This window comes from Leucopleurus acutus (assembly GCF_964270905.1).
Source record: "Leucopleurus acutus genome assembly, chromosome: 17".
In the NCBI taxonomy this organism is placed as follows: Eukaryota; Metazoa; Chordata; class Mammalia; order Artiodactyla; family Delphinidae; genus Leucopleurus; species Leucopleurus acutus.
In genome coordinates this window covers 29074351-29218529 of record NC_139159.1, presented here as the reverse complement: position 1 = coordinate 29218529, position 144179 = coordinate 29074351, and the positions used below count along the sequence as shown (strand labels likewise).

At 39.4% G+C, this 144179-nt stretch overlaps 2 protein-coding genes and 1 pseudogene across 3 annotated transcripts; 2 read left to right on the top strand and 1 right to left on the bottom strand.

Moving 5' to 3' along the window:
- Positions 1 to 23327: 23327 nt before the first annotated feature.
- Positions 23328 to 70208, bottom strand: ATP6V0D2 (ATPase H+ transporting V0 subunit d2; the record flags this gene model as incomplete). Its single annotated transcript, XM_082858563.1, has 8 exons — positions 23328 to 23489; positions 25106 to 25183; positions 26393 to 26566; positions 32567 to 32644; positions 34101 to 34180; positions 35381 to 35559; positions 57757 to 57928; positions 70079 to 70208. 8 exons carry the CDS (start codon positions 70206 to 70208, stop codon positions 23328 to 23330), a joined length of 1053 nt encoding a protein of 350 aa, XP_082714689.1.
- Positions 70209 to 77839: 7631 nt separating this feature from the next.
- Positions 77840 to 80334, top strand: LOC309973970 (D-dopachrome decarboxylase-like; annotated as a pseudogene). Its single transcript has 4 exons — positions 77840 to 77849; positions 78010 to 78131; positions 78483 to 78632; positions 80262 to 80334. The product of its transcript is annotated as a D-dopachrome decarboxylase-like (transcript).
- Positions 80335 to 89493: 9159 nt separating this feature from the next.
- PSKH2 (protein serine kinase H2) lies at positions 89494 to 115329 on the top strand (the record flags this gene model as incomplete). Its single annotated transcript, XM_082858564.1, is given in 9 exon segments — positions 89494 to 89543; positions 93935 to 94268; positions 94270 to 94369; positions 94372 to 94430; positions 94434 to 94493; positions 94496 to 94603; positions 115112 to 115145; positions 115148 to 115248; positions 115252 to 115329. Coding segments are annotated over 9 exon segments (924 nt in total).
- Between the last annotated feature and the right edge of the window lie 28850 nt (positions 115330 to 144179).

The window sequence follows — 144179 nt, the reverse complement described above, 5'->3', positions numbered from 1 at the left end:
CATTAAACCAACTTTTGAAGGTCATAACCTAAATAATTTTCTGCATGATTTTTCAGCTTGAAGTGGTCTTTGGATTTGAGGGAGCAATTACAAATGTATATAGAATAATTAAGTAAAGTAATGCAATAAAATGAAAAATATTTAGCGTCTTCTAAGATACTAAATTAAGATGAATTATCAAACAACAGTGTATAGGTAAGTTGTATAAGCTATGTCTTATGAAAAGGAAAAAATTCTTAATTCTGAACAGAAAATCATTATTAGTATTTAAATTACAATGCTCCACTTAAAAAGAAAAAGCAGAGTAAAATGTTTCTATAAGGTAAATCTACATGGGCAAACATATGAGGATGCCTGAAGTACACAGAAAATCCAATAAAAAATACTACAAATATTTCTCTTATTAAGGAAGAGAATGAGGTTATTTTTGGTCTAAGTTTTTGGCTTGTTGTCTACAATGATCAACTGCACTGACAAACTGTGCAACTTTCTGTTCCCTTTGTGCAGACTTAGAGCCAGAGCTAATTGCAACTCATAGTGTGTACAGACAGGGAAGCTGGCATCAAATTAGAACACTGCTTCATGGGAGAACAGGAAACACTTTTTGAATGACAGACACACAAACGACTTTAGTAAGGTAATGCACAATTATGCAGTTTTACAACCAAGGGATATTGCATTGCTGGATGACAACAGACACAAAAATAAGAAAACCAGTGACCAACTCATTGATTAAGAGTTGAGCATATCTGATTATTCTAGTTTAATTCCATTGTGGTCTGAGAGCAGACACTGTATGATTTCTGTTCTTTTAAATTTGTTAAGATGTGTTTTATGGCTCAGAATGTGTTCTATCTTGGTAAATGTTCCATGTGAGCTTGAGATGATTATTCTGTACAGATTTTTGTTTCTGTTATATCTAACATGTGGATAATTTGGACTTGGAAACAGAGGGAATTCACTAGATTCTCAATATTAATCTAGAACATATCTGCTTAATCACATTTGGTCCCAAAATTTAAAAAAATCAACTAGTCATTATGGTAAAGAGTAGCTATTTACCCCATATTACTTTTACATATTAAACTGTTTTCCCATTTTACTTCATGATGGAGCATCTTCGTTTCACCAGATTAAGAGGTAATTGTGTAGAAGAAATAGATATGTCAAGTAAAACTGACTTTTGTAAAATTATTGTCTTGGCTAATTAGTTCACATGCTAAATTAAATATTATTTTCTTTTAATGCTCCTGGGACAAAAGAAAATATTCATTGGGAGGAAGAGAGAAGCATGAAAAATATATGAATAGTTAAAAGTATTGATGGTGAAATAGCCATGAATATATTTATTTTCTATATAAATGGAAAATTCTACCAGTGAATATAATCTTAATAATTATGATGATGATGCAATTTTCACTTCATTAGAAGTTACTGGAAGTGTTTTCCAATAGAGTTCTGGTCATTTAAACAAATTTCTTTTGAGAGGAAATAGTTTAACAGTAATGTTAACTAACATAAGTTTTAACTACTCCATCGTAAAAGGAGGAAGAATATGTGTTTCTGGAAAGCTAACTTTTAAAATAGGAAAGAAGAAATTTCAAAGAATTCATTGTAAATATCACCCTCATCTGTTCTGACATAATTTTATTATGATAGCAAAAGTCATATCTAATTCAAGTTAAGTAACATTAATATCACAGTTCAGTTATGACTATTTCATAGAAATAAAAATTCATCATTTTGGAAATGAATTGTGATACTATCTCAAGTGGAAAATAGAAAAAACTAATAAAAATAGAAAGAAATACATTTGTTCAAGAAACAAAACATATTTTTATACACTCAGTCATATTGACATATTATTTTATCATTTTCGAGGCATCCTTATAGGCATCACACTGTTTTGAGACATAAAATCCACGTGAAATCAGATGTTTATTCAGTGGGTTCTTATGGAGCACCTACTCTGTGCCAGGCACTGCTAGGCATTGGAAATATGATTTTGGGTCAACAGAGTTACTGATATCTTGAAGTTTGTAGGAAGGAAGAAGAGTCAATATATTTGCTAGTTCTTAAATAGGAGGAAGTATGACTTATTAGAGGAGCTTAAAGTTGGTCAATGTGGTTGAAGCACAGAGTGCAGGAGGGAGTCTGAGGCTGGAGAGAGGAATAGGCAGTGGTTTGCTGGTAAACTTGTCCTCCCAGAAAAAAATAAAAAACTCTGCTTTGTAACATTAGCCCATTTCCATAGGTTACTTGTTCCTACCACATGCAACTTTAAACTACCAGTGGTTCAACAATCGGTTTGCAGAATTCCAGAAAATGTAACCATCTGCATGCTAGTGCCAGCCAGCTCTAACACACCCCTTCTCTCATCCAGGGGCAGATCACTGAGGTCCTTGTATGCCATGACAAGGAGTTTATTATCTTAAAAAACACATAAAGCCATAGAAGGAATTGTATTTTTTAAATGTAACTTTGGCAATAGTATGAAGAAAAGATTGGAGAGAAATAGGATAAGATGTAATGAAATAAGTTCTGAGGCTGTTGTTACAGGGGCCCAAGTGACAGAGGATGATGTCTTGGACACGGGTGATCAGGTGATGGAAATGGAGAAAGAGAAATAGAAAAACTCAAAAATGTTTTGAAGGTAAAATCAACAGGACTTAGTGATAGATTAGGGTATTAAAGAAGAGGATGTTGTCTAGTATAATATATAGGCTTCTGACTTGCAAAATTGGATGGGTGGTTTGGTGGTGAAATCAAGACAGAAAACCCTGGGGGAAAAGATCATGAAATCAATTTTGAATCTGTAGGTTTTGAGTTGCCTTTCAGATCTCCAAGTAAAATGTTGAGTGGGCAGTAAGATATGCATATTTGGAGATTAAGGAGAGGTCTGGGCTAAAGATAACCTTTTGGGAGTCAAGGGTTCAGCTAGATGATAATTGATACCACGCGCTTGTATTATTGCCTAGGAAGAAAATATAGAGTGAGAAAAACGAGGACATCTAGGAATAAGCTTTGAGGACTTACAGCATTTGAAGGTCAGGCAGAAGAGACTGAGCCAGCATGAAGGACCCCCATGGCCAGTAGAGTAGGAGACAGGCAGGAGAGTGTGGTGTCACAGAAGCTGAGATAGAGACAAGGCTTCAGGATGAACGGAGGGAGCAATATTGCTGAATGTTGATTGAGGGAAAAACTTGTCCAAACTCACCCTGGGCACTGGGAGGCAAGCATTCTCACTCTCTGTTAGCCAGGAACAAAATCTCAGTATAGTTAGGCCAAATAGAAAGAAAGATTATAACAAAGATACATAGATTTCATTAAGAAATAAAGACAGAATCTGGAGGATTGTTGGGAAATGAAACTGGAAGCTCTTAACTTTTATTATATATCATTTTATTTTATTAGAAATGTTATATTTAATATATTACATATAATTATATTAACATTAATTGTTAGTTTACTATGGGTCAGACACTGCTCCATTTTACAGATGAGAAAGTTGAGTTTTAAAGAGGTAAAGTAACTTGTGCAAGGTCATGCTAGTTGATAAAGAGCTAGGGCTCAAGCTTAGGTTTAAGCGAGTCTGAAGCTCATACTCTTTTTTTTTTTTTTTTTTTTTTGCGGTACGCGGGCCTCTCACTGTTGTGGCCTCTCCCGTTGCGGAGCACAGGCTCTGGACGCGCAGGCTCAGCGGCCATGGCTCACGGGCCCAGCCGCTCCGCGGCATGTGGGATCCTCCCGGACCGGGGCACGAACCCGTGTCCCCTGCATCGGCAGGCGGACTCTCGACCACTGCGCCACCAGGGAAGCCCTGAAGCTCATACTCTTGAAGGGTATACAGGTTGGCATGAATCAAGGTAGCTACTCACTCCATTGCCCTCTCTTTCAGGGGTCCACAGTCATTTCTGCTTCTCTCTGTAGGAGTCCTCCAATCTCTTCTTTTTGATGGCTGGCTTCCTCAGCTTTAGCTAGCACATCACCCATCATAGTCTCAGCCCTGACTCTTCATGAACTCAGTCTCTGCACAACTAAATTACAAACCCCACAAAAGAATAAGATCAGACCAGCTCATCTAGGGTATAGAAGGAAGCCAGGTGCCCTCTCATGAACCAAACAGTGTGGCCAGGGATTGAGATCAAGGAACAGTAGGGATTTTAGGCAGGGACTGTTCCTTCAGAAGAGAGCCATGGGCATATAGAAACAAGATTGTCATCGGAGATACATTCTCAAGTTCTCAGTCTTTTGGTATCTTCAACCTTTCTTTTGGCTTTCTTCCTGAAACATATAAGCATGATGCTCTCAGTATTAATTGAACACTTTTACTGGTAAATGACGGAAGCCCAACTAGAATTTAATTAAGCAGGAAGGGGACTTCTATTATAAGGATCTTGATGATCTCACAGATCTCAAGGGAAAGAATGTTGCTGGGTCTCAGGAACAACCAGAAACAAGAATCTAAATGTTGCTAGTACACTGACCTTCTTTTCTTTCTTTCTGTCAGTCTTTAATCTCTATATTCTTCTTAATCCTAACTTCATTTGTCTTTCTCATTGCAGGTTGCTTTTCAACACATGATGAAAAACGTGGCTGCTAACTTATTTTACAGCTTATAGTTTCAACCGTTGGAATGAAACTGACTTGCTATTTCTCTGGTAGGAAACCTAAAACTTCCATGGTAGGGATACTCTGGCTCACTTTAGTAAATTAGCCACTCTTCATTCATACAAATGATTTGTGGGGTTGAGTTCTTTGGATCAATTTGGATTAGATTTACCCTGGACCAATTAACTCTGACCATGAAACGGGTTATATAAGAACATGACATCTCAGAAAAACCCCATAAAAACCAAACAGCTTTAGGAGGAGATGGGAAGAGGGAACAGTTTTCAGGAGAAGTTTTCTCCATTGTCATGTTTCTGATGGGTGCCTCCCTCTGCTGCAGCTTGCATATGGCCCATCGAAGTCTGAGCCCTGACCCTTCATGAGCTCCATTCCCATGACAGTGCTGAGCTGACTGATTTCACCTCTCACCTTCCTTTTCACAGCCCAGCTTGTTGAAAGCAAAATCTATATTCATATTCATTTCCCTTATCTAAAAATCAGTTTTCTATCTACTGTAATTGGACTTACATTTTCATCACTCCAAGAAACTACGTTTGCCAAGGTTGTCACTGACTAATTCAATGAATACTTTTCAGTCCGTATCTCATAAGAACTCTTTTCAGTTTGTGTCATTGTTCACCAACTCCTGCGTGGCAGAAATTTCCAGTTTGCTTTCAGGATCTGTTTTCCCCTTCTTGGTAAAATAGGGCTCTATTTTCAGCTGGACTCATGGTTGCCCAGAATTTGATGTACATTTCCCAGCCTCCTTTAAAGGCAGATGTGGCCATATGGCAAAATTCTGTCAACAGATGGAAGAAGTGTAAAGTGAAGAGTAATGTCTTTCAAGGGAGCAGTGCTCCCTTCTTCAACGTGTCCTCCTTCCCCTGAGATGAATCTTGAGGAACTAAGTTGGACTATCAAGATGCTGGGCAGAATGCAGAAAAAGCTGGATTATAATGGAGCCCCCATACTGGTACCAGCTGCTTAGCTCCACACCTAGTTTATGTAAGAGAGAACTGTCACCTGCAGCTAAGTCTCTTCCTAACCAATATGTACTCTTCCTTGAAACTCTCTTCCCTTTCCTCTGTTTACTTTCTGTTATATCTGCTCTTTACTGGTCTTCCTCCTATTCTTTTTTTTTTTTGAATTTTATTTTATTTACTTTTTTATACAGCAAGTTCTTATTAGTTATCTATTTTATACATTCCTCCCATTATTCTTGATTTTCCAATTCAGTCTTCTTTTCCTTGGTCCATCCCTTAATTATAGTCTCCAGGGTTCCATTCTGAGGTCTGCTTATTCGAAATATTCTATGTATGAAACCTTATCAATACCCACGCTTTGAATGGCTATCTTATGCTGTTGACTCAGAAATATCAATGTCTCTCTTCTGACTCCAGACTCATGTATGCACTTGGCCTCTGAATGGCTTCAACATTCTCTTCAGTTCCTCCTCCCTGTTAGTGACCCCACCATTTAGTCTGCTGCCTGAGAAAGAAGATTGAATTTCCCTGGACCTCCCTTTTCTGCTCTGTTGCAGCTTCCATGTAGCAGATCTTCTTCTCCTGTTCATACTCTTTTCCACCTACTGGAAAAGACCAAAGTGATCATTCTGAAAACAACATTGACATGTCACTACCCCAAATCACAGCTCCTTTACTGACCCTCTATTGCCTAAAGCATCTGGTCCATAGACCTTAATATTATATAATAGAAACTTCAGGGACGTGCCTTTTCCTCCAGACTTATTTTCAGCAACTTCCCCTTCAGATTCTCAAACTCCAACAGTACTGAATTATTCACATCTCCCCAGTGAGCCACACTGTCTCTTACTTCTACCCTTTGTAGGTATTGTATTCTTTGATAATGCACTTTTTCTGTAGGGCATGCCTCTCATCTCCATTTCCTAATGAATTCCCACTTATCCTTCGAGACTCAACTCATAACCTATAATGGAAAATAATCTGAAAAAAATTTATACATATAACTGAATCCTTTACTATAAATTTGAAACTAACACAAGTAAATCAACTATACTTCAACTTTAAAAAAATGACAACTCAAAGATTCTTTCCTCTGAAAATCTTCCCCTGACATCTTCAGGTATATGTAGATTGATACTTTTCTTCAAAGCTTCTAATAATTTCCTAAATATGCACAAGCCTGAATTATATCTGTTATGATGCTAATCATTACTTACACATCTGCAGCTCTTACTGGAGTGAGAACTTTTTCTATTTATTTTTAAATAAATTTATTTATTTATTTATTTTTGGCTGTGTTGGGTCTTTGTTGCTGTGCGCGGGCTTCTCATTTCAGTGGTTTCTCTTTGTTGTGGAGCCCGGGCTCTAGGCACATGGGCTTCAGTAATTGCGGTATGCAGGCTCAGTAGTTGCGGTGCACGGGCTTAGTTGCTCTGCAGCATGTGGTATCTTCCTGGACCAGGGCTCGAACCCATGTCCCCTGAATTGGCAGGCAGATTCTTAACCACCGCGCCACCAGGGAAGTCCCAGAACTTATCTTTTTATACCTGGAGTTTTGTCTTCTCCCTGGCACACTGTAGGTATTTAATAAAGTGTTGAAATTATTCATTAATTTAAAAAGATAAAAATATAGGAAAACCAATTGTCTGTTTATAGCTCCATGAATATAGAGCCTGATTATGACATCACCAATAACAGTAGCTGGAATGGGGGTGCTGCTCAGTGCACAATGATTCTCTGAGTGACCTTGACTGTATTCCCTTCCCTTTCACTCTCTACCCTTTATCCTTGGCAGTGGCTGTTAATCCAAGGGTAGAGATGCTAACTGTGCCTAGGCCAGTAGGATGTTCCTTCCCCAGACATTCGACAGTGAATGGAGATCTGCAGAAACTGAAGCTTCTCAGAGTTGAGTCACCTGATGTGAATCCTAAGAGAGGAATTTTGTGAGCAACTCAACCTCAGTGATTTCCCTGGATCTGCTCTGATTTCTGTCCTCTGCAAGGTCTGTACTGTCCTTCCTTTGATTTTGTGAGCACCCCTTTAACACACTCTCCTAATTCATTTGGATTAGCTAGAGTAGGTTTCTTTTGCTTGAAAATGAAAGAATCTTAACCGAAGTGCCAATTATAAAAGTACTGAAGGACGGCAAACATGATTGGCAGGTCCTCTGTTCCGTGGGTTAATGATTAGGTTCTTACAAACCCACACAGTGAAGTTATTTGAGCAGACAGATTTTATAGCCCTCTAAGAGATTAGATTTAGCAGAAACAAAAGGGGACAAATACACAATAATCTTTTCCACAAACCATAATCAACTCAATTTAAATCATTTTTTCCTTTTCAGGTGTATTCTCAAGATTTTCATAAAAAGAATATATATTTTCCCTTTCAAGAAGCTGACTTGTCACTTCAAATTTAAAACGTCGCATCAAGTGAGTAAAGAATTTTGGCTTAAATTGTTCCTAGAGATTAGGTCTACTTTCCCTCAATGCCAGCTAAAATGAAAGTCTGACAGAATGTAGTATCTGATGTTTCCATAGCAGCTGGCACTAAGCAGCTTTGCTTACTAATTAGCCTCACAGTACAGTCTGAAATACCCTCTACCCAAAGACCAGAGGTTAGAAGATACAGCCTTTTTGTAAACATAACTTTATATGACAGGAAACCAAAAAAACAAAATTTACCCGGACAAAACAGAAAGGGGAAATGTGCTCAGCCAAAGTGTTAAATTCAAGCAGAGAGTTGGCAGAACACTGGGAAGAAAATATCCTCTCCTGATTTGTTATCACACACATACTCAGTGGAATACTTAATAATCAGAAGGAATTAAAGGCTTGTTTTTGTAATGCAGTTTGGCAGTTGGCATCTCCAATACCCGAGGTCTTTAAATTTTGTCACAAGACATGATTTAACACTGATTTAGAGGACATATCCGTCTGCTGGTTCAGTGACACCACTTCCTGTCAACAAGAACACTGATATTATAAAACTCTTCATGTACCCAGTGGTTATTTAACAAAGTAAGCTCAGCTCTCAGGAAATAGAAAATAATCCATCAAGCCAAAGGGCTTAGTGAGAATTCAAAGCTCCAACATAACACCCAGGTACTTAAGCTTACCCTGAGCCCTATTTACGTATCTTTTGGACCCAATTCTAATTGGTATAAAAGTATAGTTTTATTGCTCCACTTAGGTGAGCAGCAAATCAGATATGATAGAAGGAAGCTAGAGAAAAGTAATAAAAAATAATTTCTATTACACTGACAGTGAGAGAAGGGGCAAGAAAATTATAGAAAAAGCAATCATAAGACTACAAAACATGGACTTGTCTGGAGTCATTTCAAAGAAAGGCAAATGGGCTTATTCAGTTTAGTAGCCCCCGAGGCAACTCTGTATTATTATTGTTTTGGGCCTTTTTTTTACCCCTTTTTATATTCTGAAATTATAAAGAAAGATACTTTCTAACAATAATAATTTTAGAATAGCAGCTGTAAATTTAACTCCTGGACATAAGTACATACTGTGCACTGAAAAAAAAAAAAAGCAACAGCACCCAAAGAGAGGGCTATGGAGAGAATGATTGCACTTGGGAGGGCTCTGGTGTGAGGATGTGCCTATAAGTATCAGGCGAGAGGGATGGGACACAACAGAGCACATTCCAAATGCTGGCTGCTCTGTGGATGCCCTCACACTTCTTGGTACAAGGAGGTGTTCTATGTCCTTGGAAATTAAGCAAGGGCAGGACTCCAGATTTCCAGATGCCCTGGGACCTCTCTTCATCTCAAACTTTGTGACCCCACAGATACTTTCTAAAAAAGGTAAATCATTAAAATATAAATTGTGAAGACAAAACAACAAAAAAAATGGAGAAGCAGGTGGTGGAAGGTAGGATCTCAAGTCACGGAGAAGAGTTTCCATCCAGTGTGGAGGCTTCTACTTAAGAATGTAGGGACATATTTATGTAACTTTCTATTAGAATTTATTGTAAGACTGAGTTGAGACCTGGGGAGGGGAGGAGACTAAAAAAAGAAGAGTGATGAGTCCCAGAAAACATAATAGGTGACATGACTATGGGCTGAGTGGTATTGCAGCAGACATGCAGTGAAGGACTTGGAGAGCGAAGGGCAAGGAGAGCTGGAAGCAGTAACTGGAATTGCAAGACCAGAACATGAGCTGCTCTAGGAGTTTGTGGAAGGGAGTCCATGGACTGGAACCAGAAGAAATTACTGTACACAAGAGACCATATAGTGTTGTGCAGGTTGATATGGAAGGTGACGGTCCCCACTTACTAGAATTAATTAATCCCCAGTCAACCTGGGAATTAAGTAAAATTATTTTGGTCATATATCTGTATATGTCAATATTTAGTAGCGAAGTTTGATTTTATTTAAAAGCATGTATGATTGATTTTAAGCAAACATTGTGTAGTGAACTAATGGAGACACAAAAGCAATTAAGAGATGGTGCTTTCAACCTGGTGACTAGGACAGTCACATGCACAAGTCATTCAAATGCAGGTCTGTCCAAAGGAGGTATGAATAGGACATTTACTGAGCTCCTATTTTTTGCCAGGTTGTGTACTGAACATTTAAACATATTATTTAATCTAAATTCCATAGCAATCTTAAGAAGTAGTTATAATTCTGTCACTTTCACAGATGAGGAAACTCAATCTTAAAAGTTCAGTAACATCCCTAAGGCCACGAAGTTCTGGAAGCTAGGGAAGATATATTCAAATTCATGAATCTCATACTCGTTTACTCAAAGGCTTTTCTGCTCTAACTAATTAATTTCTTAGAGTATAAGTGTGTTTGTTTGATGCCTAACAAGATTGAGACATGTATTTATGAGGCTCTTGACTGCTGGGCTCTGTCTAGCAGAGTAAAGACCTCTGTTTTGGAGGATGGCACAATGATATTAAGAGGGAAGGACCTCCATGGATGACAGGCCCCTCTCTGTTATCCTGAAGGGTGACTATAGAGGATGAAGGTCACCTCTGAAATCATTTAAAACTTTGGTTTAAAAACTTGGTTTTTAAACCCCCACTGCTTGCTGCCAGAAAACTACTAGAGCTCATCACTGAATTCAGTAAAGTTGTAGGATACAAAATTAATACACAGAAACCTGTTGTATTTCTATACACTGACAATGAACTATCAGAAAAAGAATCTAAGGAAACAATCCCATTTACCATTGCATCAAAAAAGAATAAAATGCCTAGGAATAAACCTCCCTAAGGAGGCAAAAGACCTTTACTCTGAAAACTATAAGACACTGATGAAAGAAATTGAAGATAACACAAAGAGATGGAAAGATATACCATGTTCTTGGATTAGAAGAATCAATATTTTAAAAATGACAATACTGCCCAAGGCAGTCTACAGATTCAATGCAACCCCTATCAAAATACCAATGGTATGTTTCACAGAACTAGAAAAAATAATTTTAAAATTTGTATGGGAACACAAAAGACCCTGAATAACCAAAGCAACCTTGAGAAAGAAGAACGGAACTGGAGAAATCATACTCCCTGACTTCAGGCTATACTACAAGGCTACAGTAATCAAAACAGTATGGTACTGACACAAAAACAGACACATAGAACAATGGAACAGAATAGAGAGCTCAGAAATAAACCCACACACTTATGGTCAATTAATATATGACAAAGGAGGCAAGATTATATAATGGAGAAAAGACAGCCTCTTCAACAAATGGAGCTGGGAAAACTGGACAGCTACATATAAAAGAATGAAATTAAAATATTCTTTAACACCATGTACAAAAAAAAAAAAAAAACCTCGAAATGGATTAAAGATCTACTTGTAAGACCAAATACTATAAAACTCCCAAAGGAAAACATAGGTAGAACACTCTGACATAAATTGCAGCAATATTTTCTTGGATCTGTCTCCTAGAGGAATGGAAATAAAAACAAAAATAAACAATTGACCTAATTAAACTTAAAAGCTTTTGCACAGCAAAGGAAACCATCAACAAAACAAAAAGACAAGCTACAGACTGGTAGAAAATATTTGCAATGATGCTACAGACAAGGGATTGATCTCCAAAATATACAAATAGCTCATACAGCTCAATATCAAAAAAGGCAAACAATACAATCAAAAAATGGGCAGAAGATGTAAAGAGACATTTCTCCAAAAAAGACATACAGTTGGCCAAAAAGCACATGAAAATATGCTCAACATCACTAATTATTAGAAAAATGCAAATCAAAACTACAATGAGGTATCACATCACACAGGTCAGAATGGCCATCATTAAAGAGTCTACAAATAACAAATGCTGGCGAGGGTATGGAGAAAAGGGAACCCTCCTACACTGTTTGTGGGAATGTAAATTGGTACAACCACTATGGAGAACAGTATGGAAATTCCTTAAAAAACTAAAAATAGAGCTACCATATGATCCAGCAATCCCATTCCTGGGCATGCATCTGGAGAAAACCATAATTCAAAAAGATACATGCACCACAATGTTCAATGCAGCACTATTTACAGTAGCCAAGACATGGAAGCAACCTAAATGTCCATCAACAGAGGAATGGATAAAGAAGATGTGGTACATATACACAATGGAATATTAGCCATAAGAAAGAATGAAATGATGTCATTTGCAGCAACATGGATGGACCTAGAGATGATCATACTAAGTGAAGTAAGTCAACAGAGAAAGAGAAATATCATATGATATCACTTATACATGGAATCTAAGAAAAAAACAATGTTACATATGAACTTATTTACAAAACAGAAATAGACTCACAGACATAGAAAACAAGCTTACGGTTACAAAAGAGGAAGGCGGGAGGAGGGATAAATTAAGAGTTTGAGGTTAACATAAACATACTACTACATATAAAATAGATAACCAACAAGGACCTACTGTATAGCACAGGAAACTATATTCAGTATTTTGTAATAACCTATAAGGGAAAAGAAACTGAAAAAAATATATATATGTATGTATAACGGAATCATTTTGCTGTACACCTGAAACTAACACAATATTGTAAATCAACTATACTCCAATAAAAAGTTGTTTGTTTTGAAAAAAACAAAACCCACTCCCATGTAGTATCAAAGCAAATAATGCTCTTTGAGGTATTCTTGTCTTAAAATAGTTCTCCATAGCGGTGAAGTAAGTTCTGGAGAAATGACTTCAGACAGATGGTCAGAAAAGCAACTAAATAATGAACAGGATGTGCAAAATATCTTCATCTTGATTACTTTCCTCCAACTAGGGCTATATTTCATGTCTTCCTAAGTTTCACTAAGTTCAAGTATTAGGACTGTTGAACTGGTTTATTTGGGGAGTGCCTCTTTTGGAATGACACATTTGAGAAACATTTGGCAGATCAGATATATTGTTTAAGCACCTAGGAGGAGTGGGTGTCATTGAGGAAACACAACGCTATTCCTCAGTGAGTGCATTTTCAGCATTCCTCACCTCGAAAAAGAATTGCATGAGGACAGAGGTTTCATGAGGTTTCCATAAGGTTTCGTGAGATCATGCAGCTTTTAGTCTGTGTTTGGGCATGGTTTACCTAACGTATAACTGAAGAAGACCACTGTGGAACAGCCCTCTTTCTCTCCCCAAAGGTTCCACATTTAAGAAAAGAAAATTGTTTGTTTGGAACAGATGCCTAAATACCACCTAATATCAGGAAACTATACTAAGAGTATGTAATAAATGTGAACCCCCCCAAAACAATTATTTCCAAAATCTCAGCTACTCCTTTAGTTGAAAGTAGCCTTATCTGAGTGCCTTTCTGTTCTTGATGGGATGAATGGGGTGTGGCTTGGTGCCTGGTGGACAAGAGAGACACTCAGTAACGTTTCAGTCATGTCAGGACTTTGCAATTAACCTTAAATTCCACCTGCGGTTGTTTGAGATAATTTCCATTCCTCTCCTTTTTCTAAATATCATTCATCTTTTTCCCCCTTAATATACCCATTAATTTTCATCACTAAAGTGGAATATTCTATGCTTTTGCTGTTATCTACATGCCTTGAACCCTTTGAAGGAGAGAGATAACATAATTAGTTGAATACACACACAGTGCATGGCAGAGTAAACCTCGTTTGATAATTCAGTCTAATTGTTTTCTCTTTTAATATGCTGCATAAATGAGGGAGATAACCAGTTCTTCATGTATTGTAAACCCCTGTGAGTTTCAAGTTAGATGTTAAGGGTTTGAGCAGGCAGGCAAATTGGATTGAGAGTAATTACCCACATTTACCTCAGGGTTCAGGGAACACCAGGGAGCAATTTTGGTTAATTTCCCTGTTCCTCTGGTTTGTCCTTTGTGGACACCTGTGTTTGTAAGCCACAGGAGGTAGGCTCCATTTAGTTAAGCAGTTCTTGGCTGAAGTGTATTTCTGTGATTGAACTGGATTGGCTTCTGCTGTGGTTGTGCCAAATGTGACTGCAGGCAAAGATGGCAATCTGGCTGCTGTGACTCTCAGTGCATGCTGTGCTTGGGGTGGATCCTGGGTCAGTTTTTCCCCTTTTGTTACAAGGGTCAGGGGTGAATAGTGATGCAATACCTGCCCCGCATATGGGCTTATTCATTCAACAGATATGTGTTAGATGCCTGCTATGTGCTGAAGATCTCACTTTGGTCCAGAGGAGCCAGCAGGGTCACCACCTTCAAGTGTGTTTCTGTTTTCACTGATTGAGGAGGTGACAATCTTTCAGACTCAGTTGTTTTGCCTTTTCTATCTTCCTGGGCACTGAAAATATCTGTGCCTCAAAGGAAATTCATGGATCCCTGGCCTAGTTATACTGTGGCTTTTCCTACTATTAAATTAAGTACACAAGGAGGACATTAGATTGAGATGGTCCTAATACCTTAGCAGCCTTTGTAAGCAAACCAAAATTTAGACGTGTAAATGCCTCATGGTTAAGAAATAAAAACCTGAGGACAACGCATCAGAAACAGCCAAATAAGCTTTCCCAAACAAGGCAGACACATAAGCTATAGCCATTCGAATAATTTCCTTCCTTTGCTTCAGCCTTTTCCCTCAAGTCTTTCTCCTTAGCTGCTGTCAGTGGAGCATGCCTAATTACTTCCAGTTTGGACCTGCCCAAGTGAAATCGATTTTGCTTAAATAAACTCTTAAAATTTTTAATATGACTCAGTTCGTATTTTAGCAGTTCTTACTTCGAATCTATGAATTTTGCAGGTGGAAGAATTTGTTCATTCATTCATAAAACAAATATCTATTAAGGGCTGCCATATGCCAGCCTCTGTGCCAAATACTGAGTATACAGCAGTGATCAAAAAAATAAATATCCTGCTCTCACGGAGCACAGTTGGGTGGGGGGGGGTACCAACATTACAAAACAAACAAATACATTTATGGTTATAAATTGTGGTAAGATTTACAAGGTAATGAACAGGGTGATTTCAGAGAGACAATAAAAGGTACCTCCTTAAGATTGAAAGAAGTCTTTGAGAAGCTGAATATGCATGATGGTTGTATACTAGTGGTTTTCACAATTCCAAAGGTAGGAAATGTGCCCACTGGAGCTGGGCAATATGGAAAAATATGATGCTAAAACCTGAAGGAAAGGAGCAAGCCATGTGAGAATCCAGTGGAAAAAGATGCTATGTAGAGAGAAGAACATGGTAACCCCCACATGAGGACAAGTTCAGGGTACTGGAAATCTGAAAGAAGGTCACTGAGCATGGGATAGTGGACAGAAGGAAGCCAATGGGAGAAGAGATTGATAAGGCAGCAAAGGCCTGACCATTCTGGGCCTTGTAGGTCGTAGAAAAGTTTTGATTTTATTTCAAGTGCAATGAGAAACAACGGAAGAGGTTTTTTTTGTTTTTTTGTTTTTTAAAGGGTGATAAGGTCTTAGGTCTCTCAGTTGTAGTGGGGATAATGACAGACTAGAGACAATTAGAGGTTTATGGACCTAATCTACACAAAAGATGATGAGGGATTAGATTTAGGTGGTGGATTAAAGAAATATTTTTCTTAGTAGAATTGGGAGAATTTACTTACGGGCTGTATATGATGGGCGAGGGAGATTAAGATGTCATGATATAACTTATTAATATTTTTAAAATTTATTTATTTTCTTTAATGTTTTGGCTGTGTTGGGTCTTAGGTGAGGCATGCAGGATCTTTCGTTGTGGCACGGGCTCTTCATTGCAGCACGTGGGCTTCTCTCTAGTTGTGGCGCACGGGCTCCCAAGTGCGTGGGCTCTGTAGTTTGCAGTACGCAGGCTCTCTCTTTGAGGCGTGTGAGCTCAGTAGTTGTGGCATTTGGGCTTAGTTGCCCCGTGACATGTGGGATCTTAGTTCCCTGACCAGGGATCGAGCCCGTGTCCCCTGCATTGGAAGGCAGATTCTTTACTGCTGGACCACCAGAGGAGTCCCAATTATTAACATTTTAAATTTAAAACCTTAATAAACCAAAGCTTTCATAACTAGCATTCCAAATAATTTTACGTATTTGGCACTTAGTGTTGAACGATGGCAAAATTATTTCCCAAATTACCCTGGGCATGATATGTCCTGGTACTCAGTAAAGGCTCAGTGCTTAAACGATTAAATGATTAGGTAAAATAGGTAGTGTTTCTACTATTCCAGTAATTTATAAAAGTAAATTAACAAATTTTAAAAAAATGCTTCCTCTTTTCTCAAATATTAGTAGAATAATAAAAATTATAATTTCAAACGTTTATGTGAAATGTCTTGGCAAGTCAGTTGCTATCAAATCCAGAACATTTGTTTCTATTGGACTAGAGGAACAGTTTCCACTAGGCTGGGTAGCTGGTGCAATGTGACCCAGGCCTGCTGCTGGTCACCTCTGACCCAACATGGGGAAGAGAGAGAAACAATTTTTAATGAAGTCTTTGAAGCCCTGGGTCCAGGTCCATGAGCTCTTCAAATTCCCAAAGGCATGAGATGGTAAGTTTCCCTTTTGTATTTTAAGCTAGTTTGACAGGATTTCTGTCATTTTTCACAGAACATATTTGGACCAAACAAGAACGTCAGTCTTAAACTGGAGGCTGTAACTTAAAGAGAAAATAAAAAATGAAACCACCATGAAGAAATATATATATATATAATTTATATTAAAATATATATAAAATGGAAGAGACAGGACACTTGAGACCTAGTTTTGGCTCCCATACTCTTAGCTCTTCTGACCACAGTTTCCTTATCTGGAAAACTAGTGTCCATTCTAGTTCAGTTGATTATACTTATAGATCAGCAATTATTTTCAACCAATCTGCAAAGTTTTCACCTACCTTACTTGCAAAAACCCCAGTAGCATTATTTAATGTATTTGATGGATATGAACATCAATAGTTTTAAGCAGAGTTAGATGCTTTAGCCTATAATGAGAGCAAACTGACTGTGACCCCTGTCCCTCCATCATCTCCATGATTGCCATGACTGAACTTGCTGGCCATGAGGGGAGCCCTTTCCACCACAGCACCAGTTTCCATCCCAAAGTTATTTGCTCAGCTGAACAAGATGCCCTTCTAAGAGATGAGCAGTGTACATGAGTATCTATATTTTATTCATCAAATTAAAATCCTTTCCCATCTATTACTTTCTAACCTGTCATTTTCTTTCATTCCTCAGCCTATGCAATGGAGGTTTCTAATCTATGTCCATAGACTTCTAGGTTGCTCATGAGTGAATTTTACAAGATCCATAGTCTTTTCATATACTATGCAAATTTTTAGGTGAATGTGTAATGTCTATTATTCTAATGGAAGGTATCCACAGTGTTCATCAGATTCTTATAGGGTTATTTGAACCCAAATGATTAAAGCCACTGTTAACAACTCATGTTAAATTCAGTGGCTCAGATAATCCTGGTATTTCACAGAATTACCTCCAGCACAGGAAACAGTTGAACTGTGAACTGCTAATTCCTTATGATATGATTTATCTTTATTTATTTGTATGTGTGGATCTTGTATGACTTTCCTCTGATCTTTCTACTGAAAAGCCTTTCAGGCTCTGAAAGATTTATTCAATATAAACCACTGTCACACCACCAGGGTGAATCCTTGTACACAACCATGTGATCTGGACCCTGGGAGCTGGGATTGATGGTCACCCACACTTCCATGCCTCCACACATCTTAAGAAATATATTATTTTTAATAGACCTTTATTGGAGTATAATTGCTTCACAATACTGTGTTAGTTTCTGTTGTACACCAACGTGAATCAGCCACATGCATACATATGTCCCCATATCCCCTCCCTCTTGAGCCTCCCTCCCATCCTCCCCATCCTACCCCTCTAGGTCATTGCAAAGCACTAAGCTGATCTCCCTGTGCTATGCTGCTGCTTCCCACTAGCTATCTATTTTACATTCAGTAGTGTATATGTCAACGCTACTCTCACTTCGCCCTAGCTTCTCCCTGCCACCCATTTTCTTCAAGTCCATTCTCTATGTCTATGTCTTTATTCCTGCCCTGCAACTAGGTTCATCAGTACCATTTTTTTAAATATCTAATCATGAAGATCACTAAAATATTAGCCATACATTTCCTTTTAATTTTCACTTACATTTGGAATATAAAAAATAAAGTCAATCTCATTAGAAGCAGAGAGTAGAAAGTGATTGCCAAGTGCAGGGAGTGGTACAAATAGGGAGAGGTTGGTAAAAAGATAAAAACCTTCAGCTGTAAGATGAATAAGGTCTTAGAATCTAATGCATTACATGGTGGATATAGTTGATAACACTGTATTGTATAACTGAAGTTTGCTAAGAGAGTAAAACTTAAATGTTCTTGCACACACAAGAAAAATGGTGCTAACCTGATGGGGGAGAATCCTTTCACAATATCTATGTCTATGTATGTCAAATCATCATATTGTACACTTTAAATATCTTACAATTTTATTTGTCATTTATACCTAAAGGAAGCTGAAAAAATAAAAATTCCTGATGTTGCAGAAATAAACTGTAATATATTACTATTTCACTCATATTTAAATAAAACCCAGAAAATTAAAAATAAACCCAAACTGAAACAAAGCAAAAATTTTAAAATGGTGAACATCTTACATAATGAAATATGCATCTCAGCATTAACAGTTAAATAGAGAATGAACTGCTTTAATTTAAAAAAATCCTACAAAAGAAAAATGTATAAATGATTTAAATCTAAAACTGCTGTTTGTTCAAAAAACGACAAATGTTATAATGATTGTCACCTCTGAAGAGCTAGATTCAGTGTCAGTGAACCTGTTTCTGCCAAATCTTATTGGAAAACAAGATGCCACATTGTCACCTGGAGTTGCTTGTTCATATCTGGCCCTGAGGATGTCATTTCTGTCTCCGAATGGCATAGAGGTAGTCCCTCCGGGCCAGAGTCAAGACTCATTTGTAGGTGATATGTGCAGAAAACCACACCTGCCCCGACCACCTGCAAAGATGGCTGGAGAGTAGATGACTTAGGCAGGCCTTAGAAAGGACTTCAGAGAGGCCACAAAACCCTGTAGGACACATTCAGTGGATGACTGCTGAGTACCATTGTTCCATTTGTACTACTGCATGAAAGTATCCCAAACTCAGTGGTTCAAAACAACTCTTTTTTCAAGCTCAAGGATTCCATGGGTCAGTAATTTAGGAAGGACTTGTCTAGATAGTTCTCCCCTGGGATTTCTCATGCAGTTGTGGTCAAGTATTGGGCTTGGGCTTTAGTATCTGAAGGATTGACTGGGCCAGACGTGGCTGTTAGTTGATGCTATTGGTTGGTGCTCTCCTGGGACTGTCATATTTGTCTATACCTGGCCTCTCCATGTGGTTTGAGTGTCTAAACTTGGCCTCTCTATGTGGCTTGGCTTCCTCACAGAATGGGAGGCTCAGGGAAGCTGGACTACTTAGGCTCTAGCTCAGGACTCCAAAATCCAGTAAGCAAAGGAAACTGTATTGCCTTGGAAGTCATACAGCACTGCTTTTCTGGATTTTGTTGATTATGAGTTAAGTCACTAAGGCCAGTTCACATTCAGGGAGGAAGGACAAAGACCCCATCTCTTGGTGGGGGAGTTTTAAAGAGTGTGTAGACATGTAAAGCTGCTGCAACCAGTCTCAATGATAGCCCTCTCTATTGATTGGAAGCCTAGTTCTTGCTACCTGAAATGGAGACCTAATATTTTCTTATTTCTTTATTTAGTTATTTATTTTAAAAACTTGTTTCCAAATTTGTCAATAAGAGAGCCACACTGGCTGGAATGTTAGCAACATTCCCAGGGATATCAGAAGTCTCCACAGAGCTACTGATATAGTTTTACAGCTTGTCAATGATCCTAGTCTTTTTTTTTTTTTTTTGCGGTACGCGGGCCTCTCACCGCCGTGGCCTCTCCCGCCGCGGAGCACAGGCTCCGGACGCGCAGGCTCAGCGGCCATGGCCCACGGGCCCAGCTGCTCCGCAGCATGTGGGATCCTCCTGGACCGGGGCACGAACCCGTGTCCCCTGCATCGGCAGGCGGACTCCCAACCACTGCGCCACCAGGGAAGCCCAGGTCTTAGTCTTTAAATGACATTTTGTGGATCTGGTCAGAGTGATAATTCTCTGGGGACAATTCCTTTCTAATATATTGATTGACACTAGTTTCAATGTGCATCTTCTTAACGTATCTCTTTTCTTTCCAAAGAGAATTCCAACTTGACCAGAGGGATTTCAATTAGTGATCAAGCTGGTGGTGGAAGCGGAAAATTGCAGCACAAAGTGACTGAGGAGAAAGCGGGAGGAGGGTGGAAAAGTAATTGATGGGAGGCCAGATAGAATAATGAAGATGTAAAAGAGGAAAATCAGGATGGGAAATTGCTCAGGGCAGGTGGTTTGGCCTTTATGATAGTTTCTACATCCTATTTTCATATTTATAAAGCTTATAGATTTTGTGACTATGCAGCAATCCAAAATGTCATCAAAAGTCCTAACATCAGCTCTTGTGAGACATACGGGATGAAATCACTAAGAATGATATGGTCTGATAAAGTCACAAATATTCCTCAGCAATTCTATTCCCCACATATTAGTATTAATGCCTCCATTTGTGAAAGGGAAGAGAAAATGACTCACAGTGACTGAAATGCATCAAACAATAAGGAGAATTTTGTCTGCTGCTGAAACTAAGACAAAACAGGGTGGAACTGCAATCGTATCCTTCTCATATAGCTACGTCTTACCTGTGAGATCTGACATTGACAGCATTTTTCAAGTGGTAGGCTAAAAGTTACTACTAATGAAGCCCCTCAAATCTGATCATCACCAAGTCTTTCTTCACTCTGCAAATATTTATTTCTCTTTCTCAATGTCTTATTACATTGCTGCCATGCCAATGGTTAACTCAACTCCTCCACTATCCAGCAAGTTAGCCTTAGTCCAAACTCACCCAGATTCAAAATTGTCATTTCCATTTACTCTCAGCATTCCTAAAGCATTGCAACAAATAAAAGGACGACATTTTTTTTTCTCAGATATTCGCCAAATATCCTGAGAACTGCAATTGCTAATTTTGAATCCCCTAGCACCGCAAATTCTCCTGACTGCAAAACTTTCTTAGAGATTTAACGGGTTCCTGCCCACGCAGAGACTGATAAAGTACTTTCGAACCTTTGAGAATGACGCTAAAGGGAGCTGGATGAAGGGGGGGTGGGGGCACGGCTGGAAGTCGGCGCCAGCGCACAGGCAGGATTGGCTGCAGACTGAGAGCAATTCTGGGTATAGAATTCACTGGAATACAATGTTCCAAGACCAACTGCAGCAAATTATACAGGTGGAAGTATGACAGATTGATGAAATACTGCTGGGAGGAGGGTGGGAAAGGGATGGTAGGGAGCCTCAGCTTCCATCACTTAGAAAAAGAAATACATTTTTTTCTCATTGTTTTCTACGTTGCTTTATGTACCTGATTTGTTGGCCTCGCTTTCTAGCATATGTAATGTTTTTCAAATGTCCATATTCTCCAGTGTGGACCAGTTGCCTGAGGTAAGACAGAGAAGTCAGATCCCAGCAACACTTAAAAGCTGTAAGATCAAGGCAAGTTCTTCAAATTGCAGAGCGTGTATCCCCTTCTCTAATAGGGGCACATTTTACAGTACTTGCCTCATGAGGTTATAGGAAATTCGTCTCTATTCACACAATGGTTACACTTGGTGGCTAGGGAAAGGGTTTGGGGGATTGGCGGCTTCATTGCTTATATGGAGGGAACAAGAGAAGTATCATCAGCCTGTGGCCTTGTGGCGCATGAAGGGCCCCCACGCATGTCATGCAGAGGTGGGTGGGAAGGGCTTAGTCTGAGAATCAACTTTCTCTAAGCTGCCTCTTTCCTATCAGCATCTTTGCTCTCAACCCTTAAAGAAGCCCAGAATTTGACCCCCATCCTCACGTACCCCCACTGTAGACACCATGGGTGAAAATGTAAAATGTAGATGTCTCCTGGCATCCAGGCCTCAGAGTGGAAGACAGCAGTTGCATGCAGGGGCAGGAACAAGTCAGGGAGGATGCTTTCCAGACCAGAGGCCATACATGGGAAGCGGGATCCCTGGGTCCAGCTGATGGATCTGCACTGGAGCCCTGCACCAGCTGCGCCCCCCTGCCATCAGAACTGGGGTGTGGCCTAGGCTTCTCGCACAGCTGAGAGGCTAGGCACTTGGCTTTCTTTCTGGCGGTATGAGCTGCTGTTTTTCCTTATGCTTAACATTCCTATCACTAAAATTATGAAAATGTTCTACAAAAAAATTTCTGAAATTTTGCAGAAAAATTGATTTACTTCTTGGTCTTTGTGCCTAATTCTAGTTACCAGTATATGTATATTCTCTGTAAATATTCTCACTTGAAGAACTTTCAAATATGGATATATGTTTAATTTTTAAACTATAGCAAACACAGACTTTTCTATTTAGGAATTTTTTATTTTTGAAGAAAGCACTAGAGCAGTGTTTGTCACTTTTTCTTTTTCTGGGTAGCTCTCTGCACCAGTTCTACTGAAGTTTTATAGAGAATCCATATCTTGTAAACCGAACCTGTGATTTATGCTTCTGAATGAATAAAATACAACTAATGGAGTTAGTTTCTTCTCAGGCAAAGTATGAAGAAACTGCAAGAAAGAGAGGTATACCTTTTATTTAAAGAAAGTTGTGAGAAAATTAGTTATAAGTGGTAGTCTTAATAACAAATGTAACACTACCTGCATCTATGGAATATGATTTGGAATTATGTAGCTTTCCCAAGCCTACCAGATCAAAGTGTATTAGAAAAAAATATGGTATTTTCCACCATATGTGGTCCATGTTGGCTATGTACAGCTCTGGATTTTTGTGGACCTAGGGAAGGGATGGACAGTTAAAAAATAAAGCAGACACTCAGTATTTGGGCCTGTGGAGAATCATGGGAAAGCAAAATACTTTTAATAGATTTGATTTTTAAAAGAACAAAAATAAGAATAGGAAAAGTACTATAGGGTTAATTAAAATTAATGTCTAAGGCAAGGTGAAGAATGAGACATAAATGTGGAAGCAAGATGTGGAAGCTTCTGGAAGAAAAAGAAATGCTTTGTTTCAGGGTTGGCTTGCTGCGTTTCCAGTCAGTCTGCAATTCATGAAGTGAAGCGTGGCTTAGTTTTGTGTGATCTAGATAATATAACACAACTCCTATTTCCCTCAGTAACTTCCTTTTAACATTTATGATTTTATGCATTTCAGGCCCCTCACTGGGTTATAAGATTGGAATGTAACTGTTAATTTTAGTTCGATGTCTTTGTGAAATGCATTCGGCTATCCACACGACATTTCTTATTTCTTGTTCCTTCAGCTTGGTATACGCATAAAACACACCATAGTGGAATTGCCTGTTGAATGCCAGCACATTCATCTGTACCTGGGGAAGGAAAAAAAAAACCATGGACCATCAACTCTTCTGGAACATACTACTTTAATTAAATAATATTAAGCTACAGACTGGTTTGTGCTTGTGCAGTGCTTATCTGTATCTAAATAGACAATTTCTAAATTGTGTCAAAGAAAGGAAAGCAGTAGGAAATTCAGCAAGTCTAAAGGGAGAGCGTCACTCTGCAGAGAAAGGCAGACAACAGTAGTGTAAAAAGTAAGTTTGTAAAATCATAAGACAAGCTCCAAATCTCAGCAGCACTGCTAGCACCAAGATTCCTAGGAGGACTTTGGAGTGTGTGTGTGTGTGACTTTGTAATATTTATTTGGCTTCTAGCTAGTAGGCTGGTCTCATTTAGATAAAGTATTTTTCCTTGGCCACAATTTTTTAAATTTTAAGGTGGTTTTTAGGCTATTGAACTCCCTTTCAGGGTAATGTCACAGGCCTCTGGAATTTGGACCAGGTGATATTATGAGTTTCCTTAGGATGCTCTGCAGCAACTTAACATACAGTTGAATAGTGTTTTTCTGCAGAAGGCAGATCAGTAAAAGAAAATTTTCAAAAAACATTTTTTTAACTGGGGTACAGTCTGAAATGGAACAATTCCTTTATTCTTTTCCATTTAGAAAAAAGGAGAAGAGGTACCGAGTCCCACACGTAATTCTGAAAACCTCAAGCAAAGCAGTCAGGAAGGGGAGGCCCCCTGCTCTTAGAAACTGTCACACATTTTTCCTGGCAAGGGCAACTCCTTTAACAGCTGTCTTTGCAGCAGAAGGGCAATAGTGTGGAATTTTAAAATACCCCTACTATATGGGAATACTTGCATTGCTTTTACTTCTTTCTAGAGAATCGTTGGAAAATGTCTAGAGTAGGACTTACAGGAAGACCCCCATACTGCTTTCTCAAGCCAGTTTAACCCTAAAGTGTGGGTGAATTTCAGGGTTCTCTGTTAGTTCCAATCAGATGGAAGGACCAGTGGTTTTAGGGAAATGGATAAAGTACACTAGAAAAAAGTCTCCAGATTTGGGGGGCTTTACCTGGCTACACTTCCCCAAAGTCCTCTTGTTGCACACTTCAGTAGCTCAGGAATTGGCTATAAATGGATCAAGTATTCTTCTGCCTTTTCAGGGAAAGAGAATAATCTAGATGGGATGGATTTCCATGCAAATAATTCCTAAGTGTTCTAATTGTGTGCAGGAGTGATAAATCCTTCTTGAAAAAGGGATAGATTCGAGTGGGATGCACTTAACAGGGTGTGCTCCCTGGGGACAGTCAATATGTGATCATGAGAACATCTTAGCTTTGTTTCTCTAGATAATTACAGAATGGCTGCCTTACTTCCAGAACTTTGCTATGTGCACATCTGTCTGGATATGACAATCCCACAAGAAGCCATCATATGTGAACCACAGTGCCTTGACTCTCCAAGGCAGAGATACTAACTAATACCCATTCAAACTATGAATGTATATAATCAATTGGCCTGATCAACTGTAAAAAGAAAACTGTAAAAAGAAAACCCAAGTAAAAAAAAAAAAAGAAATACTAAGACCCAGAATATGAGAAAAAGAGTGCATAAGCTAGCAGCATTTCCATTTACATCATACCTCACGCTCATAAAACACATCCTCCAATGTCTTTCCCCCACTGCCATCACCTACAGCCTCAAACAAAGGCTTGTATACCTGAAAAACAAAGACAAGAAATTGTTTTTTTAACAAATTTTCATTTTTTATAAATATAAAAACTATATTTTTCCAGCAATATAGAAACTGTGCACCCATCTTAGAAAATCTATCCAGAAGGCCTCAATTTTTCTTGTAGGATCTTTGGCTTCTTGAGGAAATACCAAAAAATCCAAACAACGAGAGTACAGATGGCATTCCATTCTATTGGCTTGTTCAGGCCTACAAGGCAAGAGGCAAAAGCAGTTCTACTTTCAGTGTACACTGAGCTGATTTCCACATTTGATTCTTAGGGCTAGTTAGACACATTATAGAGGCTAAAGGAGTGCTTGTGGTTTAATCAGTATGGCTTCATGGGTTCTTTGAGATGAAAACTGATTAAAATTCATTATGGAATTTCAAGTGAGGAATGGGTGGAAATTGGGGAGAAACTCAAATTTTAATATTATGCTAAAGAACCTCTTGCAGTGACACAAGAGATGTCACAAAGGTTCACGCATTGTCTGCTGGCTTATCTTTCCTGGAGGGTTTCGGAAATCCATAGGCAAAGATAAGAGGGGTGTCATTCCAGTTCTAGAAAAGCTACCTGGAGGGTCTGTATGTTACTGTCTGCAGGTCAGAAGGAACGGTACCAGGGGATGAGGTTATAACCTTGACCTAAGAAGCTTCAGGCTCTCTAAGAGCAATTGGGTGCTGGAGTGGGAGAGAACATAGCAGCCCTCCTTTCTTTCCCAAATCCTGGACACTGAGCAAAGGGAGTGGTATAAACAGTATGTCCATATTTTCTGCTGTCCTTCAAGTAGACAGTCTGTACCTAACACTGTTTGCCCAATGGGCACTTGAAAGAATGGCTGGGTCAGGCTCTTTTACATAACTCTGGCATGAGCTCACATTTCCAGAACACTGCACCAGTCTCTTGGGGAACTTGCTTTATCAAGCACTTCAAAAAAAAAAGGGCTCAAATGACCGTTCCTTGGAGATTTAAACAAGTACTTGCTTGGCAGGGACCTTAAAAAACACCAATAGCTTGGGTTAGAAACTCAGCGTATTTCTTTGGGAGAGACATTACAGCAAGAGATACTGCTTTCTATTGCACAAACATTATAAATGTTTTAGATAGATAGGAAGTGTAAATGTGATATGCGGGCTTCTAAAGTACAGGTGATGAAACCACACAAGACATTTCGGGAACCCGGGATAAACACATACTCCATGGTCCGCTACTCTCTTCATTTGCTCGAAGTCCTCTGCTTGGGCCAGCAGGCGCAGTCCCTCGGGATAGAGCTTGCCACAGGTCGGGTAGAGGGTCTCGCGGTCCTCTTTGCTCAACTCGGTGCCAAAGGAGTTAAGAGTGATGATAAAAGCACGTCTGTCTGCCTCAAACTGAATTTGCAAGACATAAAATCAGTGAAATTGAACCATCTACTAGACGCTCTAGACAAATTCATTTCCAAAATGATTTGCTTTCCTTTCCTGATCTATGTCTAATTATAATACAGACATGTGTTATTAATGTTCCCGTAGTCTCTTCCTGTAACGGAGTAACTCTGCTTGCCAGAGAAGGATCACACAGCAGTGACAACAGCCCAGGAGCCCAGGACCTCCCACTAAACTTCAGTTCCCAGGCTCTCTGTTAGTAGTTACTCATGTGTCTCTCTCATGTAGGCCACTAGAGTCTCAAATGTGTCTTCCATGATAATTGGAATAATACCTACTTGCTGGGGTCGATTCAGAGACAGAACAAGGTAATGTAAATAGAAGGGCTTAGCAGAGTGTTTAGCACAAAATGTGCATATCATGCATGTTAAACATCCCTTTCTGATTGTTGATGTCAGTAGGATTTTTTACGTAATGAAACTGTGCTACTTACAATTCGTTTGTGCTTTCCTGGTTTTGTTTTTCTTCTTTAAAGTTCTAGGTTAGATATCAATAAATTTAAGTCTGTAGCTAAGGATTACAGGGCTCGGGACAAGTGATCTTCCTCTCAGGGCCTCAGTTTTCTTATTTGTAAATGGTGGGGTTTGGCTACACGATCTCTCAAGTGGGTCACATGTACTCCCTGCCTGTCTTCTCTGTGTTGAGCACCACTAGGCACCCAAGCTCCCAGCCCGTCAGGCCTCTCTGTCTTATCTAACCACGGAGTCCTTCTTGAAATTGCCTTCTCTTCCTTTGGACTCCTCTTAGTTTTCCTTTTACCTACTCTGACTATTTCATCTCAGTCTGTCCTCCATGGCCATCTCCTCTGCCCACCATGGGAGTTTGCCATGATATCCTTGGGCTAAGAAAGCCTTCTCCATCCACCCAAAGCAACCTGCACTTACCACATTATTTTAAAATCTGTGCATGTGTCTTTCACCCCACCACACTCTAAAATCTTTGAGAGATCATGTCTCTCTCGTTGATTGTTCATTTTTGCATATCCAGTGCCTGACACAAGGAAGATCTTAACTGTTTACTAAATCCAGTGGAATGGTCCACGGTTCTACTATGGTTCTACTATTTTAAAAATTCTCTATTATTCTCTACAATGTTGCTATCCAAGGTGTGTTTCAAGGATTAGTAGCTTTGACATCACCTGGAAGCTCGTTAGAAGTTCAGAATCTTAGACCGTAGTCCAGACCTAGTAAACCAGAATCTGCATTTTAACAAGATTCCGAGCTTATTCATACACACACGAAAGTTGAAATGAATTGCTCTACAATACTATTTTTGACTAATTAATAACAAATCCAGACTTGTACCAGATTTTACTGGAACTCTTTTGTTAGAACAGGTGTTTCCTATCAGTACAGTGAGAGTTGGTTCCTTCTGATCCTTTTGATTGTTCTCATGGAAATTGTGGGTGCGCCAGAAGCGAGGAGTGGGCTTATTCAGAAGCAAAGGCAGCTGCCTCTGGCTACTGAATATATCCAGTCCTGTCGGTAATTTCAGACTGTCCAGGAATAAAAGAAGAAATGCAAGAGGGAGATTTCATGGCAATAAAAAAACCTTGAAATAATAGGGCAGGGGGAGCAACAATGGAGTTAATTGTCCCAGATGACCTTCAACGTCCTTTCTAGTTCTAGAATGTTAGAATAATAAGGAGAGAAATAGGGCCAGGTAGGCAGCACTGCAGGTATGCAAAGCAGAGGAGGCAGCTTCATGGAGTAGAGCATGACATTTTGGAGGAATGGCCATAGCTCAAACCCCGGGGAAGCAGCTGGAGAGGCAGGATGGACAGGTAGCTGGGAAGAGAATAGGAAAGGCTTCACAAGCCATGCCAAGAAGAGAGGACTTTGACTGATGCAGCTGGTTATCTGAACACGCCACACACTTTCCAACTTCTTGTCCTGGTTAACACTTGTTCCCTTTGCCTACAGAGAACATACTCCATCCCATGACTCTCCAGGTTGAAATCCTACCTGCATTTGAGGGTTCCATCAAATGTAATCTTTTTCTTAAGGAGCCCTTCTCTTTCCTCTCTAATTAGATATGATTTCCTTTGACTCCTTATTATATTTCCCTTTTATTATAACTATCTACTACTTCTAGCCTAGAGGCTGTGTGTGTGTGTGTGTGTGTGTGTGTGTGTATGTGTATTCTCTTAGTGAAAAGAACTGTAATTTTTGAATTGTAAAGGAGCTATGCTGTCTTTGACCATCCCTAAGCAGACAGTTTGCTATGACATCTGATTATGAAGGACAGTAGATGGGGTGGTACTAGTTTCCTGTAAGCCCTGTATCATTTTCAGAGGGCAGCCAGCCTGTGTGGTACAGTGTACGTCGGATGTCTTTCCTTTCACTCTACCCTTCAAACACTCACGCATTTTAAAACCATAACTTATTTTTTGTTGTTGTTGCAAAAGATAACCATGCAGTGTTGATGTATTCAAAACCATTATCCGTTGCTCATGATGGAGTTGGGCTCATCGAGTCAAAAATTCTGGCCAGTTCCTTACAGGAGGAAGGGTCTCCCTGGTGGGAGCCTTATTAGCATGTGTACTGACCGAGGGAGATGAAACAAACATATTCTGTGCTTATTTTCACTGCTGCGTTAACCTTACAGACTGTCAGAAGAGCAGGAATAAGAGGCAAACAGTATACTGCAGCACATTTGTCTGGACCATAAAAAATTTCTTTTTTTAAATATGAAGCTACAGTCTTGTGATTAGGTCACATTTTAACCTGCAAACCTAGGTTAATGCCCTCTTCCACTGTATTCAGTCTTTTAAAGTCTCCTATCAAATGAGATCAAATGAGAATATGGAAGAACTTCAGAAACTCTAAGTGCTCTATAGTTGCACAAATAAAAGGGGAAGTAATTACATGATCTGGTATATTTATATAAAACTGACAAGCCTCTTCCAATCATATCATTAGAAATGTTATAACTGCATAACATACATAACTGATATTTTTATATAAATGTACAAAGATAGTTAAATGGATTTTTATTTTTAACACAGCTTGAAAAAAATCTAATCTAATAAGGTAGTATCATGGGTATAGGAAAGGGACAAAGAGAACACAGGGTATATAGTATTTTGACCAAATCCTCCTGGTGATAAGCATTCTGCTAATACTGTGCTATCCTTTTTACATTTACAAAGACATAATTCTCATTTACTTCTGATTTTTGTAGCATGTGCAGTATGATCTTGCTTAAGAATTAGCACAGAAGAGCAGTTTTTATACAAAAGAACTGTGCAGGTGAATTTGATGTAGACATAATTTAACATAGATAAACATATAAGAACTGGAGGCAGACTACCTGTATTCAAATCCTGACACTACCACTTACTAGCTGTTTGACATCAGGCAACTTACTAGCCTTCTCTGCACCTCAGTTGTCCCTTCTGAAAATGAGGTACTAAACTACCCATCTCATTGTGCTATTTTGAAGTCCAAGTGAATTTGTGTATATAAAGCACTTAGGATAGTATCTGGTATATAATAAGTGTTAGCTATTAATAGTGCCATTGTATACCTCTGTAAGGTTATTATTTTTTCTTTTTTTATTGAATGAAAGATTCTTTAAATACTAAGTGCTTTACAATTTTGAAGTTTCACATTTCATATAATCCCAGAATAACCTTTTTGTCCCCCTTACCCCTATATTACCCCTGCCCCCCTCCCTCTCCCCACTGGTAACCATTAGTTTGTTCTCTATATCTGTGAGTCTGCTTTTTGTTTGTTCGTTTGTTTTATTCACTGGTTTGTTCTATTTTTTAGATTCCACATGTAAGTGATATCATACAATATTTGTCTTTCTCTGTCTTATTTCACTTAGCATAATGCCCTCCAATTCCATCCATGTTGCTGCAAATGGTAAAATTTCATCCTTTTTTATGGCCAAGTAGTATTCCGTTGTATATGTGTAACACATCTTCTTTACCCATTCATCTGTTGATGAACACTTAGGTTGCTTCCACACCTTGGCAATTGTAAGTAATACTGCTATGCACATTAGGGTGCATGTATCTTTTCAAATTAGTATTTTTGTTTCTTTTGGCTATATACCCAGTAGTGGAATTGCTGGGTTATATGGTAGTTCTATTTTCCGTTTTTTGAGAAACCTCCATACTATTTTCCACAGTGGCTGCACCAATTTACATTCCCAACAACAGTGTATCAGGGTTCCCTTTTCTCCACATCCTTGCCAACAATTGTTATTTGTATTCCTTTTGGTGATAGCCATTTTGACAGGTGTGAAGGTTATTAATTTTAACATTAATCTTTTCCTACATATTTTGTAGGTATAAAGTACATGAACCATTTCTAAACCACAGGAATTATGCCATGTACAAACTACATTTTTTTTTTTTTTTTTTGCGGTACGTGGGCCTCTCACTGTTGTGGCCTCTCCCATTGCTGTGCACAGGCTCCGGACGCGCAGGCTCAACGGCCATGGCTCATGGGCCTAGCCGCTCCGTGGCATGTGGGATCTTCCTGGACCGGGGCACGAACCCGTGTCCCCTGCATCGGCAGGCAGGATCTCAACCACTGCGCCACCAGGGAAGCCCCAAACTACATTTTTGAGCCAGAGATAATGTGGCTTTTTATAGTGTGGCTAGTAGTTAAATTTATGAAAAGAAATGGGGGAGCTTCATAGAGTCACTAGGCTGCTTGTGTTATGTTATCAGCATGACTGGAAGAGACTTACTCGCTTTCTGACAATTAGCATGCCATGAAAAAAAATGTTATTTATCGATGTGCACTGTCTGTATAATATAGATAAAGACAAAAAATATTTTTTGGAGTTCTCCAAGGAATTCTGACTTCAAGGACTGCTTTGACCTTAAAGTTTTAACAGTATCTTTAACTGTAAGATGTTAATAATTAGGTATTTGAGGGGAGCTAATTTTATCAAATGCAGTTTCAGAACATTTGGTTGAAATATATGCAGATGAGGTTATTTCAGGTTTTTTTCTCTTCATACCCAAAGGGTAGTTCTTATCAGGCTTTTCTTGAAATCAGAAGTCACTGAACAGCTTAAATTATCTACCCACCAGTGTAGAAGCCACTGTAACAGATAATCTAATGGTTAAAGATATTCTTTAGATAAAACTTTGTTTCACAGGGCAAAGCAAGAGCTTTTTAAGCCCAGAATGGTTTTTTTTTTTCTTTTTTTAAGATCCAAGCGAAATAGGAAGCCAGCAAGAGTGATCTATGTCAAATACTCAGTGCAAACTACGCCCAGAATTCCCCTCAGACCATTCTGATCTCTGGCCTGGGTCCCTCATGCATGTGCAGATTGACATTGCAGACAAGAGGTCCTGTGGGCACAGATGAAATCTGTGATGATAAAGAGGAATTAAAGAGAATATAATTATTCTCTTTTAGAGAGGTTGGAACCAATGGTGGCATCTGACACATTGTGAGGTTTAAGTGGGCATGCCAACTGTGAATCACTACCCATAGAATCTTCTTGCCAAGAGTGGGGATGCTCAATGGTTGTTTGGGGCAACCTTTATTTTAGGATTTATATAAGTAACCATGCCCACAGTAGACTTTGTTGCCAAGTTGTGGGGGTCCCCAGCTGCCCAATTTTGGGAGGGAAGTTGGTGATTATTATAAGAGTACCTATAGTGCACCAATTGTCCAAAGCATACTAAATTTTTAACTAATTATAATCTGCTTTCTTCATACTACATCAAAGTGAATCATGATCAAACTTCTATCAAAAACATTCTTTTCTAATTCCAAAGTAACTTTTCTATGTAGAAAACTAAGAAAATACCTCTTTTAACTGAAGGCATCAAATGATATATGTACAATAAAATATACTGCTAGTTTATTTCTAAATAAAAGAACTTCTAAGATTTTAAAAATTGGTAGGATTATATAAATAAAAAGTGTATAAGCACATTATTTGACATAAAAAAATTCAAGGACTCTTTCTTACCTCAAGAATGGGGCACATAATTTCTGCTGTGACATCACCATGATTCTTACAGAATTTATAGAATGCCTCGATGTAAGACTTAAAAAGAAGAAAGATCATAAGGCAAGAAAATGAATATATTTTCCTTTTGGAAATTTCTAGATCAGCTTTCCGTGGGTTATTAAACTCTTTAATGGAAATTGAATTACTTCTCCCCTAGGGAGGTATTTTATAATAAATTTGGTGTAAACTTTCACCTTGAAGCACATTGCACAGCCTAAAAAAGGAACTCCACAAAAGAACAAAATTGTACTTATCATAACTTATAATTACTCAACAAGCACTTTTTTACATGCCTCTTGGATTATTTCTCACTGTTAATTCTTGCTATTCTAACAAGAGTGCCAAACTCTCTTATGAGCTCTGCAAATAAGTCTAGATTTGGTCCTATGCTGATATTTAATGTGCTCAGGAGACACATTTGGGATGGCATTGAGCATGGAAGATACACTGGAAAGGCAGAGTCTAGGCTGTAGAGGCAGCCCTGTGTTTGAGTCCCAAATCTGTTACTTACTAGCTAACTGACTTCTGCCAAGTAAATTTACCTCTCCGTGCTTCAGTTTTCTCACCTGAGGAATGAGGATGGCACATAGTTTTGCTGGGTGGATTAAGTGATCTAATGCCTATAAATGCTTAAAACAGCACCTTCTGTTAGCTATATCTCAGGGATGCTTCCTCTAAGCCCATAAATCTTTATATAAAAAGGAAAACTGCTGCAATGCAATGCTTTTGAGGCCCATATGTTTCAGCATAAGAAGCTAGATATACAGCATGGCAATGTATACATATATGAATATATATATATATATATATATATTCATTCAGGTACTCTATGAGAGTGTCCAAAGATGCTGTAGTGGTGTGAGTGAAAATGGATATATTTTGCTAAGCCCTTTTTACACAGAATGACTCAAATGGCGGTAGCATAGTCCAGACAGAGAGCTGGTCAGATTATACAAAGTGGTGCCTATGATGTTGTGTCCACAGATGGTCATCTTGGTATGCTGCACACTGTCAGTAGATTAAAATTGTGTGGACAGATTAACTGTGAAATTCAGGGACTCTGGTAACAGGATTGAGGACAGAGATGGACATACATAACACAAGGTTCACTATGTATGCTGGTTCTTTTGAAATGGATTCATATGGTTCACCACACTCATCTGTCCACCCACCCATCATCCATCCATCCATCCATCCATCCATCCATCCATCCATCCATCCATCCAATTGACACCTTTTATGTTCCAGGCACCATGTAAAGAGTTAAGGATACAGAGATGCATGGGATCCTCTCAAGGATCTTGCTGGCTGGGAGAAGTTGACATACATATATTTAACTAGAAGACAGGCCAGGACTAAAAGAGCTTTGTCCCCAGTATGCCTAGCTTCATAATTCAGCAGCTGGCTAACAGGCAAGTAACATTTAATAAAGAACTCTGGTTACGATGCATTATGTAATAAAGAAGAACATAATATTGGGGGAAACAGTTACCTTGTACAGTTTATTGCGCAGTATTTCAATATTCAGTTCGTCTAGAGTATTTTCAGACATACAGTCTTGAAAGAATGGAGCTGAAAGCAGAAATTATTGTACAAAATAAATTAATCAAAACATGATTATAAACTGTAGAAAATGTCTCCTGAACGCACCACCCTCTGCCCACCCCTAACTAGGACACTGTGGAGTGGCAATCCACAGACTCGGTGAGGCTAACAGTGATGGTGACAAGAAGGGTGATTACTTAGGAAGCATTTGCTCTGTGCAAGCTGTCACTAAACACTGGATATACTTGAACTTATTTAATCCTCACAACCTGGAACTACTCACTTTATGTTTTACTTTTTGAAGGCCCCCGACACCCGCCTTTAGATAACAGTAATATTTACCATTTGCAACCTTACTATGTGCCAATCATTGAGTTGTATTAAAACCGTCTTAGTTTTCAAAACTCTGTTATAGTAAGATATTATTGTTTTTAAAATGAGGAAACTGGAGTGAAATGAATTGTTCCAAGTCACCTGGCTGGTGGTGGGCAGAGCCTGTCATGCTTAGGGATATCTGCTTTCAGACTCACCCTCTTTCTGCCATGCTATGCTCCATTAGCACTGGACACTTAATAAAGATGTAATTTTTTTCTTTTTAAAATTTGTTTTAAACAGCAACTATTTTGATGAATGATCAACAGTGAATAACTATAATCCAGGTTTCCTGACAATAACTATAAAATTATCCCATTAGTATTTTAAATGCTACAGCTGTTGTCAGTGCCAAATTATAATGAAATTATTATTTATTTCATCATTGCTTCAGGTCATTAGACAGACACTCCTGAGCATCTCAGAAAAATGGCATTCTTAAATTTCCTAAAACAAAATGTTTCCTATATGCAGCCTTATTAAGACAGAAATTTAAAATGAAAAGATAAGGAACTAAGCATACAAAACCCAGCTAGAAAATTAATTTTTTGAAAAATTATAAGTTCTATTATTTATTTGCTATGGTCAGGAACAAAGTACAGGGGTTTGGAGGTTGGGAGATGAGCCTTAACTCCTTCTCAGCTACAAATGGTTTGCATGTGATCTGGTATACTTCATTGTCTTGATCTGAAAAATGAGGGAGCTGGACCAGATGATTCTTTAATGTCCATTTCACTTCTAGGAATCTGTATAGTACGACACTATATTCATGGAGAAAACTGTGAATTGAAAGTGCATTTTCTAATACTGTGATAACATACACAAGCAGCTGTGCAATTATTTATGCATTCATACCTAATGGTGTTTCAACCAGAATGGCATTAAAGAGATCAGAAGGTGTCTCTGCAATGTTGACTGCTTCCATTTCTGTGAAACGGCCCAACGGGTGGCACTTCACCAGAATTTCTTTCACAGATTTTTTTTGCAATGCACCGTTCATCAGTAGAATCACATTATCTATCATGTAACTGCACCTGGTGTAGAAGAGGGCTCAATCGTTAGGAAAACAGTTGCATGAGAATAAGAAGCATCCCTCAGGTAAAAAACAAAAAACAAAACAAACCCCCCACACACATTTCAGGCACACACGCTTTCGTTAAGGAAATATATATCTCCTTTTATTTTAAACTCTGGGTTTTGAGAGATGTAGGTGTGGTAAAATATCTGACTCTCAGAGGGTACCATAGTTTGAAAAACCATGTTCACAGTTATAACACCTGACTGGTGGGACCACACAGATGACCCTTACACAGTAAATGCCAAATGTGGTGGGTGGGGCAGACAGTAGTGAGGGTGTTAAATTGTTTGGTTTCTCATAATGGACTATGGGCTTAAAAAGTTGAGAAACACAGACCTAAAGCGTTTCATTATACTTCAAAAACTGACTATTTAAATCTTTGATGAAGCTCATTGTTGAGTATTCAAAGTTTTAAATATTTAAAAATAAATAAAAATATTTAGTAATTTTAATATTAAAATGTTTTATATATTAAAAATTAAAGTATTCTGGTTTTTTTTCCTCCTGTGAGAGCAGATAGTCAACTTTCTAGCCTTTTCCCCTCCCAGAACCCCAAGAGCCCATAGGTTCACACTTTATGTGATTTCTCTATTCAATATAAGCTCTACCCAGGATATTCCAAGCAATGAGGTCAAGAAGTAAGAGAGACATAGCTGCTTCCTTCACAGAAAATACAGTTTAAGGGAGGCACTGGTACATTGCAGTGCAGCATACAGTCTGCATAAAGGAGATTACAGGGTGGTGTGGAGATTCAGAGCTGGGCACTAAACCAGTCTGGGATCAGAATTCCTAGGGAGTGACATTCAGGCTGCAACTTGCAGAATGAGTAGGAGCTGTCCAAGCAAAAGCGGTGGCTGGGAAAGAGTGCTTCCGGGCAGAAGGGAGAGCATGTGAAAAGCCCCAGAGACAAGAGGGCCAGGAACAAGGACGTTCTTTTGCCTGCTGAGCACTGGAGGTGGGGCCCAGTCTGAACATGCAGGGTCCTGAAAGACAAGATGAGGAATTTGGATTGAGGGCAATGGGAGATGCTGAATACGTCAAGGACAGGGGGAATTATGATCTATGTAGATAGAATATGCATTAAAACAGGATAAGAAGTAAGCCAACACTTATATAGTAAAGTGCTTTACAAAAGTTATTTTATTTAATCACGATAATTACACTGTGATGATGATAGGTACTATTATTACCTCCGTTTTATAGATGAGGTACTGGCAGCCCAGACAGGTAAAAATCTCACCCATAACGACACAGCTAACAAATGAAGAGGGCTGAGAATCAAACTCAGACAGCCTGCTTCTGAAACTTTTCTCTTAACGCTCAGATTATGCTGTGTTTAGTTGTCAAGGATGACACATAGGTTTCTAGGTTTAACAGTTAGAAGCTGGAGCCATTTATTGAGATGAGAGCACTGGAGGAAGAACGGCTTGTAGTGGGAGCTGATGTTTTGGACCGAATGAGTTTAGATGCCCAGGAGGAGATGCCCAATAGGCCTCGGACGTCTAAGTCCTGAAGAGACAGCTGTGGACCAGAGACATTTAGGGAGCGTGGGCAGGGGGTGCTAGTTTAAAGGTGGAAGCAGATGTCTTGGGAATGCTTGAGACCACATTCTAGAGTGTATGTCAAGAGTTCTGTCCTGAGAACTCTGGGGAACCCCAACATTTAAGGACCTTGATAGAACCTGAGAAGGAATGACCAGATGGTAGGAAGAAAACCAGGGAAGAGAATTCTAGGAAGAGGTTAAAGGCCACAGGAAAGTCAGGGTAGACATTGAAGCAAGGTGTTCTCAGGATGCAGCCACTAAGAGGTCATCTGGCACCACAAAACATGTTCAGTGGAGTTTGCTTGTGGAAGGGAAAGGGGAGAAGCCAGAAACCTGACCACTGTGTGTTTAAAATGAGTGGGAAGTACAGAGGGTTTTGGTTTGTTTAATTGTTTTGTTTTTTAAAAGAGTTTAAACTATAAAGCAGGGGAAAGCAACTGTATGGAGACCCGGGGGCCAGAGGAGCTTTGGACTTTCAGTTTGGGTGTATTTTTGGGTTTTTTTGTTGTTTTTTAAGGTGGGAGAGAAGAGAACACATTTCAGAGCTGAGGGGAAAGAGGCGGCCAAGAGGCTGAGGTGGCGGCTCAGAAGACGGAAAGGACAGCCAAGCGATGAGACAAGGTCCTCCACGTTTGGCAGTGATGGGACTCAACTACTGCACAATTAAGGCTTGAAAAGAACACCTTTCACTGGATGAAAATGAACCTGGCCACTTAGAAGCCCTGTCACTGGAGTCTGGCGCAAGGGTTACTGACTTCCTGTGCAAGAATGCATTTCCAGCAGGATAAGAATCTCCTGCATTGCAAATGAGCTTCCGCAATGTACCCCAATAAAAGTTTTACCTAAAGAAGTTTAGAAGAAGGCAATTATCCCTTTATAAAAAGCACATGACTATGAAGTTTCTTCACTCCCCCAAACAGCAGTACCAAATTTGGACATTATGGAATTTTAGAACCCTTTTTATCTCTTGAAAATGATATTAAAATGGAAGTGCTTATTTAACTGTCCCCTTATGGCTCAAAAGCTATTACCTGAGAGGGGAATTGCCAGCACTTAATAATCCTTAGCAGACTCCAGATGTTTAATTGCTCCCCCACAGCACCCCTGTAATGTAACAGCATATGAGCCGCCAACTTTCCCAATGTGCAGAGGACTATGAGACCAACGCTGACAGGGGAAACCAAAGTCAATGCTGTGAGAATTTAGCCCACACGTAACACTCAAGCCTATGCCTGTACATGTGTATGTGTGCACATGTGTGTCTGGAGTGCTTTTTTTTTTTAAATTAATAGAGAGGCTAGGCCCTCTATTGCAAAGAGCAAGGGCTATGGAGATTGAATTGTTTTATTTCAACTCATTTAAGTGGCCTTGTTTCTAAGATGGGACAATAGTAGCAGTTCTCACAGTTTTGTTCAGAAAATGAAATGAGACTCAGGATTTGGCCCATGGCAGGGGAGAGGGGTATCTTTCCTGTCCCTCCCTCATTTCTGTCACATAGACACCAGGTATATAATTATTATTGGCTGTTTGGGATGGCGGGGGGATAATGTGCCCAGAAGACAGCTTGCTCTTTCCAGAGTATAATCTTGATAGAACTCTAGGGCCCTGCCTCCAGTGGTTAGGAAGGAAATCTCTACTGGCGTTGTTTGAGTAATGTTTGAGTTTAAAGACATCTGGGTGCTCACCTAGCTCAAACTCCTAATGTTTTAAATAACTGTGCTTATTAGTAGCAACAGAGCCAAAACTAGTGCCCACTCTATTGGGCTAATTTTTCTCCCACTCATGGTCTAGACAAACATCTTCACTTCTAGCCCCTTCTAAATATTTTCTTCTGTAACTTTGATATTGGCACCTGTGAAAATCATGAAGTCACCTTAAATTGTAAGAGTAAATGACTCTATTTCAAAAATTTTAGGTTGTAAAAATAATAATTTTTAAAAATGCCAATGCTTCTTGAGGTTGTTACTATGTGCCAGGCATTACACGCATTACACTACATTACATTACATACATGCAGTACCTTATATGCATTACATGCATGTTCCCATTTAAGCCTCCCCACAAGTCAGTGCTCTAAGGACCGTTATTACCACCACTTTACACATAAGAAACTGAGGCGGGCTTCTATGGTGGCACAGTGGTTGAGAGTCCGCCTGCCGATGCAGGGGACATGCGTTCGTGCTCCGGTCCAGGAAGATCCCACATGCCACGGAGCGGCTGGGCCCGTGAGCCATGGCCGCTGAGCCTGCGCGTCTGGAGCCTGTGCTCCGCAACGGGAGAGGCCGCAACAGTGACAGGCCCGCATACCACAAAAACAAAAACAAACAAACAAAAACTTTTATTATAAGTTTAAATACTGCAAAAATATTTCTGGTATATTGTGAATGTCAGTATTTAAAATGAACCTGTTAAATCAGTCAAATTAAATTAGCCAATGAAGAATCTGAATACCCACTTGCTAAAGACAGATTTTCATCCCCCTAAAATTCATGTTGAAGCCCTAACCCCCAATGTGATGGTATATGGAGATGGGGCCTTTGGGGCTATTAATTAGGTTTAAGTGAGGCCATGAGCATGGGACATACATGATGGGATTAGTGTCCTTATAGGAAGAGACACCAGAGAGCTTGTTCTCTCTCCCTCTGCTACGTGAGGACATAATGAGAAGGCAGTTGTCTACACGTGAGGAAGAGAGCCTTCCCCGGGGAATCAAATTGGATGGCACCCTGATTTTGGACTTCCATGCCTCCAAAACTGTAAGAAATCAATTCCTGTTGTTCAAGTCACCCAGTCTATACCATTTTGTTAGAGAAACCCGAGCTCACTAAGACACTACCACTATTCAATTACAAATACATAAACAGAAGGAAATTATGTTGTTCCTTATTTTTTTTTCTGGAAATGTTATTTCTATTCCAATTCTCTGATGAAATTTTACCCTAATATGGCATTTATGTCTTTATATTGAAAGTCTTTTATGGCTCTCTATAACTCTATGTACATATAATTGAATATTAATTTTTCATTTCCTGTGATCACAGGCTTCAAATGTTAGAAGAAATTTTATGAGTTATTATTATGATTACTACTGTGTGGGCACACCAGCATGGCATACATTTTTAAAGCTTTTTATCTTGAAATAATTAGGTTGACAGGAAGTTGCAAAAATAATACAGAGGGGTCCTATGTACTCTTCACCCAGTTTCCACCAGGAATTACATCTATATAGCTGTAGTGAAACATTAGAATTAGACAAGTGACACTGGTACTCTGTGTGTGTGTAGTTCTGTGTTAGTTTATCCCATGTGCCTATTTGTGTAACCACCACCACAGTCAAGGTAAAGAACTATTGTATCATCCAAAGATCTCCAATTTGCTACCCCCTTCACAGTCACATCCTTCTCTTCCCACCCACTATCTCCTAACCTCTGGCAAATACTAATCTGTTCTTTCTGTAACTTTGCCATTTTGTGAATAATATTTAATAGGAATTGTATATTATGTGACATTTTGAGACTGGCTGTTTTAATTCAGCTTAATTCCCTTGAGACATATATAATACATACAAGTTGTTGCATGTAAATAATTTGTCCCTTTATTGGTGAGTAGTATTCCACTGTATGTGTATACTTGTTTGTTTAACCACTCACCTATTTAAGGCATTTGGTTTTGGGGGTTTTTCCCCCAGTTTTTGGCTATTATAAATAAAAACTGTTATGGAAACTTGTGTCAGTTTTTACATGGAAATAAATTTTAATTTATCTCAGATAAATGCCTAGAAGTGCAATTTGAGTTGCGTGGTAAGGGTATGTTTAGTTTTTTAAGAAACTGACAAACTGTTTTCCAGAGTGGCTGTACAACTTTTAGTGAAGTGTATAAACCTTTCCTCTTTTAAAATCTCCTTACCTTCCCTATTTATAATAGAATTGTCTTAAATATTTCCTCTGCATACAGAAAGGGCCACATCAGACAAGTATTAATTTTTGCTTCAACTGTCAAATATAATTTACAAAATCAAGAGGAGAAAGTCTATTGTATTTATCCATATTTTCCTCCTTTTTTATTGTTCTTTTCCTGTTGTTTCAGACTCCTTCTTTTATCATTTCTTTTCTGTTTCAAGAACTTTGTTCAGCCATTATTTTAGGGTAGGTCTATGGGCACAAATTCTTAGTTTTCATTCATCTGAGACTGTTTTGAGTTGCTCTTCATTCTTGAAAGATATCTTCATTGTATATAGAATTTGGAGTGGACATCTCTTTCCTTTTAGTATTAAAAAAATGTTACACCGGGCTTCCCTGGTGGCGCAGTGGTTGAGAGTCCGCCTGCCGATGCAGGGATCACGGGTTCATGCCCCGGTCTGGGAAGATCCCACACGCTGCGGAGCGGCTGGACCCGTGAGCCATGGCTGCTGAGCCTGTGCGTCTGGAGCTTGTGCTCCGCAACAGGAGAGGCCACAACAGTGAGAGGCCTGCGTACCTCAAAAAAAAAAAAAAAAGTTACACCCCTTCCTTCTGTACACCATTGTTTCTAATGAGAAATCCACCATTGTTCACGTTGCTTTTCCCCCACAAGTGTCACAGCTTTCAGGCATTTTTGTCTTTGTCTTTCAGAAGTTTGACTATGATGTGTCGTGGCTTGGATTTCATTGGGTTGTTCTTGTTTGGGGTTCACTCAGCTTCTTGAATCAGTAGGTTTGTGTTTTGTCAAATTTGGAAAAATTTTAATTACTGTTTCTTTGAATACATTTTCAGCCTTTCCCCTTTTCTCCTCTCCTTCTGGGACTCATTGCTGCTGTGTATTTTGAGTCCCAGGAGTGAGGGAGAGAATGGAGTTGGAGGAGTCTTAATCTTAAAGGATGTAGTGGGAAGAACTGGAAGCTTGAAATCCAGAAGCTTGGAGAAGGGCTCTGTTCCCACCTCACCCCCCCACCTCCCCCAGTCACCCCTGCAGACTACTTCTGCACTTCCACAAGCTAAGTAGAAGGAGCCATTTGCATCCCATCATATCAAAGGTACATACTATTAGCATAGTTTATGACTGTGCTGATCTTGATCACCTGGCTGAGGCAGTGTTTGCCAGATGTCTCCACACTGCGAAGGTACTGCCCCCTCTTTCCACATTGTACTCTTTGGAAGAAGTCACTGTGTACAGTCTATCCTTAAGAAGTAGGGAATATGGTTCCCCTCCTTGAGGATGGAGCATCTACACAAATTATTCTACAAGGGAGATTCGTCTCTTCTCCCTCATTTATTCAGTTATCCAATCATTTATTTAGACCAGGATGGTCTCATAAATATTTATTTTACATTTATTTTTATTTGGGGTGATAATTCAGTACAACTTCCTTTATTTTGTTGCTCAAATTGTTCCAGCTTTAGCCACTAAGGGCTCTTGCAGTTGGCTCCTGTGTGCTCCTTTAACATACCCAACCATTGCAGGTTTTTTGTTTTGTTTGTTTCGTTTTTCATGTCCTCATATTCTGGCATTCCAAGACAGTTTAAGTTCATCTTATATATTTCTTGCCCCAGTCCTAAAATTAGCTTTTTCTCCAAGGAACGCTGATTCCCTTTATGGGAGAATGGTATTAGAAACCAAGATCTGGGCATTAGGTGGGGTATTTACCAGTGTGGTTTTTATTGTAGGCATTCTCAGCTAAGAGCAAAGAAATATACACATACCTAATAAGCAAGGATTCCATCAGAGTATTATTCTCACTCAGTAGGTCCCACTTCAAAAACCTTATCCATGGCCACACTTCCTTCTACCACATAGAAGTATACTATTTGCAAATCTTCAGCTCCAGGCAAAACCTCTTTCTCCAGCCTCAGATCCATATTCTTTCACTTCCTTTCTGTGAATATGACTACTGATTTTCTCATAGGCACCTCAGTCACACTATCTCAAAAATCTTATTGCCCCTAATCTTTCTCCTTCTTCTGGAATCTCTATCTTTATCAGCAACCTCACTACTCTTATTCCTAAAAATCTCTCAATGGCTTCCTTCTGCCTTTAGAATGAAACACAAGTTTCTTATAATTGTATTCAAGGCCCTTCATTCGTTGGTTTCTGATTACTTCTCTGGCTATTGATGTGAATGATAGCATTAAAAAGAAAGTATATATTTTAGAAGAGAGAATAGAACAGACCCCAAAAACTTTTAAAGGGCGAGAAGAAGACTTTGTAAGAAGAATGAGGAAAGGCCAGGATGGTTAAAGGAGCCCAAAGAGAAAGTGTCATCACAGAATGCACAGGATGAGGACATCTACTGTGGTGAGTTATGAAAAAGCTGAAAATATATCCATTAGACTTAGCAACTAGAGTGGTTTCGAGGGCCTGGTGGGGTAGAAAATAAGACTGGAGTGGGTTTAGTAAATAAGTGAGAATATAGCAGTAGAGACTATCCTTTTTAAGAAGCTTGGCATCAAGGGGGTGGGAAAGGGTAGAATACCATTATCTTCACGTGGTTGCTGTGTAAATTAAATCAAATCACACATACGAAAACAGTTTGGAATCATAAATTGTCACAGTAAAAGGAGCCCAAGCTTTGAAACAGATAAGCCTAATTCTAAGCCCAGATCTGTTACTTAAAAACCAGTTTAACAAGAGCTTCATTTCCTCATCTTAAATGGAAATATTTATTCAACTTGAATGGTTGGCACCAGGATTAGTCATACATATGAAAGCATTACTGCAGTGCCTCCTGCAAAGAAGGAGGGTCATACATCCTTAGAGGAAGTTAATTCTCTATAAACCAGACCTTGGAGGAAGAGGAGGAGAAAATTATAAGCCACATACATAATCTTTAGAGTAAAAAAATTGCAATGTTCATACTCTTTCATCAAGTCTGAGATTTCTACATCTCTGCACTTTTACATTTAGTTCTAGTTAACAGAATCCTTTCTAAATTTACCTATTGCTCTTAGAAGATAAGGGTTTAGGGACTTCCCTGGTGGCGCAGTGGTTAAGAGTCCGCCTGCCAATGCAGTGGACACGGGTTCGATCCCTGGTCTGGGAAGAGTCCACATGCCACGGAGCAACTAAGCCCGTGCGCCACAACTACTGAGCCTGCGCTCTAGAGCCCGCGAGCCACAATTACTGAGCCCGTGTGCAACAAATACTGAAGCCCGTGCACCTAGAACCCATGCTCCCCAACGAGAGAAGCCATTGCAATGAGAAGCCTGTGCACCGCAAAAAAGAGTAGCCCCCGCTCGCCGCAACTAGAGAAAGCCTGCGTGCGGCAATGAAGACCCAATGCAGCCAAAGATAAATAAAATAAACTAATTAAAAAAAAAAAAAAGAAGGGTTTAACTCCTGGTATGGCGTGGAGACAAGAAGCTGAGTGGTACAGTCATTTGGAAGACAGAACATCCACAAGACCATAAATCATAATACCTGTTGGGATACTCACCCTCAGGTCTAGATTTATACCTTTCATAAAATCTGTTACCATCCTGTTCTACATCTTATAACCCTAGAATTATCCTTGTGTGGCCATTATTTTATATGATGTTTCCTTTAAGATATCTGAGCTTCAAAATATTTAATGTTGGCTTCCCTGGTGGCGCAGTGGTTGGGAATCCGCCTGCCAATGCCAATGGGTTCAAGCCCTGGTCCTGGAAGATCCCAAATGCCATGGAGCAACTAAGCCCGTGAGCCACAACTACTGAGCCTGCGCTCTAGAGCCCATGAGCCACAACTACTGAGCCCACGTGCCACAACTACTGAAGCCTGTGCACCTAGGGCCTGTGCTCTGCAACAAGAGAAGCCACCACAATGAGAAGCCCGTGCGCTGCAATGCAACTAGAGAAAGCCTGCGTGCAGCAACAAAGACCTAATGCAGCCAAAAAATAAATAAATAAAGTAAATAAATTTAAAAAAAAATTAATGTTTTCTCTTTGGAAATGTAATCATTAATCTCAAAACAATGCTGGTTAACTCATCATAAATGATAGCTGCTTTTATGTATGAAAAGGCCTGAACCCCTTTGTTAAGATGGAAGCTCTTCATGACTCAGTCTGAATTCTCCTTTCAGGCACGACTGGATAGGAAACAACTTGGCGAATTTGGAGATGACAAGAGAATCATCATCTCAAAGCATTGTGACTAAGGTTTGGCTTCATCGTGTGAGCCACACCCTGATGTCAGGACTGGTTCCTTCTACCTAAGTGGCTGGATCAGCATCCTTTCCTATGCAACATATAATATAGTGTTCTCAGTGATAATGATGCTGTTTTAGGCAAGCAGGACTGTGATACGATTCTAGGTCACACTTGTACATATAGAAAATACAAGATCAGGGACATAAAATGCACGATCAAGGGCTTCCCTGGTGGCGCAGTGGTTGAGAGTCTGCCTGCCGATGCAGGGGACATGCGTTTGTGCCCCGGTCCGGGAAGATCCCACATGCCGCGGAGCGGCTGGGCCTGTGAGCCATGGCCGCTGAGCCTGCGCGTCCAGAGCCTGTGCTCCACAGCGGGAGAGGCCACAGCAGTGAGAGGCCCGCGTACCGCAAATAAATAAATAAATAAAATTTTACAAAATGCACGATCAAGAGTAATTGTTCATGGAAAGTATGGGGTGTGTGTGAAATACATTAGGTGTACTTATTTCATTCTGAATGAAATTCCTTAGTGAAAGGTACTGATCCACCCTTAACAAGCCCACCAGTTATTTACTGTCACATGGACAACAGGGCCATGTGGAAAGTATTTTCCCATGTGTTAATTTTCAAATGAAAGTTTTCCTTGATTGTATTGATAAACATTTCTGATATACCCCAGATTTATTCAATCCAATGCTAATCCCATGTACTCAGATGGGGCAGCCCTGACATTTAGTCTGATTTGCTAATAGACTGTTGAGGTTTAGAATATCCCCATAAACACACTGCTCCCTCTTGAAATCTGACATTTTGGTTAACATTTCTTACTTCCCTGAAGTTTCCCATTTTTTAAATAGAGGAAGTGAAAATTAAAACCATTTTTAAAAGCAATTAATTTTGCTGTCACACTCATTTTTTTTTCCTTCCAGGAAAATAAAATACTGAGAAACTACTAAGAAGTCAGCATTGCTGTAACAGCACATTTAGAACAAAAATGTTTATCACTATGCATTTCCCAAAGCCTTGGTAGCTCTGGAATCTTTAGAAAACTCTTTTCTCCAGTACTTAAGATTCTCTACAATCTTGGTCTAACGCATTTGTTTGGATTAAAAATTCTTCAAGCTTATTTGTCCTTTTCCCTATCAGTGTCTTTGTTCCTACTCTTCTCTATATGGATAAAGCATCCCTTCCCCACCAATTGCTAAAAGCTGAGATCTTTCCCATCCTTTAAGGCCAATATTCAAATATTCATTTTAAGCTTTTAAACTGTCTCTAGCTAGAAGTGATATCTTTCTTTTTCTCTCTAAATTTCTGTATTTATATTTATCTTGGTGTGAAATTAATTTTTAATATACATTGGCAGTAGCAATGGTAAACATGAGCAACAGTTAGCTCATCCATTCACAAATAGTTATTATATATCTAAAGATCTAAGACCTGGATTCCTGCACTAATTTTGCCACTAATCAATTGTTCTTGGGTAAGTGATTTTACATGTTCAAGTGTAATTATTTACAGATAATTCCTACCTATCTTTATTACTTATAGTATCCTTAAAGATAAGGACTTTGTTCAGTACAATTTTTGTACTGAGGCCTGAACCATACTTGCACAGAACAGGGACACACACTGATGATTTTTTTCAATTGATGAATACATTTTTCTCTATGTTCAGACAAATATGCTAATTCTGATATTCCCTGAGTAAACAGAATCAAGAAGATAACTGGCATTTTTTTCTAGAGGTCATAGCTGCTTATTCCTTGCTTTTTCTATACTTTTCTACTGAGGAGAATAACATTAGTGAGATTGCTCCAGTGTCGCCCCTTCTCTAGCACTGTATGTAAATATTACAGAAATTCATAGGAAAACACCAATGGAGTGATACTTCTTGCTCATTAGGCAGTTAAACATGCTGTGTCTATAATAGCTTGTTCTCCACCTAGTCAAGAACAGTGACTGGTAAATCTCATCTTTATTATATTCAAAACACCAGTCACAATAAATTTTGGAGAATCTTATTTCTTCCAATGAGGAAAGAAAAAAAGAAACAGCTGAGAGGACAGGGTAGAGGAGCAAAATTTTCATACATTGTTGGAGCATGAGAGAGCAATCTGCTAATATCTATCAAAATCTAGAACTTGCACAGCTGTTGACAAAGCAGTTTCACTTCTGGGAATCCAACGTAAGGAAATTCTGGCATAAGGAAGCAAATATATACGTACAATGATGTCTGTTGTAGCATTACTTGAAATAGCAAAGAAATAAACTATATGGACAAAAGGGGGATGATTAAATAAATCTTGGTACATCCAACACAATGCGATACAATATATGCTTTAAAATAAGTTAGATCTATATACACTTATGTAGAAAAATCTTAATAGATTACATAAAAAAGACAAATTGTAGGCAATACATAGTATAATCTCACTGTTCTAAAAAAAACAACTATGTGTATTCATATTTATTGGTTTAGATATAAACGTATGCATACACATAAAATTTTTTTCAAATAGAAAGAAATTTGGAAGGGCATGCATAAAACATAAGTGTTTGCCTCTGGGCTTTGGGAAATGGGTACTGGAATATACTCTTTACTTAGAAAACCTCTGTTCTGTATTTCTAAAAAGCCATCTCATAGGATTGTTGTGAGAATTAAATAAATTTAATACATGTAAAGTGATTATAAAATTGCTGGCTTTTAGTAAGCACTAAATAAATTTTTAAATAAAAACTCTTAAAAAATATACACACGTGCCTCATTTTCAATTAAAAAAAACAAAATAAATGAGACAAAATAAAATACAACTAAGGCAGTGGTTATCTGGATAAGTACTACAATGGATTTCAACCTCTCCAGGTTATGGGACAGCCTTAAGTCTTTTACTAAACAATTGCTGGGGAAGGAGCAATACTTTGGAAAACAGGTTGCTGGGATCAATCATGCCCCCTGGTGGTAGATTGCTGCCTAGCCAGAAAGTTGGCAAAGCAAAGGATAGAACCCGTCCACCTTGGCCCTGATGTATCAATATTATACGTTCTGTGGCATCCATTACCTTAACATCGTTAACCCTCAGACACGACTTTTGCCGATGTCAGGTGGCATCGGCAACCCAACAGCCATACTGGTTAAGCCTGTGTTTCTGCTCTCTGCTGGATGTGCCTCCTGTTCACGTACAAACGGGGTCATTCTTCAGGCCTCCTTTATGCAAACTTTTCTCACTTTCACAGGTGACTAGACCCCAATGCATAAAGTTAGCTACATTTTTTGTGTATATGTGGATATGTTGTATGTGTAGATTTATTTGTGTATTATATATGTGCATAATTTTCAATCAGCCAGTTTCATGGATGTACGATTTGTATAGTCACACAGGATTCCACACTTAGAAGGGCCCTGTGCTTGGTTTAATTCTCTGCTGTTGTTCTCCTGAAATTACTAAAAATTTTTTTTTTTTTTTTTTTTGCAGTACGCGGGCCTCTCACTGCTGTGGCCTCTCCCGTTGCGGAGCACAGGCTCCGGACGCGCAGGTTCAGCGGCCATGGCTCACGGGCCCAGCCGCTCCGCGGCATGTGGGATCCTCCAGGACAGGGGCACGAACCCGTGTCCCCTGCGTCGGCAGGCGGACTCTCAACCACTGCGCCACCAGGGAAGCCCTACTAAACATTTTTTAACAAGGACCCTGTATTTCATTTCACTGGCCTCACAAAATAATGTTCTACTTTCAATTAAACTCACAACTCTAAATTTAATATGATAATTATTACTTTAGATGAGGAAACCAAGGTTTTGAGTGATTCAGGAACTCTTTTCAGGGTCTCACAACTGGTATTGTAGACAGAGAACCTACCTACTGGCTGTAAGAATTTCTCACGTGCATCAGGGTCACCTGATTGAAAGGCTTATTGAAAGTGCAGATTCCTAGATCACAGTCCAGAACCTACTAAAACATACTTTTTAGAGGAATGGTCTTAGAATCTGTACCTTAAGTAACTCTTCTACTGGTTTAGAGAACAAAGTCTATATTCAATTCATCTCTAATCTTAGAACCTAGCATAGGCCTTCACTCATAGCAGTAACTTAATACACATTATGCTGATTAAGTATCATTCAGTTATAGATCGACCAAGCATCGCTTTTGCAGAAGAGCACCAGTGTTTTACCATTCAAGTGCTTGAGAGTTTTATACGAGGAAGGCTTTATCAGCAGCTAGAGTTGAGACATTTTTGTCCTGCACTTGTTCCCCATTGAACATTCACATGGATAGAAAGCCTTTAAGTTGGTGCAATCTTTATATTTCAGAACTTTTCTGGCCAAAGAGTCAGAATCACAAGTGCATAGTGCTGTCAAATAGTCAGTCTCATAATATTATTGGGAATTTGATTCTTGAAATCAGAATTTAACAAATTAAATACTATACAGACTTGGAGGTAAGGAAGACACAAAACATCTAGAATGTTCATGACCAGATGGAAGGCTATATAAACATTTAAAAATATTAGAGGGGGAAGGGGGTGAGGGGAGGAGAGGAGGTGAAGGAGGGGGCATGGGCTCACGTTGCTGAAGTCCACTCACTCGCTGGTCACCTCCTGACAAGTGGAGGGGATCCGCTGCGGACCAAGGAAAGCGGAGGAGCCTGGCGGCAGCCACCCCCTCTTCTGCACTTCCCTGCACTCTCATCTCTCTCGGCCTTGGCCTCTGACACGAGAAAGAGATGCTGGTTGAAAGTTTTGGAGATCCCTGTTTTTTATGGAACACAGTTCTGTAAAATTTTCATAAGATTCCTTGGCAATAACATACACTTGTGATGGACCCTAGAAATACTGCTATGTTAGGATTGGGTTCTGATTCCGAAGGATTTTCAAGAAAGAGTCCCTCTGCCATCAGTACTGGCACACTGGTCAGCAAGAGAGAAGTAGAGCTAGAGAACAGCACAAAGGAAGGAGAGGACCTTCACAAGTGGAATCGGGAAAGAAACATCGAAGCAGGGAAAGATGATGCTTTGACCGATATACAGCAACAGTTTTCAGTGAAAGAAACAAACTTTACAGAGGGAAACTGAAAATTGAAAATTGGCCTTCAGGCTAAGAGAACTAAAAAACCTCCAAGGAACTTAGAGAACTATGTATGTCGACCTGCCATAAAAATAACTATCAAGCACCCAAGAAAAGCCCTTAAAAATGGGAAGATGACAGATGAAAAGAATGAACACTGTCACTTCAGTGGTGTCCTCTGATGCACAAACGTTTTCAATTTTGATGAACTCCAATTTGTCTGTTTTTTCTTCTATTGCCTGTGCTTTGGTGTCATAGCCAAGATATCACTGGGAAATCTAACATCATGAAGGTTTTCCCCTATGTTTTCTTCTAAGGGTTTATAGTTCTGGCTCTTATGTTTAGGTCTTTGAGAGATTTTCAGGTATCCATCTCACTCTGAACTTGCTCCCTGAGTTCAGAAACTGATTAAGATAGCATGGCATACTTTGGACATGGGAAATTGTTATAAAAAATGTAATGTATGGGCTTCCCTGGTGGCGCAGTGGTTGAGAGTCCGCCTGCCGATGCAGGGGACACGGGTTACCGGTCCGGGAAGATCCCACATGCCGTAGAGCGGCTGGGCCCGTGAGCCATGGCCGCTGAGCCTGCGCGTCCGGAACCTGTGCTCCGCAACGGGAGAGGCCACAACAGTGAGGGGCCCACGTACCGCAAAAAAAAAAAAAAAAAAGAAAAAAAAATGTAAAGTATAAGCTATGGATATTGGACTAGCAACTATTAGTTTGATTAGGTAGTACACTCCTATGATTCAGAATTTAAAAGATAAAAAAGGAAACAATAAAACATTGTTACCATCATTACCCTTCTCTCCCCTGAGTACTCAAATCCATTTCGGAATCTCCTTTTAGGCAATCATGTGATAACCCCCTACTAACTATGATGGTTAGTTAAGCAGAACAACAACAACAATTTCTCAACCCAAATGAAGAAAAGTGTTCTGTATATTGAAATTATCTTACTTGGAAAATAAATCGAAACAAATTGTTTGGAACCAAAATTGTGCAAAGAAACTTCCAGGAGCGTAACTCCATCAGTGCCTTTGATATCTCCCACAAATATATATATATATATATATACATATACACACACAAACAAGCAAATACATGCAAAACCCCCCATTTAAAAATATAAATGGTACCATACTGTAAAAAAAAATTAGAAAAACTTACTTGAAAAAAATGCTGATAATAGATATTTTAAATTAATTAAATTTTTACATGATTTTCTTTTAAAATGTATAGAAAGAGTATAAAAATATGTCAAATCATGGTGAGATTAAGAATGATTAATTTATTCATATAATTTTATCTAACTTAAATGGGCTTATTCTTTTTGAGTAGAAATAACAAAATCCTTCTTCCAACTTGCAAATTATTTCTTCCCTTAGCTTAGAATTCCCAGAAATCATTGACTGTTTTCTCTCATTCGTCATAAATCAAGACACTAAATTCTGTTGTCTTCCTCTCAGATGCATCTAACCACTGTCCCCTCCTTCTTAACTCTACTATCAATATTTCCACTCTAAACTTTAAAAATAGCTTCCTCTATGGTTTCTCTGCTTCAAGCCTCATTTCTTCAACACATCTTTCACAATACCAACAGAATCATTTTCCTAAAATATGTATCAGATCATTAACCCTCACTTTTCAAGGTAATAAGAGTTGAAAAGTAAAAACAAACAAAAAAGTAAAAGTAGCAGCTTTGAAATGCTATTTGGAGAGCCCTGATGTCGCATCTTAGCATTTCTACTACTTACTGGCTACAAGGACTTGGGCACTTGAAGCATGAAATGGTAGCACCCTTTCTGAAAAGCCTTCCCTGATTGTTACTTATAGAGACTTAGGCCAGAGCCCTAAATCAGGCCAGGCTCTTGACTCTCGTTCCCCAGGCCATGCTCCTGCTCTTGTGTGGGCTCCAGCCACACCTGAGATGACTTATCTCAAGATACACAATCTTATCATGCCTCACTGATGTACATGTATTCCTTTAATCAGATGCCCACTGAAATACTGGTTCAAATTCTACTTTCTCTGCAAAATCTTTTAAAACCAGATTTAGTTATTTCATCCTCCAGACTCCTCTAATTGAATGTTCAAGTCTCTATTATAGCTGTTGCTTAATTCTGTCATCTTTTCACCCTTTGTGAACACATATGCTTGCTCCATTAGAATGGAAGTTCTTAGTGACTCAGAATTAGGTTATTTATGTTTTGACTAACAAGTGATGGGGTAACCAACTCATCCAGTTTGCTGAGGTTTTTCCTGGTTTGAGCATCAAAAGACCTCATCCTGAGAAACCCTTTAGGGCAAACCAAGGTATACAGCCTCCTAATGTACAGCACAGTTCAAAGCCTACAGCAGGGTTATAAAGTGTCACTGGAATAGTCAAGAACTTTGGTTAGCTTTCATAAATGAATCTCTAAAGATTTCTTCACTGTGTGGTCCTTAACCTACGGTTCTTGGTCGATGTTACTGTGAAGTATTGAATATTATATTTCCTTGGTCATCCTATATTGAGAAAATTTGATTATTTCAAGAGATTAAAACAATCTTAAAATAAAATTAGTATTTTGAATATTAAAATGTTATTCTAGTCAGATGGCTAATCTCAAAAGATAGGAGAAATTGAAATGCTGCTGGAAAGTGTTGAGTAGGAGGAAAGAAAAAACAATCCAAGCCTACATTACATAGTCTCTTCATTAAAATGTTATTGGATTCATTCCTTTGTTTCATACCACTGTGTATAATTATAGTACATAAAACCTCCAGATCTTCCTGCTATTAGGCATTTAAAAATATCCATTCCAGATTTTCAAAACAAGTTTTACATATACAGTAATTATATCACACGCATGTGCAATGCTTAGATTATATTTATCATACCACCTTAAATTTAGACCATCTCTATTAGGGTTGACTTAATCATTTTCATAATGATCCCCTGGGCATTTCCTAATAGGGCAGGAAGTAATCCTATTTGATGGGAGTTCACAGGCGCTAGACAGACACTTGACTTTGCAACATGTTCTAAAAGAAAAATAAGAAAAATAGTTTCAGAACTATTGGACAACTGTCCTGCACACATACCTTTGTTACCTTTTGTTATGGTGACACATCTTTAGGTTCTACAGAGCACAGCTGGATGCTGCCAGTGTTGGCAAGTCACACGACATGGTGGAACAAACCACGGATTGAGATTCAGAAGACCTAGGTTTCAGTGCAGTTGAGCTCTCTGGTCTCTGACAAGGAATAATCCTATCCATGTAATTAACTGTGGTGAAAAACTCATAAGAATAATTGTGAAAGTGACTTCCAAGTCATAAAGTTGAGGCACCATAATGGGACATTGTTAATTAGGGGTGCACATCAGATTAACCTGCATGCCTTCCAAAATACAGGTGGGCCCCACTCCAAGGCCAACTGGATCAGAATCTCCTGGGATAGGGATCAGAAATATACTTATTGTTTAAAGGCCCACAGATATTTCTGATTTACTTGCCTTTTTATAAACTATTGGGCCAGTACAAGATCATTAGTTTTCTAGAATGATGGACTTGAAATCAAATCTCTTCCAAATCTCTTAATAATGTTGTGATCTTGAAATATACATTAATATGTTGAGCCTCAGTTTCTCTAGTTTGAAAACTGGAGATATAAACACTTCTTTGTGTAGAGATGTAGGTAAAATATCTAGGTCAGATGTCTGATAAGTAAACTAAACACCTGAAGATCATAAGACAAAAGGGAGTGCTGGCAACTGTGGCTAATTGGATAAAGCCTTAATTAAATATATTTTTAAAAATTACTGTAAAGACTGACCTGGTCACACAAAATGTACCTGCAGGCATGACATTTGGTTTTTACCCTTAACATACTGGCCAGTAAATAACCAATTCTCAAGTACTATATAAAATATAAAATCCTGAACTGTCTGAAAGTATGTTTCTGTATGTATGTGTAAGATACTGCTAAATACAGGATTATATATTGATTCAGCAAATATTCAGTGCCCATTATATACTTGTAAGTCCAGATAGAGATACTAAAAGAACTAATTCAAAGAGTTTACAGCTGAGAGAGAGACAGAGAGACAGAGAGAGGCAGAAGATAAATTAAAACATGTCCATTACTAACAATACTGATTCTACCAAAACTACATTTCCACGTCTTATTTTTTATTAACATTCTACCCAGGTATTTGTGATTGTCTGAATTCTTATATACAGTTTTTAAACATCACTAATGACTAGAAATATTTGGAATTTTAAGTAATTGTTTTTAGAAACAGAGTATATTTTAACTAGATTGACATGGTAGTTTGTTGTGAAATAAGAAGGCTAATTAATGCTAAGGCTCCTTCCAGGTTTAAGAGTCTATAATTAGGAAGTAATAAATCATGGAATCATCACGTAAGAGGAACCACTGACCAAATGACTCAGAGTTATTCTTAGAGCTGGAGCATCTCTTCACAGATTTGGGGAAAATTTTCATCATGTGAGATCGTCTTGCAACCTAAAAAGTACAAAGCCTGGCAGCTTTCTCATTCAGTTAAAATTGGACTGTCCCCTGTCATCACAGGTCAGATTTTCCGAACTCATCTAAAATCTGAGCAAAATAATTTTACAAAGCCTACTGCTAACATTTATTTCAAATCATGACTCCTCCACTTTTTAGATCTGTGACTTAGGCAAGTTATTGTACTTAAGTTTTCATTTCCTCATCCTTAAAATGGTGATGATCAGAACTGAATAAGACTTGTCATGAGGGTTAAATGAGACAATATTTGTAAAGTACTTAGCAGAGCCTTGGCATATAGAAATAGTTCATAAATGGTGTCTAGCATTTGGATTATCATTTTTACTGTTACATAACTATGGCCATATTGTCTTAAAGCTCAGGAATCTTTAATGTCTTCATAATTACCCATGCCAGACATTTTTGCAAGAGGCTTCCCTGCTTGCAAATCCTCTCTCACAGGCAGCCATTCAAGATTAGATATAAACTCGGACCTGACTCAGTCCAAAGCTCAAGTGCATTCTACTTCATCCCAACTGTTATGGAGAGGAATAAATCTTGGGACACACACACACGAAAAATACTCTGATGTGATAAAGGCCAGCTTCATTAGCCTGGCCACTGAAGACTCCATTATCTGGTTGGAATTTACTTCTCTAGCCTCCCTTCCCCATTTCTCTCCTTCCTTTTTTGCACAGCCTACTCCAGCCCAAACTGACCAGTTATTCCTCATGCAGGCAGAATCCTTCCCTCTTCATGCGTCAACCCCAGATGTTCAGCCTTCTCCCGAATCTCCAAATTCTACTCCATTTCCAGGCTTGGCAACAATGTCGGCCCTTCCAGAATTCTCAAAAAAAGTGCTTGGGCTTTAGACTGAGTCAGACCCAAGTTCATATCTAATCTTCATCCCTGACTAGTTGTATACTGTTGGAGTCTTTAAAAATGTCAGCATCTGCGTCTTGCCTATAAATAAAATTCTATACTATTTAGTGATAGGAGGATTGACTGCACAAACAAGGAACACAGGCACTAACAACATGCCTCAGGGACATCAGTGGTTACTTCCTGCCTGGAATTATGATCATTTCTTCTACTTGCTTATTTACGGAAATGGTACAGAACAACTGGATCACTATGTGTGAAGAACAATTTGAGCTGGATCTCTAGTCTCATTCCTTACACCAAAATAAATTTTAGATGAATCAAAGTTTTAAATGTAAAAAATGAAACATCAACAACAACAGCAAAAAAATGGAAGAAAAGACAGGTGAGTTTATTGATGAGTTGGAGTGGAGAAGGCCTTTCTAATCAGGACAAAATAATCAAAAGATTGTACAATGAAAAGACTGCCGAATAGCTAAGTAAAAATTTTCAATGTTCCTACAGCAAACAAACAATATAAAAATAAAAATATATTATATCAAACTGAGAAAATAAATTTTCAACCCATATGATGAAAGGTTAACTTTCTTAATTTAAAAAGAGCTTTTATATATAAACAAAAAATGCTGAATACCTCAATAAAAAAAATAGACAAAGTATTTGGTCACGTAGCAAATAAAAGTATTTGATCGGGTAGCAAATACACATGACTAGTTAAGTGTGAAAAGATGTTCCCTTTTGCTAATAAAAATATATAAATTAAAGCAGAGATACAGTTTTTAACCTATTGGAAGGGCAAAACTTAAGAAGGTAGTATGTGATGTTGGTAATGGTTAGGGCTGCAGGCCTTCTCATGTGCTGTTGGGATGGTTCAACTTAGCAAATTTTGTTAAGATAAAAACGGGTCATTCCTGTTAAAAAAACAAAACAAAACAAAAAAGAACGGGGCATTCCTTTGATTCATTACTCACACTGCTAGAAATTTAGCTTAGAAATAAATTCAAGACCTACACAGTAATAAGCTAGCTGCAAAACATTTTGTAATTAAAAAAAAGTTAGTTAGTTGTTAATAAATGCCTGATAAATGGAGTCATGATATGTACCAAACACGGACTTCTACGCAGTTATTTAATAAAGTATGACATTGATGAGGCTATTTCTAACAAATATTAAGTGGGAAAAAACTGATTCCGTTTGTATAAATTGAAAATGTGGGGGTAGGGTGGGTTGAGTGTGCATCAATATACATACACAATGTACATTTTTTTTTAGAAAAATAATAAGAAACTGAGAAGTACCTACATTTAGGGAATGGAACTGAGTGGGGAAGGAGGGGACATGTGGAATAAAGGGATATTTTTATTTTATGCCTTTCTCAACCAGTCGAGGCCCTGGATCTAGTAATCATAACTTTGTATATTACATCTAAATTGTATATACATGATAAACAGCTCATCCATTGCGGGCGTTTGTTCCCAGTTTGTCAGCTAAAGTTTTGAGCGCTGGATATAATCTACTAACTGGATTAAGAATACAATTTGCTATTGTGTAGAAGTTCAAACATTTTTTAAAAAGAAGGGCCTTCACACTGAAAGACTGGAACCACTGGTGATGGAGAGGGATTAAAAATAAAACACATATAACTGTGATGGGAACTCCTTATGTTGTTGAAGAGGAATCAGGAAAGGGTAGGTGTGGCTTTAAGAACAATTTGTGATATTTCAACCCCACCCTGACAAGTGATCTGAAAATGTCGCATATCTACCTTCACGCATCAGCAGTACTTATTTTTTAGAATGAAAACTGAAAACACTGCTTTACACGGAGGCCATTGCCACCTATCTAATCATGTTTATAAATAAATGAAATCTATATTCTAACAGTGAAAATGCAGCTCTGTGAACTTATCAGTTGCTCAAATTTGAATGTATTCAAACTTTCAAACAGTAGAAGAGGTCTTAAGCCTCATGTCAGCCTAACACCCCACCTGTTAACTGTTCGGGGTTCTTTGCACAATCACACTGGGGAGGAGTAGGGCCTCCTGCTATCACTTACGTCATGTATGTGAAAAAGGTGCTCAGGGGCTCCAGGGAATGATTCCGGAAATACTCAAATTCTCTGCATAGCTTTTTTCTCATCTCTGTGTCAATAATGGAAACAGTAAGAGGATTTGTTTGGTTAGCCAAGAAGTTGCCATAATCAGTGGTCTGGAGATGAATTTTCAGATCTGAAATTAAATGAAACCCCAAATCAGGTTAAATTTTGAACATGCATGAATAACCTTTACAACATTAATTGAAAGTACGGTAACTTTATGACAAATGCATATTTAATTCTTATCTTATTAGATCTTAACATAAGGTCTACATATGATTTAGATTTGAGCATCAATCTCTAAAGCAATAAAAAATTCATGTTAACACAGTCTAGTACGATATAACAATTTTTAATTACCTGAAAAATTCTAGAATTATTTAGCACAGCTCAAAAGAACATAAAAGACCACCTAGTCCAGATATTGCAAATTGGTTTTACCTGAGCCAACTTAGTCATTTGAAAATAGTGCTAGGAAAACTGTCTGAGGATACTAAGCCTCCATCTCAGCTTGATGGAAAAGAAAAGTTTATTACTAATATTTACCATGGGTATGGGAGGGCAGCCACCAATATCCTTTGACTACAGATGAAGAAGTTGAGTTTCAGCAGGTCTAAATGGGAGTTATATAGTAGTGGAGCTTAAACTAGGAGATGGGTCTCCTTACTCTTGAATTCCAACATCATTTCCATGGGACCATGTTAGATGTCCTTTAAATGGCAATGTTTTTGGTTGCCAGATAATTTAATTGATTTCATTTATTGTCACTTCATCCTGAACAAACCATTTGTTTTCCAGTCCTACACTTCTGTTAATACTGATCCCATCTAACTCTATAGAGTTGGCCCCCTCCCCTTTTCAGATTGCTCATTATAATGTATCCTTCAGCATTAAAATAATAGTTACCAGTGATTGAGCGCTTATTGCATATCAGGCATTGTATCAAGTGTGTATTATCTCATTTACTATTCATGGCAACCCTATGAGTTAGGAATGATTTTTAGCCCCTTTTACAGATAAGAACCCTGAAGCTCAGAGAGCTTAATAGCTTGCTCAAAATCACGTTGATAAATGGACTCAAAGCCAGCCTCATATCTTAAAAGTCTGTAATTTATTGCCAATCAGTTAAATCAGATTATCAGTTGTTCTGTAAAGCCTTAATTCTGTCTGGCAGAATTATTCAATCTCACGCTGAATTTCAAAGTACTTGGATAATACTTCTAGCACAGCTCCTGTCCCAGAATATTATAAAGTCTTAATATGTTAACTCCAAAAATGCAGTTCTGCTTTCTTTGTTATATCTTTTAGTTATATCTTTTATCTTTTGGTTCCTTGTGCAGTACCCAACGTATAAGTGTTCTTAAATATCTGAATATCAAAAATGTCTTTGGGGGCTTCCCTGGTGGCGCAGTGGTTGAGAGTCCACCTGCCGATGCAGGGGACACGGGTTCGTGCCCCGGTCTGGGAAGATCCCACATGCCGCGGAGCGGCTGGGCCTGTGAGCCGTGGCCACTGAGCCTGCACGTCCTGAGCCTGCGCTCTGCAATGGGAGAGGCCTCAACAGTGAGAAGCCTGTGTATTGCAAAAAAAAAAAAAAGTCTTTGGCACCATCTAGCACACAACTGGAGACAATATAGCATCCTGGATCTTACTGTATTTTTCATTCAAACATTTATTAAGCATCTGTTATGTGCTGTTACCACAGGAGGCCCAAAATGGACAAAACATATTCCTCATCTTCAAGGAAACTCACAATCTGGTGAAGGTAGAGGCATGACAAACAGATGATGCAAACAACTAAATTCAGTGATAAAGATAAGAACCTTGATATATGGGAACATAGAAAATAAGAGCAAGATGCATAGGGATGAGAGCAAAAAAACCTAGGAGAGTTTCCAGAAGAAGGTTAAGCCAGAGGTGAGCCTTAAGGTGCTATGTAAGAGCACAAGGAAGGCATTCCATGAATTAGTATGGGTATGGTGGGTGCAAGAAACTCAAAACAGTTCAGTTTGGTGGTTTGAAGCACTTAGTAGGAGAGAAGGAGGGGTAAGAAGTGAAGACAGAGAAATAAGCAGGGGCTGTCCCCAGGAAGACTTGGTGTGACTTCCTTGATCCTGAGGATAACAGGGAGCCCCTGTGGGCTATGAACTAATTGCTCTGTAAGCTGATGGGAGAGTGGATTTGCAGTTAGGCACTCAAGTGGTTCTTGAGTCTCTGAGATTCAGCAGACAGGCATTCTTCCTCAGTGTCTGGAGTAGGTCATGCAACAGAAATGCTCTTCATCTGATTGACTGCAGAATTTAATTGCTCAATTACCTATTTAATTAAGTTAATTTAAAAAAATCATACTCTTTTGCTATGTCTTCTTTGGCTTTTATTTTGACAGTCAGACTTTTATACAGTTTGACAGTTTGCCTTCTCAGCACTGAGGAATATTTGCCAACAGAAGTGACACAAATGGTATTTCTTCCAAAAACATGGTATATTGCTCATGTGACATATGGTTCTTTTAAGCAAAATAACTTCCAAATCTTTCAGCTGCCAGTGAGATTCTGAAATTAAATGCCTCAAGTGTTTCAGGGATTCTCTGGTGGTGCAGTGGTTAAGAATCTGTCTGCCAATGCAGGGGACACAGGTTCAATCCCTTGTCCAGGAAGATCCCACGTGAGGTGGAGCAACTAAGCCCGTGTGCCACAACTACTGAGCCTGCGTTCTAGAGCCCAAGAGCCACAACTACTAAGACCGCGTGCCACAACTACTGAAGCCCGCGTGCCTAGAGCCCGTGTTCCACAACAGAGTAGCCCCCACTCCCAGCAACTAGAGAAAACCCGAGTGCAGCAATGAAGACCCAATGCAGCCAAAAATAAATACAAAAAATAAATAAATTTATATAAAAAAAATGTCTCAAGTGTTTCAGACCCTGTAAGCAATCTTGTAATATTGTGCTTGGTGGAGAGACAGTTGACATAGAAGGAGCCCTGTCTCACCAGCCCCAAGATGATCCAAGGGACACTTGCAATCAGATCCTAAGAAAAGCTTACGACCTGAAATATTTGCTCAGACAATATCATTATCTGTCAGTAATGACAATAATGTTTATAGTTTTAAAAATAGGATCACATATTTTTCCTCACATTTCCCTAAATGCTTATCTAAATAGGTATGTGATGAATAGAGCTTTGTGGTCAAATACATTTGGAATAAAAAGGCTTCTTAACCGCAGGAACTGAAAGCCTTTAATACATTAATTTGAATGATTTCTTTGGAAAGAGTATGGTACAGAACCTCCCAAGCCACCAGAAATCAATGGAGACACCCACAGAGCACACTTTGGAAAATTACACCCTTTTCTTATCCAGAGTAGTGTGTCAAGTGGCTTTTTTTATTCAAATGAAGAACTGTGAGATCACTACCAACTAAATCAGTTTTATAGGTCCCAGATGTAATAACATAAAGAGAACAGATTGAGCTATTATAACAAATATCTGAGTATATCATCCAAAGTAGTGTATATGAAATGTGCCCGCACGTGTGTACACAGGGTCATAAAGTAAAAATGCATCTTCTGTGGGTTGCAGTCCACTGGGTTCAGGGAATTATCTGAGATCTCTTGGCCAGTGAGGCAGGACAACAATCTGGTTGTTACCTCTTCTTTGTTAATTTGTTGGATAGGTCTTTTTTTTTTTTTTTCTGTGCAGCTTCCTGTTGATACTCTATAAAAATGAATGTCCAGATCTTTCACACTCCAGGTAGGTTATGCCAAGGAAGCACCTTCAGAGGTACCTGTGAAGGGTGCTGTCTTTGAGCAGCCCCCTGCCTCTTCACCACACTCTGCTGGCACTGAACTTATGAAAGTTATTTGACCTTTCTGAACTCAGTTTCCTCATCTACAAAATAGGTATAGAAACTATGCTTTTGGGTTGTTGTGGGGATTTTAAAAGATGATGTAGGTGAAGAGACTTTTTTTTCCTCACTTGTACCCATCTACTTCCAAAGTAATTTGATTCAGTTGGCTAAGACTTTGATTTTTATTCTCTAAACCAGAATTTTCTTAAATAATATATTGGAATCTACCATCATATAATTACTCAGATTTTAATAAATATATCAGGATCTATAAAACCAGACACTTCTTCCTCAATTTTTGCTAATGTACTGCCATTCTCATGGTGATAAAACTTCAAGTCCTCTTGGATGCTTTATTAACTCCAAATCCCCTGCATTGTTCCTTAATATCTTCCTGGATTTCCTCTCCTTATATCCCCCATTTAGAATGACCATATCATAAAGCTAGCTCACTGTGGCAATCTCTTAATAGATTCTCCCAGACTTGTTTCTCTCCATGTATTCCATGCCTCAAAGAATATTTCCTAAGAAATATTTTGATCTTATAATGATCCTATAAATAGCTTGGAACTACTGAGTTTTAGGCAGATTAAAAGCAACTTGCATAATATTTGCAGAGTATTTTACCACTGACAATGATTTTAATATACATTATCTCTCAACCTTAACAATAATCCCCATCTCATAGATGAAGAAACTGGGCTTCCCTGACGGCGCAGTGGTTGAGAGTCTGCCTGCCGATACAAGGGACACGGGTTTGTGCACCGGGCCGGGAGGATCCCACATGTTGCAAAGTGGCTGGGCCCGTGAGCCATGGCCGCTGGGCCTGCGCGTCTGGAGCCTGTGCTCCGCAACGGGAGAGGCCACAACAGTGAGAGGCCCGCCTACCGCGAGAAAAACAAAACAAAACAAAAACATGGATGAAGAAACCGATGCTCAGAGAAATAACTTGTTCATGTTTTCTATGCTTACAAGTATTTGACTGAAGATTCAAACGTACCTCCTCATCCGATATTTTGAAGCTCCATAATTAGACTTTCAAGGGCCTTCAAAAAATTTCCCAACCTAAATTCTTGCCTTATTCTCCAAGTATGCTAGTATTGCAGCCAAACTGCTTTACTCCTCACCCATATGCTTTTATTGTTTTCTATCTATAGTTCATTAATTCTTCCCAAGAACCTAGAATGTCTTGCCATATCAACTCCCCTCCACCCACCTCCTATGCCTTATCTCACTGGCATTTTCCCAACCTACTGTCTTTCAAGATTTGGTTCACTTTCAAATATATTTTCTATCTATACGTTTAAACTCTTCTTATATTTTTAATTGTTTTATTTATAGAATGAATATTTCCAAAACAAACCAGTGCTTTTGAAGGCAAATAGAATCAGCTACTTAGAATCATATACCAAACACTATTAACCATAATCAAGAAATGGAAGGATTATTTTAGGAATTCCAAAGTCCAGCAGAAGAGGGTAAATTAATTCTTGTTGTATATACACTGCGGTTCAGGGGGTGTTCTTATGACTTCCCAGGAATTCTTATGGTTTACAGTTTACAAAACATCTTCAGAAATTTCTAACTCCCCTGGTAACTGGGAGTTAGGCCAGGGAGATACCATCTAAGCATCAGATAAGAAAGCACCATGACTAAAAGTTAAGCAGCTGGCTTAACACCCCAGAGCTAGAAAGTAGAAGAGCCAGGACTTAAACTCAAACGTGCAGACATCTCTAATGTGTATTTTCAGATTCTTACTATGTGCAAAACATAGCCTTGGGCTAGAGAAGCTAGGAGACAAAAAAGTATACGGCGTGGTTTCAACCCTTAAAAAAAAGTCTTTTTTTAAAAAAAATTCAGTTTTATTGAAGTATAACCAACAAATAAAATGGTAAGACATTTAAAGTGTACATTGTGGTGATCTGATATACATTTACATTGTGAAAGGATTCTCCCACCTAGTTAATTAACACCTCTGTCACCAGACATATTTATAGTTTCTGCCCTTAAGGCTTAAGTTTAGGAGGGGATAGATTCATTTATTCATTCAGGAGGTAAGCCCTTAACTGATAATTCAGGGGACTAGACAGATAAACGAGACAAATGTCCTGCCCCAGGGTGACATACTTACGCAAATATCACAGATGCTACACAGAATTAGGTCCATTACAAGGCACAATAGAGCACAAAATTGAGAGTAGTCAATTCTGTCCCAATAGGGATACAGTAGAAAAGGGTTTATAGAGAAATTGACTCGGAAGTGGAGACTTTAAAGAGGAATGGGTGTTCTCCAGGAAAGCAGAATGGTGAATGGAATTTGTGGCTGAAGGAATAACTGTAGAAGGGCAGAAGGGTTCTGAGGTAATGCTTACCAGGTAGAGATAGGACAGAGTGCTCCAGCCTTTAAACTGAAGTGACGAAAGAATTTTTGAACTGAAAAGTGATGGTATTGTATATGCATTTTTAATACAAGGCAGAGAAAATAAGTACTATAATTAGAGGTACAAATAATGTCTAAAGGAGCTTGGTGAAAGTCCTTTGAAATAAGAGTCTTCCTTCTATATGAATTTTTTAATTTAAAAATAGGTAGTAAGGGGACTTCCCTGGTGGCACAGTGGTTAAGAATCCGCCTGCCAATGCAGGGGACACAGGTCCGAGCCCTGGTCGGGGAAGATCCGACATGCCACGGAGCAACTAAGCCCGTGCGCCACAGCTACTGAGCCTGCATGCCACAACCACTGAAGCCTGTGTGCCTAGAGCCCATGCTCCGCAACAAGAGAAGCCACCGCAATGAGAAGCCTGCACACCGCAACGAAGAGTAGCCCCTGCTCGCCACAACTAGAGAAAGCCTGCGCGCAGCAATGAAGACCCAACGCAGCCATAAATAAATAAAATTTTTAAAAAAATAGGTAGCAGGTATAAATACAGGTAAACAATGAAAGGTCTCCTACTTGTCACCTACCTATCCACCATCCCCACCACTCATTACTAGCCCCAGTAAATTACTAGTTTTAGTTTCATTTGAATCCTTTCACAGTTTCTTTGTATTGAGAAAATCATATAGAAAATATATTTTAAATGTATCTGCCTTTTTCAGTAAAGAGTATCCGTATGCTACACAGTTCTTCCCCTTGCTTTCCTCACTTAATACATCTCACCTATCTTTCCATATCAGTCCTCTTAGAGTGTGTGTGTGTCCTCATGCTTTTTTCTTTTCTTTCTTTCTTTCATTTTTCTTTTCTTTCTTTCTTTTTGTAGCTGCAGAATATCCCATTACGTGACTGTTCCATAATTTATCTAACCAGTTCCCTGCCAATGGACATTTTATTTGTTTTTCATTTTCTGCTATTCCCAACAATGCTACATGAAGTACCAGGTCAAATGTACATGCATTTGGAATTTTGAGGCCCAACTGCTATCATTAAGGGATTCTTATTTTTTCAATATTTTTATTCTCTAGAGTTGGAGCCCTCTTAGGGCAGGGACTATTTCTTTTCCATCTTTACTTCCTCGGCTCTAAAGGGAAAGTGCTTAATATATGAATTAATTCCCATATGAAGACACAGTTGGAAAGTAATGAAGGTCATGTCCCTTGAAAAGGAAATAATTGTTCGTGAGCTATAATCACCTCCTCTCATCCCCTTCCCAAAAATGATGGCAAAGAGGAAGAGGTAAATGCTGGGTCCAGAGCGCTCTTACCACACCCTGAGAGCCAGAGATCACTTTCACCATAAATTTTAGAAAAGACTATTTCTTACTAAATTCTAAAGCTCTGAAGTATTCATTTTACCACTTTGTCCTTTTTCTGAAGAAGAAAGAATACTTACAAAGTCTTGTTTGTAATTTAAAAAAAAAATCTGATGAAAATAGCAATGTTGCCATGAAAAGACATGGAGGGTCTTCAAAGGTATGTCACTAAGTGAAAGAAGCCAGTCTAGAAAGGCTACATACATACTGTATGATTCCAATTATGTGACATTCTGGAAAAGGCCAAACTAAGGAAGCAGTAAAGTGATCAGTGGTTGCTGGGCTGGGGGGTCAGGGAGGGGGAGAATAGTCAGAGTATAGAGGAATTTTAGGGCAGTGAAAATACTATGTATAATACAATAGTGGTGGATACATGTTATCCATTTGTCCAAACCCATAGAATGTACAACACCAAGAGTGACTGAATTGTCAACTCTGGACTCTGGGTGATTACCACGTATCAGTGTAGGTTCACTGATATAACAAATGCACCACTCTGGTACGGGATATTGATAAGGGGGAGGCTATGCATGTGTGGGAGTAGGGGTTATATAGGAAATCTCTGTCTTTCCTCCTTAATTTTGTTGTGAACCTACAACAGCTCTAAAAAAAGTTTTAATTAAAAAAATTAGCAGTGTTAATTCTTCTAAAGACTATTTCATGTCCCTTTAACATTATTATTTTGGTTCAAGTTAATTTTAAAGAACTTGTTTTAAAAGTTACTTTTAAGAATTTTCTATGTGAATATAGCCTCCAAGCAGTACCATTGACACAGGCCATGTGAACTGGCTTCCTCTCCTGTCCCCTGGAAGGACTGAGTCACAGAGGGTCCTAGTGACTCGTTCAGGTCACTGTTAGTCAGAGTCAGGCCTTGGAGTGGATGAGTATTTCTGACCACACTCACACAATCATAAATACTAGGATTTTTCAAAGCTTTTCTGGACAATTTTCATGTTTCTCTCTTCCAAATTTACCTGAAACCATATATGTTCCTGGTAAGTGGTTCTAAAATAACTTGTTGGTATCAGGACACTTTTCTTTTAAAGACTAGAGGACTTCAAAAGACTAAAGGCAAATATAAGCTTTGCCAAGTTAGCTTTCCTTTACAGAAAATGCTTCAACACATAATACTATCCTGACACTGTTTTAGCTACTCTTCTTTACCCATAATTTGTATGGTGCATATTATGTAAGAAAGTAAACAAATCCTAAAATCCTTAACTTCTGTCTCAATGAGTGTCGTTGAGTTCTTCTCTTCATGTCTTAAGCCAGCTCGGAAGGTGGCTGGGTTTCTCTCCGTACATTCACAGATGCAACAGTTGCACTGCTCTTCACAAGTGATTTATTTTGCAACATCTTATAAAATAAACAGGCAGGACAGACATTATTTTCTATATCAAAATGGAGCTGAGGGCTTCCCTGGTGGCGCAGTGGTTGAGAGTCTGCCTGCCGATGCAGGGGACACGGGTTCGTGCCCTGGTCCGGGAAGATCCCACATGCCGCGGAGCGGCTGGGCCCGTGAGCCATGGCCGCTGAGCCTGTGTGTCCAGAGCCTGTGGTCTGCAATGGGAGAGGCCACAACAGTGAGAGGTCTGCGTACCACAAAAAAAAAAAAAAAAAAAAAAATGGAGCTGAGAGAAACATGGACCTATTCATGTATCTTCCATTCATGCTCAGGAGGCAGACATTTTAGTGGAAAAGCAGATGCAGATGTCTGCATACCCCTCCCCTGACAAGGTGGTTAGATTAGTCACAGCCACTCTAAGCCTCAGAGTCCTCAACAGTTAACTGAGGAGATGAAACCCTTACTTTATTTAGATTGATTTTCTCATGCATCATTATAACCTATAGTTTGATGGCTCATATTCGATATTCCTAAGAGTCTCCGAACAGATTGGCAACAGATTCAAACACAGTTGTAAAACGAATGGTTGAAAAAATATATATATTAATGGGAGGAAAGAAAGGTAGAAACCATGAGATACAATGACAACAAAGCAATGGTGTATATAAGAGGGTCTCTTACTCGGGGTGCAGGATGACTTCAGGTGGTCCATGACCGCCTGATGTTATATGGAAAATTCTAAATGTATGCACCTGTGTGTATTTTTCTAAGAAGTTCATTCTTCAGGTCTTCAAAAGGGTCTGAAACCTTTCCTTCTCCCCCAAACTGAAGCTGGGGGTGGTTTTTCTCTGAATTCTTTAGTGACCTGGCTAAACCTTGCTTTGTATCATGAAGACATTTCACGTATTGTTTATGTTTATATTTGCATTCCTCAGCCCATTTAAAAGCTTGATTGAAAACTATTGAGAATTCATTCAAATGGCTTCTCTCAGAAGCATTCATTATGCTCTGTGTTCACTAATTTTTCTACCTTAATTTATGCTGATTTTATATATATGATTAACATTCTCTGGACACCAAACTCCTAATTAAATATGCTGAAGTGATTTAGGATTTGAGATTATATTGTAATTATTTGTAGCCAACAGAATTAGTTATCATCTACAAGATTTGTCTAGCTGTTTCCATTGCTAATGAAAGGAGAGGGTCTCCCTCAACTTGGGCAGTTCTGCCTTAACTCTGGCTCTAACTGGTCAGAACCATAAGGTGACCTCAGGAACATCGGCCCTACTTGAGAAGCTTGCAAAGTCACCTCTGAGGTTTTGTTTTATTTTGCCTTCTAATACTCTTCCTGGCAGTCTTGATCCTTAGTGCTTTCTTGTTTTTTCTAGAATAATCTAGAAGTTTTAAGGCACCCTATTATTGACATTATTATATTAATTTTATAAGCATGTTTCAAAGTAAACAAATGTAGTGTTTTTAATAATAAAAATACTATATATTTAAATGTGAAATCTTTGGTAAGCCTTTGAAAATACTGTAGCTTAAAGATAATTTCCAGGGACTTCCCTGGTATTCCAGTGGTTGAGAATCCATCTTGCAATGCAGGGGATGCTTGTTCAATCCCTGGTTGGGGAACTAAGGTCCCACACGCAGCGGGGCAACTAAGCCTTTGTGCCGCAACTACTGAGCCCATGTGCTCTGGAGTCTGTGCGCCACAACTAGAGAGAAGCACACATACCGCAACTAAGACCCCACACAGCCAAAAAAATAATAAATAAATAAATATTTAAAATAAATAATTTTTTTTAAGAAAAAGATAATTTCCAGATTGGGGGGGGGAATGAGGAGACGGATACGAAGTGTTGATTATACAAGATGAATAAGTCCTAGAAATCTACTGTAGTGCTCTACTGTACAGCATAGAGCCTATAGTTTACATACACACACACACACACACACACACACACACACAGTAATAACAGAGGGCAGGAGGAAACCTCTGGAGGTGATGGCTGGGTTTATGGCATAGATTGTGGTGATTTCCCAGGTGTATTCCTATCTCTAAACTCATCAGGTTGTATACGTTAAATATGCACAGCTTTTTGCATGTCAATCATACCTCATAAAGTGGTTAAAAGAAAGAGATCATTTCCATTTGTAGAGTGCTTCACAGTTCTTAACACATTCTCTCATGTCCTGCCTTATTTATTTCTCCAAACAACTCAGCAAAGCAGGCGTTACCATCAAGTTTTACAAATAAGGAATCAGGCTCAGAGGCTTTCAGCCCCAAGTCACCTACCTATCCTTGGCAGAGGTCAAAGTCAGGACTTTTGAATCTAGGATGGCCTCACCACATACCATGCCTCTTGATTTTTTTCTTAAGCTCCATTAAAGACAAACCTCAAATATGCATACTCTCGTGTTAATAGATACTGGTAAGTAGAATAGAATAAAATTCTCTAGACCAAGGTTTAGGGTATTATTATTATTATTATTTTGGCCATGGATTCCCTAGACAGTTTGGTGATATCCTTCTCCAGATAATATTTATAAATATGTAGAACGAGGGACTTCCCTGGTGACGAAGTGGCTGGGAATCCGCCTGCCAATGTAGGTGACACGGGTTTGAGCCCTGGTCCGGGAAGATCCCACATGCCGCGGAGCAACTAAGCCCGTGAGCCACAACTACTGAGCCCACATGCCACAACTACTGAAGCCCACGTGCCTAGAGCCAGGGCTCCGCAACAAGAGAAGCCACCGCAATAAGAAGCCCACTCACAGCAACGAAGAGTAACCCCCGCTCGCTGCAGCTAGAGAAAGCCTACATGCAGCAACGAAGACCCAAGGCAGCCAAAAATAAATAAATAAATAAATATGTAGAACAAAAATACATAGTATTACAAAGGAAACCAAATATTTTAAAATATAGCTATTAAGATATTTTAAAATGTGCAATAACATGATTCTTTATTAAGACATTAAATATCAAGGATGAGTGCAATATCTAGTATAATTTTGAAATAGTGAAAACATAAATGAAATCTCAATGTATCTGTAAGAACCGTATGAGGATATGAAAACACTGAATTTCTGTTGGTGACAAAGTACTAACGGCCGTGATTTGTTGCCTACATTCATAATGAAAGGAAATGCTACATTTTACTTAGAGAATACTGAAAATAGAGGTGTAATATTTTTTCCTCGTCCAAGTTCATTGACCCCTGGAGTCTGGACCCTGGGCCTAAGAACCCGCCCTGGACTCCCAGGCCCCTGGTCCATGCTTCCAGTGGGCAGCATCAATCCCTTTTTTCCTTTTTAAACGGCGAGAGGAGCGGCGCTTACCTTCCAGGGTCTCACACTGGACCAGGTTGATGTAGTCCCGCTGGGTCAGGAGGCCGGCTTTGCATCCTCGCACCAGGCCCTCCAGGTAGCCATGGTCCGCGTTGAAGTACAGCTCGGCGCCCTCAAGCATGGGGGAAGCGGTCGCGGCCGAGAGAGGCTGAAACAGCTCTGCGTCCCTGGCAGACCCCGAGGACGTGCACCAGTCTGGAAAGAGTGCTAGCAGTTCTCCGGAGTTACCGGGAAGCGATCTCTCAGCTGATAGTCGGGGTTTCGTGACTAGTTTCCTCCGCTTTCAGTGGCTTTCAACATAGCCTGCCCAGCCCTGTTTTTACATCAACAGTGAATCAGCTAGATAACCCGAGTGCACCCGGGAGCAAACCCTTGCTGAGAGAGGAGGGTCGTGAGAAGGGGGGGGGGCAGGGCTCTTTCCCTGCGAGAGCAAATGGCCCCTTCCCCGCTTTGCTATTGGAACCCTTGCTGCAGCAGAATGTTGTGTAAACACTCCTTCCCCATCTGAGCTTCTGAGCTTTCAACTGTAAATTACATTTGTCCTAAGTGTCCTGAGGACTATCAATAAGAAGAAAGAGAGGACTTCTTTTTTTTTAATTAACTTATATGTAAATAGAGCAAACGTGAGCAGGTAGTTTGGAGAACCCTGAGAAGCTAATTCATCAGCACCGTGTTTGTAAAACCAGTGACCAGTAATGCCTTAACCTGGTCAAAGGTTCGTAGCTGCTTCCCTCCCTGCCCCCAGTCGTTAGAGGCAGAGACCAGAAAACAATCCTGGGAGCTGATACACAGTGTTGTGATTCTTAATAATAAGCCACTACCTTTGCAAAATCTGACCCTTTACAAGGCGCTCGTCATTTTCTTTTTCCCATTTGGATCTCAGGATACTCAGACGAGTATCTGGACTGATAGTATTATTACTCAAATCACAAATAAGGAAACAGCTCTCAGAAGTCGGGAGGCAGCTCAAAATGCACAGCTTAATTAAGCCAGGACGTAATTGTGGTTTCATGCTCCCAAAAGGAATGCTTGTTCTCCCTTACACTTAGCTCTAAAATTATATCAAATATCCTGAACACTATTTTACATATGTAGTGTTTCACTTTCATATATATTGTGTCAAATTCTTAATTGAAGTTAAGGTGCCAGAAATTCTCCAGTCTCTTCTCAGTATTTCCAAGACTGTGAGCCATGTGGCAGAGCACTTCTCCCGGGTTCCCTTACTCTGCTACTCTCCGCCCAGGTGCCTCTTTCCAATAAAATCTTTTGCTTTGTCAGTACGTGTGTCTCCTCGGACAATCCATTTCCGAGTATTAGACAAGAGCTCACTTTCTGGCCCTGGAAGGGGCCCGTCCCCCTTCCTGTTACAGTTGCATTGTGAATTGCAAAAAATTTGAAGAAATAGTCTTTCAGTATTCAAAAAACTGTTTTATTCAGCAAAGAAGCCACACACATTACATATGACTTCATTGTTTCATTTTTGTCCTACTCATTAATGTAAATAAAAATATCAACCAACAGTCATTGGAACTACACTTGTTTGTCAATTGCAACCATAGGTTGGCTACAGATTCTAGAGTTGAACAAAGATAAATGAAAGCATACTGTGAAAATCAATGAAATATATGGGATTTGTAAGAAAGAGTATTATTTTATTGTTATTTGTAAATTGGGTAATATGCATCCTTTATATCATAAAATTTATGATAAACATATATACATATTTGGGGGAGAGAGCCAGTTGTTAAATATTTAGAGCACAACACAGTCTTCATAGTTTTGCTGAGAACTAGTCCTGAATGTCCACATGCTCAAAAAAGAATGGATTTTGTGTGAGTGTGTGCGAAAAACTTCAGTTTGCCATGTTTTATATTTATAAGCAGACAAGTTCCAATGTTTCTTTAAAATGATAGACATCTACTTTCTCCACTATTATGAAATTAGTGGATGAAGCAGGCAAAGTATTTCCTTTTCTTCACATTACTCTTCTAACCTAGCAAAAGCAAAAATGTCTCATTCCTGCTGCAGGTACCTATCAAAAATGAGATCAAACTCATGGGATATGAGAGGAAACGCAGCACAGTGACAATAATCTGGAGCTTCTTTGTAAATGGGTCCTTCTTGTGAAAATGTAATAAAAATGTTCATTTCAGTGTTTAAACTACCAATGATGTTTAGGAGAGTGGGCTTTGGAGTGCGACAGAGTATGAGTTTAAATGACTTCCTCTCTCTGAGTGCCAGTGTTTTCATGTGTAAAATGAAGATAATAACACTCACCTCAGTTTGCTGTAAATATTAAATGAGATACAATCCTTAATATGCTTAGCAGGTGTGGGCTTGTGTGCTAAGAAGCTACTGCAATGGCTTCCCTTCTTCCTCCTGTTACTACAAACTGTAATCCTAATTCTTTAACTACACTGAGTTTCTGAAAGCCAGGAAGAGTATCTTATCATCTTTCTGTCTCTCAAGTGTCTAGTAGCATGCCTTGAGGGCGAGCAGAGACTCAAATAGCTGTTTGCTGGATAAAATTGCTCTTACAGAGTCTTTAGTTCCATGTTTCTCTAGGAAACACTATATTTGGTAATTGTATCCAAAGAATGAAGGTATTGCGGTTTTGTAGCATGCTATACAAATATATGTATATGTATGTATGCTTATCTATATAGGACTTATTACAAATTTCTGTCAATTTTAAGAGCTCCCAAGAGTCATTAGCTTCGTAGCCATTCCCAGCCAAACAGTCCCTCGGAGTGTCTTTAGAGGCAGTGTTGTGTAGGATACAGTGCTGTGTAGGCCCTCTACACAGTGTTGTGTAGGCCCCCTGGAGTGGGCCCAGGATGCCATACTCAGTGACAAAGTCAAAGGCCAAGTCAAAGTCCTTTTCTAAAGCTATCAGCACTTCAAACAAATAAACAAACTTTAAACCTTTTTATTATGGGACATTTCAAACATATATAAATGGAAAGAATACTTTATAATTAACCCCCATGTATCCATCACCCTGCTTCAATAATTATTCACTCACGGCCAGTCTTAGTTCAGCTTTACCAGGGATCACGAAGGTTTTTCCCCATAGGGTCAAATAGTAAATATTTTAGTCTTTGTGGGCCATACAGTCTCTGTTGTGACTACTCAACTCTGCCTTTGTAGCAAGAAAGCAGTCATAGATCACATAAACAAATGAGCCTGACTGTATTCCAATAAAATTTTATTTACCAAAAACATTGGATTTCCCTGGTAGTCCAGTGGTTAAGAATCCGCCTTCCAATGCAGGGGACATGGATTCGATCCCTGGTTGGGAAACTAAGGTCCCACATGCTGTGGGGCAACTAAGACCACGCACTCTGGAGCCCTCCCGCCACAACTAGAGAGAAGCCCACGTGCCGCAACTAAGACCCGATCAGCCAAATAAATAAATAAATATTTAAACAAACAAACAAAACAGGTGGTGGGCCAGATTTGGTCTGGGCCATCGTTTTTGGCCCTGCTCTATAACATTGCCTACTTCCTCCCTATCCTTAATTATTTACAAGTAAATCCAAGATATCATTTTTTATCTATAAATATTTCAGTTATCTCTAAAAGATAAAAATCCTTTAACAATAATATAATATTGCTATATATACTGTATTATATATTATAATATAATCATGACTCCATTGTACTTGAAGTTATTCCTTAATATTATTTTTAAATTTTTATTTATTATTATTATTATTTTGCGGTACATGGGCCTCTCACTGTTGTGGCCTCTCCCGTTGCGGAGCACAGGCTCTGGACGCGCAGGCTCAGCGGCCATGGCTCACGGGCCCAGCCACTCCGCGGCATGTGGGATCTTCCCAGACCGGGGCATGAACCCGTGTCCCCTGCATCAGCAGGCTGATTCTCAATCACTGCACCACCAGGGAAGCCCTATTCCTTAATATTAAATATCCAGTTAATGTTCAAATTTTCTCAGCATAATTTTTTTTACACTTGGCTTGTTGGAATGAGGAGACATTATAATTGGGTTACATGCCTCTTAACTTTCTTTTAGGTACGCCTTCCCTCCCTCTAGCCCTGCTTTTTGTTTAAGACACTTGGTCTCAGGTTCTGGAGAGTTTTTCACAGTTTGGAATTTGCTGATTACATCCTGAGGTGTCACTGAACTTGTTGGTCTATCTCCTGTTATTCCTATAAGTTGGTAGTTAAATCTGGCCACTAGATCCCTTTCATGTTAGATTTTTTGCAAGAACACTTCACAGCAGTCTTGAATGCTTCCATCAGGATGCATGTAACATATCTCTTTTTTTTTTTTGTCAGATGCCATTTATGATTACCACTTAGGTCCACTGTTTCATTCAGTCACAAAATGATTATATTTTAGTTTATCATTCCTTCTTCATTTATTAGCTGGAGAACTATATAAAAAGAGACTTTTCAACAACAACTGTTGGTTACCCTAGTTTACATTTCATATAAGAAAGCAGGATAAAGGCTTAACTCGTTCCATTTACTTACTAGTTTTCCAAATAACAAGTTGGCTCTTAGCATCCTCCAAAAGTGACCAATAAGGGTTTTTTTTTTCAAAATAAAAAATATTATTATTAACATATGGATTTAAGCATAGTCATCCTGTTTTCTGATATAACCCCAGTAGTCTGACAAATTCCTTGCTTTCTGTAGACAGGCTGTTCCCTACTCATTTTTTTCAATTTTTACCCTGACCTGGAATCGGCTATTTCTCCAAGGAGCTCTGGTTTAACATTGTAGTTCTTAATGAGTTTTCGCAGAAAGGCAAAGTCTCCGCACTGGAGTGGGCAGTTCAATAAGTGATGTGATAGCCCCGCGCTGCTCACTGGAAGCTAAGGTCAGTACATGAAGGTGGCTGATTTCTAAGAGCACATGTGCCCAGTAGAGACAGTGCCTTTGTAGATGGGTTTGTGGTTACCTCTCCTTAACTGTTTTCTCCAGTACTTAAGTTTTCTGATTAGAACATATCAAAACAGAACAAACCTCCCATATCAGTCCAAAGAAAACACATCATGCTGAAAAATTGAGTTTTAAAGCCACATGAACTTAAATTCCGTGTACGTTCTTCAAGAATCCCAACTTGATTAAAGTGGGCTACAGTGAGAAAACCCAGAAAACATGTGACTGAATTCAGGACAAGAACACTGCAGGCAAAGCAAGACTGCTCCCTTGACATTGATTCGAAACAGCTATCACATTGCTCAGCCAGAGTGTGTGTACTCCCGGTTAACTCCTTTCTTATAAGCCAGAGTGTTTGCCAACTGTCATCAGCATCACTGACTTTCTGGGCCACTTCAGCATGAAGGATCTCTCGTCTGAGGTTAAAAGTGGGACCATTTATGCTTTGTTGGTTTTGGATAATTTAAAGTTTTAAGGGTGTTTTAATATTTTCTTCTTGCTAAAGAGAATACTAAAAGTACTTCACATGTTGGCTGGTGATGAAATCTGTTTTGTCAGTGATTTGTAATGTGCTGTTTGCCTTAATGATTCAGCTTTTATACTTTATCAAAATTATATTTTTGCTTTTATATGTTAATTAAGGCTGGACCTGATACAGTATGTGTCTTCCTTCATAATAGCTTATTGTTCTTCAGTGACCCTATTTAATTTCTTACCACAAAATCTGTTCTAGGCAAAAATTTTAATCTGATTAGAAAAGTACAAAAAACAATCATCACTCATAATACTTAGATAAAATATTTATGTAAGTATAACTCTAAAGCAAAGGTAAAAAGTTCAAAACCCTGGGCTTCCCTGGTGGTGCAGTGGTTGAGAATCTGCCTGCTAATGCAGGGGACACGGGTTCGAGCCCTGGTCTGGGAGGATCCCACATGCCGCCGAGCAACTAGGCCCGTGAGCCACAACTACTGAGCCTACGCATCTGGAGCCTGTGCTCCGCAACAAGAGAGGCCGCGATAGTGAGAGGCCCGCGCACCGCGATGAAGAGTGGCCCCCGCTTGCCACAACTAGAGAAAGTCCTCGCACAGAAACGAAGACACAACACAGCAAAAAAATAAATTAATTAATAAACTCCTGGGGCTTCCCTGGTGGCGCAGTGGTTGAGAGTCCGCCTGCCGATGCTGGGGACACGGGTTCGTGCCCCGGTCCGGGAAGATCCCACATGCCGCGGAGCGGCTGGGCCCCGTGAGCCATGGCCGCTGAGCCTGCGCGTCCGGAGTCTGTGCTCCGCAACGGGAGAGGCCACAACAGTGAGAGGCCCGCGTGCCGCAATTAAAAAGAGACAAAAAAAACCCTTCTACCCACAACATCAAAAAAAAAAAAAAGGTCAAAATCCTGTTTATTTAAAAAGATTAGGGGCAGTAATTTACTTTAATCCAAATTCTATATTCTGGCTTGCAGAGAAACGAATATCTACCTGAGAAAGATGATTATTTTCCCTTATATTTTGTTTAGTCTTTATCGTTTTCTGCTCTGCTTACAAGGGCAATGCATACTTTTTGCAAAAATTTTAACTATTACAGCAATATATGAGATGAAAGTCCCTCTAAAACCACTCTGAAGAGATAACCACTGACAATAGTTTGGGGAACATTGAAAGAATGTTATTTAAACTCCAAGATATTTGCTGCTTAAGGTGCCAGGATTAATTTTTCAAAGGGTCATTTTGGTTTTGAACCACAAGGGGTCATCATAACATTACAGCAAGCACCTTTTCACTTAATTTACCCGTCAAAGAACAATTCAACAGAGTAAATCTGAAGGCTTTATTCAACAATTCATGAACCAGGAAGCATCCCATCTGGTAACTACAAGAGCACTCCCAGGAGTGGTACAGGCAGAAGGCTTTTATAGAAAGAAGGGTGGGGAGAGGAAGTCATTAGTAAAAGAAAAGAAAGGATTATTTTGGGCCAGGACAACTTATTTTTGGAGGGAAGAGACCCAGAGGGTTTTATCATGCAGAATGCGTCTTCTTCCTTTGGGATGGGGGGTGGGGGTGGGGTGGGGAGAAGGCCAACATGCTGACTAGAAAATTCCAACTGCCTGATTAAGATTACATTTCTGAGGCAGGTTGAAACTGCACTTAGGTTAGCTGTGAAATCTAGGTGGTATCATGGGCTTTAGCAAAAGTGGTGCCGTTTGGGGCCTGTGGTTTTTCTCTTTAACATACATTACCTATAAATTTTTCATTTAAAAAAGTCGCACTGCAGCTTCCACAAGTGACTTCCTGTTGTATATGTTAGATGTTTTTGGACATCTCATTAAGTGCCAAGGTGTTCTCCTACTTCCTCTCTCTTGAAAGCTCACCAAACCATCACTGGTCTTCACCATAATGCAAGCCCTTCTTTTCTTCCTCCTAAATAGCAATTTTTAAAAAATGTTTTCATCTGTTATTTCACAGTCTGGTTCCATTTACCCTACATGTTCACTGCAACTTTTCTTGTTTTAAGGGTCTGTAAACAAAAAGAACAGAGTGTCTGTTGTTTATCATCCAGTTACACAAAGGGCTAAGTTGCAATCCACTGCAGTTACCCAACGACTCTATGCCCTGAATTTGCAGTCACCCACTGACTGTACGCTCAGGGAATTCAGGATGGCAAAAACAGGATGAAGCATTCTGTGTTTAGGATTACCGTCCCTAGATGGTTAAGATGCATATCTAAGGAAGAATTTCAGTGACTCCAGATTCTTGCACCTTCCCATACATAGAAAAGCGCTAAACTCATTGACGTGAGATGTCTGCTTCTGTGATTAGCAATAATTTCTTACCAACATGTACGCATGACTACATGTATTCCCCAGCCCCAAATTCATATTTATACTGGCTCTTCCCCTACCTCTTCAGAGCAGTACCTCAGAGCTATCTGAGAGGCTGTCTCCAGGCTATAGTCCTCAATAATGTTACCAAATAAAATAAAACTGAGCTTTCTCCGCTGCTGCCCTTCGCACAGCTTCCCGCCGGATTCGGCAGTTCGTTGAACTGCACACGAACTTGCCCGCCGGCCGCGTGCCCGCGGGCCCGGAGAAGCGGCTGTGCGCGGCCACTGCTGCCACCCTGGGCAAGCCTGAGGACGTGAGCATGGGCCGGGGAGCACGGGGTGGGAGGAGGTTGGCTGACCTGGGTCGGAGTCTGTCCCCGTCCCGGCTCCCCAACCGTGAGCCCGACCCTTCCGCGCCCGCCCGCCCCGCCGCCCGCAGAGTCTGAACTCCAGCTCTCTGTGACCCCGCGGCCCCGCATCCGTTCCGTGTCGCCTTGTCCAGTCAGGACCCCGACGTGACCTCCAGTAACCCCGGCCGGTGCCCCCAGCTTTAATCCCTTGGGGCGCGCGCATCTCCACCCCGCGCTCCCGCACTCCACGCGCCCCGGTCCTCAGCTCGATCCCGGCCTACGCCGGCTTCAGGTTAAGCTTTCGTGTCCCTGCAGCGCGTGAACTTGACGGTGCGGTCTGGCCTGGCCACAGCGGTGAACGACTTGGCGGATCCCGGCGCGCAGCTGCTGGTCTCCTCCATCGTTGTGATGGGCACACCGCCTCTTCGAGTTCCTTACCAGGGAGCTGGAGCTGGCCCAGGACTGGTGCTTAGGGGCAGGGAGAGGACCCTCTTGGGACTGCTGCGCGGCCGGGAGCAGGGATCCCGCCTCAGGCCCCTCCTAAGTTTGGGGAAAAAATAAATTTCTCACCCTGTGCAAGAAGGATCTGGTGCCCCAGGGCCCATTGACCCCTTGCACCCCCCCCCCCTCCGTGGTGCAGCCACTTTCAGAGTGGTGGTGGAATTGAATGAATTCCTGGCTCTTCAGTGGTTCCTGTGACACCTGGGTAAGGTGTGGCCTCTTGGACCTCAGTGTTTCCATCTGTGAAGTGGGAAGGCTGTCTTTAACCACTCCCTGGGGGCACTGCATGGGATGGCACTATACCGTACCTGCCCTGGCACCTGGCAGGGTGGGATGTTGTTACCCTGACAAAACCAAAGCCAGTTATCATCTGCCTTCAGACTTCTCCACATCTTAGGAAAACAGGAGTAATTTTCTAGAACTTCTCCAAGCAGGTCAGGAGGAATTTTGGGTATGTTCTGAGGCTGGGACTTTTGGGTCCCATGTAAGGTTCCCAGGAGGGCCACGGAGTAGTGGAAAGAGCATTGGACTGAATGTCTGGAGACCTGGGTTCTGGGTCCCGAGCAGCTGGGGGATCCAGACAAACCCGGAAATGAACCATCTCTGGTTTGTACCCTTCTCTTCTGTGAATAGAGAGGCATGGATTAAGTGATTCCCAAGAAGCCCCTACGGCTCCCAAACCTGGGATTCTGTGGCAAGGTTAACATTTCTTCCCGGGTGAAAAATATTCCTGAGCCAAGTCCATGCCTACGAAGTACTAAGTGCATGAGAAGCTTGAAAGAACCTTCCAGAATGGAGCCTTCATTGGCCCAGAAAGCCTGGTGAAGAATGGTCACTACCGGGGCGGGGGGGGGGGCTCAGACCTGGTCCTCAAGCTGGGGAGCGATAATAATTCTAACAATGATAAGTAATGCGTAATTTACTACGTGCCAGATACTCGATAGGTAACTCACATGCATGATTCCATTTGATCCTTAGAAGTTTTGTCCCCGTGTCCACACCCCTCACGCGGACATGCCATCCCCATGAGGTAGATACCTCCATTATGCCTATTTACAGATGGGAAAACTGAGGTTGTCACATATACCTCCTTGGCCCCAGGCTATCCCAAGTACCCTGTTTCTTCACAAAGAACTTCCTGTCACTTCTGTGAGAGAGGCACACTCACTCCACAGACATTATGGGGGTGGGGGTGGGGGTGGGAGTCACCCTGTGCTTGGCCTTCATAAGCCAGGCTTTGCGAAAACAGGTGGCTGGAGCACTGCACATGTCCCCAGGGGGCCTGCGGTTTGGAAGAGAGAGGGTTCCCCTGTGAGCCCACAGACAGCATACAGTGACCATGGAGGCTGCCGTGTTGAGAGTCTGTCCTGGGAGGGCGATGATGATGTGCAGTCACCATCCCATCCCTGACATGCCCACTGCCCTGTTGGGGGTTGTGGGGAGAGCATTAATGGGGTGAGGCAGGCTTGCAAAATGCCTGGGGGCTAAGGCAGGCTGGCCTGGGAGCCCATGGTGGGTGTGCATGTCTCCGGGTCTTGGAATGTGAGGCATTAGCCCAGGAGCTGATGACATCTTTTTCTCTGTCCCCTGAAGGATCATTATCTGCTTTCTTCCCCTGGATCCCAGGCAGATTGGCAAGAATGGGACAGTCGTGACTTTTTTGTGATTGGCATGGAGGGTGCCCAAGGCATCTGTGAGCTGGCAGCCCCTTCCAGAGAGGCCTCCTGGCAGAGTGAGGGCCTGGTGGATACCAGCTTCTGGCACCCCCATGTGCAGACATGCCTGTGACCTGTCAGTTCTCTTCCCCATCCTCATGACAAATAAACGAAGAGAGCTTTGTCTCTCAAACATGAAAAACTAAAAAAAAATAAACCTGAAACTTAGTGCTCTTAAGCTGTGTGTGTGTGTGTGTGTGTGTGTGTGTGTGTGTGTGTTTTCTTTTCAGTCGACAGTTTCATAAGAGATGTTCTGTGGGGGTAAACAAAAGCTCTGTGAAAAAACAGGTTAGATAGTACATCCCACCCTGGACAAAGTGCATGTTAACATACTGAAGTCGCTGAGCAGTCCTTTGGTGATCAGAGCCACTTAACTTTAAAACAGCATTTTCCAAACAATTGATTGGACAAAGACTCCCTTCGTTTGGGCAATTAATGTCTTTAACAACCTGAAGAAGTAGTATTCTTTGGAATAGTATTTGAGAAATTCTGATTTATAACATTAATTTTAAAAAGCTATAAAACTCGTATATCATACTATTGTATAAATCTTCATGTTTCACTTGAAAAAAATATATATTTTTGAATTCACATGTATTTTATAATGTAATAACCTTACAATGTTTTCTTCTGCCCTCCAAATGTTTCTCATTTTTATTTTTTTCTGTCTATTTATTTATTCATTTTCGACTGTATTGGGTCTTCGTTGCTTCACCAGGCTTTCTCTAGTTGTGGCAAGTGGGGGCTACTCTTCATTGCAGTGCACGGGCTTCTCATTGCGGTGGCTTCTCTTGGAGCACGGGCTTTAGGCGTGCAGGCTTCAGTAGCTGTGGCACCCGGCCTCAGTAGTTGTGGCTCATGGGCTCTAGAGAACAGGCTCAGTAGTTGTGGTGCACGGGCTTAGTTCCTCGGCGGCATGTGGGGTCTTCCTGGACCTGGGCTCGAACTCGTGTCCCCTACATTGGCAGGCAGATTCTTAACCACTGCACCACCAGGGAAGCCCTATTTTTTTCTATCTTGATGGCAGAGATCCCAGGACCTGTCTTGCTACAGCAGTAAGCTTGTATGGTAATTACATGAACTAATGATGGAAAATTCACCAGTGGGAATAATAAATGGCATTGTTATGCTGAGAATACTGTTTATATTAGAAAATATGAACTAAGAAAAATGAATTGTTAGGTAGAAAGGTGATTTTACATTATTATAGAGGTCATTATTATACATTATATTTACATTATTAAAGATGTCACAGAAGAAAGATTTGTAATCAGAGAGAGTTTTATACAAACAAACCTTATAGTCTTAGAATAGGAAGGGATATTATCAGAGATAATTTGATAGAATGTCATACCAACTGAAGAAATAAAGAGGAATTCATGGCTTTTTGTGTCTAATCATTAAAGAATCTGAAAAAGAAATTTCTTGATTTAAGAGTTCTCCAAATGCTACATATAATAGAATTGTAAAACATATTGAAAATTATAAAGAACTTAGGAACATCAAAAACAGCCTTCTTACCTCAAAGAAAGGGAGACCCAACTTCAAAAAGTTAAGTAATTTTTTTTAAAAACAGAAGTTACAAATCAGTAATTGCAGATCTGGAGATAAAACAAAGATATTCTGACTCTAGGTTTATGATTAATTCTACTATTTAAAAAGTGATTTATAAACTATTCATAGTTTTATACAAATATGAGGTTATTACTGGAGTGACCTTAGAGCTGTATTCTGAAATGGGATTATTCTTTAGGGGGGAAATACCTGTACTTCTCCATTTCAACCACTAGATAGCAGGCTACTGAATAAAACACAATATGGGATTTCATAGGTCTAGAGTGGTAAATAGGGTCAATGAGAAGAATGGCAAATTGCAAAGTCACAAAAGACAGGAAGTTATAAAGATTTGGATGAGTTGGTATTTACTTGAGGAGAATGAGGCCGTAACTTTCCCCTACTTCTAACGCAGTGAGAGCCAGGTCTAATGACTCTTGAACCCTGAGATATAATTTGCTTTGGTGATCTCAAATGGGTAGAAAATGAGAAACTGTTCAATCAAAAATACAGAGGCTGGGCTTCCCTGGTGGTGCAGTGGTTGAGAGTCCGCCTGCCGATGCAGGGGATACGGATTCGTGCCCCCGTCCGGGAAGATCCCACATGCCGTGGAGCGGCTGGGCCCGTGAGCCATGGCCGCTGAGCCTGAGCATCCGGAGCCTGTGCTCCGCAACGCGAGAGGCCACAACAGTGAGAGGCCCGCGTACCGCAAAAAAAAAAAAAAAAAAAAAAAAAAAATACAGAGGTTGATTACACAGTGCATTTCAACATTACAGTGTATCCAAAGTAGGAGTCCTGTCTGAGTTCGATGCAAAAAGTATTGAATACTGAATATTCAATAACAAAAGAATATTTAATTAAATTGTGGAATATCTACACGATGGAATGCTGGTTAGCCGCTTAAAACCATCTTTTAGATATTTTTTTTTTTGACACGGGAAATAAGGATACTGATCAGTGGAAAAAAATTACATTGAATTATATATACCATGATATTTTTAGGAAATAACAATATACAAATATGAAAATAAAGGTATTTATACACGTCCATAAATTAAAGTTATTATTAACAGTCAACTTTCTTTTTGTGTTTTCAAAAAGGTTGTGCTAATCACGTATTACCTCTGAAATTGGAAAACAACAAAACTAAACATTAACAGAAGGGTTGGTAAAGCACCTCCTTTGCCATAATCAGTACCCGATACTCCCCTGCTGTCCACTGTCCAAGCCTTTCAGAGCTTGCCCAGCGCTCTCTCGCTCGCTCTCTCTCTCTCCCCTTCTCCCGGTGCTGGCTACCTCATATCTGTTTTCCCTGGAGATGATGACATTTGGGTGGGTCTATGAATTTACTGTTTAGGTGCCCAGTTTTGCCATTTATGAGCAATAGCACTGAATATGGTTATGATTCTTTGATTTAAATTTTAATGACTTTTACATTTGAATGTCTAAAACAATATTTTCAAATTGTGGTTTACAGACCACTTTACACTGGTTTGTTAAAAATGCAACTTCTTGGTCTTTTTCCCAGGCTCAATGAATCTAAAATTTTGGGAATAGTGTTCTGGAATTTACATTTTTAACTAGCTCCCTGAGTTTGCCTTTTTGTGTTTTTAATTAACGTTTATTTATTTATTTAATTTTGGCTGAGTTGGGTCTTTGTTGCTGCGCGCGGGCTTTTTCTAGTTGCAGCGAGCAGGGTCTACCCCTCATTGCAGTGTGCGGGCTTCTCATTGCGGTGGCTTCTCTAACTGCGGAGCATGGGCTCTAGGCGCACGGGCTTCAGTAGTTGTGGCTCGCGGGCTCTAGAGCTCAGGCTCAGTAGTTATGGCACGCGGGCCCAGTTGCTCCGCGGCATGTGGGATCTTCCCGGATGAGGGCTCGAACCCGTGTCCCCTGCATTGGCAGGCGGGTTCTTAACCACTGCACCACCAGGGAAGTCCCGTGAGTTATTTTTATGCACATTATAGTTTGAGAACCTTTGGTAATGGCTGAGATCAAGCATGAGAAAAATGAGATAAAAATATCAAACTAGTGAACGCACTTAAAGTCTGAATATAAAAAAAATAATAAAGTCTGAATATTTATCAAACTCCTCATCTGAGCTATTTTTCCAGCAGATGCTTATATATTCAATATTTTTAAAGGCACAAACATATAAGGACAAACTAATAATAATAATTTTAATAATATAAGCACTCCCCCACCACCCACCAAAAATTTACTACTTCATGAAAGCACCCAGTATGTATGTGGCAATTGAATAAACCAAGAAGCAATGTCTTAAAAAATAAAATGAAACAAAACAGCATTTCAGAAATAAAGCTTCACATAATGGAGGAATAAATCTGGATTTAAACATTCTCTGCTATTCCTGACGCCAAATGGCACCTGACAAATTTGGACACCAGAGGAGTTGATGACGGGGTGAAGAGATTAAGTCTTGAAAGCTTTCACAGCTGGCTTTTCAGCTTGACCATGGGCTCCTCTTGGGCACAGGGATGTGTCCCACATTCTGAGACTAACATGTGGAAGGAAACTGTGACCTCCAATTTCAATCCATAGCAGGTTTCTCCAAAATGTTGGAGAGAGAAAATTGGTCACAGACTAACAGTCAGAGAGAAAAGCATTGCCAAGGATGCAGTTGATGGTGTCCTAGGAAGAGAAAGCTGTTTCCCTGGAGAGAAAGGCTTGTATGGGAACAATAGATATAAGAGAAGTATCAGGTTGTGGAAATGTCCCGAAACCACAAGTCAATCAAAAACCAAGGTTCTTTTCTCTGTTAACTTTTTTTATAGAGTCTTGCTTGAATTAAACATGGCAGCATGGAAATCCAGGACATGTTTCAGTAAATTGTAAAAAATGTTGATTTATTTAGGTTAGAAATCAGTCTCTAAGCAACTGGTTTTTGAAATGTTTATGAAAACTGTGCAAATATTTTTGGAATAAAAGTTTTGATTTTTGTTTGTTAAAATGCTCATTTAAAAAGAGTTCATCTAAGTATTCAAATATGGTTTTCCTTTCATAACAATTGTCTTGATACTTGTTTATCTGTAGCAGTCATGAGAATTGCACCTTGAGAACCTCCTACTAGAGGAAGCTGACTTACTGAGGGCCCAGCCAACTGTGCATTTTCGCAGAGGTAACCTCTCTGATGCCCAAGTGTGGTGAGCATACTCAGACCTATTATTGAGAGACAGGGGATGCTTCTCAGCTCACTTTGTTAAAGTTTGAAAGCTACTAAATTCAGGGGAGATTTGTTATAAAACAAGAGATAACTAATACAACCCCTTAAAGCCATTTACTTATGTTAGTTTTTAGTGTACTATGTAGTTATTATATATAATATATTACAATAATGATATTTATTGGGCATTTATAATGTTCCAAGTACTGTTCTAATTGCTTTACATGAATGGAGTTATTCACAGCAACCCTATGACATTTGTGTTATTATTATTTCAAATTCATAGATAAGAAAGCTGGAGTGATGGAGAGGCTAGGTAACTTTCCTAAGGTCACAGCACTGGTAAGTGGTGTTAATGGGACTTGAACTTGGAAGTCTACTTTCAGAGCCAAGCTCTCCTGAGATGGCAGTCAAGCTGTCATCTGGGGCTGTAGTCATCTCGAGGCTCAGCTAGTGGTGGAGAATCTGTTCCCAAGTTCAGTCACATAGTTGTCAGTAAGTCTCTGTTCCTTGCTGTTTGATTTTTGGCAGGAGGCTTCCTTCCGCACCATGGGAACTTATCTCATGAGTGAGATTACAAATGAGATCATACTATATAGAGTTTGGTTTTTTTACCCCACCCCGAAATATATTGTAAATATTTTTCCATGTAACTAAATCTATTTCTAATCATCATTTTTTTTTAAGGTTTGGATGCAAATTGTCAACTTGAAAAGGCAGGTGCTTTTAGGCAAATCAGCTAAAATATCATGGAAATACTCTCACTTTATCTTCTTTGATTTATGCACAATATCAGGGAAACTTCACTCATCAGTTGGCTGTCGACTTCTTTGAGTCATTACTATTAAAAAAAGCAAAATTTGTGTTTTTACTTGACAGCAGAGATCTTACCTGCAATTTATTATTATATACTAACATTTATCTTCTTTTTTTGCAATTATAAGATAACTTATAAAACTTGAAATTCTACAAGAGCTAAATATTCTATTTTTCAGTGCTAAATGTAGAGCTATGCAAATTAACAGGAGTGATTCACTACTATAGTGGAGACAAAGTATTTTCAGTAATTGAAAATTTCTTACTGACTTGTCTGAATTATTATGTTTTTTTTGGTGTTATGATAATGAAAAATAGTCTGCCAAGGGTAGCAGGAACATTTCTCTCATCTCTGAATTTCACACAAAGGCATCCTACTTAGAGGTTCTTTATTATTGGTTTATGAGAAGAAAGCTCAGAGAGGAACTTTGCACTGTTGGTTCCACACTTCACTTTGTACGTGAAATTGGCTTAAAAGAGCCCCATGCTAATTGTCTCTACAAACACAAACCCTACACCTTGGGGAAAAGGAAGTCAATAAGATGAACACCTACACCTTCAAACTCATGTTTCAGGCATGAGATCACTCTAGAGAAAATTAATCCCAGTAGGTGGGATCTAAAGAAAAGGAAAACTTGAAAAACAACAACAAAATTGCAGCTATTGCAAGAAAAACTCATTCCAAATGAAGCAAATTCTTCATTTTTATCTGTTAAATATGCCATTTGGTTATATTTTTTTCTTCTTAATCTAAAGAAGAGAGTATAGAATTGTAGGGCTTCCCAGTGTATCACTCCTTGAGACCTCCCTAATTTCTTGCGTTGCTCTTTCTTTCACTGAAATGTACTAACTACTTACAATAGAATAGAATACAAAAATTCATAATATTTTTCTGTTTTCCACCAATATTATTCATGTACGAGAGAAATGAGTTTTCCCTAAATGATAGTCTAAGTCTTTAATGAGTTTTAGATTTGGCATAATTCTGTAAATCCTTTCAGTGCAATATTCTTTAGGGACTGGATTATAATTTGTTGAGTATATCTTTCACACACCAAGTTACTTAGTTGACTCAATTTATGACATATAAGCCAGAGTGTTATTCTAGGAAGTTCCTATGGGTTCAGAATCTCTATTGCCTAGGACTCAATGTGCCTTTCCAACTCTGCTTTTTAAAAACTGGGTATAGGAGGGAACCCAGCACTGAGTGATTGGAGCTATGCGTTACGTATTGTTTTGAACATTATGGCTGACTATTTAATGAGAATTTGTGACTTTGGGGTAATAAGTGGAAGCTGAGGATGAGGTAATTTTTTTTTCTTTAGAAACTGGAGGTTCAATTTATTTAATACTCTTCAGAAAACACCACTAGAGTAAAGTTTAGCGCAGAATCAGATGTTTAACACCATTTTCATTTCTTCAACTGGTGTGAGTGTTACAGGAAGCCATTTATAGGCACTAAACACAAGGACATAAAAATAAAAGTTCATTTAAAATGGGCCTTAAAAAAAAAATGGGCCTTAAGTCTAAAACTTACTTGAACAATTTTATTACTTCAATTAGGATAAAATATATAATTTAAATAACTATAAATAATTAATGTGTAAATAGCATGTGGTCCCAAACAGTGTTTGCGTGGTCTCCAAAACAATGAGGCAATTACGCACAATAAAGAGAAATACACACAGGAGACCCTGCAGTAGGATGCTATTCTCATCCTTTTGGAGGGGTTTGTTGGGCTACAAGAACACACTGAAGATGTGTGGTTAACATTTTAACATTTTAAAGCTTGGTGAAAACCCTTAAAAGTTTCGAATGCGTAAGTAAATTTTGTCTCCTGGAACGGAATTTATATTGTCAACAACACTTCCATTTAATTGTTGGTGCTTTCCAAAAGAGAACTAATCAGTGGTTTCTATTTACTGTTTTCATTTCTAAAGAGCTTAAAAACCAGTGTTTGTTTTAGACAATTTTCAAGGAAAATTCAGGCTTAGCAGGAGGCTCTTGACAAAGCTCTCCCTGCTGGGTGGCCAGCTGCCTAGAGGGACTGCCTTGCGGGACTGAGGCAGGCCGTCACCGCTGCCCAGGGCCAGGATTCACGGTAGACGCTTCCTATCTGCTGGGCCGCAAGTATCCTCACAGCCCTGTGCTCCCTGAACAGGAGAGCTTTCTCTTTCAGCAGCACCTGAACGTTTTACTTCTCTCCATCTCCTCCCTTTTCTTCTCTTTTCCATTCTGCTTATTTTGCCTATTCTGAAAATTAGTTAAAAACTTGCGACACAAAAGCATGAATTCTTCACCTGCTTACAACCGACTTTCTCTCTTTGTTTCCCAGTACCTGGCGAATCTTGAGGGTTCTTTTTCATGAAAAGTCTACTATTTGGCACTTAAGCTCCCTTTGCAGGATGGGCTCATTTTCTCTAAGCTAAACCCAAGTCGTATTTTACATTTTCCTTCAAAATACAGTTCTTCTGGGCAAATCCATGACTAATTGACTCATCACAGATGGTCTCTGTTAAGCCAAACTAAACATTAAACAAAATTAGAAAGGATACGACCATTGAAAGAACACTAGACTGGGAGACTTGGCACTCACTCCTGGCTCCTCAACCTCTGAGGGGTACCTGATCTTGACGTGCCTGGCTGGTTTTGACTGAATTTCACTCCCCACACATCAATTATATAAAATTTATCAATGTAAATTATACATAATCAATATATTGATATCTGACCAATACATAAAATATCATTTACTAAAACGATATGTATAACATATACTCATGTATAAATAATTATGAACACAAGGATGAAATAGATAAAATAGATGATATATCATATAATAATTACAATTAATAATTAATATTATACATAATTAATACTATTTTTTTCCCCCACAGATTTTACCCTTGTATTTGCAAAGTGTATTGGGATGGGTTCTAGACAGAGTTTTTCTGTCTCAGATGCATCACTCAGAGGGTGAGGCTCATGTCTCCTACAGATGTAGGAGTTAGCGGAGTGCCAGACACAGACTAGTGTGCTCAATTAATGCAGTAGAGGACAGTGATATTTTATACTTTAAATATTATAAGCTCTTAGAGCTTAAAAATATTATATTTAATGTTCATATCATCTGGATATGAGTGCGCTCTGCCTTGGAGACATAAAAGTCCTTTAGAAGGAAGATCTCCTTTATAAACTATTTAACTTTATATGTTCACGTCCTCATTTCACAGATGAGAAAACTGAGCCCTTGAGAATTAAGCCCAGGCTCCTGACTTCTCGCCCACTCTGTTTTTACCACGTCAAGCTGTACTATGGATCAGTGGTCAGTGCGGATCAAGGCGGCCGGACTGTAGGCCGGGCCTTCTTCCTAACAAGGGCCCCTGGGCGGGGGGCTCAGTTCTGCCCGCTCTGCTAGCCGGGGATAAGTGGGCGCCCGCACTGGGAGCCTCGGGCCCCGCTCCCCGCCGTGGCCATGGGTTGTGGCGCCAGCCGCCCGCGCCGGCCCGGGTCGAGCGGGAGAGTCAAGGCCAAGGCCTTCCCGGAGTCTCAAAGGATGCAGGTGGCCCGCCTCCGCGCCAAGTTCGACCCCCGGGTCCTCTCCAGGTAAAGCGGGACGTGAACCGCAGGCGGAGGGGCTGGGCTGAGCAAGGTGAACCGCTGACCGAGGCGCCCTTAGAGTTCCCCTCGACTTGACCCGACCTTAACGCTTCTTTCTGATCAAAGGCCTCAGACCTCCCTAAATCGTCTCTGCCCTTTGAGATGTAAATCTTTTACAACCCAGGAATGTCTTTCTCAAGGACCTGGGCGCCAACCTTTTGAAATGTAATTAAAGAAAGATCGAGGCTCTATCTACCAGTGTCTGTGGGAGGGTAGGAATCTCACTTCCATGACACCCCTTCCTCCCCTAATGCCCTTGAGTAATTTCCTACAAGCTCACTCCAGCCTTACAACTCTCTTGCCTTGTGTTTCAACAGTTGAGTTCAGTCTCTCCCATCGCAGTAATTTTGACCCCTCTTGCAATAGTCTGGAATAAAGTCTTCCTTGATGTTTTTAGCAAGTGTCCAGTGCAATTTCTCTTTGAAAGAGGGGGGAAGGGCAGAAGATAGGGAAAGTTCAAGACTGAAGAAGTAGGGACTTCCCTGGTGACGCAGTGGTTAAGAATCCGCCTGCCAATGCAGGGGACACAGGTTCGAGCCCTCGTCCGGGAAGATCCCACACGCCACGGAGCAACTAAGCCCGTTCACCACAACTACTGAGCCTGCGTTCTAGAGCTCGCGAGCCACAGCTACTGAAGCCCGCACACCCAGAGCCCGTGCTCTGCAACAAGGGAAGCCACCACAATGAGAAGCCCGCGCACCACAACAAAGAGTAGCCCCCACTTGCTGAAACTAGAGGAAGCCCGCACACAGCAATGAAGACCCAATGCAGCCAAAGATAAAAATGCAGCCAAAAAATAAAAAATAAAATAAAGACTGAAGAAGTAGAAGGAGCCGCAGGGAGGAGAGGGAGAGAATCCCTGACCTCAGAGCCCTGGGGGGACTTGCAATACATACACTGGAGCTGGGGTGTGTGAGGGATCTTCTGTTACGTTTTAGAAAAGGAGATCATAATTAGTGGAATAGAAACAGGGCTTTGAATCAACCAGACTTGAGATCCACTCCTGTCTTTTCTATTGTGTGTCATTGGGAATGTTCCTTAGCCTTTTTCCTTCCTCAATTTCCACCTCTGTAAAATGGGAATAATAATAATAGCTGCCTCGTAAGAATGCTGTGAGGATGATTAAGTAATATATGTAAATGATGCTGCATGGTGCAGGTCCTCATGTAGATACTGTTATTGTCTTCATAAGATGACCATGTAAGAAATGAACAAGGAAGTCTGGCCGGTTGGTTGGCCTGAGAAAGAATTTCCTCAGGGTGCCCCACGTTGGCCAGGTGGAGGAAGGACACCATGGAATCCCCTCCACTCTGCAGCGTTTGGCTGGACACAGTGGTAGGTGGCTTGACTGGATTCTCAGGGACACTTCTAGTCCTAGGATTATACGCTCACCTCATCACAGTGTTCTGACCAGAGTCTATGCAGAGCCGTTTCCTGGCATCCTTGGGAAATTCTGGTACAAGGATGACTCGAGGATTACTCTAGTATCTGCTAAGCTTAGAGAAGAACAAAGTTGGCTGATGCGACTGAACCTGAATCAGAGGGGATATGGGGTCTTGTCAAGACTGAATTGATTGAGTGGCATCTCTGGTCATCTGTGGCCAGGGAGTCTGGTCTAGTCTTTATCCACCCTCATAACCTCCACCTCTGGGTTAGTCCCAGGCCCTTAGATTATGACAAAGTCATAGAAGTAGAGGATCTCAATATTGGAAAGCTTTAGAGACTAACTAAAGGCTCTTCCTTAACCAATGAGGAATTGAGCCCCAGAAGATTAAGTGACTTATCCAAGTTGGTGACAGAAATGGGTCTAGAACACAGTTGTCTTTCCTCTCCATTGTGAGCCCAAATGATAGATGATAGAATTTAAGTCTGACTATATTCACTTTCTTCTTGGGAGTTCATTACAATTGCTTCTGTCAAACCAGTTGCGATATTATTATTGTTTCCATGTTTCATTTTTTTTTGTCATGTTCAGTTTGTGGCAGCTGAGGTCAAAGTAATAATTTTGTTTCTTATAATCTCTGGGATGTTGTAAAATTGCATGACCTACAAACCTGACTTTGAGGCTGCTTTGTGAGAGGGTGGGAGTGGAGGGTGGAAATGGAGGAGGTGGGTTGGCCTTGTAGATGATGCATTCTCCCATGCCTGATTCCATTCTTAATGTTTTCAAAATAAGGCGATAATTTGGAAATAATATTCATTCAGTGAATGATTCTCTCATTCAACATTTATTGCTGTCCCCTCTGTGCCAGGCGCTACACAAGATATAGTCACCCAAGTCATAAAAATAGTCACCATTGTCATAAAAATTGTCACCATCCTCATAAAAATAGTCACCATCCATGGCCATCAAGGGTTCACAAGCAAGGCCACAGCTTCAGGCTTTTGTTGTGGGACGTTTGTTGTCTGAAAGCATTTATTTGCACTATAAATTTTGGCTTAAAGCTTACTGTTTCTTCCAATGCCAAATTACTGACATTTTTTTAAACATTTGGTTTATGAAGGCTTGTAACAGTGTTGAATAACATTCCTTTTATTTGAGTGAGAGTGTAGTTCCTCAGAAATGGTAATTCGTCTGATAGCTGATGATTAATCCTATGAGCAAATAAATTTTCCTGCAGCTTTGAGGGCATAGTTATAAATTAGTATTTGCAAAGTGCTCTCATCCACATTAGAGGTAATGTGTTGGTCTGCAAAGCAACAGAATTTGAAATGCCTGTGATTATCTTCAAAATCACACTGGGAGTGCATGTGAATAAAAAAAGCAGAGTTGGAAAGAGAAGAGGGGACAGAATCCATTTAAGATTAGTAAATTGTTATCTGTTTTGGTAAGGTAATTGGCCAGAAAATTAAATGCACCGTATAGAACAAAGCTATTTTCTGTAAGCTGGTACAGCCAAATGCCATTTTTATTCAGTAAACACAGGAATATAAGGAATAAGTAAGTAGACAAATGAAAAAAAACTACAGGAAGAATAAACTCAGCAAAAAGAAGTAAGGCTGTTTAAAGTACAGATTGATATTTGCATTTGAATCTTTGGTACTCAGTATGTGACTTAAAGAATTACCTTCTCCCTGTGTCCTCCTTGAGTGCATGCCATTCGCTGGCATTCTTACCTGGGAGAAGTTTTAGTAAAGTGGGAAAAGCACCAAATTATGATGCAAGTAAGGAGACCTGGGTTCTAATCCTCACTCCACAAATTAAACAACCAATCAGCTAACCTGATCTTCAAATGTCTTCATTTGTAAAATGAGGGGTCGGATTAAATCATTCTCTAATATTCTTTCCAGCTTAAAATCATGATTCTAAGTCAAGCATTTTCTCAACATTTCTTAAATAAAGATAGAAGGTTAAATTTTGATAGGATTCTTAAATTTACATAGACATTAACACAGGTAACTAAAGTTTAAGATCCCTAGCCTTTGAAATCCTAGCTGACTTCCTGGCGTTTCTGAGAGATGATTACTTTACACATTACTGACATACATCCCAGGTTAAAATTTTGTTGGCTGTGTAAAATTGCAAGTGCAGTGGCATCAGGTAGGGGGAACTATGAGAGCTGCTGGCTGCAAGGGGGTCCTGACACCACCGCCACCCGTCTTCTGAAAGCTGCACTTATAATAGTGCAACCATGCTGACTTTCGCAATGGTACATCTACTGAGGAGCGATTTGGGCCGATATCTTGGGTGAGATACGAGTTATGCCTGGGACTGAGAGCTCACAGTCTAGCAACATGAGGAAGCCTACTCTTTGTACCCTGTCTCCTGATATGGTTTCCTCCATCTTTGGAGAAGTTATAAATAGGACTAAGCTTCTTTTTTATTCTCTCCACCTGGTTTGGTGGTTGCTGTTGCAGAATGATAAAAACAAGAGTTGGAGGGAGGAAAGAAAATGGTAGATGGAGGTCCCAAAATTCTTCAAGAAAATTTTGGAGAAATGCATTTGAAGGAATTGGATTTAAATCCCATCTATTCCAACTATCAATACAATCTGTGTGGCCTTGGGAAATCACTTAACTTTTTAATATCACCCAGCAGGAATTTTATAGAGTAGGATTTTAAAAAAATAAAATTCCTGGCACATAATAAATGTGTAATAAATGGTAGCTATTGTTATTAAGATTATTTGTCTTTCTACCAACTAATTACTTTTATATCACTTGCCTCCCTTTCAAAAGAGGATTTGGGGTAACTTTCAAAAATAATGAACACAGTTATGCAAGGAAATTGGATGGGGGGAATATAAAGCTCGAAAGGATGATATAAAGCATCTAATTAAATAATTTTGAAAATCACTTCAGTGGGTAACAGATTTATTTGGTTTTTCTTCCAACAGATATGATATCAAGGCTCTTATCAGGACAGGCAGTTTCAGCAACTTTGTCAGAATGGAGCAGGAGACCACCAAGAAACATTTTGCAATAAAAGTGGTGGAAACCAGAATGAGAGAAGGCAGAGAGGCATGTGAATCTGAGTTCTCTATCCTGTGGTGGGTTAGCTATCATTACATCGTCCAGCTCCTGGAGATCTTTGAGACCCAAGATCAAGTTTACATGGTGATGGAGTTGGCTACAGGAGGGGAATTCTTTGATGGACTCATCTCTCAGGGATACTTTACAGAGCAGGATGCTGTCAGAATCCTCCACATGGTTGATGATGGCATGAGGTATTTTCAACACATTGAAAATAACTCACAGGGACCTAAAGCCCGAAAATCTCTTATGTTATCACCCAGGTGCAGAGTCAAAATTTTTTATCACAGATTTTGGGTTGGCAACTCTGGGAACAAAAGTGGTGACTGTACAGTGAGGATGCTCTGTGGGACCCCAGAGTAAATAGCCTCCGAGATTTTGCTAAGGAAATCTTACACCAGTGCAGTTGACATGTGGGCTTTTAAGGCCTAATCACATATGTTTTACTTCATAGATTCCTGCCTTTTGATGGTGAAAGCCATATGAGAATTTACAGGACGATTCTGAAAGGCAAATATAATTACAGAGGAGATGTAAGCGCTCACTTTCTTTCTATTGACTTGGTCTGGAATAGAGTTTCTCAACCTTAGCGCTATTGCTGTTTAGGGCAAGATGATTCTTTATTGGGTGTGGGGTGGAAAGAGGTGATGGGGTGGGACTGTCCTGTGCATTGTAGGATGTTTAGCAGCATCCCTGGCCTCTACCAACTAGGTACCAGTAGGTACACTACTAGCAGACACTGGTAGATACTGATTTCTAGTAGCTACACTAGATACACACCTTCCCCCAGGTGTGGCAATCAAAATTGTCTCCAGACACTGTTTTTTTTTTAAATAACTATTTTTATTTTTATTTTATTTTTTTGGCTGCGTTGGGTGTTTGTTGCTGTGCATGGACTTTTCTCTGGTTGCAGCGAGCGGTGGCTACTCTTCGTTGTGGTGCACGGGTTTCTCATCGCAGTGGCTTCTCTTGTTGCCAAGCATGGGCTCTAGGCACGCGGGCTTCAGTAGTTGTGGGCTCTAGAGCGCAGGGTCCGTAGTTGTGGCGCACAGGCTTATTTGCTGGGATCTTCCTGGACCAGGGCTTGAACTGCGTTGACAGGCGGATTCTTCACCACTGTGCCACCAGGGAAGCCCTGTCTCCAGACATTGTTAAATGTCCCCAAGGGGGCAAAATCACCCCTGGCTGAGAGCCCCTGGTCTCAAGGTAGCAAGAGCCTCGATTACTGAGTTGTCTGTGGTTAGCAAATGACATTGACCATCAAGTAGATGAGTGAGTTTGCTGTTGTTTCTCCAATCATCATGCAGAGCCTGAGCCAGCTGAGTAGATTAATGTGTACTCAGAGGCATAGCATGCTGCTTGGGTGTTTGATGAGAGATTTTCTGCCTTGATTTTAGATGATCCACACCCTTTTTGAGATGTAGTGTTTCCTCAGTGAAATGTTTAACTTCACAGTTTGTGTAAAATATTTATCCATTGTTTAAACTTGGAACTCCCAGTGTTTACGGAAGTGTTAACTTTTTTGTTTTGTTTAAGGAAGGAAAGTTACCAATACTTCTCTGTGGGAAGCCTGACAAAATAGGAAATTCACTTCCTGTTGAGCAAATTTATTTTATGTTTAACTATAAAAGGGCTTTTTTTTCCTGCATAAAGAAAAGTATGGATAGTTTGATTTTATCTACTTAAAGTGTAACATCTATATGTATAACATCTTAAGCAAAATTGAAAGCTAAATAACAAATTGAAAAATAATATTGTCTATACTCTGACAGATTTAATATCTTTTTCTTTTTTTTTCGGTATGCGGGCCTCTCACTGCTGTGGCCTCTCCCGTTGCAGAGCACAGGCTCCGGACGCGCAGGCTCAGCGGCCATGGCTCACGGGCCCAGCCGCTCCGCGGCATATGGGATCCTCCCGGACCGGGGCAGGAATCCGCGTCCCCCACATCGGCAGGCGGACTCTCAACCACTGCGCCACCAGGGAAGCCCCGAGATTTAATATCTTATAGTACATGTATATGTTGTTTTAAAAAACTGATACAAATTGACAATTGAGAACTGAGACTTACATAGGGAGATAGGAAAGGATGGGAAGAATTCACAGACAATGTAAACCACTGATTATTAAAAGCTTGAAAAAAATGTCTAGCTTCACTAATGACCAAAGAAATGCAAATGAAGACAACAATATCTTTTCTTTGTCTTTCAAACTGATAAAGATAAAAAAAAAACACTCAACTTAATTCTACTCATTGCTGCTAAGAGTACTAAGAGATTAGCCCTTTTATTCACTACTGGTAGAGGATGAATTGTTGTAGATTTCTTGCAAAGTAGTTTGAAAAGATACATCTAGAACTTTTAAAAGTTTATGTATTTTGATCTACTAATTCCACTTTTAAGAATCTAAGGAAATAATCTCAGATGCAGCAAAGATTTCAGTGTCAAGAGGCTCATCTGGGCTATACTACAAAAGTGGACAATTGAAAAGAACGCTAAGAGAATGTTTGAATAAATTATTGAACATTCATACGGTAGTCCCTAAATTATTCATGCTTAAACATTATAAGGGTATTGGAAAATATTTCCGATATACTGCCAAGTTAAACAAAAAAACAGAATACAAATTGTGTATACGGTATTAACACAAATCATGTGGGAAAATGTATGCATAGGAAATAGTCTTTGAGGAAATACAGTGCAATGCAGTATAATGTTAACAGAGCTTATCTCCCGGTTTACGGATTATGTACCATTTTGGTTTTCCTCTTTATAGTTTGAGTATATCTGTATTTCTGTTTTGGTTTTGTTTACAAAGAACATATATTTCTGTTTTGGTTATCTATTGCTGAATAACAAACCTTCCCTGAACCTAACGCCCTAAAATAACAACCATTTTATCATGACACATGACTCTGTGGGTTGACAGGGCTCAGCTTGGTGACACTTCTGCTTCACATGATGTTGCAGTCATCTGGTTCTTGCCTGGGATGGAATAGCCATGATGACCCCTCAAATGGCTGACCTCTTGGTGGGAAAGCTGGATTAACTAGATCACTGGGACCACTCCGCCTTTTTCTCTCTCCTCTCTCTGTACATCTCAGGGCCCTTTTCTCCTCATGGGGTTTCTCCACGTGGTCTCTTCAGCAGGGCAGTCAGATGTTTTACATGGCGGTTTAAGCTTTCCAAAAGGCAGCATTCCAAGAGGGAGACAAGAAGTCGCCAGTCCTCTTCGAGGCTGGGCTTGGAAATGGCACAACATCCCTTTTGCCTCATTCTATTGGCTACTGTGAGTGCTAGATCAACCAAGATTCCACGTGCAAGGAGACCACATAAAGTGTGGCTCCAGGAGGCCTGATCCATTGGGGCCACATTTGGACTAGATATCACAATGCCTTTTTTAATGTGCAAAAATAATAATTATTCTATTAAGAGGTCCTTTTGTCAGGTTTAATTCAGAGGGTTTCTAACATCAGGTTCCTCAGAAGGCAGCCCTGAGAAGAGGGTTCACGTACAAGTAATTTATTAAGGATAGAATCCCATGGACACAGGTGAGGGAGTGAGGGAACCAGGATGGATAGGGGAGGAGGCCAAGGCCATGGAGGTGAGCCTCATCCCACAGCATTGTTCCAGCCTGAGGCAGGTGAGCTGGGTCTTCACTCCCACCCCTCTCTGCTGCCCCGTGGGGTGGTGGTGATAAGAATGCTGTGGCAAATACTCACTGCTCTCTGGGATCAAGACAGAATGACTCCCAAAGCCCAAGGGTGATGACGAAAAAGATCGAGGTGCTACGTTTCCGAAGCAAAACACTCCAAAAGAGAAGAGTATACACACATACTGAAAAGAGGGGCTCAGTGGCAGGATGGAGCACTGATATCTCCATGATGTCACGCTCTGTCTCTTGAGGAAATGCCTGTCTGTAGCCCCAGAGTACTGAAAGCACATACCACAGAGCAGAAGTGCAACTGCTTTTAATAACTTATTGGATTTATATTCCCTTGGCCTTCTTCCCCATGCTTGTCAGCCACATATGTCTACATATTAACATTTTCTTTTAATATTGCCAAGTGTCTTAGTCATCTTGAGCTGCCATAACAAAATGCTACAGACTGGGTGGCTTAAACAACAGAAATTTGTTTCTCACAGGTCTAGAGTCTAGGAAGTCCAAGATCGAGATGCCAGCAAGGTAGGTTTCATTCTGAGGCCTCTTCTCTTGGCTCACAGGCAGCTGCCATCTCACTGTGTGCTCATTTGACCTCTTCTTTGTGTGCATACAGAGAAAGAGAGAATGAACTCTCTGGTGTTTTTTTCTTATGAGGACACTAATCCTATCAGATCAGGGCCCCACCATAATGACCTCATTTAACCATAATTACTTCCTTAGAAATTTCATCTCCAAATACAGCCACACTAGGGGTTAGGGCTTCTATTTATGAATTTCGGAGGGACACAAACATTCATTCCATGACACCAAGGAAACATATGTCGATAGACTCAGATAAGGGTATCATCATGTTTTCTCTGTCATAATATTGTTGTCTATACCTGTCAAGAAGTCTAGTAATTTCTAAATGCACCAATTTTATTTAAAAACCAGGGTGACCATCAAGTCTGGAAGCATAGGTGTGATAGACAGAATAATGCCGCCACCCCCCTCCCACACACCCGGCAAAGATGTCCACATCTTAATACTCAGAATCTGTGGCTATATTAGTTTACAGGTCTTTATACTAGTTTACAAAAGGAAATTTGCAGACATGATTAAATTAAGGGTTTTGAGATGAGGAGATTATTTTGGATTATCTGGGTGGGCCCAATGTGATCACAAGTGTCTTTATATGTAATGGAGGAAGAAGGGTCAAAGTTAGAGGACATGTGAAGACAGAACGATAGGTTGGAGTAATGTGTTTTGAGGATGGAGGAAGGGGTCACAATGAACCAAGAAATGTGGGTGGTTTCTAGAAGCAGGAAAAGGCAGGGAACAGATTCTCCCCTAGAACCTCTGAAAGGAACACAGCTTTGCTAACACCTTGCTTTTAGTCCATCTCTAAGAGGAACATGGCTCTGCTGACACCTTGATTTTAGTCCCTAAGATCCATTTCAGACTTTTGACCTGCAAAACTGTAAGATGATAGATTTGCACTGTCTTTTTAAAAAGTCCTGTTGTCTATAACTGAAATTCCAGGTGTGACACATTGTGTGAATCACTTCTTTTCTCTGGAAGTCAGATGGAAGAGTGAAATAAATAGCATCAGAACATCCAGAGATCTCTTATGGTGAAGAAGAGAGACATGTTTAATATAAATAGCTGATACTTTACTAGACACCTGGCAGATCTGTACTCTAGTCTCACCCATGTCTAGGCAAAAAATTAGCTATAATGTTAATGTTTAATTTTTCTTGATTTTGGTGTGAAATACATTCCTTTTCATGAAACTTTTATGACCATTCCACTATTGTTCTTTCCTTTTCTGAATACTGTTTAGGATTACCATAAATTTCTTTTGTTTTGACACTTAATCTATGTGTCATCTTTCTAAGATATTGTAGGCTCCTTGAAGCCTGGGATTCTGTCATATTTTTCTACCTGTCTCCAATATGATTTCACAAAGAGGTAAGCATAGACATCGCATTTCTTAAAACTGAATTGCTTATAAAAATTGAGATTCTGATTTATACCTACATGAGTAAATGGATCTCAACCATCACTGCATTGAGCATAGAATACAAATTTTAATTTATGGTATGGTAGACTATTAGATAACTCATATTTTTAGTTGCTGAATTGATTAGGTACATTCTGGAATATTCGGGTGGTTTAAAGGCTGCATTTATTTTACTGGATTTTGCAAGATAGAGGTGGCAGTTCCCCATTCCAGGTGCTCCCGGCAATGCCTGAGGAGCAACCAGGGTAACAAGACACAGCACGTGGTGGAAAAGAGGTGGAAGAGAGCAAAGAGTTCCTCCCCACTGTGTGAGGGAGATCTTTGCTTATCTACTTAGTCACCAATGCCATCACAATGGCTTTCAGCATGGTGGCAGGGCTCGTGCTGGAGTCTCATCCATAGTTCTCCTGGAGACCATTTGACGCATGCTTGTGTGTCTCCACCCCTTCCTTCTTCCTTCAGGAATCAAGCTCAGCTTGGGGAATACCCACATGAAAAATGCTCGGTGTCCCTGCTCTTAGGGATCTAGTGCTCTTGTCCGACAGTCCACGTATTACTATGTATCTCTTCAAATATGAAGGCTGTGATACACATAGGAAAAATGGCTCAAAGTCCATGGAGCAAGGGAAGAGAGCCTCTCACTGAGCAGGAAAGCTGGGTCAGATTTCCTGGAGAAGGGGACATTTGGGCTGTGACTTGGTGGAAGAGTAGAAGTTTCTGAAAGGGAGATGAGCACATTCTAAGTAGACAGAACAACATATGCAAAAGCATAGGAAACAGAATAAGTTGACTAGTAAAAATTAAGACTTTTAGAGCATTTGTGTGCATGTGAATGCATATTTATATGAGTCTTTTGTAAAGTAGTGTAGTGTAAATGTTAAGAGCACAGTCTGGAGCAATACTGACTACCCTTCACTCCCAGCTGTGCCATTTACTAACTGTGTAACTCTGGGCTTGCCTCTTAATTTCTCTGTATCTCAGTTTCTTCATTTGTAAAACAGAAATAATGACAGTATCTGCCTAACAGGGTTGTTGTGAAGATCAAATGAGCTAATAGATGTAAAGTGCTTAGAATAGATTTATATGTTAGTACATATGTAGTCAGTGCTATATATGTGTTGGCTATTTCTGTTATTATTACTATTAATAAGGGAAATATTGGGAATGAAAGTTTGAATTTTGCTTAACTATATATATATATATATATATATATATAGAGAGAGAGAGAGAGAGAGAGAGAGAGAGAGAGAGAGAGAGAATATATAGTTATCAAGTGTACCTGTCTCACCTTTTAAATGGAATAGTGAGAAACGTGGTGTTAGATTTTTAATATTAATGATAAATCAATGACACATTCTTGCCAATTAGTTGAGAAACACATATTTTGCCTAATTATCTCCACTATATCGCAGTAATCTTTTTTTGGTGTGAAGTAAATTGATAATAAAGTGAGTCATAACCATATTAGCTAGCTGACAAGGATAAACACTGGTATTAAAAAGATATATATATATATTTAATAAAATTATTTTATTTATTTATTTGTTTTTGGCTGCATTGGATCTTTGTTGCTGTGTGCAGGCTTTCTCTAGTTGTGGCGAGTGGGGGCTACTCTTCATTGTGGTGTGCGGGTTTCTCATTGCCGTGGCTTCTCTTGTTGCGGAGTACGGGCTCCAGGCACATGGGCTTCAGTAGTTGTGGCTCGCGGGCTCTAGAGCACAGGCTCAGTAGTTGTGGTGCATGGGCTTAGCTACTCCGTGGCATGTGGGATCTTCCCGGACCAGGGCTCGAAGCTGAGTTCTGTGAATTGGCAGGCAGATTCTTAACCACTGCACCACCAGGGAAGCCCTAAAAAGATATTTTAAAAATAACCCACATGGACATTAACAGAAAATGGTGCCCATCTGCTTAGATTCACCTATGATTGATGTACTGTTAGGAAGAAATTTACTGATATGTTCCCTTGGAAGGAAAAGACCTGATGGATTATGCTCACCAGCCATGACCCCAGTTTCTTTCTATTTCCTTATCTCCACTAGATTCTCACATTTTTTTCTTTACTATATTTCTCCTCTACTCAGGTTATTAAGTAGGAAAAAAAAGGAGAGGAGAGCAGAAGATTTGGTCCTTTAACTCCCGTTCATTCTCTTTCCGTCCTGACTAGAATGCCAATAATGAACATTACACTGTATCTCAGGCCATAATTCTTGTAATTTGGTTCCTATTCCTGTGTTTTAGTTCCTAAGTACTTCTGCTCACAAAAAAGTGGTGCTTAATATTTCTTTAATGATATTTTTACTTTAAAAGTTGTTTTACAGAAAATAATTTAAAGATTATAAATCTTTCAAATTGGATTTCATTTTCTGCTTGTCACTTTCTTCATCTCTTCTTTGACTCACCTTAAATTGAATGTATGTATATCTTCTTTTAAACTCAATCACCAATAGTGAGTGTTTGTAAGAATTAAAACATAGAGAAGCTTCAAGATGGCGGAAGAGTAAGATGCGGAGATCACCTTCCTCCCCACAAATATATCAGAAATACATCTACATGTGGAACAACTCCTACAGAACACCTACTGAACGCTGGCAGAAGACTTAGACCTCCCAAAAGGCAAGAAACTCCCCACGTACCTGGGTAGGGCAAAAGTAAAAAAGAAAAAACAGAGACAGAAGAACAGGGACAGGACCTGCACCAGTGGGAGGGAGCCGTGAAGGAGGAAAGGTTTCCACACACTAGGAAGCCCATTCACGGGCGGAGACTGCTGGTGGCGGAGGGGGGAAGCTCCAGAGCCATGGAGGAAAGTGCAGCAACAGGGGTGCGGAGGGCAAAGCGGAGAGATTCCCGCACAGAGGAGCTGTGCCAACCAGCACTCACCAGCCCGAGAGGCTTGTCTGCTCACCTGCCGGGGCAGGCGGGACTGCGAGCTGAGGCTCTGGCTTCAGTCAGATCCCAGGCAGAGGACTGGGGTTGGCACCGTGAACACAGCCTGAGGGGGCTAGTAAGCCACAGCTAGCCCGGAGGGAGTCCGGGGAAAAGTCTGGACCGGTCGAAGAGGCAAGAGACTTTTTCTTCCCTCTTTTGTTTCCGGGTGCGCAAGGAGAGGGGATTCAGAGCACCGCTTAAAGGAGCTCCAGTGACGCGTGCAAGCCGTGGCTACCAGCGCGGACCCCAGAGACGGGCATGGGACACTAAGGCTGCTGCTGCCGCCACCAAGAAGCCTGTGTGCGAGCACAGGTGACTATCCACACCACCACTCCTGGGAGCCTGTGCAGCCCGCCACTGCCAGGGTCCCGTGATCCAGGGACAACTTCCCCAGGAGAACGCACTGCGCGCCTCAGGCTGGTGCAACGTCACGCTGGCCTCTGCTGCCACAGGCTTGCCCTGCATCCGTACCCCTCCCTCCCCCGGCCTGAGTGAGCCAGAGCCCCAAAATCAGCTGCTCCTTTAACCCCGTCCTGTCTGAGAGAAGAACAGACACCCTCAGGCGACCTACACGCAGAGGCGGGGCTAAATCCAAAGCTGAAACCCGGGAGCTATGTGAACAAACAGGAGAGAGGGAAATTTCTCCCAGCAGCCTCAGGAGCAGCGGATGAAATCTCCACAATCAACTTGTACCCTGCATCTGTGGAACACCTGAATAGACAACGAATCATCCCAAATTTAGGAGGTGGACTTTGGGAGCAACGATATATATATATTTTTTCCCTTTTTCTCTTTTTGTGAGTGTGTATGCGTATGCTTCTGTGTGTGATTTTGTCATAATAACTTTGCTTTTACCATTTGTCCTAGGGTTCTGTCTGTCCATTTTTTTTTAATTCCTTAAAAAAATCTTTTTTTCCTTAATAATTATTTTTTATTTTAATAACTTTATTTTATTTTATTTTACCTTCTTTCTTTCTTTCTCTTTTTTCTCGCTTTTATTCTGAGCCATGTGGAGGACAGGCTCTTGGTGCTCCAGCCAGGCATCAGGGCTGTGCCACTGATGTGGGAGAGGCAAGTTCAGGACACTGGTCCACAACAGACCTCCCAGCTCCATGTAATATCAAACGGTGGAAATCTCCCAGAGTTCTCTATCTCAATGCCAAGACCCAGCTCCACTCAAAGACCAGCAAGCTACAGTGCAGGACACCCTATGCCAAACAACTAGCAAGACAGGAACACAACCCCATCCATTAGCACAGAGGCTGCCTAAAATTATAATAAGGCCCAGACAACCCAAAACACACCACCAGACGTAGACCAGCCCACCAGAAAGACAATATTGAGCTTCATCCACCAGAACACAGGCACTAGTCCCCTCCACCAGGAAGCCTGCACAACCCACTGACCCAAACTTAGCCACTGGGGACAGACAACAAAAATAACGGAAACTACAAACCTGTAGCCTGCGAAATGGAGACGCCAAACACAGTAAATTAAGAAAAATGAGAAGACAGAGAAACACACAGCAGATGAAGGAGCAAGGCAAAGACCCACCAGACCTAACAAATGAAGAGGAAATAGGCAGTCTACCTGATAAAGAATTCAGAATAATGATAGTAAAGATGATCTAAAATCTTGGAAATAGAATGGAGATAATATAAGAAATGTTTAACAAGGACCTAGAAGAACTAAAGAGCAAACAAAGAATGATGAACAACACAATAAATGAAATTAAAAATTCTCTACAAGGGAACAATAGCAGAATGACTGAGGCAGAAGAACAGATAAGTGACATGGAAGATAAAAAAGTGGAAATAGGGCTTCCCTGGTGGCGCAGTGGTTGAGAGTCCGCCTGCCGATGCAGGGGACACGGGTTCGTGCCCCGGTCTGGGAGGATCCCGCATGCCATGGAGTGGCTGGGCCCATGCACCATGGCCGCTGAGCCTGCACATCTGGAGCTTGTGCTCCGCAATGGGAGAGGCCACAGCAGTGAGAGGCCCCGCATACTGCAGAGAAGAAAAAAAAAAGTGGAAATAACTACTGCAGAGCAGAATAAAGCAAAAAGAATGAAAAGAATTGAGGACAGTGTCAGAGACTTCTGGGACAACACTAAATGTGCCAACATTCAAATTATAAGAGTCTCAGAAGAATAAGAGAAAAAGAAAGGGACTGAGAAAATATTTGAAGAGATTATAGTTGAAAACCTCCCTAATATGGGAAAGGAAATAGTTAATCAAGTCCAGGAAGCACAGAGAGTCCCATACAGGATAAATCCAAGGAGAAACACGCCAAGACACATATTAATCAAACTACCAAAAATTAAATACAAAGAACAAATATTAAAAGCGGCAAGGGAAAAACAACAAGTAACACATAAGGGAATCCCCATAAGGTTAACAGCTGATCTTTCAGCAGAAACTCTGCAAGCCAGAAGGGCGTGGCAGGATATATTTAAAGTGATGAAAGAGAAAAACCTACAACCAAAATTACTCTACCCAGCAAGGATCTCATTCACATTTGATGGAGAAATTAAAAGATTTACAAACAAGCAAAAGCTAAGAGAATTCAGCACCACCAAACCAGCTTTACAACAAATGCTAAACAAACTTCTCTAGGCAGGAAACACAAAAGAAGGAAAAGACCTACAATAATAAACCCAAAACAACTAAGAAAATGGTAATAGGAACATAAATACCGATAATTACCTTAAAAGTAAATGGATTAAATGCTCCAACCAAAAGACATAGACTGGCTGAATGGATACAAAAACAAGACCCATCTATATGCTGTCTACAAGAGACCCACTTCAGACCTAGAGACACATACAGACTGAAAGTGAGGGGATGGAAAAAGATATTCCATGCAAATGGAAATCAAAAGAAAGCTGGAGTAGCAATTCTCATATCAGACAAAATAGACTTTAAAACAAAGACTAATACAAGAGACAAAGAAGGGCAGTACATAATGATCAAGGGATCAATCCAAGAAGAAGATATAACAATTGTAAATATTTATGCATGCAACATAGTAGTACCTCAGTACATAAGGCAAATACTAACAGCCATAAAAGGGGAAATCAACAGTAACACAATCATAGTAGGGGACTTTAACACCTCACTTTCACCAATGGACAGATCATCCAAAATGGAAATAAGGAAACACAAGCTTTTTTTTTTTTAACATCTTTATTGGAGTATAATTGCTTTACAATGGTATGTTAGTTTCTGCTTTATAACAAAGTGAATCAGTTATACATATGTTGCCATATCTCTTCCCTCTTGCGTCTCCCTCCCTCCCACCCTCCCTATCCCACCCCTCCAGGCGGTCACAAAGCACCTAGCTGATCTCCCTGTGTTATGATGCTGCTTCCCACTAGCTATCTACCTTAAGTTTGATAGTGTATATATGCCCGTGCCTCTCTCTCGCTTTGTCCCAACTTACCTTTCCCCCTTCCCATATCCTCAAGTCCATTCTCTAGTAGGTCTGTGTCTTTATTCTGGTCTTACCCCTAGGTTCTTCATGACATTTTTTTTTCTTAAATTCCATATATATGTGTCAGCATATGGTACTTGTCTTTCTCTTTCTGACTTACTTCACTCTGTATGACAGACTCTAGGTATATCCACTTCATTACAAATAGCTCAATTTTGGGAAACACAAGCTTTAAATGATACATTAAACAAGATGGACTTAATTGATATTTATAGGACATTCCATCCAAAAACAACAGAATACACATTCTTCTCAAGTGCTCATGGAACATTCTCCAGGATAGATCATATCTTGGGTCACAAATCAAGCCTTGGTAAATTTAAGAAAATTGAAATTGTATCAACTATCTTTTCCGACCACAACACTATGAGACTAGGTATCAATTACAGGAAAAAATCCGTAAGAAATACAAACACATGGAGGCTAAACAGCATACTATTTAATACTCAAGAGATCACTGATGAAATCAAAGAGGAAATCAAAAAATACCTAGAAACAAATGACAATGAAAACACAATGACCCAAAACCTATAGGATGCAGCAAAAGCAGTACTAAGAGGGAAGTTTATAGCTATACAAGCCTACCTTAAGAAACAAGAAACATCTCAAATAGACAACCTAACCTTACACTAAATCAATTAGAGATAGAAGAACAAAAATACCCCAAAGTTAGCAGAAGGAAAGAAATCATAAAGATCATATCAGAAGTAAATGAAAAAGAAATGAAGGAAATGATAGCAAAGATCAATAAAACTAAAAGCTGTTTCTTTGAGAAGATAAATAAAATTCATAAACCATTAGCCAGACTTATCAAGAAAAAAAAAGGGAAAAGACTCAAATCAATAGAATTAGAAATCAAAAAGGAGAAGTAACATCTGACACTGCAGAAATACAAAGGATCATGAGAGATTACTACAAGCAACTGTATGCCAATAAAATGGAAGAAATGGACAAATTCTTAGAAATGCACAACCTTCCAAGACTGAACCAGGAAGAAATAGAAAATATGAACAGACCAATCACAAGCACTGAAATTGAAACTGTAATTAAAAATCTACCAACAAACAAAAGCCCAGGACAAGATGGCTTCACAGGCGAATTCCATTAAACATTTAGAGAAGAGCTAACACCTATCCTTCTCAAACTCTTCCAAAATATAGCAGAGGGAGGAACACTCCTAAACTCATTCTATGAGGCCACCATCACCCTGAAACCAAAACCAGACAAAGGTGTCACAAAGAAAGAAAACTACAGGCCAATATCACTGATGAACATAGATGCAAAAATCCTCAACAAAATACTAGGAAACAGAATGCAACAGCACATTAAAAGCATCATACACCATGATCAAGTGGGGTTTATTACAGGAATGCAAGGATTCATTAATATACACAAATCAATCAATGTGATACACCATATTAACCAATTGAAGGAGAAAAAACATATGATCATCTCAGTAGATGCAGAGAAAGCTTTTGACAAAATTCAACAGCCATTTGATAAAAACCCTCCAGAAAATAGACATAGAGGGAACTTTCCTCAACATAATAAAGGCCATATATGACAAACCCACAGCCAACATATCCTCAATGGTGAAAAACTGAAAGCACTTCCACTAGGATCAGGAACAAGACACGTTTGCCCACTCTCACCACTATTGTTCAATATAGTTTTGGAAGTTTTAGCCACAACAATCAGAGAAGAAAAAGAAAGAAAAGGAATTCTAATCGGAAAAGAAGAAGTAAAGATGTCACTACTTGCAGATGACATGATACTATACATAGAGAATCCTAAAGGTGCTACCAGAAAGCTACTAGAGCTAATCAATGAATTTGGTAAAGTAGCAGGATACAAAATTAATGCACAGAAATCTCTTACATTCCTATACAGTAATGATGAATTATCTGAAAGTGAAATTAAGAAAACATTCCCATTTACCATTGCAACAAAAAGAATAAAATATCTAGGAATAAACCTACGTAAGGAGACAAAAGACCTGTATGCAGAAAATTATAAGACACTGATGAAAGAAATTAAAAATGATACAAATAGATGGAGAGACATACCATATTCTTGGATTAGAAGAATCAACATTGTGAAAATGACTCTACTACCCAAAGCAACCTACAGATTCAGTGAATCCCTATCAAACTACCACTGGCATTTTTCACACAACTAGAACAAAAAATTTCACAATTTGTATGGAAACACAAAAGACCCTGAATAGCCAAAGCAATCTTGAGAAAGAAAAACGGAATTGGAGGAATCAGGCTCCTTGACTTCAGACTATACTACAACTACAGTAATCAAGACAGTATAGTACTGGCACAATAACAGAAATATAGATCAATGGAACAGGATAGAAAGCCCAGAGATAAACCCACACACATATGGTCACCTGATCTTTGATAAAGGAGGCAAGAATACACAGTGGATAAATGACAGCCACTTCAAGAAGTGGTGCTGGGAAAACTGGACAGCTACATGTAGAAGAATGAAATTAGAACCCTCCCTAACACCATACACAAAAATAAACTCAAAATGGATTAAAGACCTAAATGTAAGGCAGACACCATCAAACTCTTAGAGGGAAACATAGGCAGAACACTCTATGACATAAATCACAGCAAAATCCTTTTTGACCCACCTTTTAGAGAAATGGAAATAAAAAGAAAAATAAACAAATGGGACTTAATGAAACTTCAAAGCTTTTGCACAGCAAAGGAAACCATAAACAAGACGAAAAGACAACCCTCAGAATGGGAGAAAATATTTGCAAATGAAGCAATTGACAAAGGATTAGTCTCCAAAATTTACAAGCAGTTCAATAACAAAAAAACAAACAACCCAATCCAATAATGGATTGGGTTAAGACCTAAATAGACATTTCTCCAAAGAAGATATAAAGATTGCCAACAAACACATGAAAGAATGCTCAACATCATTAATCATTAGAAAATGCAACTCAAAACTACAATGAGATATCATTTCACACCAGTCAGAATGGCCATCATAAAAAAATGTACAAACAATAAATGCTGAAGAGGGTGTGGAGAAAACGGCACACTCTTGCACCGTTAGTGGGAATGTAAATTGATACAGCCACTATGGAGAACTGTGTGGAGGTTGCTTAAAGAACTAAAAGTAGAACTACCATACAACCCAGCAATCCCACTACTGGGCATATACCCTGAGAAAACCATAATTCAGAAAGAGTCATGTACCAAAATGTTCATTGCAGCTCTATTTACAATAGCCAGGACATGGAAGCAACCGAAGTGTCCATCAACAGATGAATGGATGAAGAAGATGTGGCACATACATACAATGGAATATTACTCAGCCATAAAAAGTAACGAAACTGAGTTATTTGTAGTGAGGTGGATGGACCTAGAGACTTTCATACAGAGTGCAGTAAGTCAGAAAGAGAAAAACAAATACTGTATGCTAACACGTATATATGGAATATTAAAAAAGAAAGAAAGAAAGAAAGGAAAATGGTCAGAAGAACATAGGGGAAAGACGGGAATAAAGATTCAGACCTACTAGAGAATGGACTTGAGGATACGGGGAGGGGGAAGGGTAAGCTGGGCCAAAGTGAGAGAGTGACATGGGCATATATACACTGCCATACATAAAATAGATAGCTAGTGGGAAGCAGCCGCATAGCACAGGGAGATCAGCTCGGTGCTTTGTGACCACCTAGAGGGGTGGGATAGGGAGGGTGGGAGGGAGGGAGATGCAAGAGGGAAGAGATATGGGAACATATGTGTATGTATAACTGATTCACTTTGTTATAAAGCAGAAACTAACACACCATTGTAAAGCAATTATACTCCAATAAATATGTTAAAAAAAAAAAAAGAATTGGAACAGTGGTTCATCTCACTTTGACTGTGTGGATGTTAGCCTTGGCATAAGGGATAGTGATTAGAGTGGAAAATAGCTATTGGCTTCCTTGATTATGTTGCACTTCTTGACGTTGGTCTTATCAATGGAATTCATGGAGTTGAGGGGAAAAGAACTATTTGCATAAAGTTTTCATAAACTTAGAAATATATGGATTTAATATTATATTTATATTATTTATATTATGGTTTATGAGGCTTATAATATAGGAACTAGTTCTAAATGTATTTTATGTATGGAAGAATGGGGCAACCGATGATTTAGCATTCAAAGGCCACTTCAATTTTTTGTTATTTTTCTTATCATCTTTCTTTGAGGATAATCTCTGCCGAATCCTTTTAAAGTTTCAGCAGTTTCTTTATCAGTGAAGAACTTAAACCATCCCTCCCCCCATGTCAAGAGCCTCAAAATTATCCTCTTAACTTACAAAAATATCTTCTTTATGAGCCTCATGTAGGATTAATTGGCTCTTTCTCCATTTTTTATTAGATGTCACCTATAATAACTTGTGAATGTCTATTCACTTTTTCCAGGGTTTACAAATGTCCCAACAGATAGAGCATTGTGACATAATTAGTCAAATCTTGACTTTGAGCAGTTTCAGCTTTGGCAAATATAAGACCTAATTTGAAGTCTAGGGAGTCTGAATATTGGGAAGAAAAAAAAACCTTAAATATCTATGACATAAAGATGATGTACAGAATCTCTTGTTTTTTGAAATGAGGAACAATGATTTTGCCCAGTCTACTGCTAACAAAGTTATGGAGAGTTGTCAGTACTTTGGGGCACATTTACATAAAATTTAATTGTAAAGCTTAAGCGAAATCCTAGCAAGGTCATAAGGCTAAAGTTCAAAGAAGGAAGGGAAACGCTTGTCGGAGGTTTATCGCCAGGAGAAATTTTAATAAAAACTACAATTTTTGAGGGGATTAATGTTACCTTGAGTGCTCTTATTCCAAGGGTTTGAATGATAGCTTAACTATCTACCTAGAAAAATAGATGTTTGTAGTTTTATGAAAACTTATGATTAAATCCACCAGTAATTACACTTTACTTCTATAAGCTCTATATTTATCAAGTTTCAACATTAATTATAATCCTTAAATTTTTTTCTTCCAGTTTTATTGAGGTATCATTGACATACCACACTGTATAAGTTTAAGGTATACGGCATGTTGATTTGACTTATATATATCATGAAATGATTTTCACAATAAATTTAGTGAACATCCATCATCTAATAGAGATACAAAATAAAAGAAAAGGAAAAAATATTTTTCCTTGTGATGAGAACTCTTAGTATTTACTCTCTTAACAGCTTTCATGTATAACATACAGCAGTGGTAATTATTAAATCTTGTATATTACAACCCCAATACTTATTTATCTTGTAACTGGAAGTTTCTACCTTTTAACCACCTTCATTCAATTCCTCTTCCCCCTTCCCACCTGCCTCTGGTAGCCAAAAAATCTGATCTCTTTTTCTATGAGTTTTGTTTGTTTTTGAAGTACAATTGTCCTACAGCACTGTGTTAATTCCTAGTGCACAACATAGTGATTCAATATTTCTGTACATTAAAAAATGATCACCATTACACTGTTTAAAATTTAAGACATTGCATCCAAAATTTTAGGGACTACATCTATATTGCATGTGCTTGTGCTTGTGGTGTCTAGCTTTTAATAATGATTTTTAATAATGATTCTCTGTGGGAATGCCTCAAAGGAACCAAGAAATATGAAAGCTTTGACTAGTCGTATGAATATTATTCATTTTTAAACTAGTTACATAGTCAGTTTTTGTATATTTGGTAACCTTCTGCACAAGCTATTACATTACCTTTATTAATCAGTGTTCATTAAAAGAAAAGAATTAACATGGGAATCTGGAATGTAGGACTCTGTAGTCTCTTACAGGGGGAGCTGGGAATCTCTATGGGGACTCCTGGGGCTCCTGGGGAGGAAAGTGAAGGAGACTAAGCTGTGGGCAACACCTAGGTAAGAGAATCCTGGACAAATAATTTAATTTGGGAGCTGATGCATAAAATTAGAGGTGAAAGTAAGGCCTGGTTGTCAGAATGAGGAAGAAGGGCAGGAAAGGATGGGGTGGAGGACAGAGCCAGTGAATGGAATACTGCAGAGAAGTCCAGGGAGCACCAGGTGAAGGGGAAGCTGGAAGACTATGCTGAACAATAAGCCAGCAAGAGCCTCACTGGGGCAGGATCCAGAGAGCCAGACTCTTTCAAAGGCCCTGCACTTGGGTCACATTAAGAGAAAAGTATTCATCAACAAATTGGAAAGCAATAAACTACTATCATCCCCTACTTCTCTGTTTAGAGGCAAAGGAGTCAAGACATCAATAGAACATGATACCATCCTTCTAAAATTTTTTAATTCCTCCAAAGCTAATAGTGCAATTGCTAGTATTGAATTTTACTTTTATACCCTTTTTTGTTGTTGTTTTGTACAGTTTAGCTAGTTTCTATTAGAGAGGACAGAGAAATAGGCAGAAATGAACAAAGGAAGAGAGAAGAAAGTGGAGAAAGCCCCATATTGTCCACAAATATTACAACGTACTTGTAACTAATTGGATGAGCTTGGGATAAAAGAAAGTGCTGTCTTTCTTTTTACATGGTTCATTACCACTTCACACAGAATAATTTTTTTTTAAGGAGCTACATTTATCATGGTAATAATAAGTGGAATTAGTCTGAGAAGTTTTGGATAATTTGCATCTTCTTGTCCTCTAAATATTGTTAGTGAGGTGTCTATAGAAGTACTGAGGAGGAAGTTACATTGTGATTTAATAGTAACCACGACAAAAGCAACAACAATCTTCCTAATATTTTATACTTTGAAAACCATTTTTCACATACTTTATTAATTTGTTCCTAATAGGAGATATGATGATCCCCATTTTTCTGATGAGGAAACCAAGATCTTGAGCTGAGTGTGGCCAGTCAGCCTGTCTGGTCCAGACCCCCTTACCTCAATCTGCAGCTCTTTCCACATTAAGATGGGTTAACTGGCTGGCTGACATCAGTGTCTCCCTGAGACTGTGGAGAAAAGCCAAATAGGAATTTTAAAGTCAAAGAGTGGGAGTGGCCATGTCTAAGAAGAGAAATGGTGAGGAAAGCCTCATTGGACATAACGTGGATGTGAAAGTTGCTGACAGAACTTAATGATGTCATCAGGTGACAGTTGGTCTAGAGTAGGGATTTGATTCAACCTGTGGTGCCACAACCTGATTGTTTTGTGTCATATAACACTATTAGTTCAAAAATTTTGAGCATGCACACTCAGTTTTTATGCATTTCTAGAATATGTACATATATGCATATTAATCTGTTTTATACTTTATAAAACATAGACAAAAATAAAGTTTGGATTAAGAAGATAAAAATACAGTAGAAGTCTTAACATATTTTTCCTTGTACCTGTTGTCTTCTAATACGTAACTGTCTTCTACATACTCTCTAGTTGTTCTTTGTGGCTCAGGGATTCTGTCATTTATAACCTGTGTTTGAATAATGAGCTTTGTCTGAAGAGTTCTTTTCCAGGACACTAGTTACCTTATTTTCTGCAACTGCATTTTCAACATATATTCATTTGGTCATCTTAATGAGCTCTCCATAAATCTCATTGCACATATTTTATATTCTTTCCAGAAAGATTCAGTTGCTTGTCTTATAATGCTCCACTGAAGACATCTAATTTAACCTTCATTTAACTAGACATGAGCCCAGATAAATATGTCTGGATCCAGGGCCAAATAAATGTCTAGCCAGAATCAGAGGACATGCCATAATGAGTTTCAGCTACTGACATGTTTTGTCTAGACTTGCAAGGTTTATGTCTTATTTTCCCTGTGTTTGGCAAGTGTGTTCATTTATTTCAGGAATTTTATTTTTGGGATAAACATTTATCGTATCTCATTTATCTAAATAAACTGAAGGAACAAAAGAAGAGTAATTCCTTTACTGATTTCTTTGATCCAGATTCTCAGAGTGCTAAGAGATTGGAGGCTGTGATGTTTATGTATGGAGTTTGATTTTTCCTTCCACAAGGACAAAGCAATAGCTTGTAAGGATTCCCTTATTTTTCTTGAGATACACATATCAACCAGAAATTGCTGTTTGCAATATAGCAAATATATGGTCTGTTTTCTCAATCTCTCTCCTTTCTAGATAAGGAGGGATACAAAACCATAGTATTTTCCAGATACGTGCTACATGTTGATAAGTAACACAGAAAACAAGTCTGAGGAAAAACAACAGCCCTCTTGTCCCCATCCTCACAAAAGTCACTATGAATTTCTGTCATCGTACTTAAATCATGTGCAAAAGCTGTAGATTTTGCCAGAATACGTCCTCGAAACATCAAATAGCTGGTTGAACATGTCATATCTCTGCTACGGGCTGAATCCCGCTTGTAGGCAACTGACTGGGAGTCATGAGGTCCCTGTGTGCTCAAAGGAAAGGTGCTGTGAGAGATTCTTCCCTAAAGTCCTCTTTTCTCTCCAGGCTGTGGAGAGGTAGGCATCGTAAGTCCAGAGTAAGTTTTCAAAGGGAGAGAAAAGTTGATGATTTCCCAGTCCATTCCACTTTCCATTCTAACTCATTCCTGGAGTCATAGAGGCTCTCTGACTTGACCACAATGGGGTAAATACTCACTTGATACTGGTGGAGTTCACCAACAAGAGCTGCTTCGCCTTATCCTGCTTACGTGAACAGGATGTGGAAACTTGCTTCGCTGCTGGCAGCACACTGGACAGATTTCTGGAAAAGAATTCTCATTCGTTGGACAGAGAGTTTGGAAGAGAATTTTTGTGTTGGTTTTTTCCTTTTGCTAAAGAGAGATTTTTTTTTTGTCTTTTCAAAAGTGGAATTTTAGGTTCACTACATGTTTAATGACATAATCTCTGAATGGCTTATTTGAAGAAGTCATTTGATTTAATAAGCATTGACCTTTGTAACTAAGAACATGATTCTGTATGTGTGTGTTTTTATTTTATTTATTTTATTCTATTTTATTTATTTACTTTTCTTCTTAGCCTTGGCCAACTATTTCCCACTGGGTGAAGGACTTAACAAACTACTGATTTTGGAGGCTAAACATCAAGTGTCAGCTGGGCAGGCCCTGGACCATCCCTGGGTCCTCATGACTGCAGGATCTTCCATGAAGAATATTTAGAGGGTCATTTCCCAAAACTTCATGCGGAGGGCATCTCCCCAACCACAGAGTCCCAGATCTGCACAATCTTCTAAGTGATGTTCTTATCATAAATCAAGGTATATGTGGAGCAAGAGAAACTTAAAGGTAGAAGAATCACCACTATCTGCACTTTAGTGAGCAGATGAACTTTAAAATCACGTTATCCAATTTCAAGCCAGATACATTAACTTCATTAATAGCATTACGTCAGTATGGACCATTTCATCATGATTAAGGCACCCTAAAGCTCCAGGGATCTGGGAGTATGTGGTTATTGTTGGATAATGGTGACTTTCACTTTTAACATTTTTTGATCTATAATTTGTCCCATATTTATATAGGAAATAAATTCTCCAAAATTACTGCTGTAAACGATGACTAATATAGTAAATACTTAGTGCATTTATGTAATAAGAAAGAGTAGATAAAGAAAATCTCTTAATAATTGATGGATTAAATAAAATATGAGATTATAGGAATAAGGGATGAATATGTGAGGGAATGATGAATCAGAGACATAGCAGGCATTGTTAGATATGGGGAATAAATGTACTTATCCTGAAATTACTGATTTGCAGTTAAGACCAGTATACGGTGTTAATAACCACTGGATAACACTCAGGATAGTTACAGGTGTCTGTTAATTTCATATTTAGTCTGCAAATATTCATAGAAATTGTTAATTATGAGGCATATAAAAAAGCTTAGCAGGTAACAAGATAAAAATAAACCAGTGGGACTACCTCAAACTAAAAAGTTTCTGTATAGCAAAGGAAACAACAAAACCGAAAGGCAACCTACAGAATGGGAAAGAATATTTGCAAACCATATATCTGATAAGAGGTTAATCTCCAATACATAAGGAACTTGTATAGCTCAATAGTAAAAAACAAACAAACAAAAAAACCCACAAACTAATAAACCCAATTTTTAAAATGGGCTAAGGGCTTGAATAGACATTTCTCTGAAGAAGACATATAGATAGCCATCAGGTACATCATCAGGGAAATGCAAATCAAAACCACAGTGAGATATCACTTCACACCTGTCATTAACAAAACAAAAGACAACAAGTGTTGGCAAGGATGTGGAGAAAAGGGAATCCTTGTACACTGTTGATGAGAATGTAAATTGGTACAACCACTATGGAAAACAGTATGGCGGCTTCTCAAAAAATTAAAAATAGAACTACTGTATGATCCAGCAATCTAACTTCTGGGTATTTATCCAAAAGAACTGAAATCAGGATCTGAAAGAGAGATAAACACTCCTATGTTCATTGTGTATTGTTTACAAAAGCCAAGATGTGGAAACAACCTAAATGCCCATCTGCAGATAAATGCATAAGAAAATGTGGTGTATACATACAATGGAATACTATTCAGCCTTAGAAAAGAAGGAAATTCTGCAGTATGTGACAACATGGATGAACCTTGAGGGCATTATGCTTAACTGAATAATCCTGTCACAGAAAAATAGATACCGCATGATTCCACTTATATGAGGTATCTAAAATATTCTAATTCATAGAATCGAAGAGTGGAATGGTTAGTTGTCAGTGCCTGAGGGGAGGAGGAAATGGAGAGTCAATAATTAACCACTGTAAAGTTTTAGTCAAGCAAGTTTCTAGAGATCAGCTGTACAACATTTTATCTATAGTCAACAATACATAATATACTGTACACTTAACATTTGTTAAGAGGATAGATCTCATCTTACCACAATAAAATTAAAAACCAAAAATGAATTTTAAGATTCTGTAGCTATCCATCAGAAGCTTACAATCTAATTGGACCATTATTCACTGGAAAATGGGATTCTACAGGATCAGACAATAGTGATATTTTTCTACTGTTAGCATCCATCACCCACCAGAGTTTACAAAGGAATATGTATGTGATCATCTTGCTTCATTCCTCTACTGTCAACTCTTTTTTGGTTAGCCCGGGTTTCTTCCAGAATCATTTAATCAAATACCTTGATGGCTCTAAATACCCAGCATGGAATAATTTTAAGTGGTGTATTAAAAGAAGTAAACTCTAAAACTCAGTTCTCCAGGCAAGGCACATACGGTTTGATCCCTTGTACAGTAAATTTTTGCAAAGTGATACAAAGACTGAAATATTATTAAGTATATCACTTAATATCACTCTTTGAATGAATAAATATAGTAAATAGTGATTCATCAGCTGACATCACTTTATTTTGTTAAGTACAATAATAAAATACTAGAGTGACATTTAGTATAACCATAAAATCAGTCTTAATTTTCTATTTTATTTTTCTCTTTTAGGTTATATATATGGAACAGTTGTATGTGATATATAAATATGAATGTTAATTAGTGACAGAAATATTTCCAGTATAAATTGTAATGCTGTATCATATATGGAAAACAGTGGTTAATTCCTTTACTATAGAAAAAATACAAATTCATTAAAAAATAGGAAAAAAATGGGCAAATATCTTGACAGGTAGTTCATAAAAATACAAATGGCTAATAAGCATGTGAAAACGCTCCATTCCACTCATAATTTAAAAATGAAAATTAAAACAACAAAGAGATAGGAATTTTTCACCTATCAGATGAATGCAGTTTGACACTTGAATAAAATGTCTAGTGGAGGTTGCAGGAAAGCAGACGTTGTCATGCAGCCTTGAGACAGAGGAGTGCAAGCTGTTTCCACTTCACTGGGAGAAAGTTTGGCAGCAATATCTATTCAAATTAAAAATGCAGTGACCCATTGACCTAATAGTAGCATTTCTAGAAATTTGCCCTATCCATATTCTTGCCAAAGTGTGAAAAGATAATATGTGCAAAAGTGTATAAAGCATTGTTATTTATATAAACAAGAATCCCAAGAGAATGCCCATCAGTACAGGAACTCTTTAAATAAAGCATGGTACATCTAAGCATAGGGCAACCCCACATTAAAAATGACATGGTAGATCTGTATGTTATGTTATGTGATATGTTATTGTGTAAAATGAAAAGGCAGGGTGCAGACAACTATTACAGTATGGTCTCATTTGTGTGAAAAATACATTTAGAAGCTTGAAAGTTGTAAGAATTTGATGAAGATAGTGATTATATCTGGGGGGAAAAAAGTAGGCGGTCTGGGGTGGAAGGGAAAGGTTTATTTTCATTTTATACCTATTTCTACCTTAAATTTAAACTGATGTATTTACTTTGTCTATAGTGAAAGAAAATCCAGTTGAAAATGCAAGTGGCAGAAGTGAAAAAAATCAAAAAGAGAGAAGCTTGACTAAGCAGTCCTAAAAAAATTGGGGATTGACTGACTAAGCTGTGAAAACTAGTTCTTTATAAAATTGGAAGTTTTATATCTTTTCCAATTGAAATTTTTCAATTGAAAAAGTACAAGCAATAAAAGTACAAGCAATAAAAACTCTAATGCTAGATATAGAAAACAAACTTATGGTTACCAAAGGGGAAAGTGGGGAAGGGAAAAATTAAGAGTTTGGGATTAACATACACACACACACACACACACACACACACACACACACATTTATATACATATATAGCACAGGGAACTGTATTCAATGTCTTGTAATAACCTATGATGGAAAAGAATCTGAAAAAGATTATATATATATATATCTGAATCACTTTGCTGTATACCTGAAACTAACACAACTTTGTGAATCAGCTATATTCCAATACAAAATTCTAATGCTAATACTTTCAGACTTCTTAAACGATTAGAAATATCTTTAACATTCAGTCATGTTATTCTAACATTTATTGAACACAGTATTACTCTGTGCTAAGAACTATGCCCAACACCTTTAATATATATTATCTTGTTTACTCTTCACAACAAATTTACGATGCATGTATTATTCCTAATTTGATTTTATACATAGCTCAGAGATGTGGGGTAACTTATTCATGATCACACAGCAGGTAAATAGCTCTGGAATTAGAAACTCAGAACTCCGCCCACAATCTCTATGTTGGATTACTTCTAGGAGATTAGAATGCAAGAGGAAGGCTCTGAGGTCTTAGATTTTGTCCATATTGAGACAAAGAAATAGTGGAGTACAGTATTACCTGAAGTTATGGCATAAATATTTGTAATATCCATGGATATTTACTTTCATGTCCTTTGCTTATGCAGGTTACCCAGATTTAAAGAGCCCACCTGCAGGCATCCTCTAATCCAGGGGTCCCCAACCCCTGGCTGCGGACCGGTACCGGTCAGAGACCTGTTATGAACCGGGCCACACAGCAGGAGGTGAGAGGTGGGCTAGCGAGCGAAGCTTCACCTGCCGCTTCCCATCGCTCGCATTACCGCCTGAACCATCTCCCCTGCCAAGTCTGTGGAAAAATTGTCTTCCACGAAACCAGTCCCTGGTGCCAAAAAGATTGGGGACCGCTGTTCTAGTCCAGAGTCAGCACTGGGTTATTGTGGGGCCAACAGAGGGTGTTGAATGCAGGGCACGGAGAAAGGTTTAGGAGAGGTAGGGCTGGCTAGGAAGATGGGTAGAGCCTCAGAGATGAACAACGGCAGGGAGCTTGGAATCCAGGGAGGCAGTCTGGGGCAGCAGGGACGAGACAAGAAGCATCAGGAACCCAAGCAGAGGGAGACAATAAGAACTCAGTGCCCCAGGAGAGGAGCCTGACACTGAGTGCAGTGTTCCTCAGGGTCAGAGCGCTTGTTTACATGGCAACTAGGTACCATTAGTGAGAAAACCTATAAGAGGGAAGGACCGAGAGGCAGACAGTTGCTCATGACGCCTACATTTTTAACTTCTCAAGGGCAGGGACCAGAACTTATTTATTTTTGAAACCCCAGAGCCTGGTAATGTGCACTTAGCAGGTACTCACTGTTTGAAACTGAAATGTGGACAGTTCTCCCCCTGCCCTTGCCCCAAGGGTTCCCTGCTTAGCAGCCAAAGTTCCCATTGATCTAAATCTCTTAATCATTTGTAGAAGTTGGGTGGATGAGATGGGAAAGGCTCAAGATGTCTAGCGAGATGTACACTATGAATTTTCATGAGCAGAAAAAACACCCTTCTTTTTCCTGCTAGCTATTTGTGGACAGTCACTAACAGTCCAGAACCCTTTAAAGGATTTTGAATGGAAGGCTGTGGGTTAGGTAATGTCCCCTTCGCTCCAACTTTTGTAAAGTTCTTACAAATCAACTCACTTTGTTTTTAGTTGTCTCTCTGAAAAATTCATAGTTCTTTCACAGGCTCACTTTCTTGTTATGTTGATTTGATGTGACAAGGAACTTGTAGGTCATATTTAACACCCCAGGATGGAGTTCGTCCCACCCTCTTCTCTCCACCACAAAGAAACAGTCTAAGGAGCAAATCAACCACATTCCCGGCTGTATCATCTTCCGAAATTTTATTTTTGAATAAAATGATTTTGACAGTTCTACAAATCACAGAATTTTATAGTCAACTCCTGAGAGAAAAATATAAATTCACATTTTTTTCATATGTGTTGACCCTCTTCTACCATCCTCTGGTGAAATTAGGTATTGCAAACCAATTTTAAAATATTTGGATATTCTTCACTTGAACATTGCTAATATGAACTAAGTGAAAAGAAACAGATTATTTTATAAAAGATAATTAAATCTCACATTTCCTTTTACATTTCATTGTTTTACTTTTATGAAATCACTTCTCTCTTTCTCTAATAGAGAAAACAGGTTTATCCTGAATAATAATACCAACTTCCTCTTTCATCACCATCTAATATCCATTTAGATTTTGTCTTGCATTATTATTTGTCCTGAATTTTCTTATCTTAGCATATTCTGTCTTACCCTTTCTCCCTGTCTCCTGATGGTTATGTGATTGTTTACTATTATCGTTGTTTGCATATTTTAAAAATGTTTCTCAAAAAGATCTACATTCTGTGATATAAGGTTGATAACTACATTTTGAGGAGTTCTATGTTTGATTGACAAAATCTGAATAACAGAAATCATGCGGGTTATGGTTCAAGATGGCAGAGTAGAAGGACGTGCTCTCACTCCCTCCTGTGAGAACACAGGAATCACAATTAAATGCTGAACAAACATTGACAGGAAGACATTGGAACTGACCAAAAAAGATACCCCATATCCAAAGACAAAGGAGAAGCCACAATGAGATAGTAGGAGGGACGCAATCACAATAAAATCAAATCCCATAACTTCTGGGTGGGGGACTCACAAACTGGAGAACAGATATACCACAGAAGTCCACCCACTGGAGTGAAGGTTCTGAGCCCCATGTCAGGCTTCCCAACCTAGGGGTCTGGTAACGGGAGTTGGAATTCCTAGGGAATCAGACTTTGAAGGCTAGTGGGATTTGATTGAAGGACTTCAACAGGACTGGGGGAAACAGAGACTCCACTCTTGGAGGGCACACACAAAGTAGTGTGCACATCAGGGCCCAGGGGAAGGAGCAGTGACACCATAGGAGACTGAACCAGACCTACCTGCTAGTGATGGAGGGTCTCCTGCAGAGGCAGGGGGTGGCTCTATCTCACCGTGAGGACAAGGACACTGGCAGCAGAAATTCTGGGAAGTACTCCTTAGGGTGACCCACCCAGAGTCTGCCATTAGCCCCACCAAAGAGCCCAGGTAAGCTCCAGTGTTGGGTTTCCTCAGGGCAAACAATCAACAGGGAGGGAACCCAGCCCCACCCATCAGCAGTCAAGTAGATTAAAGTTTTACTGAGCTCTGCCCACCACCAGTCCCTCCAATCAGGAAACTTGCACAAGCCTCTTAGAGAGCCTCATCCACCAGAGGGCGGACAGCAGAAGCAAGAAGAACTACCATCCTGCAGCCTGTGGAACAAAAACCACATTCACAGAAAGACAAGATGAAGAGGCAGAGGGCTATATACCAGATGAAGAAACAAGATAAAACCCCAGAAAAACAACTAACCTTCCAGAAAAAGTATTCAGAATAATGATAGTGAACAACCTTCCAGAAAAAGGCAACCTTCCAGAAAAAGTATTCAGAATAATGAATAGGCAACCTTCCAGAAAAAGTATTCAGAATAATGATAGTGAAGATGATCCAGGACATCGGAAAAAGAATGGAGGCAAAGATCAAGAAGATGCAAGAAATGTTTAACAAAGACCTGGAAGAATTAAAGAACAAACAAACAGATGAACAATACAATAACTGAAATGAAAACTACACTAGAAGGAATCAATAGCAGAATAACTGAGGCAGAAGAACAGATAAGTGACCTGAAAGACAGAATGGTGGAATTCACTGATGCAGAACAGAATAAAGAAAAAAGAATGATAAGGATTGAAGACAGCCTAAGAGACCTCTGGGATAACATTAAACACAACAACATTCGCATTATAGGGTCCCCAGAAGGAAAAGAGGGAGAGAAAGGACACGAGAAAGTATTTGAACAGATTATAGTCGAAAACTTCCCTAATATGGGAAAGGAAAGAGCCACCCAAGTCCAGGAAGCACAGTGAACCCATACAGGATAAAACCAAGGAGAAACACGCTGAGACACATAGTAATCAAATTGGCAAAAATTAAAGACAAAGAAAAATTATCAAAAGTAGCAAGGGAAAAATGACAACATACAAGGGAGCTCCCATAAGGTTAACAGCAGATTTTTCAGCAGAAACTCTACAAGCCAGAAGGGAGTGGCACAATATACTTAAAGTGATGAAAGGGAAGAAACCACAACCAAGATTTCTCTACTCAGCAAGGATCTCATTCAGATTAGATGGAGATATCAAAAAAATTACAGACAAACAAAAGCTAAGAGAATTCAGCACCACCAAACCAGCTCTACAGCAAATGCTAAAGGAACTTCTTTAAGTGGGAAACACAAGAGAAGAAAAGGACCTACAAAAACAAACCCAAAACAATTAAGAAAATGGTCATAGGAACATACATATTGAAAATTACCTTAAATGTGAATGGATTAAATGCTCCAACCAAAAGACATAGGCTTGCTGAATGGATACAAAAACAAGACCCATCTATATGCTGTCTATAAGAGACCCACTTCAGACCTAGGGACACATACAGACTGAAAGTGAGGGGATGGAAAAAGATATTCCATGCAAATGGACATCAAAAGAAAGCTGGAGTAGCAATACTTATATCAGATAAAATAGACTTTAAAATAAAGAATGTTACAAGAGACAAGGAAGGACATTACATAATGATTAAGGGATCAATCCAAGAAGAAGGTATAACAAATATAAATATATATGCACCCAACATAGGAGCACCTCAATACATAAGGCAACTGTTAACAGCCATAAAAGAGGAAATCGAAGTAACACAATAATAGTGGGGGACTTTAACACCTCACTTACACCAATGGACAGATCATCCAAACAGAAAATTAATAAGGAAACACAAGCTTTAAATGACACAATAGATCAGATAGATTTAATTGATATTTATAGGACATTCCAACCAAAAACAGAAGATCACACTTTCTTCTCAAGTGCACACAGAACATTCTCCAGGATAGATCACATCTTAGGTCACAAAACAAGCCTCAGTAAATTTAAGAAAACTGAAATCATATCAAGCATCTTTTCTGACCACAATGCTATGAGATTTGAAATGAATTAAAGGGAAAAAAACGTAAGAAACACAAACACATGGGGGCTAAACAATACGTTACTAAATAACCAAGAGATCACTGAAGAAATCAAAGAGGAAATCAACAAATTCCTAGAGACAAATGACAATGAAAACACGATCATCCAAAACCTATGGGATGCAGCAAAAGCAGTTCTAAGAGGGAAGTTTACAGCTATACAAGCCTACCTCAAGAAACATGAAAAATCTCAAATAAACAATCTAACCTTACACCTGAAGGAACTAGAGAAAGAAGAACAAACAAAATCCACAGTTAGCAGAAGGAAAGAAATCATAAAGATCAGAGCAGAAATAAATGAAATAGAAATGAATAAAACAATAGCAAATATCAGTAAAACTAAAAGCTGGTTCTTTGGGAAGATAAACAAAATTGATAACCCATTAGCCATACTCATCAAGAAAAAGAGGGAGAGGACTCAAATCAATAAAATTAAAAATGAAAAAGGAGAAGTTACAACAGACACTGCAGAAATACAAAGCAACCTAAGAGACTACTACAAGCAACTCTATGCCAATTAAATGGACAACCTGGAAGAAATGGACAAATTCTTAGAAAGGTATAACCTTCCAAGATTGAACCAGGAAGAAATAGAGAATATGAACAGACCAATCACAAGTAATGAAATTGAAACTGTGATTAAAAATCTTCCAACAAACAAAAGTGCTGGACCAGATGGCTTCACAGGTGAATTCTATCAAACATTTAGAGAAGAGCTAACACCCATCCTTCTCAAGCTCCTCCAAAGAATTGCAGAGGAAGGAACACTCCCAAACTCATCCTATGAGGACACCATCACCCTGATACCAAAACCAGACAAAGATACTACAAAAAAAGAAAATTACAGGCCAATATCACTGAAGAATATAGATGCAAAATTCCTCAACAAAATACTAGCAAACAGAATCCAACAACATATTAAAAGGATCATACACCTTGATCAAGTGGGATTTATCCCAGGGATGCAAGGATTCTTCAATATATGCAAATTAATCAATGTGATATACCATATTAACAAACTGAAGAAGAAAAACCATATGATCATCTTGATGCAGAAAAAGCTTTTGACAAAATTCAACACCCATTTATGATAAAAACTCTCCAGAAAGTGGGCATATAGGGAACTACCTCAACATAATAAAGGCAATATATGACAAATCCACAGCAAACATCATTCTCAGTGGTAAAAAACTGAAGGCATTTCCTCTAAGATCAGGAAAAAGACAAGGATGTCCACTCTCACCACTATTATTCAACATAGTTTTGGAAGTCCTAGCCACGGCAGTCAGAGAAGGAAAGGAAAGAAAATGAATGCAAATTGGAAAAGAAGAAGTAAAACTGTCACTGTTTGCAGATGACATGATACTATACATAGAGAATCCTAAAGATGCCACCAGAAATCTACTAGACTTAATCAATGAATTTGGTAAAGTTACAGGATACAAAATTAATGTACAGAAATCTCTTGCATTCCTATATACTAATGATGAAAAATCTGAAAGCAAAATTAAGGAAACACTCCCATTTACCATTGCAACAAAAAGAATAAAATACCTAGGAATAAACCTACATAGGGAGACAAAGACCTGTATGCAGAAAACTATAAGACACTGATGAAAGAAATTAAAGATGATACCAACATATGGAGAGATATACCATGTTCTTTGATTGGAAGAATCAATATTGTGAAAATGACTCTACTACCCAAAGCAATCTACAGATTCAATGCAATCCCTATCAAATTACCAATGGCAGTTTTTTGCAGAACTAGAACAAAAAATCTTAAAATTTGTATGGAGACACAAAAGTCCCCGAATAGCCAAAGTAGTCTTGAGGGGAAAAAAGCGGAGCTGGAGGAATCAGACTCCCTGACGTCAGGCTATACTGCAAAGCTACAGTCATCAAGACAGTATGGTACTTGCACAAAAACAGAAATATAGATCAATGGAACAAGATAGAAAGCCCAGAGATAAACCCACACACATATGGTCAACTAGTCTATGACAAAGGAGGCAAGGACATACAATGGAAAAAAGACAGTCTCTTCAATAGGTGGTGCTGGGAAAACTGGACAGCTACATGTAAAGGAATGAAATTAGAACACTCCTTAACACCATACACAAAAATAAACTAAAAATGGATTAGAGACCTAAATGTAAGACTGGACACTATCAAACTGTTAGAGGAAAACATAGGAAGAACACTCTTTGACATAAATCACAGCAAGATCTTTTTTGATCTACCTCCTAGAGTAATGGAAATAAAAGCAAAAATAAACAAATGGGACCAAATGAAACTTTAAAGCCTTTGCACAGCAAAGGAAACCATAAACCAGATGAAAAGACAACCTTCAAAATGAGAGAAAATATTTGCCGACGAATCAATGGACAAAGGATTAATCTCCAAAGTATATAAACAGCTCATGCAGCACAACATTAAAAAACAAACAACCCAATCCAAAAATGGGCAGAAGACCTAAATAGGCATTCCTCTGAAGAAGACATATAGATGGCCCAGAAGCACATGAAAAGCTGCTCAACATCACTAATTATTAGAGAAATGCAAATCAAAACTACAATGAGGTATCACCTCAGTTAGAATGGGCATCATCAGAAAATCTACAAACAACAAATGCTGGAGAGGGTGAAAAAAGGGAACCCTCTTGCACTGTTGGTGGGAATAGTAAATTGATACAACCACTATGGAGAGCAGTATGGAGGTTCCTTAAATAACTAGAAATAGAACTACCATACAACCCAGCAATCCCACTACTGGGAAGATACCCAGAGAAAACCATAATTCCAAAAGACACATACACCCTAATGTTCCTTGCAGCACTATTTACAATAGACAGGTCATGGAAGCATCTTAAATGTCCATTGACTGACGACTGGATAAAGAAGATGTGGTACATATATACAATGGAATATTACTCAGCCAAATAAAGGAACGAAATTGGATCATTTGTAGAGATGTGGCTGTATCTAGAGACTGTCATACAGAATTAAGTAAGTCAGAGAGAGAGAAACAAATATCGTATATTAATGCATATATGTGGAACCTAGAAAAATGGTACAGAGGAACCGGTTTGCAGGGCAGAAATTGAGACACAGATGTAGAGAACAAACGTATGGACACCAAGGGGGGAAAATGGTATTGGGGGAGGGGTGGTGGTGTGCTGAATTGGGGATTGGGATTGACATGTATACACTGATGTGTATAAAATGGAAAACTAATAAGAACCTGGTGTATAAAAAAGTAAATAAAATAAAATTCAAAAAAAGGTTAAAATTAAAATAGAAATCATGCACATAGAGCTGTAGTTTTTCATTCTATTGAAAATCATACCATTGTTTATTAAAATGCATAATATAAAAATGTGATGGAGAATAGTATTTAAGTGTACAAACTTCTGGAAAGTCAAAACATTTAGGCCACAGTATAAATATCTTCAGCTTAATATATCTTAATAATTACTGATTTGTGTTTGAAATATGTTTTCAAAGTGAAGAAGCTTCACTTTCAAAAAGTCACTTTAATCAAGAGTCAAATTCATAAGGAAAGGTTCTGAAACCTAAAACATGGATTGGTGTGAATTTGAATCTGGAGACCTAAGATGGTGCATTAGTTTCCCAGGGCTGCTGGAACAAATGATCGCAAACTGGGTGACTTAAAACAACAGAAATGTGCTCTGGAGACCAGAGTCTGAAATCGAGGTACCTGTGGGTTTGATTCCTTGTGGAGGCTCCGAGGGAGAATCTGCTCCATGCCTCTCTCCTGGCTTCCTGTGGTTGCTGACAATGCTTGGCACTCCTTGGCTTGCAGCTGCCCTCCAGTATCTGCATCAGTCTTCATATGGCTTTTCTCCTTGTGTCTGTGTCTCCTTCTCTGACTCTTATAAGGACACTTGTCATTGGATTTTCCACCTTAATTCAGGATGATCTCATCTCTAGATCCTTACCTTACTTATACGTTAAAAGACCCTTACTCCAAATAAAATTGCATTCTGAGGTTCTGCTTGGACATGTGTTTTAGGGTCACCATTCAACCCATTACAGATGGGAATTATCACCTATATTTGCAGCTCTGAGTTCACACTTGGCGTCCTCCTTTAGACCTGGCTTCCTAAACCATTGTCTGTTGCCTGTGGCCCTGGTCTTGGGGCTCCACTTCCAATCTTTCATGAAATGGTACTCAGAGTATTAACTAGTGGATTTTTTAAAAACTATATTCCATTGAATTGTTCCAATTCTATAATTCTATTCTATTTCCTAGAATATTAGGAAAAGAGAACACTTTTATTTGCCTCTGATAAATAACTAAAGTACCAGATATTCCAGTCTTTATTTATTTATTCATTTCCCTGTTCCAAAGGTTTTAAGGTATCTTACATAAATAGATAAAAATGAGGTAAAAATCAATTTGAATTAAATAGAAGAGGAAAGCAGGAAAAATGAAAATGAGAGTAGAAGGGATAGGAAGAAGCTAGAAGGTAAAATTATTACATAAAATTTATAAATAAAAATATTAAAACCCATAAATGGTAGAAGATGATTTGCTAAAGGTAAACTTCAAATTTGACTCTCAGCTTTCTAGCAGTCCATTCAAAGAAGAAAGTAGGTATGCGCTTCAAAGTGTCCATAAAATTAAAACAAATTAATTTTAATTAGTTGCTAGGAGGAAGTACATTCATTCCTGACTCTTAGAAAATTTCTTGTGGGATCTCCGGGTGAGGATGTGTTATGTAATTAGCAAGTGCAATGAAATTAGCAGCATCTTTAGACACAGTGAGAAGTTTCAACAGGTTTCTTGTTTGTAGTGTCCCTCAATATAAACTTCTGGGTGATTTGGTGAAAATAGTTACAGGGAGCGCAAAAGCATTTGGTCCAGGTACAGAGCTCAGTGTTTGTCTGGATTGCTGGAGAGAGGGATTTTTAGAAAATCAAAAAGAAGGGATAGCTAACATGTCTTCCAAGTGATATTCCAAATATACTGTTTCTCAATACGATTTTGGCTTGTATTGCACAGCAGTTACATCAGGCTGTTCTAGTGAAAATAACCTGGAGGGTGGCTCCTTGCAATGTCAGCTGTCATGTGCTCCAGCTGGCAGCCAGAGGGGTAGGCTGACAACCTATGCTGCACACATGCTGAAGAGAAGCTGCCCACCCTCCCCATGTGGAGGGAGGATGAGGGCACAGCCTTGGGGGCCACCAGGATTTTCTCCAGGAATTGGGGCCTGCTGCAGTGCCCTGAGGAGAGGGCAACCAGGGCCACCAAAACTCCACAGCAAATGGTGTAGATGTTTTTTATTTGAAAAATCTTTAAATGTCTATGGCAAAATATTTTCTTCATATGTAAAAACATTTCAATAAAGTTTCACAGAAACTTTACTGTTAAATAGTGCTTTTTCTTGGTGTAACTTCTGAAATAAACTAGCATAAAAAACGATTTCTAGGGTAACAGTAAATTAACATGTTGTGTAGACTTAATAGCTTTATGCTAGTTAAAAGTTGGGAATCATCTGACAAAAATGACGGCTTTGATTCTAAAAGATCACTAGCCCTTCTTTCCAACAGATATCAGATAGGCTCACTCATCTACTGAAAGCATACCTAGTTCGTGGCAACAGAGCCTCTTATCCTGCATTTTAAAAAGTGACTGCCTATGATTTTATTTTATACAGGATTCCTTACAAATAATTAACACATTCTCTTAATAAAACAGGTGTTCTAACTACGGATAGAAGATAATCTCCTCTCAGTGGCAAGGACTGGAGAAAAGGCAATTTTACTTGCTTGCCATCACTGCAGAGGCTTGGGATGGTTGAAAGGATTGTCACTTTTAGGCTGGGTCCTTGACCACACATACCTCCTGTCCCCTTAAACACCAGTACCTCCAGCATTCAAAAAATGGGGCAGAGAGCCTGGAGCAGGAGGGCGCAGATGCTGCTGCGTGTCTGTGGGACTGTCCAGGGGATTAACTTGCGGGGTGCAGTTGGATAGTTTTCTTCTGGATACAGAGGCAGAGTTCTGCTTGTTCTTACAAACCATCTAAAGTTAGATTCATGCCCCAGGCAGTTCTTCTGGTACAAACTTGATGCGGCGGCTCTGGCTACAGTTTAGAGCAACTTCAGAAGAGCCCTGCTCACTCTGTGCCAGGGCTGGCTTCAGGTTGAAAGTGATTAGTGCAGCCCAGTGCTAGATGCCATGCATTAGCAGCACTTCAGTGCTAAGAACATTTATGCCACGATAACTGCCAACTACTCAGTGTGGGTTAGGGACAAGCAGAATAGTGAGAAGGGGGTGGATGGTGTGGGAGAGAGCATTTCACGGCCTTTTAGAAGAGATATGTGCTCAAAGAGAAACAGAAAACAAAAGGGAAGGGAGTTGAGGACAAGGTTGCTTCTTATCATACACTCCAATGTTGTTGAGGAAACCAAGGGACTCTTCTTCCCCAGCCAGAGCGAATCTGAAGCAAAGCTGCCCTCTGGAGTGGAGAAGGTGACCCAGAAGGAGTCGTGAATCCCAGCTTGGGTTGAAGTTTTCACTAATCCAGGTTCCTGCCAAGACAGAGGACCTGGACAGGCAACTTTCCAAGTGATGGCTGGTCTCCACTGGCATCCCTGACAAAGCAGGAGACACCAACAGCTGAGGGGGGCATGCTCACTGCTGTCTGGAAGGAAAACCAGGGAGGAAGGTGGCACTTTGGAAATGTGACTGTACACAGAAGCCACTGTGAAGTGCCCCGTGAACAAAAGTCTTCTTAGTGGACAGTGCATTTCTCCCAGTGGGAATTATTCTCCATGAAAGACCAATATTACAGAAGCAACTGTTTTCTATGTTCAGATATGGGTGTTTCTGAAAATAGGGCTTTCTTTAAAGTCTTGAAAGAAAAAACACCAAAACAAACAAACAAAACCCTTGTAGCTGCTGGATGGAAAAAGAGAGAAAAAAAAAGGAGGGAAAAATCAGTCCAGAATTGGGTCCTCAAAATTCCTACCCATTCAAGCCTTCAAGAAGGAAGGAAACCTATGAACACAACTTTATCAAAAGCCTGTATATAACTGGTAGATAGGTTGAAATATGTGTTGTAACTTAGAAAATGCAACTTTTGATACATTGCTTCCATTGGAATGTACACGTCTATGTGAGGACATTTCACAACTGTGACAGCCATTCAAAACAAGCAGAGAAATACAGCTCATTTAGAAACAAACATCTAATTACAATGTTGCAAAGCTTAGACAAGGTTTCCAACAATAATGAAGCATAATTAATTATATGATCTTATAAAATATATATTTTAATAAAAGTGAATATATTTTATTAACAAATGACATTTTATCATTAATAAATAAAATTTAAATTAAAAAAATATTATTTTACCTTTAGTTTGCCATTTTGAAATCACTAGTTTGTGTATTTTCCCTAAAGTCTCTATTAATATAATAGTATTTGCAAATAATTTTAAATATAAATATATAAATACATTTACTGATAAAAACTAGATAAGTTTGGGGATCATTTATCTAAGCTATCAAAAGAGTATTTCTTTTTTTTTGCAGTGTGTGGGCCTCTCACTGTTGTGGCTTCTCCTGTTGCAGAGCACAGGCTGTCCACCTGCCGATGCAGGGGACACGGGTTCGTGCCCCGGTCCGGGAGGATCCCACATGCCGTGGAGCGGCTGGGCCTGGGAGCCATGGCCGCAGAGCCTGCGCGTCGGAGCCTGTGCTCTGCAACGGCAGAGGCCACAACAGTGAGAGGCCCGCGTACCGCAACAACAACAACAACAACAACAAAGCATAATATAACCATATATTTACCAGGTTCTATTTTAAGTCTTCAATGGACTGTAGTAGCCTTTCCAAGTTAATGGTAAATATACTTTCAAAAGTATAATGCCGATTTTGAAATTTGTTCAGCCAATGAACATTACCAATGTAAGTAGATGAGAGGAATATGATAAGTGAGATGCAGCCTATAGGGGTCAATGACCAGAAAATACACATAAGCTTTGCCTGAAGGATTTGTTGCAGTTTCCACGGGGAACCAGTGAGACAGACATATGACTCAAATGTGGCTTCCCTGCTGGATGAGGAAAACCATCACCCTCACCCACCAGCCCCCTTCTGTCTGGACCAACTTGAGCCCCGACCCTGAGAGGTGACACGAGGCTCAGATAAAAGCTGAGGATGTTGTTTCACACGTCACTTAATAGTAAAATTGTAGCAGTAGGAGCAACAACAAAAAAAAACCCTTATACCTGTAATGAATTCTTTTTTTTTTGGTGGGAGGGTTAGGTCAAAATGTGCTTCTTTAATAAATATACCTACAGGGAACTCTGCTCAATATTATGTAACAACTTAAATGGGAAAAGAATTTGAAAAAGGATAGATACATGTATATGCATAACTGAATCACTTTGCCATACACCTGAAACTATCACAACACTGTTAATCAACTATACTCCAAAATAAAATTAAAAGTTAAAAAAAAATAAACCTATATTCTAAAACTAATATTTAAAAAATATCCAGTTTTAAGTTATACATATCATTGCTCTTCTGACCTTGTGCTTGACGCAGAGGTAGCTGGACATATAGTAATAAATTCCATTTATTGCTCCAAGGTTCGTAGGGGCTTTTTGTGGCTATAAGAAGCTAAGAGTAGAGTGGCACACTGTCATATGCTAAATGGGACCAGATTTGTAGTTGTAGGATGTTTTCCACTCACATAAATTGTGATAATCAAAACTTCCAAAGTGTGTGCTGGTTCCACCATCACGGTTGAGCAGTCAGTCACCTAAATGTTTTCTCAGTCACTTTCTGATTGCCCTGGATCACCACACCCTGTTCTCTCCACCTCCACGATGCCTCTTTAATCTGTTTCCTTATCACCACCATTTCTGTTGTTCTAGTCCTATTTCAGGCCTCTTATTTTTATATTTTGTTTATAGTTCCCTGTGCTATAAGTAGGTCCTTGTTGTTTATCTGTTTTATATATTGTAGTCTGTATCTACCAAATTCCAAATTTATCCCTCCCCACCCCTTTCCCCTTTGGTAACTATAAAGTTTGTTTTCTATGTCTGTGAGTCTATTTCTGTTTTGTAAATAAGTTCTTTTATATCAGTTCTTAAGATTCCACATATAAGTGATATCATATGATATTTGTCTTTCTCTGTCTAACTTACTTAGTATGATATTCTCTAGGTCCATCCATGTTGCTGCAAATGGTATTTGTTCTTTTTATATGACTGAGTAATATTCCATTATATATATACACCACATCTGCTTTATCCATTCATCTGTTGATGGACATTTAGTTGTTTCCATGTCTTGGCTATTGTAAATAGTGCTGCTATGAACATTGGAGTGTATATATCTTTTCAAATTAGAGTTTTCTCCAGATATATGCCCAGAAGAGGGATTGCTGGATCATTTGGCAACTCTATTTTTTTTTAAAAAATAATTAATTAATTTTTGGGCTATGTTGGGTCTTCGTTTCTGCACGCAGGCTTTCTCTAGTTGCGGCGAGCGGCGGCTACTCTTCGTTGTGGTGTGCAGGCTTCTCATTATGGTGGCTTCTCTTGTTGCGGAGCATGGGCCCTAGGCATGCAGGCTTCAGTAGTTGTGGTGCACGGGCTTAGTTGCTCTGCGGCATGTGGGATCTTCCCAGACCAGGGAACGAACACGTGTCCTCTGCATTGGCAGGCAGATTCTTAACTACTGCACCACCAGGGAAGTCTCTTGGCAACTCTATTTTTAATTTTTTGAGACCCTCCATACTGCTCTCCATAGTGGCTGCACCAATTTACAATTTACGAGTTTGGATTATCACGTTTACAGCAGTGTGGGAGGGTTCCCTTTTCTCCATACCCTCTCCAACATTTGTAGACTTTTTGATAATGGCCATTTATTTGCCCTAAAATTTGCCCTACTGTAGTAGCTTCCTGACTGGCAAATCTGCCTCTGGTTTCTTTTCTCTCAATTCATCTTCCACATGACACACACATACACACACACGTTTCTAAAACACAGATGTTAATTGTGGCATAAGTGTGCTGAAAATGCTTGAAAAAATGTCCTGCCAGCGACCTACTGAATATGTCCAAACTCCAAGTAGAATTCTTTCACACCATCTTTCCAAGGCATTTAAAGTCATCTTTCCAGTTTTCTCCCTGTTCCCTAATTGCACCATGAGCTGTGGTCACGCTGTAGTCTCCCGGTTACCGAAACACCGTGCACACTGCAGCTCCTCCCAACCACGACTGTGTAGTCTTGGCGCACTGTGTGAGCCCCATTCTCACCATCTGACTCAACATGAACCTTACACAGGCACATTGCCTAGCCTAGTCCTGCTGCAGGACATTAAGATAAGTTATTATGAAAATAAAAGCTGGAGGAATTTCATGTCACCTAGGTGACACTTGGCTGGCCCCTGTTATATTTGCTGAGTTGCAGTTACAGAGTCATGATTATTTTGGAAGAACAAGGGATGTTTCTGTTTCTTCATTCAGGCTCATGACTCTATCCAACACATGACGCTGCTTCTTCTTAATTTTTTATAGACAACCTTTATTGTTTATTTTTCAGATTACAATGGACATACATGCTCATTGTACAAATCCATAAACTGCAAAGAGAAAATCAAATTACCCATAATAACAACACCCAAAGATAGCTACTGCTCACATTGCCATACTTTATATATATGCACACACTGTTTCATAGTATGTTTTTTCTCTATTTTTATATTGTGAATAGTTTCTCTTTATTCTTTCATACACTTTTTTTTTTTTTTTTTTTTGCGGTACGCGGGCCTCTCACTGTTGTGGCCTCTCCCATTGCGGAGCACAGGCTCCGGACACGCAGGCCCAGCGGCCATGGCTCACGGGCCCAGCTGCTCCACGGCACGTGGGATCTTCCCGGACCAGGGCACGAACCCGTGTCCCCTGCATCGGCAGGCGGACTCTCAACCACTGCGCCACCAGGGAAGCCCTCATACACTTTTAAAAATGATTACACGGTGCTTCATCATGTAGATAGATCATAACTTATTTAGCCTTTATCCTATTTTTGAGTGTTTAGGTTGTTTCTAAAACTTTGTTATTATAAGTAAAAGGTATAATGAAAATCCATGTAATATCCTTCTTTCCACATTTGTTCTTGGGATAAATCTTCAGAATGGAATTGATGTGTCAAAGGGCATGCACTTTTTATTCTCTAGAAAGTTTATATAAGTTTATACCTCCTACATCCTTGCCAATATACTGGGTACTGGTAGTTTAAAAAGAATCTGGCCTACTCAAATAAGTAAAAAAATGATATCTTGATTAACTTGGATTTTTTACCTTTCAGTTGTAAATGATTCCAAAGATGAATTAGAGGATAGGGAAGAGAGCTAAACATACGTATGCAAGGATAGTGTGTTATGTCATTTTGACAAGCTTTTAACATTCAAACACCTCCTCTCTCCTTTGTTTTACCTATCAGGAATAAAACAAACAAAATCCAGAGCAGAAATATCTTATTCTATAATTTATTGACACATTATACAAAGTAGCTTATTTTAATGAGCTATTCTTGGTAACCATATTGCCCTGCCTTTTGCTGCCAACATCAGAGCCTAGAAAGGGCTGCCTGACTTCCCCGTCAGGGTTGAGACCTGTGTCAACCCGACCTGAATGATCGTAGTGTGATCATGACCTTCAGTTTGAGGCAGGAGCAGGGATAGACTTCATTTGCGCCTGCATTTCTGTGAGCTGAAATACTGATAAAAGAAAGGACACCGACCTTATTGTTACTTTAAGTGCCTGCTCTCACTGAATTCTGCGGCTCTTTGTCTATGTTTTCAGGGAAGCTGCAGTCAAGTGGATTTGCTCAAACTGGGGAAGTCGTGTCGCACAGGTATTTCCTTATACAATAAGGGCAAAACGTAGAAATACTTCTTACCAATAGCTAACAACTTGTCACAAGCAATAAAAATACCAATTTTTTACTTTGTTTTGTTGAAATATCTGAGACAATTCAATTTACAATTAAGAAACCAATTCCTACTTTTGAAAAACACACAAGCAAAAACACAAGCAAACAAACAGAATGGGCTATTCTTCACTGAGGCTTTGTGTACCATCCCCAAGGATACAGATCAAGAGAGCTGAGGCTGCTTGTGTTTCTGGCAAGGCAGATGCTGTCATCACAAACCCCTAGCCTCAGCGCCTCTCTCTAGACTGCTACACACATGTGAGGTGCGCTCTGTGAGTAGGGCTATCAACACAGTCAGGCCATCAAAGCTCAAAATGCCAAACGCCTCAACAAAAGCAACTTACAGAAGAAATGATTGTATATAATTTTACCACCAGAGATTTTTGTTATTCTTTGTAAAGATACGCCTTTATCTTGTAAGGAAATTATTTGGACCATAATTTTTTTCCTTTTAAAACACAGTGTAATTCTACCACATTGTTTATGTTTCTATTCTCATCCATTGTTCCAGGTACTGCTAATAGCATGGTAGCCACAGAGAGGAATGAGACTGGGTTCCTACCTGTCCAGGACACGGGAAAAGGACATGTGTGGGAAAAAAAAAAAAACACAAAAAACACATGGATTCAACGGGTAATAAGTATAGAGTATAATGCTAACAGAGACAAAGGACTGGCCCCTTCCAAATAATGGCTCATGAAATCGCTGTATAGTAGGGATTCTTTAGTTCTAGAAGAGCAGATTGTATTAATAACTCTTTGACACTAGATGGCGCCATAAGGCATTCATGTGTTGGTATTTTGGCGGTCTGGAGTGAGACTAGTTCAAACTAAAGTTTGAGGTTGAAAAAATTTATTAAGGAAAAGGCACAGTTTCTAAAGTCTACACTTTTTCACCGTTATAAAATCTTCAAAATCTAATGGATTATAGACATACATTTTATATGATTACAAAATAGATTTTTCATTTAAAAATTATATGTAGATATTATTACCAAATGGCAAAATGTTCCATTTTTCATATTTTCAGTCCTAACCTTTATTAAACACTTGCTGTCTTTTATTTTAGACTCAAGTATAATTGACATACTACATTATGTTGGTTTCAGGTGTACAACATAATGATTAGACACAAACACAGCAAAATGATCATCATAATGTCTAGTTACTATCTGTCACTATTTTTAAAACTTTCTCCTCAAGGCTAAATTAAGAACGCTTATTAAGCATTTTTCTTGTGCTGAGAACTTTTAAGATTTATTCTTTTAGCAACTTTAAAATATTCAGTACAATATTATGGACTATAGTCACTATGCTGTATGTTACATCCCCATGGCTTATTTATTTATCTGGAACCTTTTACCTCCTGACCCTCTTCACCCATTTTGCCCCCCTCTCCTCTGGAAACCACCAATCTGTTCTCTGTACTATGCGTTTTGTTTTGTTTTGTTTGTTTTGTTTTTTTAGATTCCACGCATGAGTGAATTCATACAGTATTTGTCTTTGAAAGCACTCACTGTGTTCTATATCAAGATAGTATAAAAGTCAAGTTAATAGTACTTGTAATAATGAAGATGCATTCCATGAATCTCTTCATTTTCAGAAAACTTTGACAAAAGAAGAGATAACACTGGTAAGGAAATAGATCAGAAAAATAGAATTACAGTATAAAAATATTTGATTAAATAAATTTTGATTTAATAAATAATTATTGAGTGCCCCTGTGTATTAGGACCAGGGCTAAGTGTTTTCCAAACATAAATAAAGAAAAACTTTGAAATAGTTTTCATGACTTCCATTTTATTGTAAGGAAAACTAAGTCTCAGAGATGTTAAGTAATTTGTAATAGATAGTGTTGTTAATAAATGCCAGTATGCCATTTTTTTTTTTTTTTTTTTTTTAGTGAAAGAACTTTATTATCCCCTTATATTTGCTTTATATCTTGCTTTACAAAGTTAGGAAGTTTTCAGCTTTATACCAAAATGTAAGAAGGCTAAGCTATTTGCTTATAAACATTTTTGCAGTCAAGTGTCATCTGATTTCATTCTTCTAACCCATATTCAATTAAAAAAAATCAGACATCAAGGGTGCTGGCACAGCTCTAGGGCATATATTTCTCTTGAGTAGGAGAAAGATCTTCAACAGCCTTTCCTCCTTGACTCCCTCCTCCCCCAGTTCAGTTGGGCTACTACCTTGAATTTAGAGGAAATCTGGGAAACGTTAGTCACCATGTGACCCAGCAAGGCCACATACTTGGGGGTTGGAGGTGAGGTTAGAGGTTATTGTCTGGTAAGTAGTAGGTTTGCTTTAATCAGGATTTCACGTCCACTTGTATATGGAACTCAGTATAACCCAAATCATCTCTACCACAGCTTCTAATTCTAACCATTAGGCAGCTTCTCTGAAATCCTGAGGAATCGGATGGTTTGGGGCAGGGTTAAAATCACTGTTTTAACATTGTGGCAGGCATGGCCTTCTTAACAGATTTAGGAGTTCTCCTTTAGGTAACAGGAACAAAATTTGTAAGACAGCGTATATAAATTGCAAACCAGAGGGTACATGCTGTTTAAATCCCACTTCACAATATACTTTACTTTTCCCTACGATGAATTCTCTTCCATAAAACATACCATACCACTCCGCTAAGTTTTGTACACTTACTCGCACCAAATCATCCACATACCTAGCCACTAAAGTTGTGCACTGTATAATCTACCAAAAAGAAAAAACCAAAACACCCTTTGTTAGGCAAATAATCACTTAAATAGCAGTAATGTTGCCTATAAGTTACAGGTAGGTCAGGAGCTAAACACTCAACTGCTAACTCTTCTGAGGCAGAAAAAAATTCTCCACAAAAGCAGGAGTGTAGTAGCAATGACGTTCTCTCCAAATAAATGCCAAAATAGTGTCCGATTGTCAAAGACCAAGTGTACTTTGATGTGAATTTTAATATTTAATTCTGAAAAATTCTTCTTTTGATCTCCCTGACCATCTAGATTCACCATTTCTGCTACTTCTAGTGAATAAACGTTGGAACTCCTTCATTTATCTTCCAAATATTTTATTTTTTCTCTTTATCACTCCATATCATATTCTGGGTAATTTTCCCAAATTTAACTTCCAATTCTAGTTCTTTCAATTCTGTCCAATCTACTCTTCAATCTTTTGTTCCAGTAATTATATTTCTTATTTTAAAAAATTTGTTTGCTCTTTTTCATTACTTCTTGCTGTAGAGAGCTTATTGGGGAAGAAATTTAGTGCAGAGGTTAAATAAAGATGGAGGTTCCGGAGTCAGACTGCCTGGTTTGCATTCTGACATCTTTGGTTCCGAGCTGTGTGATCTCAGGCAGGTTACTTAACCTCTCTGTACCTCAGTCTCCTCATTTATAAAGCATGATAGTAATACTTACTCATAGGAAATGGAAGTCCATTTTTACCATTTGAAAAGGAACCCTGCCTGAGAAAGATAAGTTAGAAGGAAGGGAAGCAAGTAATAGTTGTTCTCGGGTGATGTGAATTGGGTTCCCAGGGCCTCCCCTGCCTGACCCATCACAAACAGAAGGCTATCAGCTGTGAGGGGTGGCTCTGACAGCTACTTTGCTCTTTTCTTTTCTTCCAGGTGAAGCAATCTGGAACTCTCCCTGGAATTCTCACCCTGTCTGTGGATTCATGTTGGCAGAAAATGCAGGATTTGTGCCTCTCTCAGGCAGTCTCCTCCCATGATTCTGCCTCCCATCTCTGGTGATATGAATGCTCAGTTTGGGCAACACCCACTTTGTGAGCCCTGGAATGTGGCCCTTGCAGCTGCCAGGCTTGTAAGAAGCTGATACAGAAGGTGCTCCAGATGGTGCCAACACATTCTCCATTACTGCCGCCCACTCTCTTTTCAATAGTCTCTCCTTTCCTCTGACTCAGTCCCCATTTCCCACTTCCCCACATCCTGACCTCCAAAAGTTATGAATCTAAGACAGAAATTGTTTTTTGGGGAAAAAAAAAGTGAGTGAGAGGGACGAAACTTTTAGAGGTCATGGTTATGTTTTATGGTATTGTTTAATGGTGATGGTTTCACAGGTGTATATTATCTTCAAACTCATCAAAATGTATACATTAAACATGGACAGCTTTTTTGCATGTTAATTATACCTCAGTAAAAAAAGAGTTGTATTCTTTGGGAATTTACTAATAGGGAATCATTGTAATGAAGATATCTTTCATCCAAGGACATTTATTTATTTATGTATTTATTTATTTAGTTTTTTCGGTACGCGGGCCTCTCACTGTTGTGACCTCTCCCATTGCGGAGCACAGGCTCCGGACGCGCAGGCTCAGCGGCCACGGTTCACGTGCCTAGCCGCTCTGCGGCATGTGGGATCTTCCCGAACCGGGGCATGAACCCGTGTCCCCTGCATCGGCAGGCAGACTCTCAACCACTGCGCCACCAGGGAAGGCCCCTTCCTGCTTTTTTAATGGCGTCACCGTCCTCCCAGTTTTTAAAGCTAGAAACCTCAGAGCTATCCTCAGTATATTTTCTTCATTGTCCCCTATGTTTAAGTATTCACCGAAGCATGTCAACTCTAACTCCAAAATGCCTCTCAGATGTATCCCCCTGTTGTATTTGCTCTTCCTTACTTAGGGTCACGCTTTATCAGTCTCACCTGGATTGCTTAGTACCTTCTAACTAGTGTCCTTGGCTTCAGGCTTGAACCCCTCAAATCCATTTTCATACCTATTCGAGGCAGCTTTCTAAAACACAGACCTGGGCTTCCCTGGTGGCACAGTGGTTGAGAGTCCGCCTGCCGGTTCAGGGGACGCGGGTTCGTGCCCTGGTCCGGGAGGATCCCACGTGCCACGGAGCGGCTGTGCCCGTGAGCCATGGCTGCTGAGCCTGTGCTCCGCAGCGGGAGAGGCCGCAGCGGTGAGAGGCCCGTGTACCGCAAAACAAAACAAAAACAGAAACAAACAAACAAAAAAAGAAAACCACAGACCTGACCCCAGTCCTCGCCTGTGGTGATGGCGGCCCCAAACCCAAAGGCTCAAGGCAACTCCTTTACAGGTGATAAGGCCCTTCACAGTCATATAATGGGCCTGTCTGTGCACTTCTCTACTGGCAAGTCCTGTGGGTCCTATCAGGATGTTATTCCAGGGAGTGGACGGTGCCCAAGTTTGTGGGTTTTCTCACTTCAACTCAGCAGCAATGCGTGGAGCCCAGGGGCAGTTGTTAGGAACAGCATCCAAAGATGTGCCGGGGCAGAACCCACAGACCAAAGTTGGGTCCTCAGTCCAGGGGGACAAGAAGAAACAGGCAAGGTGTAGACCAGAAGAAATGGACACTGATGGGAAGTGAGAAGCAAAGAACTTGGGTGGAGGGAGTACGAATAAGCCCCTCACAGGTCTTTGGGAAGCGAGCTGGATAGATCTCCTAGAGGTGTGCCTGGAGGGTTATTTTTATTTTGCGTGGGGAGTTTTTAAAAGGCCTAAAAGGAGCCAATATCCTTTATGAACCTTCCTTCCACTCTGATTGCTGCTCTTCTAACACACTGGGCATCTTGGCTGTATATTTGCTTTCTGCATTCTGATTATTAAGTTTTAGATGAACTCTTCAAACATAGGAGATTGGTAATGAACTTGAAAGGTCATAGATTGGTTGCACCCAAGACAGGGAAAAAAGGCATCTGTTATATTGTGGATATGAGACTTCATGTTTCTTGAGTATAAAGAATACAGAGACACATGCTGGCTGAGGGAAACACACGCAGAGCATAGCAACTGAGATCACCGTTCTCTGCTGTGGGACTTACAATAGTGTCAATACTGACAAGCTTTTGGGACAAGAGGCAACTGAATAGATAGTTATAAGAGAGCAAATAAGAGCAATACCTGTGATATCAATAGAAATGCATGATAGTACAGAGGAGTGATTAGTTCTGTTTTGGAGCATCTATAGGAAGCCTATATGGAGGAGGAGACCACAAACGAGGTCCTGAAAGATGAGTAGAGGCTTGCAACCTGGCTAAAAGAAGGAAGGGAATTCCAGGAAGAAGAAATGTGCACATAACAGCACAAAGGTATAGGGGATCACAGCTAATCTGAAGATCAGAGTGACACTGAGTGGAAACGGGGTGGAGACAGGTGGTGTGTAGTGAGGAGACCTCGGCCAGGAGGCCAGGCTGTGGTTGGGTTGTGAGGAACCCTCTACACCATACTGAGAAATGTGTGAGTTATCTTTCAGGGATGGCAATGGGAAAACAGTTTACTTCGTCCATTTAAAAATAGCATGGCGATGAACAACTTCCTGGGAGATACACTTTTTGTCTGGCATATCTCTGGCGGAGTCTTCCTTTCTGAGGTTCTCACACTAGAAAATACAGTAAGAGGATTCTTCAGCATAAACGCGACTGCCTTTATTACTTTGGCAATTAAGAGAGTTTCAAATGCAAGTGCATTTGAACTCACTCCTCAGTGGAGTTCTTCTAGAAGGAGACAGAAAGCAGTATAGTACAGTGGTTCAGAGCAAAAAGTTTGGCTTCAGGTTGTCTGGGTTTGAATCCTGGCTCTACCTTGAGTAAACTAGTAACCCCTTAAAACGTCAGTCTCCTCAGCTGTGAAATGATATGAAAATAATGTTACTCATCTCACGGGGCTGCATAAGGATGGAGATCATGCTTGTAAAGTATTTAGCTCAGTACCTCTGGCGCAGGGAAACACTGCATAAATATTAGCTGACAAAAGGTCCAACTGTTATCCGAGATGTATTTAGTGCACATCAGAGTCCTGTCTCCTGTCCATGGAGGCTGAATCAGTCATTGTTCAACTCGAGAGCTGCCTCATTAGAAATTCACTGAAGTTAGAAATGAGTCTTGTTTTCTGGGACCTTATTAAATATTCCTTTCCAGGCTCTGTATGATGAAATCCCAGTGACTGATGAACAACAGCTATCTGCACATCTGTTACCCTGAGACCTTGAAGTCATTAAGTTCATAATCTGAATACAAGTAGTTTTGCCTTAATTATTTTTGTGACAATTAAGAGCTTTGCAAATCACATTTTTGGTTAATAGGTGGCAGAAAGATTGGAGTAACTTTGGAGCAGTCATTACTCTTGTCATCATAGTGAAAGAATGAAATGAGCTAAAACGTGCAAGTTAATGGAGAGTTATGTGTAAATTCTTATACAACATGGCTTAGAAAACTCAAAGAAAAGTTGTAGTTAGGCAAGTGGAAGGCCATGGATGAGAAAGGCCAAAATAGAAGAGATTTAAAAGAAATGGCTGGTAGGAGCAGATATTAATCTCTGTCTCTCCTCCTCTTGGCAGGAATGGAGGGTGAGATGCAGTGGGGAGGGACTGGCTGAGAGGCTGGGTTAGCACAGCCAAGACAACGATAACTTCCAAAGTCCAGTCCTAGCCATTGTGAATGTTTAAAAAAGAAAACACAACAAAATATGCAGAAAAGATTTTCGGTAACAAAAATTTTGGTAATTTTTTTCTCCTTCACATTTCATCATGAAGGGAAAGATCTTTTTCATTTAACCCATATTTGCTTGCCACCAGGGTGACCACAGAAAATGGGAGGGAGGTAATTATGTGCAGAATCCACAAAGACTTGAGAAATTCCAAGAAAAAAAATGACGTTAACTTAGAAAATCACCTCAAACCAGAATGTTTATATGACTCTGGGATCCCAATACATGTTTTTACTGTCTCTCTTTTTCAGACCCCCTCTCTCTTTCAATCCCTTTGTTGAATCACTTCAGTAATATTTCAAGTGGAAAACATTAGAAACAAAACCAATGAATGGCTAAGTTAACATGCATATATTTTAACTTTTATCTACTAGATTTTAAAGTCCTTAAGAGCAAGAAATGTCATGGTGTTCCCACAACAGCCTATATCTACTTGTAACGTGGCTTTGGGTAAGCATCTAAGCTGTCTGTGTCATGCTTTTACTAGCTGTAAAATATGAATAATAGTAGTTCCTACCTCGTTTGGTTATTGTGATAATATAACGAAATGACACAAGTGAAGCGTGCATTGTGGTGCCTGACACATGTCCTTTGTTTACTAATATAGTGCCCCATATTTGTAAATGCACCATGACACCTTTCACTCAGGGTGTTGTATCTTTCAAAAATTTTATCATCTTACTTCTTCTTCTTCTCCTTTTGCCTGTGCCTGCAGCATGCGGGATCTTAGCTCCTTGACCAGGGATCGAACCCGTGCCCCTTGCGGTGGAAGCGCAGAGTGTTAAACACTGGACCGCCAAGGAAGTCCCTTATCTTATTTCTAAGTACCACAAATTGGGTGG